The sequence below is a fragment of the Pungitius pungitius genome, chromosome 7, assembly GCF_949316345.1.
Source record: "Pungitius pungitius chromosome 7, fPunPun2.1, whole genome shotgun sequence".
In the NCBI taxonomy this organism is placed as follows: Eukaryota; Metazoa; Chordata; class Actinopteri; order Perciformes; family Gasterosteidae; genus Pungitius; species Pungitius pungitius.
Genome location: NC_084906.1, coordinates 6,913,696 through 7,055,582, shown reverse-complemented (window position 1 = coordinate 7,055,582; position 141,887 = coordinate 6,913,696). Strand labels below are relative to the sequence as shown.

At 44.8% G+C, this 141,887-nt stretch overlaps 7 protein-coding genes across 15 annotated transcripts in view; 3 read left to right on the top strand and 4 right to left on the bottom strand.

Moving 5' to 3' along the window:
- Positions 1-3,941, top strand: part of LOC119216347 (glomulin-like) — a 5,815-nt gene extending 1,874 nt beyond the window's left edge. The window contains exons 3-18 of the mRNA XM_037469083.2: positions 155-265; positions 345-453; positions 972-1,221; positions 1,355-1,445; positions 1,531-1,697; positions 1,779-1,832; positions 1,924-1,954; positions 2,044-2,133; positions 2,324-2,365; positions 2,458-2,531; positions 2,915-2,999; positions 3,092-3,201; positions 3,291-3,354; positions 3,425-3,560; positions 3,641-3,735; positions 3,816-3,941. Of these exons, the coding sequence (XP_037324980.2) occupies positions 155-265; positions 345-453; positions 972-1,221; positions 1,355-1,445; positions 1,531-1,697; positions 1,779-1,832; positions 1,924-1,954; positions 2,044-2,133; positions 2,324-2,365; positions 2,458-2,531; positions 2,915-2,999; positions 3,092-3,201; positions 3,291-3,354; positions 3,425-3,560; positions 3,641-3,735; positions 3,816-3,911 (1,605 nt within the window). The 3' untranslated portion in view covers positions 3,912-3,941. The remainder of the gene's footprint in view (positions 1-154; positions 266-344; positions 454-971; positions 1,222-1,354; positions 1,446-1,530; positions 1,698-1,778; positions 1,833-1,923; positions 1,955-2,043; positions 2,134-2,323; positions 2,366-2,457; positions 2,532-2,914; positions 3,000-3,091; positions 3,202-3,290; positions 3,355-3,424; positions 3,561-3,640; positions 3,736-3,815) is intronic.
- A 7-nt stretch (positions 3,942-3,948) lies between these two features.
- On the bottom strand, positions 3,949-6,002 carry LOC119216346 (protein SPO16 homolog). 2 transcript variants are annotated; one of them, XM_037469081.2, is made up of 5 exons: positions 5,249-5,352; positions 4,946-5,039; positions 4,582-4,753; positions 4,380-4,458; positions 3,949-4,284 (listed from the first exon to the last, which is right to left on the bottom strand). In XM_037469081.2, exons 1-5 carry the CDS (start codon positions 5,342-5,344, stop codon positions 4,177-4,179), a joined length of 549 nt encoding a protein of 182 aa, XP_037324978.2. In that variant the 5' UTR covers positions 5,345-5,352; the 3' UTR covers positions 3,949-4,176. The 2 variants fall into 2 exon arrangements, with proteins under 2 accessions (XP_037324978.2, XP_037324979.1); XM_037469082.2 differs by lacking the exon at positions 5,249-5,352 and adding an exon at positions 5,373-6,002 and having other exon boundaries at positions 3,954-4,284.
- An 804-nt stretch (positions 6,003-6,806) lies between these two features.
- On the bottom strand, positions 6,807-27,125 carry btbd8 (BTB domain containing 8). The gene is made up of 19 exons (XM_037469079.2): positions 27,027-27,125; positions 26,110-26,228; positions 24,764-24,943; positions 23,400-23,527; positions 22,986-23,100; positions 21,413-21,502; positions 20,706-20,786; positions 20,536-20,632; positions 19,515-19,603; positions 18,442-18,544; positions 17,803-17,985; positions 17,538-17,693; positions 15,591-15,720; positions 14,683-14,744; positions 13,424-13,964; positions 12,867-12,954; positions 11,412-11,536; positions 9,506-11,326; positions 6,807-7,442 (listed from the first exon to the last, which is right to left on the bottom strand). Exons 2-19 carry the CDS (start codon positions 26,211-26,213, stop codon positions 6,943-6,945), a joined length of 4,593 nt encoding a protein of 1,530 aa, XP_037324976.2. The 5' UTR covers positions 26,214-26,228; positions 27,027-27,125; the 3' UTR covers positions 6,807-6,942.
- Positions 27,126-27,906: 781 nt separating this feature from the next.
- On the bottom strand, positions 27,907-36,409 carry ephx4 (epoxide hydrolase 4). The gene is made up of 7 exons (XM_037470308.2): positions 35,851-36,409; positions 34,957-35,042; positions 33,596-33,753; positions 31,610-31,738; positions 30,959-31,062; positions 29,871-30,019; positions 27,907-29,229 (listed from the first exon to the last, which is right to left on the bottom strand). Exons 1-7 carry the CDS (start codon positions 36,091-36,093, stop codon positions 28,989-28,991), a joined length of 1,110 nt encoding a protein of 369 aa, XP_037326205.1. The 5' UTR covers positions 36,094-36,409; the 3' UTR covers positions 27,907-28,988.
- Positions 36,410-36,932: 523 nt separating this feature from the next.
- brdt (bromodomain, testis-specific) lies at positions 36,933-51,510 on the bottom strand. Of its 4 annotated transcripts, none has more exons than XM_037470189.2 (20): positions 51,095-51,510; positions 47,702-47,972; positions 47,413-47,550; positions 46,994-47,132; positions 45,250-45,371; positions 44,492-44,839; positions 44,291-44,419; positions 43,464-43,640; positions 43,178-43,365; positions 42,804-43,093; positions 41,938-42,051; positions 41,741-41,848; positions 41,550-41,605; positions 41,257-41,437; positions 40,759-40,829; positions 40,320-40,380; positions 40,132-40,238; positions 39,154-39,347; positions 37,959-38,178; positions 36,933-37,863 (listed from the first exon to the last, which is right to left on the bottom strand). In XM_037470189.2, the coding sequence occupies exons 2-20, from the start codon at positions 47,891-47,893 to the stop codon at positions 37,798-37,800; spliced, it is 2,901 nt and encodes a 966-aa protein (XP_037326086.2). In that variant the 5' UTR covers positions 47,894-47,972; positions 51,095-51,510; the 3' UTR covers positions 36,933-37,797. The 4 variants fall into 4 exon arrangements, 3 of the variants coding, with proteins under 3 accessions (XP_037326086.2, XP_037326088.2, XP_037326087.2); XM_037470191.2 differs by having other exon boundaries at positions 51,424-51,502; XM_037470190.2 differs by having other exon boundaries at positions 51,446-51,502.
- A 6,340-nt stretch (positions 51,511-57,850) lies between these two features.
- Positions 57,851-116,803, top strand: tgfbr3 (transforming growth factor, beta receptor III). 2 transcript variants are annotated; one of them, XM_062563233.1, is made up of 19 exons: positions 57,851-58,080; positions 60,772-60,924; positions 74,069-74,256; positions 86,896-87,033; positions 93,581-93,764; positions 96,408-96,570; positions 96,993-97,140; positions 98,377-98,566; positions 98,854-99,113; positions 100,156-100,311; positions 101,649-101,798; positions 102,190-102,375; positions 103,219-103,512; positions 103,827-103,947; positions 107,554-107,655; positions 108,950-109,051; positions 109,861-109,905; positions 110,193-110,300; positions 113,331-116,803. In XM_062563233.1, the coding sequence occupies exons 2-19, from the start codon at positions 60,864-60,866 to the stop codon at positions 113,447-113,449; spliced, it is 2,715 nt and encodes a 904-aa protein (XP_062419217.1). In that variant the 5' UTR covers positions 57,851-58,080; positions 60,772-60,863; the 3' UTR covers positions 113,450-116,803. The 2 variants fall into 2 exon arrangements, with proteins under 2 accessions (XP_062419217.1, XP_037325648.2); XM_037469751.2 differs by lacking the exons at positions 107,554-107,655; positions 108,950-109,051.
- Positions 116,804-130,994: 14,191 nt separating this feature from the next.
- The window catches only part of znf644b (zinc finger protein 644b), a 22,315-nt gene continuing 11,422 nt past the window's right edge, over positions 130,995-141,887 (top strand). For 2 of the 4 annotated variants that reach the window (XM_037470086.2, XM_062563526.1), the window contains exons 1-3: positions 130,995-131,129; positions 131,815-131,976; positions 134,001-134,050. The gene's annotated coding sequence lies outside the window, so the exon portion shown is untranslated. The remainder of the gene's footprint in view (positions 131,130-131,814; positions 131,977-134,000; positions 134,051-141,887) is intronic. The other 2 variants (XM_062563525.1, XM_037470087.2) reach the window with 2 other exon arrangements.

Sequence of the window (141,887 nt, the reverse complement as noted above, 5' to 3'; positions counted from 1 at the left end):
CTCTTCACTGGATTGTGTTAGTTTTGGTTTCAATTATTTATTTATTTTCTGTCAAGGACGTTATTTCCTTAGTTACAGTACGTCATCATTTCCAGGCTTATGTTTTTACCGAGACATTTATGTAATAAACACCATTGATCCCTCTCACACTTAGGGGATCGTGAGGTCCATGGGCTGCGTTCTTCTGTCACCTCTTCTCAACCAAGTGGTTAAAAAGGAAACAAGTCTTGATCACTGCCAGGCTGCCATCACACATCTGACCAGGGTACGTTCATACAGATAATCTCCACACAAGCGAGACATGCTTCCTGCACATTGGAGCTAAAGCCGGTTCTGTTGTGCAGACGTGCAGGCCGAATGATCTCCTGCACAGCTTTCTGGAACTAATTGAAGACATTGATCCAGGGGCCATTTCTGAGACCATTTTGGCCCTCGTTCCGCATCTTCAAACAGGTAAGACAACACAGAACACAATGCTGTAACTATGCACACGCATACTCAACTCCTATGGCAATAAAGCACCGCAGTAGCACAACATAAAGGAACAAAATGTATGAGCCTTTCTACAAATAACCACAGTACCATTTCATGATGAAATACTGGATTTGCTTATAATCCATGATGTGGGGAAGGTGAAAAAATAGTATCACACAATTGCTGAAGACAAAGAGAGTAATGCTAAAAGTCATGAAACATCTATTTAATGATATGACTTGTGAATTTATCCCTTAGAAGGGAAGAGTTTCTGCTCCTCAGCCTACGCTCCTTGATAGAAACGGGCTGGACCAAATAACAGAAAAAGCAGATAAAAGTGCCGCCTCCATAATACCTTTAAAAAAACCCTGTAGCAATACAACCTTCACGAAAGCACAATTCATGGCGGGACTGTGCTGTCATACTACCACGGGGGTCTGTCTCCCCCTGCTGTGCATCAGTGCAAACCACCCCCCCCCCCCTTGTGTCTCTGGCAGTGCTGCTGCAGCTGGGGGACAGAAAGGCCTCCTGCCTGGGCTCGGCTCTGACCCGCCTGCAGGAGCAGCTGTCCCGGCTGCCGGTGCCGTACAGCCCGCAGCAGGAGGAGGCCGATGAGCACGGCCTGTGCCGCTGCTGCACCGCCCTGGCTGAGTTCACCCGGCCGTTTGTAGAGGAGGTGAAGGGGAGGAATGGAAACCACGCTACCACTGCTGAGGATGAGCAGCTGAAGGCTGAGCTTCTCATATTGTACGTTTTTAAATGTGGTTCTTTCTTTAAGCGGTTGCAACAAAAAAAAACGTGGCTGAACACGTGGTTAAAATCATGGATGAGCACTAATGACCTTGTAAAAAGAAAAGGCTCGATTGTGATTCACCTGCAGCTGCATGAGGAGCTTGAGGGAGCCCTTACTCGAGGCCGAACTGAACCGGGACAGAAAATCGTCACTTTGGCTCTTTGCGACCCATATAATGGTAAAATAAAATTCAAAACATGAAACATCCCATGGTGTCTATTTAGCTTTCTTTAACCACGCCCCCCCCCCCCCCCCCCACGCAGGTCACGCTGCCTGCGATCCACGAGTCTCCGGCAGAGCTCCTGTTCTTCAGCCCTGTGAAGAGAAGCAGGCAGAAGGAGAGCTGTGAGCGCAGCGAGTCCAGAGCCTGTCTGGCTTATCTGCTGTTCGTCCAGCTCATGGGCATCGACAGCTTCCCGGCCGTATTCAGGTGAGCGCGACCCGGCTGACTGATGATGCACGTTGACCGACACTCAGAGGAGCTCATCTTTACTGTCCCCTGGTGTCCCAGTCCTTTATTTATCCTGCAGTGCAACATGGCCTACATCACTCAACTCCTCAGTAGGTATGCTGTCAAGTACGATGCAAACTGACAAATTCTCATTTTAAAAATGCTCGACATTACTGTGTGATCTGTAATCTTGTTCCCTTGACAGCAAGAAGGAGTCGCACCTGCTCAAAGGACTGGTAAGGTTACGTCAGCGTGCACAAAGACAAAGCGGGGGGGGGGGGGGGGGTCATCTTTCTCGTGCTTAAGTGTGTGTTTTTCCACGCAGGCGCTGTGTGCAAAGAGCTTGGAGAGTGTGGAGGACAACAGCCTCCCAGTGAGTCTCCTGGAGCTGAAGAGCTTCTACAGTGTACCCGAGGTGAGACGCACCTCAGATCCATTCATCTGTACGTTTTTCCCCAGAATCACTGTATTTCAGGTCTGTTTTTAAAAAAAGATGGTTCAATGAATCACAACTACAATTGTGTCCAAAATATCAGTAAGCAGAGCGAGGCTGCTGATCTGCAGGCGAAGCGGATTCCAATGAACCTGTGTGCTGTAATTCACAGAATCTGAGGCAAGTTCTCACTGACTGCCCGATGCAGCATTTGGTGAGTACAGTTGTGCAGGATGAGAGGAACGTGTTGGACGTCAGCAGTCGATTTGACGCCTTGTCTTTTCTGCGGGATCACCGCCTCGCCAGAGGGAATCGGCTCTGCGGGTTTTCCAGCTCTTCATCGATAAATTAGATGCTGAAGCAAAGCACAAGTTCTTCAGGTGAGAGAACTCCGGCCCTAACATTTGTGTGTGTAGACAACACAAACTTTTATGAGGGTGCACGATCGCTGAGGATCATGGGAACACACATTTTGCATATGATTTAAATCCACGTGATTTCATTCCACTGGCAAATGTGTTTAGAATCTATGTTTATCTAAGTACTGATAGATTTAATTGACAATCCCCAGCAATTTGTGCTTCAAGCCATACATTCCCATCAATATGTGGCAGTTAATGTACTAGTGAACTACAGATGAGCAATGAATATTTTACAGGGATTTAACAATGTTTTTATCTATGCCTAGTATTCCATTTGCTGTGTTCTCCTGTTTTTGTCTACCTTTGCATCAAATCTAAAATTGATTTACTTTCGGTCGCAGGTGCATGTTAAAAACCAGCAACCATGCAGGAGTAGAAGGTTACATAGTGAAGAACATCAAAAATCAAGTGGAACGTTCCATGAAGGTGAGACAAAACAAGGAGGCTCATTATCATTAATAGAACCCATTATTATTATATTTCCCTGTCGTTGTTTAACCGCGTTAACTGCCCTCCAGTCAGGTACTGCGGGTCAAGGCTTCCTGGGGGACGAGCTGCTCTCTCTGTTGGGACTGGTGTTCAGTTTGCCACGAGGTGCTCAGACCGATTTGCTTAACACTATGGACAGGTAAGCAACATGAGCAGCACTTTGCTGCAATTATGTGGAACACCACCTCCCGATGGAGCCGTTGAGCACTGCCCTGTCCGTTTGTTCAGGGTGATGGAGAGTCTGAATCTTCTACGCTACCTCCTCCTCAGAGACAAAGAACTGAGGAGCACTGTAAGTCCCACACTGATCCGAAAGCCTCACAGCTGCTGGGCCGGGTTAACTCTGCTCCGCCCGCTCTCAGACAGGTGCGTGGGAACAGCTGAGCGGGATCCAAGAGCAGTACGTGAAAATGCTGCGTGTGTGTATCGGCATATCGAGGGGATATTATTCGGCTGAACTGAAGGCGGTGAGGCAGGATCGAAAGCTAAAAGCCAAAGGTCAGCACCGGTGCGACATTGAAATGACCTTGAACTGACGGCTGTGTAATAAACTGAGCTTCCTGCGTTTTCCCCTCCAGAAGCCAGAGAGGCGGCCCGATCCACCGGATTGTCAAAGAGAATGATAGTGAAACATGAGCAGGTGTCCAATATGTCCCCAGAGGTCCAGCACCAGGTGAGGACACTTTCCTTCCTTTTCACTATCATCTGGACCCTTCTCGGCAAAGGCAGGCTGAGCATTCTCATGTGTCACAGGTGCTGCAGAGCGCCTTGGTGACATTCGACCTGATGGAGAGTCTTATATTCCGCATCGAAGAGATCGCTGAGGAAAAGCGCAAGATCCCAAACTGAACCCAGGACCCCACGAGTCACTTCAGACCGCCGGGTTATTGTCATGCTTTAATTTATTCTTTTTTTTATGCCAAAAATGTGAAATACAAAATAGAACAAACCGTACAAAAATATTGAAACACATTTTTTAAACTTGCTTTTGAACATTTGCCAAGCAACGCTTGTACTGGTCAGCATCAAATAAAACAGAACGCGTGTTACGTGTGTGTGTGTGTGTGTGTGTGTGTGTGTGTGTCTGAACAACTGGTGGGACGTGTGCTGGGCTTTACAGAAGGTCTCTAAGCATCTCCCACACGGGACTGCTTTCGACGACGTGAGCCCGGGCCACGGACATCCGATCGCGGATCAGGTCTACGTGCGGCTTACTGGTGGCCTGCGGACAGAAGGAGCCTTGGCTAACTCCAACGGAGCCACGAGGGAACAACGGCATGTCGAAGCGTCACACAAGGACTGCTGGGCACCTTTTACCTTGGCAATTGTCAACATTCCTTTGACGAGCTCTGCGTTGTTTCGTACAGGCAGGATCCTGAGATTGCTGCCAAAGAATCTGAAACAGTGAAAAACAAAATAACAAGAATCTTAATATAATAATGTCACCATTACCTCGTTAGTGTTATGCGAGCCAAACCAGAGGGCAACGCCCTGCCATGTGATTCACTCCTCAAAGTACCTGCGTTGAACCATCGATAATATTTCCAACTCTTTTTTCCCATTAAAGGGGGCGAAGAGGAGTAGGAAACTGTTCCTGTGTACTTGCACAAAAGTCTGTATCCTCTCAATGAGTCCAGACTCCTCCAAATGTCCGAGGAGGTCTTGGGGGTCAACCAATAGAAATGCAGTACCTAGGAAAATCATATAAACAGTAGACTGCTACTAGACACAAAATGCAACTAACGGCATCACATCCATTGCAGATTGTAGGAAATGCCTCATGCAGAGCTGATGTTGTTGGGTGGGTTTAGAAACAGGAGGGTCTAGAGATGCCTCCGGAGGGTTGGAGTTACTGAGTCATGCAGGTAATACAGAAGGTTTACCTGACAGAGGAAAAATAAAGGCTCCAGACTGAACGCTGTCCGAAAACCTGACTCGGTGCTGCTGGCCGCTTAAGATCCTGTTGGTGTCGTGGTTCTGGTCCAAACAAATACAGACCATTACATTAGTACATCTTAACACAGATTTAATTTAGGCGCGGTTGACTGAGTGACATTTCAACAACAGTTGTTATCCTAGCACACATTTAGCGACCTGTGTTTCAGCTAGCTAAGTTAGCTAACAATCCAGAGTTGGAGATTAGTATTCAGTCACGTTCAGGCGCTTTCTAGGTTGGATTCTCTCACCAGCCAAAACAAACCAACAATGAAAATGAATGGCGTGGCTGCTAGATTTAGGAATGTGTCCCATCGACCATAAAGTGGACTCTGAAGCAGACCCATATGTTCACTTGTCTGAGGGGTGAAGAACCTGCAGAGACGAGCTGACTATGATGGTTGTTTTCCACTCGGGAGTCTTTGCTTCGGACGGAGACATGACGCAGGCACGTGGTCAATAAAGACCACTACAAAACGGGTTTTGGGGGGTCTCGTTGGACTAATGGCGTCACGGTACATTCGCACGAGGTAGCTGCTTCGGGTCGTGTTGTGCTGGCGTGCCGCCACGAGAGGGCGGGTCAGGATTTATAGGGTAGGAACCTTTGGGGAATCGGCAGGTGTTTCTTACCGGACTAGAATGAACCGCTGTATATGGCGTGTGGATGTATGCGTGTAACGTGTGATGTGAGGCATCAGATAGCGAATAAATGGACTAAACCGCATCTCAAATGAAAGGCAACAGGCAGCGCGTCAATCCACGTTAAAATGCCTCAGTAGCTTAAAGCGTGGCCTTCTACTGTATTTGTTCCTTATTCAACGTCCATTAGTTTGAGGTCACTACTTGTGCTGATTTACATGAACTGTTGTGTCGGAATGAACCTTCTACATTTTAACTCGTCATGAGTTCATGTCCCAGAAAGCAAATGTTTAAGAGTTAATAATAACATCGGTGAAATACACTAAATAGACATAAATTACAAAAACAAAGTTTCAAGACAAAAGGGACAAAGTGTCTCACTTGGTGTCAGCAATGGTGTCCAACTCTTCTCTTTAATCTCTTCACGGACAATCTGTCCAAACAAATAAAAACCTGTAATACTGATTGCAGGAATGGTAATGCTCCATATTACACTTCAGGAACTCTGTGGTATATAAGTAAGGTGAGAAACGTTGAAAAGTGCCATGTTTGATCTGACGAACCAAAGAGGACAAAGGTAAACCATTCCATGACTTCTTGGTGTCTAAGTAAAATATCTTGGTCATTTCTCAAGAGAGCTGATGACAGATGATAATGAAATATCTGGGCATGTTGTAGGATGTATGCACAAGCTAACTCTCACACACAACTTTAGTGTGTGTACAGGTGGAGTGAAGAATCTATGTTTAGAGCATACTGTACATCAATCGATACTCAAGAAAAACGAGGTGACAGAGACTTCAAGTAGCTTCCAATGATGCCAGGAGAATGTTATTAAAAGACCCAGAGGGAGTAGTGCCAGCAAAATGTTTGTGGCTGCAGGACCCGTTCCAAAGTTCGAGTCCAAAGTTTGATTTGTATATGAATAAGTGACACTTTTCTTTTTTCAATAAACACAGACCTTTATTTTCAATTACACTAAATGCAAGCCAGGAGGCCAATACTATTTTTTCTTTAAGAAACTTCAGTCAACCATATTATTAGAAGACTGTCATGAGAAAGATGTTTTTTTCTTACTCTCTTCTTTTCAATTAAACAGTCAAACAAAACAAAAAATATCAGCATGCATAACAGCCCATTTGTAAAAAAAAAAAGAAGAAAAAAAAAAAAACTGTCCACGCTGCAAAGCCCCGACTTCTGCAGAGTCCAGTAAAAAGGCGTTATAATCAATGACGATGAATTAAGACAAATTTGACATAAAGACGCTCGGAGCTCACAGAGAAGGTGCGAACTGTCCGGCAGCCGCTCAGTGGTGCGTCTCCAGCTCCACGATGGTCCACTCCCCCTGTGGAGACGCCGCGTCCTCTGGGGAGAAGCTGGTCACCGTGATGCTGGTGGAGGAGTCCTCCATGGGCGAGATGAGCTCCGCCCAGCGCTTGAACGTCTCCTTCTCCGGGGACAGGAAGCCCTGCGAGTCCAGGCAGTCCCGCGACAGGGACAGCGTCTGCTTGATGAGGTACTGGGCCAGGTTGAGCTCCTCGGGCACGGGGTTAATGACGCCCAGGTTGGACTCGTGGTCCGAGAGGAGCTGCCTGAGCAGGCTCCAGTCCCGCTCTGCAAACTCATTGCTTTTGCCATCGTCCCCGCTATGCGCGTCCTCCTCGGCCTTCGCTCTAACATTCCTGTCCCTGTCCGAGCAGCGCTCAAACGCCTCCCCCACGTCCGCCTCGTAAATGGGAGAGAGGGCTTTGGACGGCCGGCGCTCATGTTTGCAGGTTTGATCCATTCTGTCACAACCATTGTCCCCTAAAAACAATTGACAATACTGCAAAATGACAAACTGCTCGACTGCGCCACAGTTCTTTTCACACATTTCAGAGACTAGTCGACTGCCGTCTACAGTACAAGAGTGAGGGCTGCTGCACGTTTACTCTTAATGCAACCGTGTCTCTCGAAAGACATTCCACAGTAGAGGAGAGGTGTTGGTCAAATGGATGTACCGTCACACAGCTTTAATTCCACCAACTGGAAATATGTCAGCGGAACACAGTTGCTTTAAAGGTAACGCAGGGAGGATCGCTGGCCTTGATGCACCTCTTTGTCCACCCGTTGGAGCAGAGTGAGCCGTGCATGCATGGGCGGCGACAGGGAAGCTGACACTGCATGTAGGGGTCAGTAACAGGGAGGTGCTTTTTTTTCTGGCAGATTTTACGTGCAGGTCTCTGAACGGGCGACGCTAATGAACAGACTTAAATACTGTCACAACGTGAAAGCATTGGTTGACAGAAGATGACACAACACCAAGCTCCTTCTGACATTCTGGGTTTTCTATTACATTCTCCAAAAAGGACGACATGTCTTTCTCACTGTTTGATATTGAAAACAAAACGGCATGGAGCCTGAGTGACTCATTCTGAATACTGTAGTGAAGAAAGAGACATGGCAGCCGCTCTAGAAACACATCACATACTTTACAGAGGAGACTACGGACACTAGACAAACCTACCCAACAGAAGCTTAGAGACAAATAAACACAGTATTCTTCAAAAGTAACACATATGCATCTACAGGGAGTGACAAAAAGGTAATGGACAATGGATACAAAATAAAACAATGGCTGATGGTAGAGGGGAATGTCAAAAATAATTAAATAATAGCATGCAATGTTTGCAGAGCAGTGCAAAATAAAATATACAAACAAAAAGGTACATTAGAAATAACATAAATGAACAGCAAGGAGATGCAAAGAAAAAAAGTTCCCCCGTATTACACACTTTTCTAAGAAGCAGTTGCAGTTTAGTTTCATTTATTTTGAACTGCTTCTTTGGTTTTAAACCTGAAAGACAGGTGGTCACTCAAAAGTAATTTCAAGGACTTTGCTTGCTCGTAGTTTACCTGAACACAGATTTTGAGGAGGTGCTGCAAATAGCAGATCAACATCCACACATTCGTGTTCACACGTTGGTGTCATTACTGTGAACCCAGAGGCCACCACCGAGAAGCCGGGCTTGTGCTTCTCAAAACGCTTGAACACATGATAAGCCACAAACGGTCACCTTTCACAACGAGGCGGAACGAACAGCAACACGCTCCTGAGGGCGTTTGTGCTGTCAGGGTTTTAAGAAACACAAGCTTCAGCGACGTCGCCGCGGCACAACGGCGTCTCAGCGGTCAGCGCGATAGTGATTACGCCAACACACCACATTAGGTTTGGCAATGATACATTGATGTTTAAATTATATTTACAGCACCATCGACTATGTCCAATTATCTATGGCTTGAAAAAAATAAATAATAAAAGGCTGTTCCATAAAAGAAATTGTGGAAATAATGACAAATCTTATTTTTCTGTACATGAAAAGTGCATCGGTATGACTAGGTCACAGGCCTTGTCGCAAGGCAGATTGTTTTTGACAAATACAATTCTATGATCAGTCTTAATGAAATGAACAGTGCTTTCACCTTTTTTTTTTTGCATGAGTTGCCAGGGCCCAGAGGCCTCCGTCTAACGGGAGCTGGGACGCTTTAGCTTGCTTGCTACGATGAAACCAATCTCCATCTTTAAAAGGATATCAATGTTGCAAATTCAAATTTACAACAGCTACACAATCGATGGGTTGAAATGAGAGGAAGCTATGAAAATATGACGGCTGGTTTGGAATTTGAACTTGTATTTGTGAATTGGTTTCTGCGCTGTATCCTTATTTTCTCAAAGAGGGATGGGCGTACGTTGGATGTAGGGAGGGTCTGGGGATCAAAGCGGAGGAGCATGGATCTTGCAGGGATAAACTAAACCTTTACTGATGGAGATTAGGGGTAAGATATGGGGGGGGGGGCGGCCTAGGAAGGGTCCATAGATCATACATTACCTGCTGGAGATTGGGCAGCATGTACAGGAGGGTCTCCTGTCAGCTGAGGCTCATTTAAGTCTAGATGGAAATCGGCTTTCCTGCTTTCTGACGTGTGGGGCGGGTTTCTGCGTGGCCCCCCGTCGTATTGTTCGGTGTGCCGCAGGTCCAGGTGGCACGGGCGCTCCTGGGGAGGGAGGTCTCTGGCCTTGGCATCCGGGAGGGGGTTGCCGGCCTCCTCCTCCTTCCCCCCCTGTGCAGGCTCCCATGTCTCTGTGAGGAACACGGAGGATTTTGCTCCCCGGTCCTCGGGCTGCGTGTCTGCGCCTTGGAGGCGGCCCGGCTGGTGGTCCGGTCGGTCGCTGGAGGGGGCGGGGTCGGACTCAAAAACGTCACAGGGAGTTGCGGCGCCGTCTGGCTGTCGGGGCGGAGTCTGGACGCCGGCCTCCTCCGAGGCCAGCTCCTCGCACTCGTCGACGGAGAGCAGCACGGAGCGGCGGAAGTTGGAGGTGGACTGGTAGTCGTTCTCCTGGTCCACGCCGTCGTCGAAAGCCAGGTTGACGATCCCCTGGAAGACCGGCGAGGGTTCAGTTGGCGGCAGCGGGCCCAGGATCACCTCGACCTCGGACCTCTCGTCTTCCGTGGCCTCGTCGTCGTCGTCGTCTTCGTCCTCCTCCTCAGAGGAGAAGAGCTGCGGGTCGGGCACGCTTCTCACGGTCACCTCCACCTCCGAGTGCTGCTCCTCCTCCGCGGGAACTTCGTCCCTGTGCAGCCAGGAACGAGGCCGCTGCCTCGCCGCCTCCTCCTCGCTGGTGGTTTCCGCTTCCCGCCCACGCAGCCGCACCTCCACCCTCAGCCCGGCGCCGCCCTCGCACGCCTTCAGCTCCTCGGGCGTGCTGGTGTCGCTGCTGCTGCGGCCCAGGAAGTCGTGGCAGCGCATGGTGCCGCACTTGGACACGCCCCGGTCGTTGGAGCAGTCGTCGTCCTGCGAGCCGCCGGCGTCGTAGTCCTCCGAGCGGGGCTTGATGTCGTCGGAGGACGTGGTGTGCGTGCTGCCCGTCTCGGACTCCGGGCTGACCTGGTGGTGGGCGCCGCCCCAGGGGGAGTCCTCTAAGGGCGCGCCGGTGCTTCCCGCGCCGCAGGGGGGGTCCGCGGGGCGTTCGGCGATGCCGGGGGCCTGCCCTCCGCCGGCGTGAGCTGGGATGACACCGCTTGGGCAGCGCTTCGCTTTGCTCCCGCCGGTCAGCCTGCAATCATCCGCATTGGCACATTTTCCAAGGGGGGGCTTGCAAGCTGCCGGAGCACTGGTGGCGCTTTGTGGCGGTATTTCAGTCTCTTGGAGACTCCGCTCAGGGCTCGGGTCTAGTTTAGGGCTGAGTGGATCCCCTGCGCCCCGGCCTGCCGGCTGGTCAGAGGGCGCTCCCTCCGTACTTTCTGTACGCACTGCGACCCCCCCGCTGCCCTCACTTGGTGCTTTACAGTCTAAATTATTACCATTCACAGCCTCTTTTTCTTTGGTTCCGGATTTCTTGGCAGATGCCGCCGAGGTTTTGGAAGGCCCTCCAGATTTTGGAGGAGCTTTCTCTGAAGCTAAATCGGTGGCGCTTTTCGGCCTCGGGCCGCACTTGGCAGCTACAACTGAAGATTGCTTGGAGGGGGCTTGAGAGGTTTTCAGAGGCTTAGCACAGGGTTTAGCTGAGGCTCCAGTCGTCGAGGACGGTTTCGTGATCTTTTTATGTGCTTCACTGGCTGCTTTGTCTGGTGCAGAGCATTTCAGACCGTCTTTGCCGTTCTCTTTCCTGGGGGAGGCAGGCTTTTTGGTGGCGGATCCATGTTTAGAGACTAACCCAAAGACAGAACAGGACATTAAGGCGTTGCCACGGGATACTGATAGACATTTGTATCCAGCGGCCTGTGAACATCTCACCATGGTGGTCTGGCGTGCCTCGTCCCTTGGGCTCAGCCTTTGCTGACGTCACTCCAGTCGACGCCTTCTCTGCTGCACCGCTCTTCACTTTGCCACTTTCTCTGGAACTGGACTTATTGGTTGGACTGGGATTGGTCGATGGACACACAAATAAACCACAGATTTGGCACACACGTTCTTTTAAAAGATCCCACATAATGAATACCTCTGGCTCACATTGTGAATAAATCATATCTATGTGAGGAGTAATGTAATGTAATGAGTAGCAGGGAGGGTGAAGCACATTTACATTCAACACCAGCGGGGGGCAGCAAAGCCTTTTCCTCCCATTTTGTCGAGGACAAGCTTCTCAGACATGAGCTGATTATCAATGAACGGCATTTGGTACTTGTGTCCTTGTGAAGGATGTTCTTCCCCGGTTATGAACATATTTTGAGGAACCAAAGAACACTTTAGTAAAGATTTGCTGTTTGCCCGAGGCTAACGGCTTCTCGTCATGTGACATCTTTGTCTACTCAGTTTGATAGAATCTACCTGAGATTGCCACAACAGTGACGAGTCAGTTGAAAAAAAGGTCAGAGGAGTGTTCAATATCCCAGAGAAGCTAACTTTGCCACATAAATCGCCCCAAAATGTAATCTGTATTCTCCACAGATGAACTGTTACCTGCGCCATCTGTTTCTTTACACAAGACGGCAATACAAAGATGCTTTGTTTGGCTATCAGCTATTTGTTGGCTAGCTGGCACGGTTGCTTTCCAGGGAGACTGTTAAAATATTGATGTGCTCCCATGACAGATGGAGTTTGGATAAGGCAGATTGTGAGGGGGATATTTATAAAAATCTTTGAAGGACAGATAAGAGGCTTGTCAGAGAACGCCTCACAGATGCTTTTAACCTCAGCCGCACGTGGCCTAAAAACAACAACCGGGCGATGCTGTCATTCTATTCGTCCTGCGTGTACATGACTGAATGTACAGACGTCTGTTTCTCTTACTAGGCCATGAATGCTGACGTCAAAAATGTTTGGTGAAAATGATGAAAAATGTAGATTATGATATATTTTTGACTTGCTTAAATGTTTGTCCTTCAAGTCAAGTTTGCCATCTGTACTTATAATATAGAAATAAGGAATATCTCAAGTGCGTCTTATATTTTCTGAGTTCTGCTCATTCCCATTTCTATAATGCTCTTTAAATAATTCATTTATTAGGAACCACAAGTTAGCTGGATTCTTGACTTACTCCCTAAATCATAATAGAATCTCCCAAATCCACATTTGAGTTGAATGTATTTTTAAAGGCCTTGAGCGGTAGAATGGAATCAGGTGGATCCTCCCGAGTGGATCGTCCAAGGGGAACATTTATTGCCCTTTAGTGGTACATGTAGCATTTCACTAAATACACAAGACCGGGGGTGGGGGGGGAAGCACACTGAAGAGCACCATAAAACTCACCTGCTGATCTTTGCAGTATCTGATTTATGAGGAGGTTTTGTCAGTGGGGACTTATTCACCGCCTTCGCCTGGTGTTTGGACTTTGCACCTAAAGCACAGACAATAAACCACATGCACAGCTGTTAACAGAAGATTGTCCCTGGCCGCTTGGTTTGGATCTCAGTTTATATATTTAGTGGGGGAGCGTGATGTGCTGTTGGTGAGGGTTACAAGGACACATCCTTTTATTGTGCCTGCAGGACGGGAGGCTGAGGCCCCACCGACAATCAGCCTGGGTTACCTCGCCTCCTTAACAACATCGTCCCTGTGGGAACGCGGCGCAGGCTCTGCCCTCTGCTGCTCCTAGATAAACATTGATACGTGGCACTGCCCTCGTCTCTCACAAAGCCCTTTTGGCCGGCACACAGCATCCATCATACTTATTAGTCCGCAGGTCCTTGGCGCGGTTTTACAGTGTGATGCCTGGAGCCGAGTGGTCGACACTTTAGCTCGTCCTACATTGTAATTGGTGCCCGCCACACTGATGAAATGTAAAGAAGTCAATAAAGACACTGAACCTGGGATGGAGTGGGCGTCGTTCCGAGGGCTGCTGGCACCGTTCTCCGGCGAGGCGCTGCCTGATGTGGAGGAAGCGCTCGGCTGAGCTTGGCGGGCGCCAACGGGGCTGTCAGACTTTCCTGCGGAGCTCTTCTGAGCCTTCGCTGCCCCGGTCTGGCTCGTAGATGTGCAGCTCGGGGGAGACGTTTTGGGCCTTGCGCCGGGGTTCGGCTTCTTTTCGTGCTCTCTCGTGCCGTGAGAGCTTCGGGGGCCGTTGGCGCTGGCTACGTCCCGCCTGGCGCCTGCGGCTCCTGAGCCGTTGACGACCGGCATGCCGGCTGGCGGCGCCTTGGCCTTTGCCGCCGCACTCCTGTCTCCTGGCTTCTTGGCACTCTTTGCCTTGGACGTGTGGCCGTCTCCCGGTTTAATAGCTGAGCCCAGTCCATCGGACTTCATGGCTGATGCAGCGCTTTGAGAGGCGGGAGTCGTGTTTGGGGCCCTCTGTGTCCTGAGCACAGGAGGACTCTCAGGGGCAGATGAAGGGCATTTTACAGCCCTCGACTGCAGGGGGAAAAAGAAATTACAAAATTGGTCACGTAACTGTGACACAGGATAATTCAGCAAAGAAGCAGAGCATGGTTGTATGAAAGTGAATAACTTCAGTGCTAGAAAAATGCTGACTAACACCAACTAAAAATCCACTCTGTCTACTGAGACCTTTGTTGTCTCTAAACAAACGGCTAATCGGGTTTTAACAATTGGTTTCGAAAGTTTCAAAGCAGAAAGTGGTTTGAAGAAATAATCCCTCTGTCTTTCTGCTTGGTGTCATTCTGTGAAGTTTTCGATCTAGACAAATTAACGATCTAGACAAACTGGGAAATCATAACGTGTCCCTGGAACAATGACTTCAGGGATTCAGGTTCCAAGACTCAGCTGAAAAAGCCTGACGAAGTTCTAGTTTTGACTGTGTGGGACCACTTAACCAGAGATCTCTAACATGTTGGCAATTCCACCCTGGATCACCTCTGCCAGGCTTATTTTAGCTGTACATGGTTTCGAGGGGCCCTGCTGCTAATTCAACACTGTATCTCTTTGCTGTTAAGGCGGGGCATGTGGCGTCTGGAGGCCGCAGGCTGCCATCACTGAGCCTGTGAAAAGTTCACATCATCATGCTAAGTCGAAGAGTATGAAGTCGCATGAAACTTGATTGTTGATTTGTTTCCGAATCAAAACTAAAGCGTAAATTTAATGTGAATGCACGGCTGGATGGTTATATTACCTGTGAGCTGGTGAATACAGGCTTTTTCCCAAGTCTTCGGTTGTCCCCTTTATCAATGGCCTCTGTGAAAAAAATGATAAAAGGAAGACAGAAGATCATCCGTCAGCCAGTTCGAGTGTCGTCTGCGAAACTGACCGTTCACATCCCCCCCAAAAAAAAGACGAAAAAGGCTGCACCAAGATGCTGCTTTGCGTGTGAGCCAGAGGATCTGTTCTAGTCATTCACAAATTCCCATTTCCCGACCCTGTGTTTACCCTTTGGGAAGCAAACAATAAATCAATGGATCGATCAGTCGAGTAAGGACTATTCCACACAAAGCACAGACTTTACTTAATACAGTACGATTTCACATGCTTCAGATTTATTTTAGAATCAAAAGTGAAGCGAAGGACTCTATTTGCTACTTGACTCATGTTTGCATGTCAGACGTGGGATACAATTTCACTGGCAAGAAATGTACCAGTAATAGCGACACGATGATAGCAGCAGCCAAATAAATTATTCATGCAGTGAATTTCAGCACATTACAGCACAAAAAACGGCACATTATTTGTCATTGTGGAAGCTTCTATTGATGGTCAGACCCCAAAACACAGGGATCCAGCCCTTTCACTCCCACCCTTTAAAAACAAGCATGGCGTGTCTGCTGCCTTCCCCGTGATAGACACTCATCTGCCCAAGACAGTTGAAAAGGTAGCTGGCATGAAGCAACAAAAAAAATGTGTTCGTAGTCGCCAGGCCGCTAAATAGAAGGTATTAAGTATTAAATCAGCTCGCTCCGAGGGCTTCGGTGCATCTCCAATGATGCAGAGCCTCAGGTTGGGTTAGGGGAGGAGGGGAAAATAAACACACACTGCAGCATCAACATCCAGCCGTGTGGGACTACAAAAAGAGATTCCCTCCCTTACCTGCCAGTATCCGCTCACGGTGTTGGGAGGACAGGGTCTCCCATCCCTGCGTGTGGCGGACCGCGTAAAAGCTCTGAAGCAGGAAGGTCCAGAGACGACTGCGCAGCGTACAAATCTGTTGCCTGAACGGCTGGCGGTTACACAGAGGAGAGAGTGAGTGAGTGAGCAAGAGAGAGAGAGAGAGAGAGGAGGGGGGGGGGGGCTGGGTGGAAAGGGGTGCGCTAAGGCACAAGCGAATCAGCAGCTGCTTGAAGAACGTTTCACCATGGCAACAAATACCCCTCCCTCCCCTCCTCTGCTCCCCCCCCCCCTGTCTCCATTGCAGAATCCACTTGAGCTCCCTTGAGCGGAATCAGTGATGTCAGTGGCCGATGCCCATTCTCCTGCTTCCACGCCTGATTATAAAAACAAGACTGGAAGGCAGGGGAGGAGCTACGTCCACCTCCTCCGCTGTACTGACCACACACACACACACACACACACACACACACACACACCTCACCCCGGCAGATACACAGCCGAAGATTAGTGACGGATGCTGGCACACGTCACGGTCTCTCTCGGCCTAATCCATTGTGCCATACTGTACGGTACTTACAGGGGTTATGTGCTTTCACTTGAGCGGCCGGGTCCCTTTCTACTGGAAGGCAGCTCACAGGATTTACCTGCCTGCTCACGCCATACATTTGGGGATTTTAGGCTCTGGACTGCTGGACAGATTTAAAGTTCTTCTCCCCAAAATGAACCAAACTCACAGTCTGAGACTTTTAAATGTAAATCACCTTAATTTCATACTTAGACGTTTCTCCGTCAAGAGTGTCCACATTTGGTTTTTCTCGTGCACACACGTCTGAAACAACACAGCTTGAGCTTTAAGAGATCAACAAAACTCTCTGCGCTCCTTGTTATTTGACTGTTGTAGTGAATTAAATTACACAACAGAGCACTGCTGATGACGAATGAATGAATATGGCCAAAGTTCCGAGAATGTCCACCATGGAAGGGCATGTTCTCCCTACCGAACACATCGAAGACCTGTCTCACATCCAAACGCATGCTGACCCATTCAGACCAACCCTAAGAACACACTTATCCTAAGGTCCTTGCTTTGGTCTGAAATGCCAAGTAGATGGGAAGTTTGCTCCTCCGAAGCTTTATCCAGAATGAAGTAAAGCACATGATGACAATGAGGAAAAACATTATGGTTGTTCAAAAGGATTTTTAGGTAACTCCAGTTGAAGGTTAGAGAGCAAACATTTCAGAGTGGAAAGGCAGAGCCGTGTTCACACCTGTGGTTTGGTTCGCTTGCTGCAGCGAACAAAAACAAAAAGCCTGGTTAAGGGATCAAATGGATTTCCAACCAACAAAAGGAAAAATTCACCTCCTTCTACAAAGGCAGTCCAATCAGTGTTTATGGTCAGCGGACCCAGAAAGACAATTTCTTAGCTTACAAACACATAAGACACATATGCCTTTGGCCAAGGCTGCTGCAGAGGCATTCAAAGTATCTCAAGGTCCAGTTCCCAGCTTTAGGTTCCAACAGCCTCTCCCGGTTAAATGGTTAGAAGTCTCTCTGGGAATCCCACCACTGTTGATCCAACTCTCTAATCTCGGATTTAAATCAGATGGTTGCGAGCTATTTTGCCCAAACATCTTACCCTGAGGAAGCAAAAATTGCAGCAGTGGAAAGCTCGGGCAAAAGCTAGTAAGTGAATATTAATTAGTTGACAGCGTTTGCTACGAAGTAGGTCACTTTTTTAGGCAGTTTTAGAGCAGCTGTTCGGTCAGACTTCAGGTTACATTGACTTTGTTGTCCCTGGTGTTAGTGAACAAGACCAAATGGGACCAGAGGTAACAACTCAGATGTGAGCAAAGCCTATTTGTCAATGTGAGGTCTGATTTTGAAAAGGCAACTGGTTCAGTACACAAAATGTGCTTCATTTTCACCTCCTCTTGTTTCCGCCCCCCTTCTTCCTCCACGTCATCTCCACATAGATGGTGCACGGCAGCGAAGAGATCGCAGCAGTTGTCGACCGTCACACCGTCTCGGATGGCCGAACACAGCTTTTTCAACGACGCCGGCTCGCGGGTAGACTCCTCCCTCTGCAACGGAAGGCAGCGGTTATAAAGAGGACGTGGAGGCCTACGTCCCGAGAACGTCGCACCGTCATCTCCGCGAAGGAGGGTGCATCAGCGTGGCTGCCCGCCTTACCCTGCAGAGGTCCCAGAAGGCCTGAGTGAGGATGACTCTGGGGAGATGTTGGACAATGACGTGCAGGCTCTGCTCCTGGAGCTCCGTGGCGAGACTTCTCACCTGCTGGGCCCACTTGACTTCTGGGAGGCTGCCGATCAACTGCTCGGTGCCGCAGAGCATGGTGACCGCGTTGTGGACGGTCTGAAAGGAAACATCCATCAGCTAGAAAAACTCTGGCGAGGTGAAGACACAGAATCAAGTCAATCCTTTTATCTCTGTCCAGAACATATTGATCGGTGGAGGGAGTCCAGGAATTGTTTAATGGTTCTTGGCCAGATCTGAACAGGTCTTTATAAAAAGGCAAACAAGGGTATGGTTGTCTCGCTTTGCTCAGAGAGCGTACCCCAACTCTTTGGAAGTGACGAAAGACAGACAGGAGATTAAATTATCAATTACAAGGCTGGATCACTCCCCGCCTGTGTGCGTCCACATCATAATCCTAAATGAGTCCGTATTTAATAACTGACAATTCAATGAAGGGCATGTTTGATTGGATTATGTGCCAGTTTCCTTCCTGTGGAAAAAAACTGGCGAATGGGTTGATGATATTTTGTGCAATTACATGATTACCGTGCTGCTGCCGAGGGGGGAACTCACCATGGTCTCAGTTACCTCCGTCAGACAGGATAAGTGGAGCTCAGGGGACAAGAGGGAGAAGTTCCTCTCACACCATGTCTTCACGAAATGATCGGCAACCCACCTGGAAGTACACATTGGAGAGAGCATCTGTAACAGGAGCGCTTGGTTTCTGGCCAACTCGGGGTACTTCCCCTTAATCGCTCGAACTAACGCAGGAGGGCCCTTCGCTACGTCCCTGCAGTGTGAAAGCGAGGCGTCTCCGGCCCCCGGGGTCGAGGCGGCGGTCGGCAGAGCTCCTCTCGAGGGGCGAACGGAGCAAGCGAGGGCGGGGAGGTGAGCGACGCGCTGCTTGCACAGAGCAGCGCAGCTCGACTCACCATCACACTCGCATGACTCATTGAGACTCGGCAGAGACACACCCCCCCCCCTCTCACCTTAAATCAGGAGCACAGTTTGCTTGCGGAAGCTTCCGCTGCAGTGGAAATGAAATGTTCTCCGTTTGTGCACATTCGAATGAAACTAGAGAAAAGGGACAAAAGCTTTGAAGCGTGCTGAGATATAGAGACATGCCAGCGTAGAGGCTTCCACTTCGCTGTCATGCAGGAGCAGGGCGATATACTCGTGTGTACAAAGTGATTACTGAACCGCAATCTTTAGATGTGGAATTAACACTGATTCACTGCACTCAACTACCCTTTATTCAAGTTAAAACCACACTAATCCATCAAGACACGTAAGACATTGTGTATTTATGCAGAGTAATTCATTTCAATAATCACAAATTTTCACTAGTGGTGCACTCAAAAATACATTAAGGCCAATTTTATTCCACAAGTAACCCCAGGCGACTTAATAAAACAGAAGTATGAACTCACTTGCCTTGTTACCTAGCAACAAGATGCTGATGTTACTTGCAGTGGCGAGAATGGTGGCAGGTTAATGTGTTGCCCTTTTCAAATTATACAAGCAACTTAAAAGGTCAAATCTAAATAGTTTGAGGATTAATTAAAACAGAGTGACTTTCCCAAATGTTTATGCTCATCATTTTCCATCTGTAATACATTTAGAGAAAAGCAGCCGCACACACTCACCTCTTACACAGCACGTGGAGGCTTTGAAGGCCTAAGGCGTGCGTGAGGGACAGGCACTCCAGAACCGTTTTCTGAACCCCGTCAATCGGCTGACAAAGAGGGAAAACAGCATCACTGTTGACACTGAGCATGCAGACGGCATATCAAATCAACAAGTTGTAAGCCAAAGAAATGCAAATGGGATTTGTGCTCAGCTGTGATGCTCCTCGTACTGCCGTGTCACTGTTGTTCTGGACCACAAAGGGATCACTGACATACCATAAGAGGATTACAGAGAATATTCTGAGTAGGGAAATGCAAACCATCATTTAGACTCAATAACATTTGATGAGGTGTGTTGATCACGCTCTGCATTCAGATTGATATATGGATCACATCACTCTCTATTGACAGGCTTTATCTCCTCATTACCAGCTGCTGTGTTAATTTTTTAGGTTTCAAATCTGTGAATAACGTGGATGTGATGTAACTCAAGGTCCGGGATTATTGTGGTGCACCAAAACTTATTCCGTGGCCCACAGTGATTAATGAATGTAACTGAATTTTTAATGACCTTGACAAACAAAGAAATACTGGACCCATTAAAGAGGTGAGTACTGGTCCAAATGTGAAGCAGTGTGGGATGAACCTGGTCTCGCTTCACAAACCCAGTGGTGAGAACAGGCAACAGATTTCTGTGCCATTGTGATGTGTAAGTGGGTGGTTTACGGAGGCGTTAAATCTTTTCATCTGGCTACTTGCTATGTTGGCATTTACACTGATTTTATTCATGTTTGCGTTCAGGAAGGCACACTTAAAATGATGTGAACAAAAGCCTTATTATTATTTTACAAAGATGAAGTTAAATTACTAACGTTGGAATTCAAGTTCATATTGAAGATAGCAATATTCAAAATATTTGAAGTATCTGCAATTCTGCACATGTGAACTTACCTGATACATATCACACCTATTTACATGTAGAGAATATATATTAAGCCATTAAACTCCTTCTTTTCTACTCAAATGGACGTTTGCTGACCTTGGGGAAGAAGCGGCAGTAGTCTCGGGTCAAAACCATCTCCACCACATCCTTCAGTCCCTCTAAACCCAACATGTCTGCTGCCAACACCACCTGACTGTGGGACAGAAGACACCACATTGTGATCAGGTGCTATGCTTAGCGCCCTGTATGCTCATTTCTCACAGTACCTGGCACTGGCTCCAACTGGCAGGTCCACAATGGCCCCATACATGAACTGGAGCAGGATCTCCATCTCATCTGGCCCTAAACTGGAACGGTTAACAAAATAAAAGCTCGTACTCCCCCTGTCAACACACAGAACTGTCCCCAAGGCCAGCCTAATATCATCTTGCTGAATGCAGGAACACAGTGTTCTACTCTGTCTGTCCTAGAGAACCCCCCTCCCCCCATAAACGCAGCAGTGCCTTACTCTGACAGCCAAGTCTACCCCTGTTACCCTCAGATCAGTCCGAGGCGGCCACACGTCTCTCCCTGGAGGAAAATAGTGGTCCTCATTTGCCTCTACAAGACTGGCGGTGGGGGCCGGGTTGGCGGCGGGGGGGGGGGCTATTCAGCAGGCGGTGGAAGACAAGATGTTTAGGCGCAACCTTGCTTTGCGGAAAATCTGAGCGAGCCATTTGCAATTCCACCGGTAGTGGATGGCTGCGAGCATGTGGAGTTCAAACATGGCTTTGTGAGTGACCCCCCCGCCGCCCAACCCCCCATACTGTACCGAGCCATCTCGGCTGCGAGGCCTGAATAATTAATGCGGCACATGTAGTAATTCAGCCGTGTCGTTTTAGCAATGAATTGTAGCGGTGCCGGGCCAAGACCGGAGGTGTTGCTATAGACCCATGTGACCTGAAGCACGACTACGCTGAGGCGCCAGTCTTACCCTTGCAGAGTGATGCACTGTCTGGAGCTCTCCATCCAACTCCCGCTCAGCATGGCTCGGAAGTACTGGGACCGCGCGCACAGGATTGCCCTAGAAACCCCAAAAAGCAGGCAGCGCCATGTCAGATCCACCCACCGTTTTAATATTTCACTTGTCATCTGGCGGGCCTGTGTGCACTTTAGTGTCTTTGAACAGACAAATACAGTATATCATGCGTGTTCTGTGGTCTCTTGAGACAGTGTTTTTTCTATCCCCTTCCTCTGAAGATTGTACTCTCGGATACAGAAATAGTGCTTAATTAGCTTAAAAAAAGAACATAACTGGTGATATTATAAATGGTATGCAACACAAAGCAACGAAACAAAATGTATCCCTTTAACAATCAGCACGTGCTCCTCGAAGCATGACGTGTCTCATTCCTCTGGAGCATCGGGGACTATTAAACATTCGATGAGCCGCTCAACCGTATTACACGGAGACATAAAGATGACACTGCTGTTTGCCACAGACACTGTAGAGCTGCCATAAAAAAATCACCAGCATGACAAATGTGGATTAATCTGCAGCTGATCGAATCCCCAGCACTATTTCCCTAACTCTGCTAAAAATGCCTGTGGTCCTCTGATCTTAAATTCTGACTAATAACTTGGTATCCGTACAGAAAGATTTGATTTGGGAATTAATATCAGTGCCATAAGAAACATATTCAAATCATTTTCAATTCCCAAATATTCCTTGAACATTGAATGACATACAAGAGACACATTAACTTCACAACATAAGAGTATAACAAATTATTATATTCAACTCACTACCAAGCTGCACTGCGCTGTGTAACTAATTATAACAATAAATTCCTTTCTTAGTACCCAGTACTTTGTTAACGCAGATTAGGTTTTTATTTTCATTATTACAGAAAACCTCAATCCACAGTTTTTAATCTGTCTTGGATTATGGGAACTCTCTCTACATGCACGCGTTAAATTGTTGTGTCAACCAGGACATTCGTCTTCCCTTTGCTCCCGACCACAGCAGCCCGTTCTCCTGTTTTTCAAACTGAGGGTGTGTCGACTGGAGGCAAAACACTGACTATGGATTAATCCATGATACAACATCACTCGAATCAAAGTGAATTTACTTGCTGGGCCTTCAAAAGCCCTTTTTTGGAAAAGGCAAATGTTGAAAAGCTCTCTATTTTATGCCTTTGGGTCCTATGTTCCTGTGCTATGTTATTGTGCAATAGGCATCAAGCTGGAGTTGCCCAGATTCAGTCCTTGTGTCAGCACCTCACACCTTCTTGTTCAAAAGACCTGAGCTGCGGAGCAACAAAAGAAATAGCCCGGCTTCCTCTCTCTGACAACCTCCCGAGCTGGGAGAAACCTGTCTCCATGGTTACCGGCTGCTACTACTACCTCTGCGTCACCCAATGACAGATGTGCAACCTCTGTGGTGTTTTTACATCACGCGAATGTGCTGCAATGAAATGCTCTCTCCACGATGGCATTGGTAGGATAACAAGAATAAAGGACAGGGTGCGCTTTTGGCTTCCACACCATATGAAAAAAAGCTCAACCTGTGGCAGGAGAAGACCTGCTCCGCTACTTGGATGGTGATGTCACACTGCTCCCCCCTCTGGTACAGATCCAGCAAGTCAGCTCCGAGGCCCGAGGCCGGCTCCAGAGCAGCCTCTGGAGGGACGCCGGGGGGGAGAGAGGAAAGAAGAGAGAGTGTGAGACACATGACACAGGTGTGTACGTGTATCTGTGAAAAAGCTGTAAAAGCTTTGATCATACCTCTAAAACTTTTGTTAACTGTGAGCTAAAACTTAAAAAAGAATCCATAGTGTGGCCGTGCTGCAATTAGCTGAAGCAGCAGAGGGGATCCGACTGAGATTTGCTCCTAAATGGATCACGGCTGAGATGACAGGGGTGAATGCAGTTGAGCAGCCACATAACCCAGAATAATAAGGCGTTCTTCATCTGTTCACCTGAGTCAGAGGAACTGCAAAGGTCCATCTGGTCGGGAACAGGCGAAGACCTTTCTGGTCCTAAGCCCTCCGTATCTGGGACTACTATCTCACATGGCCGCATGCTCCGGTCCTCGGTGTACAGTCGCCTGCAGCGGGTGGAGGGGGGTTAATTACAACTGGGCCTTTCACATTTATCTGAATTACAGTCTCATTTGAATGCAACGTGACTTCAGCGACACAGAAGGCCACCAACGAGCCGGAGGTGCGCAGGATTTTCCTAAAGTTGTCTCCTCTATTTCAACAACTTTCTAAAGTGACTTCAAATTTGACCAATGAATAAAAACGTATAGCAAATGTGATGTTGTCACGTTGAGATGTTCTTTGTTAAAAAAATTGTTTATATTCTTGGAACCAAGAATGTAAGGGGATTGTCTTGTAATTGGCGCCAATTTGACAGGAGTTGTTACCAGCTGCTGTATCAAATTTGAAGGCAATTTCCAGGACTGATGGATCATCATCAAAAGTAATCTGTTGATTCTGTTTTATTGAAATAATTCATCAACCATTCTGTCAATAACAAGTCAAAACATGTTTAAGTGGTTTCAGATTGCATGTTCTGTTCGACCAATAGTCCAAGACCCAAAGATATTAAATGTATATAAAACACAGAAGAGAAGACATGATTTAGATTGCTAGCACTTTTCTGGTGAGAATAGTTTTTTTAAATTTGGGGGGATTGTAAAACAAATGAAATGAATTCAAACCTAAGGATACCTGTGAATGCAAAACGTTGTGTCTTACACGGATATCTGAATTCAGCAATGTTACAATGGGGAGATATTAAAGGAGCTCTAAAAAGACTTTTACATCCATGATAAATTAACCGAACAATAGCAACTCTTTCATCTTGTCCTCACTATAAACTGTTTACGAGACAGAAACAGTGGGTCAAAGACTGTAAAACCGTGATGAGAAACGGCTACACTGAAAATCCACTGAGGATCATAAACACTGACACACTTCAGAATCCTAACATTGACGTGAAAACCAGACGCAATATTAAATAGCTACAGTAGCATGAGGGAAGGCCCTTCAAAAAACCACATGCAAACAGCGGCAGATCCTGCAGATTAAAGACGGGGCGCATGGCGCCCCCTGTCGGGGAGTCTGTGAGACTGCAACACGACGAGAGAGACACAAACGTTGTCTCTGAAGTCCCCTACTACACAGCAGATGTGAAGTTATTGCTTCACGTCAAACTACTGAGCGGCATTAAGAAACATTATTACAGCTTTTCTTCCAAACGGGCAAAAACGAATTGTCTAAAACCCAAAGAGAAAAAGGGAAATTGGTAATAAACATCTGACCCGCCTGCTGCCTACCTGAGGAAATCTTTCAAACCGGACAGCTCATAGCCAGACAGATGAACAACGGAGGGGTCTTTGTGGGTCCGTCCCTGAAGGAGTTCAGGAGCTCTGGCTAACAGTACGGCTCTGTGGGCTCGCAGCGAGCCGGACCCAGCACACAGAGACACATCGGCCTCCAGCTCCTCCTGCAGTAACCTGGGCAGACGCATTGAAACACTTTATCAAAGGGCAATTCCCTCAAAGGACAAAAACATCATTACTGTTGACTGGGAAAAAAAGGTTTATGCGTAATATTGAATATATATATTTTCTATAATGAAAATAAAACAGACCATGAACAGATAAACTTCTCCTGGGGAAGTCCGTTCCTTCTTCCCCATCAGTATCTCTCCTGCCGCCTTCATAACTGATCTGGGTGACCCAGAAATTAAGGCAATAGGGCGAAAGGGGGTTTAATTGCCAAGGCTATGTCCATTACTGTAATACTCTGATGAAAAGTGGCCCAATTGATGCCGAATCAAATCCCTGTCTCCTGAAACCCAAAGAACCACCAGAAAGGTCCATAGGGGCTTTTTTCTTGAGATCTTTTTTCTTGTAGGGTTTCCTGTGATGCTGCTCAGTGAGTGTTATTCATTGATCCTAATATCAGAGGGAAACCCCCACTCTTATCTATAACAATACTAACATCTAATTAAGGTATATTACATTTTGTATTTGTATTTTACCTGATTATTGCATTTCGCTTTGTGAAATAATTAGTATCGTTTCTTCTAGTTTGTGAGTTCATGTTTTCCGAACATTGGCTTTTTTTTTTTAGGTTAGTTTTTTGTAGAAAAATTACAGTGGCCCTTGGGTAACTAAAGGAAGCCAAAGGCTCCGCAACTGGCTGAAAGAATAGATATGAATAACAGCAGTGCAACCCAACCCTGTGAAGAGGACTCTTCCCTACGGAGATATGATGGGCTCATTCTAAGCTGATCAAAAAAAGCAATAATGCAACTTAATAATTAGACGCCCCATCTAAAAATAGATTAAAGGCTGATATCCACCCACTAAAATAATCAGGGTTATTTTTTTGATTTTTTTTTAAAGAGATTTGGGGTAAAACCTTTAATATGACAGCAATGGTTCTGATCAAACTGGATGAACCAGCAGGTGCAGTTCAGTCCTATTGTATAGAGGAGAGAAGGCAATCCAGAGGCTCCAGATTAAATCTGAGTTTTTCCTTTTCACAGCCCTTCATTGATTCGACTACAGAGGGAAAACTTTAAGACACAGGTCTTTTATAAATAGAAAAACAATTGTATTGACATTTTTGACCAATGACCGATCAGCTCATTCTGTAGTGTCACATGCCTTACCTGTAAAGGTCTGCAGATAACGCAGATGATAAACATCTCCTCAGCTGCTCTTTGTGTTTGCGTGCTTTGGCCTGGAACTCTCTTGCAGCCTCCGTAGTGATCATGTTTCATTTGGTTCCCTGGGACAGAGACGGACAGCTATGAATTCAAAGAAGGCTTGGGCCGAATCAATCTCATTGACTGGCATAGGGAACATTCTGATGAAAATCCAGACACATTTACTGGAATATAGCAAATCAGGTCAGGGGCAATTCAAGGCTATAAAATAATGTTTTAATTGAATGACGTCAACTACGCGTGATTGGCTGCACGTCGGGAGTGCTATACCATTTCTCACCACACACACTGACTAACGTTTACCTGTATAGCGGCCCAGAGGGGCGCTGTTTACCCATTTCAAGATAATAACTGGGAAGGGATGACCTCGGCAAACCCAACACAAATTAAATTACTACTAACTTTGTCTCCAATACAATGTTAACGTTAACGTACAACGTTATTGTTACAGCCTGATTAGCTTGAATATCAGAAAACCAGCTCATTCTTATCTTCAAAGAGAAAAACAGTGAAATCACCAAGACTAAACCGCTTCCACCTTCTCCATATTAACGTTAACGTTAACGTTAATTTTTTTACACAATGAAACACACTCAATAAAACATAACTTTATCTATTTCATTAGCATTTTTTTGCTCGACACGTTGTTCTGTAAGCCTAGTAAAATGACTTATTTTCCTATTGTGGCTAGCATGCTAGCGCTAGCTGATGTGGGCTAACGTTGCCCCTAGTAACCATAATATATATTTTTTCTTGACCCCTAAGCGCGGAATGCCAGGTGCTAAAAATCAGAGCCGTATACATGACATATGGCTTCATAACGAACTCGAGTATCTTCTTTAACGAGCTGACCCACTGACCGATGTTGTTGACATCCCTGCTACACGCTGTTCGCCACCCGCTAGGGCAGGATGGGCGGAGAAGTCGTCATACGCGGAACTTACTGCACATGCGCAGTGTAAACGAGGGCGGCGCTGTGCCCATGTGGCCTCAAATGATGCGTTCATGTGCTGCTACTAACCTCAAAATTCCAACAATAATAATGATGACTATGAAGAAAGTTACGTGATTTATCTGACCTATCTCGTCAAAGTTTTAATTCAGACTACATGGTAGAATTATGGCAACAATTCCACTCAGATCTTTGGCCTATTCGCGCAAGTACAATTTGAGTCAGCTTGTTTTTAAATGACATTATTTTCTTGTGTAAGGTATACAATGTACAGTCAACTAGTAGACTATTGTCCAAATAATTTAATAAAAACACAAGCTCACATTTCTGTTTCAGTCACTTATTGTAAATGAAACAAAGCAAGCAACCAAAAACTAAAAAGGTCAATGCTACTGCTCATGAAAGGTAATATCATATTTACGTTAAAATCTGTACTCAACAATTATATTAATCAATTATTCTATTAAAACCAGGTCATAAAAATACTGACCTGAAGAATCCGTGCTTGTAACAATATTTCCGACTGCCCATGAAGGCAACCAAAGAGTTTGCCCCAGGCGCGGATGTCATTGGCCTCTCCTGCATCGTCACTCCCAACTTCTGATATTAGCTCAAATGGAAATGTACATGTTTGAATCAGCATTAAACCTTAGATATCGAATCCGGTTGGATCTACTGCAGGTGTAGTTGGTGCAATATTGTTTTGGCAACATTCAATCAAAACTAATGGGTTGATTAATTGTTAATAGATCATTAAATACTTAAAGACTTAAAGACCAAGCCAGCAATAGAGAAAATATTCTTTAGTTTATTTTGTTTCTGATGGTTTGAAATAGACATAATCAAGCACTGGCTAAAGGATCTCTTCTCTAAAAATCGGTGTCAGCCCAAAAATCTGTTTAAGGTTTATGAAAACACACCTCTGTGTAATTCCACATTAACAATTCTTTTGGCACATAATATGAATCTAAAAAGAAAATCATGTTTGTTCTACTGAGGAGACCCAGAATGACAAACGTTAACTGCAATGTCACTCAGCTTTCTGCTATATTTAAACTGTGCATCATTACTATTTCTGGCGTTTTTCATCTATTCTACTTTAAAGTGACAGTTTGGAGACGGCAGCAAAAAACACAAGGGGCATTAGGGCATACCACACAGCTTCAAACACACCCCTGTTATCATCATCCTAAATAAAGAGCAGTGTTGTCTAACAGATTGACACTTTATGTTTATTTATAAAATCAAATGGTGTAGACCTGGCTCAGTGAATTTTCGAAATGCAGTGTGTAGGAATAGATACAAAAGAGTACAATGGTCAACCACATTTCTATACAGGAAGATCAAGATAACAACATTCTCTACGTTTGGGTACCACTAAAGAAAGAAAATACAAAAAAAAGAGAGAAAACTCCTCCTCCATCACTACCTGATAAAGGGAGAATGAGAGTCACCCCTCCCAAAGGACTGTGCCCAAAGAAGCGTGCAGCGACCCAGTGAAACGCACAGGTACAGCAGGACGACACCGCGTCCCGGTCTCTCAGGACATCTTTACAAATACGAGAACTCCGAAAGTTAAAAGGCACCATACAACACAAGTCTCAAGGAGATTTTGCCACACATTTTGTAATGCTGTAACCGACAAACTTTAAGGCGGGTGTCTTGTGCATAAAAGATCTTGATGTGTCACACATGCTGCTCAGTGTCCTCTCCAGTGAAGTGTGCTCTTTCCTTTACTGCAGACTCTTAGTTGAAGTTGAAATGTGAAACATTTAAAGAATGATTGCATTTTCCTTATGTCGCAGGCATATTCCAGGCTTCTGGGTGCGGTAAGCGTGGAGGGGTGTGGGGTGTTTGGAGGCTGGAGGATTTAGTTCCTGTAGCTTTTGCGTCCCTCGCCCTCCTTGAGGAAGGTCCATATCAGGGTGTTCACAATGTCAGGCTGGTCCTGCTGCAGCCAGTGACTGGCCCCAGAAATGATGTTGAGACGGAAGTGATTCCGGATGTACAGGCGGCATGCCTCGGCCATTTCCTGCTCCAAGAAAGCGTCCCGCTCGCCCCACAGCAGCAGGACCGGGGACCTGACCTGATTCTGGCTCAGGGGGAGGGAGCTAAGGAGGGGGAAAAAAAGTAATTATGGACAGTAAATTCAACATCCACATTTTTTGTTGTGAGTTAACAAATTACACTTTTTAAATATTTATTTTGGACATAAGAGAAGCACCGAGTCCTGTGTCGTCAATGCTGACTCGCCTGTCACACACGAATCAAACAGAGCCAATGTTAAAATTACTCTGCTAGTAACACCTGCATGGCTACAATTTGTCTCTTGTACGGTCTCCATTGTCATGTGCTTATGTTACTCTTAAGGAATTTCCTGCAGCTCGATGTCTCACCCAGAATGTGCTGGAAAAGGGTCCACAGCTCATCTCTGGGCAGGATAAGTGGATGGATGTTGCTGTGTGCTCACGTATTTGTACGTACCATGCGCTCGTGGAGAGACTAATTGGACATGGGTCATTGGAATCTCTTTTACGTAAGCACATAAAAGCTATTCTGAGATAACTCATTGTTGGGAGCAGATGGCGCGCTCAGCCATGCATACAGTTCACATCTCAAAAAAATAAATATATGTTCTCTGGTGCACGATGCCACGAGGTCTTGTCATCTGTCGTTTCAGCGCTCTGACCGCAGAGATGATCGGAAGTGTCCTTTAACACCTCCATCTCTTGGGGAGTGAAGCGTCCCTCACCTGAAGACGTTCCTGAAATAGTTGAGGGCTCCGGTCAGCGCTCCCGGCTGTGAGAGTGCATACACATAGGCCTCCAAGTCCTCTGCAGTGAGCCATCGACCTTTCCTTCCGATCCCCGTGTTGCGGCTGGTGAACAAGGCCTTCAGAGCCTTCAGTGAGAGACGGTAAAAAAGCACACGGGCGAATACTTGTTATTTGATTCAGGAAAGATTTACAGCAGCGTCAGGAAAGGCGCTTCAGCTGTGAAAATCGGTCCAGATTGACTTTCCGACGCAGTTCTGGCACTGATGTATTCATTCTGCTGGCTCAGCAACATGACGCGCTGCGCTTTTACTTCTTTAAACTCAAACTCAGGCATAGATGGAAATGATCCAATAGTACAATGAATCAGTAGATAGATGTGTTCAAAAGGCCATGAAAATAATCATTATTCATTATGTCATTTAGACCTAAGAAAAATAAATTGAGTAAATTATTGAAAATGTATGATTGTGCGTTTCCTTCGGCTTCAGGTCGTTACGCTAAGCAGCGCCCTGCTGCTGCCTTCAGGTTTACATTCAATGACAGATGTGAGAGTGATATTAATTCAACCCCATCATATCATATCCTCATATCAGCATGAAAGCAAGCTTAATGTCAAAAAGGTCAAAAGAAACAAATCACAATGAACTAATACCTAAATGTAGCATCTTTAAAACCGTTCAACACGGTGCACATAAAATGACTACATTTTGAGGACACTTTAATGTAAACAACATTAAGGTAAGCCTACAGTGGCATGATATGTGTCTTCTAGTGTTCAGCCATCTGAATATCTATTTTGTTCCCACAGGATGCCTCTTCTTCCAGGCTGTCACCAGCACGCCTTCTTCGTGGCAAAAACGCCATAATCCATTTTAGGATGACACTTAAGACTAATCTATAATTATTAAAACTTTTCCTCTGAGATGAGGTGATCAACCAAAACACATGTATGTGAGCACCCACGCTCATAGACATTCACACAGAGACCCAACGCGCGTACACACACACACACACACACACACCCTTGACCTTGAAAGCGCTCAAGCCCACATGTAAAAGACCACCTTGAAATCATTGATGGAGAGCATGAGCTCTGGGAAGCGGGGCAGCTGGAAGAAGAAGAAGTGGCTGGATTTCAACAGCTGGCTCGGGTGACGCAGCGCGTAATCTGGAGGAGAGGAGAATAGTGGGGAGGAGAATAGAGGAGAGGAGAATAGTGGGGAGGAGAATAGAGGAGAGGAGAATAGAGGGGAGGAGAATAGAGGGGAGGAGAATAGAGGAGAGGAGAATAGTGGGGAGGAGAATAGAGGAGAGGAGAATAGAGGGGAGGAGAATAGAGGGGAGGAGAATAGAGGGGAGGAGAATAGAGGGGAGGAGAATAGAGGAGAGGAGAATAGAGGGGAGGAGAATAGAGGGGAGGAGAATAGAGGGGAGGAGTTCAGCTGCTTCAGAAAGTAATTCAAGGCTGGCTGCGAGATCACGGGCTCAATAAGTCTCAACAACGATCCAGTTCAAACGGCTGTTCTGGCCTCCCATTAGCCTCCTGTAATTAGCCTCTCATCATCTTCCCCTTAAGGCAGAGGATGATTTGCCAGATGTAAACATGGAATTGGGAGTCATGATGCTTACAATTAAAAATAATAATAATCACAGCAGTTATCTCTCTAACTAGTAACTAACTGGTAACTAATTGTCGCTCATAGTCAAAGTCCTACCTGTGAACACAGAAGGATGGGGGCTGTTCAGGACGATGAGTTTTGTCACCATCTCTGGGTAGTGAATGGCAAACAGCCAGGCTACGGTCCCCCCCCAGTCGTGGCCAACAAGGCAACATCTGTTGTATCCTTGGAAGCGAGACAAACACACATCAGATATTGCAGCAGAAGGTTATTGAGGCACGTCAGTGCCTGGAAATCAATACTCTTCTCACTTCTTTATCTCTGGCTTCTTCCTTTAGTTTATCAAATAGATGGATTTCATGACATGCAGCCAAATGCAGGTCAAGGTCAGGGCATCGGTCTGAGGTGATTATTCTGATCACATCCTTGTTCCAATGACTACAACCAAATCCTCCATTTACAACCACCGTTACAGGTCACACCAGCAAGCCCAGACCTCAACATCGATATCACGCGCTCTTCCAAAGGCATCGTCGTGGAAGCTAAACCGCGGAGCCCCGTTTAAAAGAAGAGGCCGCGCCGTTTCTGCTGTTTCTGCCCTTTCAGTGTTCGCCGTGAGCCCCGATTTAAAAAGGGCAAGGACTGCTTGCTATGCGTGGTTAAAAGATCAAACCTCCGACTGGTAATGGAGACCATGAGCTCTAACAATATGGAGGAAAATCTGCTCTGCAGTCCAATCACCAGCATACAGCAGTCATCAAGGTGCAATTCCAGCGTCCACTCAAAGGCCGTTGTGAGTGCTTATCTCCTGAAAGCACTGTTAGGAAATGAGCCAGAGACAGCAGGAACACTGAGGAGCAACACAACATTAACTATAGAGGCCTCTCAGAAGCACTTCCTCTGAGAATGTAAAAATGTAATAAGAAATGTGTTGATTGAGAATATGTTCAGGTCATTGTGGTTCCACTTTGTTAATATTGTGCAATGTAAACTAATTATTTAAATCCCAATATTTGTAACAACAGACTTTATGTAACAAGGAAAACTAACGTGTAGCAATGAACCCATAGAAAACCATAATGGGTCTGTGCAGTCTATTTATTATTTTATTTTATTTAAATAAATTCCGTCTCCAGATGCATCAGCCAGTTGTTTGTAGTAAAAAAAACATCAGAAACATCAGAACATCGAACTTAGAAATGTTAAATGCACATCCACTCATCTTCCGATAGATGCTTAAGCGTCTGGCTGTAGAAGCAACTGTTTGCTAGCACATTGGTCACAAACTTCTCGTGTGGTAAGATCACAATGCTGCAAGTTGTGGGTAAAAATATAAATCCCTTCAATAGAAGGTTTGAAATATTGCTATGAAAGAGGGTCCAGGGAGAGGGGAGTCGCCATGACGAACACACTGCTTCATTATGTTAATATGCTACGGTGTGCTGCAGCGTACACACTGCTAGCATATTAACTACAGCTGCCCTGCACTGTACATTAGTATGGGATCCACCACCGTCCAGATGTGTGCACCAATAACATTGTGATTTAAACTAATTCAAATGATATCAATTGTAATACTTAATGATCTAAATCTGATTTAAGGATTTATTGGTATTGTATACATTATATATTTCGACAGGGCTTCTGTAGTAGGTCTTTAAAATACATTTCCGCGGCACACTGTAATATGAGGTGGCAGGTGTGAAGGAGGAGCAGTACAGAGTTTGGCGGTCATCAGAGCACCTTTAATGACGTGTCGTGCATCCTGTACACGTGATATGGCGACCAGGACGAAATGTCTCTCTGGCCAGGTAATCATTAGTTGCTGGTGTGTGTGTATGTGTGTGTGTGCGCGCACACAGCCTCGGGCTACAGCTCCCCACTAGTTCTAGCAGGCAGTCGGTGGGTATCTGCCCAATGTGTCACGTGCAGACTGAATGAGTCACAGGAAGTGACGGCGTGCTGCGGGGCCCGAGGCTGCCCCACGGCTTAAGATTGATAAACAAGTTTATTTTGGACTCGAGTCGCTGTTTAAAACAGCGTCCACCCCTCGGAGGTGTTTCAAGGCTCGCGCTGCCTCACCCAGGTACTCCACGATGTCCTTGACGTCGGTGACCAGGCTGTCGAAGCGGTAACTCTCGGGGCAGAGCGGCAGGTCGGACTCCCCGTAGCCCCGCATGTCGACGGCCACCACGCGGAACTCACTCTTGAACTCGCGCAGCTGGTAGCGCCAGGAGAACCTGCGGCACACAAACCCAAGTAAAGATTCATTTTTCTCTGTGGATTACTTTCACTATTAAGGAGCCGGCCCTCGGTCAGCTTGGTCCCTAGAAACACGCCATTTTGAAAAGGGGGGGGGGGGGACTCCAGCGACTTTTGTATTGCAGTTGGGGAAAAACAACTGTGTAAGGGACAAATAATAGTCCAAATCGATGCAGCAGAAGTCAAGAGATCATGACTTTTAGTGCGTATCGTGGGTTCCCATATTCCCCATGATGCAACTGTCTTTCATTTATTCCTTCCTCCCGGGACACGTCTTCAGTTTGTACCACAGTCGTTCTGTTAGTCGTTTCTCTCAACACGGGTCTCTAAGCCTTTAAACTCTTGTATCGAAACGACCGAGAGATCTTTTTTTTCTAGCAAGAAGGTCACCGCAGAATAATAGAAGTTGTTTAAGATTCTAATCTGCCCAGGGATAATGTGGACGGGAATGACTTTTTAATTGGAGATCTGATGCAGTGACTCCTCATCGGGACCGAGATCATCATCATCATCATCGTCCTCCTCCTCCTCCTAGTAGAAGTCCTGGCTGTGATTCTGATGAGTCAGTGTAAGACCCCGGCACTTAACCCTCCGATCTGAGCATATAGATGAGGTTTAAAGCAACGTAAGCCACATGACCCCCTCCTCCCTCCTGCGACACACACACCTCTCTCATTTCTGAGTGGGATGAGCACTTTCTTGAGAAAGCGTTGAGAGATTTGCCCGACCGTGTCCCTCTCGGCACGGTTCGGAGAAGAGGAAACGGGAAGTGAAGCAGAAAGAGCTCTCCTCTCCCGTTAATTAATCCGTGTCCTGTCAGCAGCTTAGATAGTATGTTGGAGATATGGACGGGCTTATAGCTCCTGACAACCCCTTTGGCCCCGATCCATGGAGCAACGCTCAACACCACTCCCTCCCCCGTCCTCCATTTCATATCAGGAGGACGAGATCTTAAATGCTTCGGACTTTTTTGAACCCCGATGGCAAATCTCGACCGAGGCTGCAGAGATTTACCGGCCGAGGCGAAACGTGACGGCTGAAGAGTTCTCATCGCTTCGGGGCAGTGACGGTGTAACAAACGGCAAGCAAGTGAATGAAAGGAATCTTAGAGTCGGGGTTGCCTGCTGCTGTTGAGTGGAGCAGCACTAAACCCGCACTAACCCCGACCCGCCCCGACCTACCAGAACTCCGGGAAGCCGTGTAGAAAAAGCATGAGTGGCTTTCCTCTCTCTCCAGCAGCAACGTAGTGGAACCTGAGGCCAGACTCCTGATGGGGAGGCAAAGTAAAGAGAAAACAAAGGAGAGTGCTGTACTTGGTGAACATGGAAGGAAAACAAGGCAGCTTTTCCTGTGAAGCCACATTGAAAATATGTCACAATCAGGAAAACAATACAGGAATTGGCTGTCCTGCTGAGTGACCATGCTTCTTGAATCTGATAGATTTTTATTTGCATCGTGTACAGCCACAGCAAGGAAGAAAAAAGGATTTATTGTTCTCACAAAAGGCTTTGGTTTGGAGTTCCACTGTGCAACATTTAAGATGTGCATATGACTTTGTTGCATTTATCAAACAGCTACAGTGAAGTGTTTACTTTGCCATATTTTATTAGACATCATGCGTTATGGGTTAACCTCCCCACTGAAGATGCAGTCACAACGTGCTCACCTTGAACACGACATTTAAATGCTTCATGTTAGTGTATTGATAATCCAATGCAAAGTGTCAATACAACAAATGAATAGATGTTTACTGGCGATTGTGTACTTTTAGACTCAGGACTGTGTGTTTATATTGTAGTACCTGCTTCTTTCCTAACCGGATTACTGATATATAATGGTGATATAACTGACAGGCTTTAGGTTAAGGGCTGTTGGAGACGAGAGGAGGAGATGCTCCTTCAGCTCCACCTGCGCGCAGCGGAGAAGACAAAACGCCTCCGAAATAAACAGACGCCTCGCGATGTGCTCGGAGACCAGGCCTGTCGGTCTCCCACGACTGCGACACACACACAATGGGGTCCCCCCCCCCCCCACACACACCTTTCGATGTCCGCGTACACGCGTGCGCGTCTTACCTTGATCCGGACATAACAGTGGGTTCCCAAGGACGAGTCGTTCAGACACGCCGGGGGAGTTTCGCGCATCGTCCATCGGAAGGTGGCCGTCGGCCTCAAGGCGATGCTCCAGCAAAGTTTGAGCAGGGCCACGGTGGTGCAGAGCGCACAGTAGCCGTAGATCAGCGACCAGTAGCCCCAAACTCGGATTTGCAGCGCGAGTCGCGTGAGAAATAACAGCAAGTTGTGGAGCACTCTCGCCATCTTTACATTGCCGCAGGGAGAATGGGTGAATAAAACCAAAAGACACTGATCAAGTTGATCGGTTTCGGATAATCGTTTGAACAACACGGCCCCCGACGATGCCGCCGTGTCGGTCACCAGCGCACACGCACGACTGGCTGAAGGGAGGGTCCCGACGAAGGGCTGAACGGGACGGCGGAGAGGCGGCGCGTCACATTTCACGCTTGCGTGTGACAGCGCGTCGTCGGGCGCGTTTTTGTTACTGAACGAGTCTGAAAACCGCGTTACGGGCTCGAGAGGTAAACAACACTCACAAAAAAAAATCTCTGCAGAGCACCGGGGCTTTGAGCCGTTGCTATGGCAACGAGAGACAGCGTGCACGTGCTCGCTGTTCCCCCGGTGGTCAGTGAAGTTACGGTTCTGGGGGAGTCGCAATGTGTGTTCTGCTGTTTTTGTGCACTGAGTATGATGAGAAGATATCTCATCGAAGAAAATGTTGTCCAATAATAGGAAAATATATGGGCCTCGGAGTCCCGCCCCCTTAATCAGCTCTAAATGCTCACACGTGCGCTTTAATCAGTGCACATTTCGCATATCGGTGACTGTCGTAGAAAACACTGCATACAAGATAATATCGATCAGATGGCCGTAACCCCTCACGTCACTGCAGATGCAGCAGGTAAAGACCCTTGCTGCTATGTGAAGCCACAAAGATGACCATATGAAGCACAGATGAAACTATTCATTAATATGTAAGAACATGAATAATTCAATGGCACAGAACAATAGCATTTTCCCTGGCAGGTTGCTAGAGGTCTGGTTCATTTAAATTCCCAAAATATTTTAATAATTGGCCGGATATAGGTGGATATTGTTCGCATGTATATTACTATAACGCCATTAGTCAAGAGAGCATGAAGATTGCTCAGTGAAAATAGCTTTATTACAAGTAAAAAAAAAAACAGAAGAAATAAATTCTTATTTATTTAGCATATACAAACTGTAACATACAGAACATGTCGATAATCTCCAAAAACAGCCTTGAAGGAGTCGGAACTGTATAAACAACAAAAGTGCAGTGCGTGTAAAGATAACGCATGTATGACATTTTCAAGTAGTCAGGTAAGTAAAGAACCGAGATCATTAACTCCAGTTCAACTCCGGAAACTCTGGACGGAGATCTACAACATCTGTATTTACTGTTGTGCAATGACAAAAAAGTGCGTGAAATGTAAACATATAAACCGGTGCTTTGTGTACATTGTAGTCAGGATGAACTGAAAACTAGTGGTACGGGTTCATCAATGGAATAACGTAGCAGAAGAACCAACAACACTGCACGTTTCAGCAAACAGGACGAGGTGACACTGGAACTAAAGCGTGTGCATGCAGTAATTTGCTCGTCATACACAACGGTCACAGAAGTAGCACTTTTCCACATGTGAAAAGAACAGAAAAACCCACTGTAAAGATGACATCCGGGTATGGATGACAGCGCGACACCCCGATAATGTCTGCACTCTTGATTCCGAGACTAAGACATCATCCAGTTCAAATGCTAATCAAGGGCCATTTATGGTTTTATTGAATGTCTTCCTGCTCCACAATTAACGTTTTATTTTCTAGTCCAAAGGACGTACATGCGGTCGTTGCTGGCGTTGTCCTTTGTGCCGGAGAAAGAACCAACAGCTCGAGCTGGTTTTTGCCGAGACGACTCGGAGGAGTTTAGTCCAGGTTAAGTTCAAATGAGGTCATGATGTCCTGCTGCCTCGTCATGTCAATACCGGACATCTAGAAAAGAGAAAAATTAGCCTGCAGAACGGTCGTCTAAAAGCCACGTCACACTTGAAACAAAGTCACCCTGGAACACGTGTGGCGGTACTCACAGCCTCTCGCCTGCGACGTTCCTGCTCCTTCCTGCGCGCCAGATCCCTTTCCGCATCTACCCGGCACATTGTGGCGAGAGGCAGCGCTCCTGCGGGAGACATTTGCCTCTCTACATTTTTGGGAGTGTCTAGTGTAGCTTCTGTGCAGATGCTCCCTGGCGATTCAGGAGCGTCCTTAATGGGCTGTAGATACGTTTCTGCCTTGCATGAGCCTGGTAAGCTGGAACGAGAACGCCTTATTTATTGCAAATACTCTCACAGAGAAATACTGCTTTGGTTTATCAGGGTGATGGCACATTGAATTACCGTAAATCCTCAAATAAAGACCGGGCTTCAGATAGTAGCCGGGGGCGTGGTCGATACGGACAAATAAAGGCCGGGCCCCAAATACAGGCCGGGGGTAAAAAAAAAAAAAAGTAAAAGTAAAGAATATACTGCTGGAGGTAACATGAGAGCCCGCCACCTGCTCGTGAACTGGGATAGTTGCTGCCTGGGAGAAGCTGGACAAGGACATGATCCGAAAGTTTGTGGACTGACACTGAAAGATGACGGGAGTGAAGATGATCTCATCCGTTGCTTCAAAGCGGGACAGCCATGCGCCGCTGGTAGGGATGCGCTGGCGCAGCTCCGGCAGCGGGAGGAGAACCGCACGCAAGTAGCCCAGGATGAGGAGAACGACGAGGAGGACAATGCAAATAAAGCGCTATACGCGATAAACTTTTTTTTGGGCCGAGTGAAATTTTGGACTTGCTTGATTGTAATTGAGAACATTGGAAAATATCTGCAATTAACGATGTATCTTAAGACTGACACTATGGTTTATTACTGATTCATTTCTAAATGGTTAGTCTCCAGAAAGTTGATTAGCTATATGTCTACCGGTGTCATTCTACCGGTAGCCTATCGGTAAATGGTTGCAGGAAGTGCTGAACGCATATGCAATGAATGATATTAGCCTACTGTAATTGTGCCCATTATTTTATTTAAATAATACAATTCTATAACAGAAGATACCGGTAAGTTAGAAATAAAGGCCTGCCCCTAATACAAGCCTGCCCCAAATACAGACCGGTGCGCTGGGCAGCCTGTGTAAATAAAAGCCCCGGACACTATTTGAGGATATACGGTATGTATTTATCCAGGAAAAGATGAAGAGATTACGTTCAGAAGCAAGTGTGATGCATTTGTCAAATACCTGCTCCTTTCAGCAGCCTGCCCCTCTGTGCTGTACTCCATCGGTTTGTTCTTCAGTTCTTTTTCACGTTCCTCCCTTTTCATGGCAGCCCTGCGGAACTTCTGGAAGCTCTCCTTAGACGACTTGATTGCAGTCGCACTGACTGACTGCTGCACCAGTTTTGCCCAGGACTCGGCATTTTTCAGAAAAACGTCCTTCACAAGACAAATCACCATATTTATTAGTCCTCCAAATGAGCTTGCCTCCGAACCACTCTCAAATTGATGCCAACAGACACAAAATGCATCCTTATTGAGGCCACCCCCGTCTGTATCCTGGTGTGCAGAACCAGCTCAGGACCAATGAGGACTCATGTGGTGTTGGAATAAAAGAACAGCATTCCAGACTGAAATCTCCTGTGAACGGTCTCTTCAAGTCGGAACAACAAAATCTCTAAATGTTTTCGTTACTCCAGCGGTTTTAGTTTGAAAGCACCAGGAGGCCATTTCATTGTTCTTTGAAACTCTCAAACACTGGAAACAGAGGTGCCAGAGGTGGGCCAACGGTGTTGGGCGGGTACAAATGGGTCGACTTAAGGGAGACATGAAGGTGGTATCGCAAGTATCGGATATCTTCATATTTATGGCAGTTTTTAATTTCGTCCCTCTCTGTGATTGAGTTTGACTCCACTGTTGTAGCCTACTCAACACTTCGTAGACGAAGCCTCTATGGAGCACGAGACGACAGCAACACGTAGATCCTTTAAAAGGTGGAACTAAAAATCTCAGAGAGAAAAAGAAGAGATCTCTGGAGGAAGTGTAGGAGTATTTTTCTGATTGGTCGAAATGTGCAATGCTTTGAGTGGGGAGAGCGCCGTGTATTGAGTGGGCCGGTCTGACAGCAACTCCGGGGCCACTTTTTACCCCCAGTCCGCCCTGACTGCACCACAAGATGTTAACACTTGTTTGCAAGAGGAAACTCAGTTCAAACAATGCCAACCTTTTTGGGAATTTGGGTTTTTTCCTCTGTAGCAGAGCGACTGGCTGTGTTGGTATAAGGCACATTGGTCAGCAGGCTGTCAGGCAAATCCTCAGGGCATCTGGAATCTGGCACAGTCCGTTCACCAATAAGTTTCCAGCTGAAGGATTAGTAACAAAAAGAAATATAGGTGCGTCGTGGTGACTTACTGGACCGGGGGTCGTCTCTGGACTGCAGCGGGCTGTCTCTCAGAGGGGACAGGACCGGGCCCTGTTAAGGGGTAGGATTTGTCAGCATTTAATATCTTTGAGTAACATTCCAAAACAAAGACACATTATGCTTATGATTAAAGTACCTGTCATATAAATCTTTCAGGAAGAGTATGGGGAAGTGCAACAATAACTCCTGTTGCTTTGGGGGTTTATCGTGGTGTACAGTGACACAATAGGTCAGCGGTACTGAACAAATGACACCTAGAACACTATATCAACTGAGCTCATTGATACACAGCTCATTTGAAGAAAAAAAAAAGCGTGTCTGTAACAAGATTCAGCACGATAAGTGTGCATCACAAGATTTAAAAACAAAAGTTCTCTTTTTAACAGAGCAAACAGTGTTTGTGAAGTGTTGCCGTTCCATCAGAAGTACCTCGAACCTGGTGGTAGTCCAGTCCAGCATAACTCCCGGAGACGCCATTGGGGATAAAAGGGCAGACAGATCTGTCAAACAGCAAAGGGCACACATTGAAATTCAACACACGGAGATCATGTGAGAGGAGAGGAACTACTGGACGGCCTGGACCTCAGACCCGTTAGAACCGAAAGCAGGGAAAACTGGATTGTGAGACATTTAAAATCTGTTGATGGACGTTGACTCAATACTTCTCTCAAAAGAGAACTTAAGGCTACTTAAGGTTGGGAAAAGCAGGAAATATCTATTTAAACTGCCTTAACAATTTCCAATTTATCCCCTGTAAGAAAAACAAGTAAATTGATATAATATTAAGCATGGGAACTCCCAAGGAATACTGACTTCCATTTCTGAGGGTAAAATGTTTATTCTGAAAACAGATGGTTCCTGGTAAATGCAATAAGGGAACGGAGTGTTAATTCCCTCTTAATTAAGGGACACAAAGGTAAGCAGTACCTGGAGGAGATAAAGGCAGCTCATTACAGGTCAGGTCAACGTTACGCTGCGTTGGGGGACCTCTGGTCTCTGGCACAGAGGACTGCGTGGTCAGAGGGGGCTGGTAATACTTGACAGAGGCTTTGGTCAAGACTTTCACCTCCGATATCTTCTTGCCAGAGGCAGCACGAGTAGCTTTTGACTGAAGGAGAAATTATATTCTCTATTACATTCTTATATTATATTCTATTCGTACTTTTCATTCTAAGCTGTAAAGCGAACTCTCAATCCCAGTAAGCAAACACTGACTTTACCTTCGCCTTAACCTTTTGGCAAGAGTCTGTACTCTTTGTCTTCTTTGCTTTTGGCGCTGAAACACAAGCAAATTGACAAAAAACATATTCATATATATATATATATATATATATCTCAACAGAATAATCCCTTCCAGAATGTAGAACATTTCTTGTATAAAAATAGACAGTTTGCTAGGAGATCAGCTAACCTGATTCAGAGCTGCTTTCTGAAGTGCTAAAAGGACTACTGCTGCCACAGCTGGATGACGAGCTGCTGCTGCTGCTTTCACTGAGGCCAGGAGCCTCGAGGATTTTAGCTGTCGACAAGAAAAAAGGCCATTTACGTAACGTAACACATGGAAGCGTAGCTTTGGCTATTACGACGTTAATTCATTTCAGATCTAACCTAAGGGCTTTTTTTTCTTCGCCAATGGCTGGTCTTTGCTGGCATCAGGTGGTGTCCCAGAATCCTTTAGTTTGCCAGGTGGCAAACCTGCTGTGGGCTTCACCAGCTTGTTCTCTACAGGACAGAAGAGACAGTAGCCCTCCAAAGCATCTCTTTACACGGCCGAACAGACTATTCACAATATTTGCCGTGGGAGTGCTGCCCTGAGCGCCCACTTCGAGCGTTGCCCTGTTGGGGCTTTTTCCTGGTCGCTAAAAATCTGGATAAAACGCTGCACTCGTCACAGCCCCTTTTGCCCCCGTCCTCCAATCACAGTGGAGTAGGGGAGGGACTGGCAGCCTACCACAAAGACGTGATTTCATTTGAGTTTTATTTTGTGTCCCTGCAGAGTGTTTTTGTCTGCATGTTTGGGGCAAACACATTTTATGTCAGATAAATAGTTTGATATGAATCAAAGTTCAATTTATTTCTTCCAATATTCCACATTTGAGAAACTAGAAGAACCAAAGCAGCTGCTATTACACAGAGCTCTCATGCACTGCCAGCTAGACAAAAACTATATTTTCAGGCAAAGGCTGCAGTGAAGGACCTTTACATGTATGTATGTATGTTATATTGAAGCCAAATGAGTTGACACAATGCTTAAGAAGCATATTTCTCAGTGCACTGTAGTTGTGGTGTCTGGTGTGACGTCCTCGTGCTGAGAATAAAGAATCTCTTAACGAGCGTTGTATAGTGTCGGTACACGGGCGGCCGACAAGCGTTTGTCAAAAGCATCTTGTGGCATTCAAATACATTCAAATTATATTTTTGGGGTGGGGTTCCTCGCTCTACCTGTAAGCTAAGCAGGTTTGGGATTTACTTACTGTGGATGCCCTCGTTGCATTTCTTCAGACACGATGCAACGAACCTCTGCAGGGCTCTCAGCGTGGAGGGCTTGAGCACCTCGAAGTCAACCTCGATCTCCTCCGGAGCAGAATCGCGCAGGCAGGACTCCCTGGACTGAATGATTCTCACCAATTTGCCCAGTTTGTCACCAGGCAGCTTGTCGATGTCCAACTTCAGCTGTTTTTTCTCCTGGTAAGTGACTGGCATTAATGCGACGTCATCCTCACATGCTGAAGTTCCCCCACGAATGTTGTGTCTAGTGCCATGCCTGGACAGAACACATGGAACACTAGCCTCAGCACACGTGGGATACTTGTCTCGGCTACAACATATGGACCAAATTGGAACTTACAAAGCAGAGCTCTGGCGGTTGGCCAGTTTTTCTACATCAGACTTGTACTTTGAGGACTTGTGCTTCAGTCGTGCGATAACCTTTTCTTTAGCTCTTTTTTCCCTTTTCAACTTGTTCTTCTTCTTTTTCTTAGGTCTGTTCGGGGGCTCTTGGGTTAATCTTTTCAGCTCATCACGGACAGCCTTCAACTGAGAAGCCAGCCACCAATGGGCAGATTAGCTCAAAGGCGCAGAAAATAACTTCTCAAAAGTAATTTACACGAGTACAGGCATGAATGTATAGCAACCTGGTCCTTAAGATTAGCCAGCTGCGAGGCCTGCTCGGAGGACGAGGAACTTTCGTCCTCTGAGGAGCTTTTGCTTTCACTCTGAACTCTTTCTTTTTTTCCCTTGTCAACTCGCTGATGAGGTATGGCACAACACTCTTCTTGGGGCACCTTCAGATATCGGGCCTCGAAAACTTCCTGTTGATGCAAACAATGTTATTATAGTGGCAACAGAAATGATTCCATTGATACCGATGACATTGTAAACAAATAAAAAGTGACCGAATTCACAGCGTGTAAAAGGGAGGCTAAAAGTAATACATATTGCTGCAACTAAACATACATTTATTACATTATTATTAACGTTTCTTTACACTTTGGATTTAAGTAGATATACCTGCAACACAGTACGTAGACATCTTTGAGCAACGTCAATGCTTTACATCGCATGTATAATGCCAGGTCATTTTTTGAATGTTTTCAAATTAAACAAACTATTTACAGATTTGGTGGGTCCCAAACGTTGTTTTTCAGCCGTGTGGGTAATGGGATAAATAGTCCTGCAGGTGGTTTCAACCTATTCTACCAATTCACAGTTGTTGGTGGTCAAATGCCAGGAGATGGAACAACAAAACAAAAAGAAGGCGAGGAGGAATGCGCCTGCTAACGTGCACAAACAACGTTGGTTTCACAGTCTTTCTAAAATTGGGTCTGCAAATGATTCATGTAGGGGAAAGTACATGTAGAGGCCAAATAAGTGTGCTTGTCAGTTTTACTAAACATGGAAATCACATTCGAGGACTCACATAATACATTTGGGTGGAAAACATTACATTTGAAATCAATACCTGCAGTTTTCTTGCCATGTTGACCACTTCATGCGTTGGTGGATTGTATTTGTAACAGTTGGAAAACATGAGTCGGACATCAGCGGCAAATTCCTTTGGATTTACATACTCGCGTTGATCCATTTTCCTCTGGGGAAACGACACTTAATGAAAGAAACAATCAGACGTACATTGAAAATTACTCTATTATAGTCATCTTACCCGTATGCAGCTCAGGTCCATAGGCTGCTTGATGATGTCATGGTAGTCGTGCAAGCCAAAACCGAGCGCATCGACAGGGGTGTAAAAGGGCCAGGCATATGCGTAGTGTCTCTTGGAGAGCATCTCCTTCAGGATGTCATTACAGCACCGGAGCTGCTCAGACAGTCGGGTCTTCTTGCCCGCCTCGGAGGGCAAGTCTTTCTTTGGAGGTTTGATGGGCCTTCCACTGCCTTTCCGGGAGAATAATGTGCAAGGCGCTGAATGATCCCCAGCGTGGGATACGTCGCCACTGGTAATGACACCGGGGGAGGAAGTCGTGGAGTCTTTCCTCTTGAGACCCTTTTTAATCTGGATATTTAGAAAAAAGATTGGACTTAAACAGAAAATCACTATGAAAAACTGAAGAATTTACAGTTAGTTTCACTTTCTGACATTTAAAAGTTTGGTTCAGACACTATTTGGCCATGTGACAAGCGGTCCCACTAATTTGCATCAATATAGACAGTTTTGTTGAACGTGACAAAGACATTTACTGTAGTCTGTGGTCACTGGATGCAGTGTTTCATGGCCTTTATTTGGTCATGCCGCTACAGAACGTATATTATATACATTACATATTTTGGTTTCTTATCTTACCGAAATAACCAAAGTGTCAGAACTGTTATAAACACAATGACAATTAATCAAAGTAACAATCTAGCCGAAGACATAAGGAACGTTTGGAAGCTTTCAGACCCTTAGAGACAGTAGATACTCACTGTTGCATCCATTTGTGAAAGCTGGGTGGGGGGCTTGAATTTACTCATATCAGGTGGAATGACTGTCACAGTCTGCTGGAGAACAACTTCTGACATGGGGGATGTCATCTGCTTTAGAGCCCCTACACGACAACAGGTAAAGTAAAAATATGGAGGAACTTGATATTATTTTTTAAATTATTTTTTTATTTTGTAAAATTGGGTTGCACAATTAGCATCCAAACGTTATTGTATGAGATTTGTTGACTCTGTTTGAAGGCAGTGACAGGTCCCATAATGTAAAAAGTTTGCTTTTTGTCGAGTATGTCTAAAATCTATATAAATACCAAGAGTATAGAAACACTCAATCCGCAGAGAAATGTACAGAGCGTGAATTCAGAAACCGTGCGTTTAAATGAGCAGTCAAGATTGACTTAGTGGTTTATTATTTAGGCCAGTTTAAGGGTATGCTATATTTAGAGTATACTCCAATGAGAAATGAAAGTAAAACTAATCTATTTTGTTTTCGTCCACTGAGGAAGCTGGTTGCTTTGAGGACACCATAAACAAGTTTCCACTTTAGTTCAGGCGTCTTTAGATAACAGCTATATTCATGGTTGGCCCTTTTTTTAAAAGGTCTCTCAAATAGGTTTTGCTGCTGCTGCCCCCCTCAGCAAAAACACTATTTTGCAGTCTCATCAGTGTCTATACATCTATATATACAGTATATGTATAAAGCGGTGTCAAAAGTATTCACATTCATTACTCAAGTAGAAGTATAGATACTAGAGTTTAAAAAGACATCCCATTTGAATGATGGAAATATGGCAACATTCAGAGAAGCAACGTTAAAACAACAGAGGGACACATGAATCGATCCGTATGCTACATAACTTAAACAACGAGAACCCTTTCTCCAGTGACCGCTAAATGACATGAGTCGGAGGATGCTCACACACGTGTATGAGCGTCCTCCGACTGTTCCCATTGATTAGGTAGACTGCAGTGTCTCCCCTATAGATTTACTACTTTATGGAGGGGGGCACACCGTTTTTTCAGGCTTTATGTGCGAATACAGAATCCCTTTGTCTTCATTTGTAAAGGCTTGCATTAAGACATACATCACTTTATTTAAGAGGCGGCGCTACTTGCAGGTCGCTGTGTTGTGCCAGATCCTCAATAAAGTTAGAAAAAAACCATGGTCATGAAGATACTCATTTAACGTTACATGGAGTTTGCATGAGGAGGAAGTGGCGGGTCCATGTCGCTAAATACTCAACTGAGACTGGCTTGTGCCGTTCGCAAAAAAGGATCCTACCACCGGCCACTTTTCGCACCCGGCGTCACTTTGATTTGTGTCATCTGCAGGTGCATCGCGGAGAGAACCAATAGGGTGTCGGAATAGTAAATGTTTATACTTCTCATTCAACCACATTCAAATTCACTCTACCCAGATGGCGCGATTTTTCTGGGTAGGTTTTTTGTGTGCGTGTGTTATTAAAGGATTATAAGACGAAATGAAAACAACCCAAAATGAAATAGGAGTATCAAGGCGATTTTTAAAATGTAAGGAGTAGAAGTAAAAAATCTGAAATACTCCAGTAAAGTAAGGTAACGAAGTATTTGTACAGCTCTCTATGTATATATCTACAAATAAATTTAAATAGATCTGCAGCAACACACACAGTATATGTATATATTGATGTGTAAATATACATATATTATATTGGATCTCATCTTTAGGGACTGTTAATGTGTAAGATACCCGCATTAGTCGTTCTCCCTTTCACTGGTTCCTTTGTAGTGATGGCTGTAATGTCACACTCGTCCTTAGGCATTGTGGTCAGTTTCTGCAGAAAGAGCTTCTCCAGGGTCTGCGCCATAAAAACAATGTCATCTCCAGGCTGGGGAAAGAAAATGTACATATTATGACATAAAAGTTGTCTTGCCAATCTCGCTTGAACAGCAGATCTTCAGCCCTGCTAAATCCTATAAAAGGTAATGCTGGGTCGGTGGATGGGAATTACCTCATTAGGTTTACATTATGATTGAGCAGCATTGAGGATTATTAACAATATGTCAGTTCATGGCTAATTTTGTGTGCATATTATTGGGCAGTTTGAAATGTGTTTTGCAGTTATACGTATAACTGCAAAGAGATAGACGGCACAGCAGATCTCTTACCCGATTGTACACATAACAGTTGGTGAACATGGTATTGAAGTCTTGTATACACTGAAGTGCCTGCCAGTAGTATTTGTTCTGAAGACGCTTCTGAATAGTGCTCAGGTCCATAGGCTTTGTTATGATTGTGTAATAATCCTGAAAGACAACAAATACACTGACATGAATAAACCAAAATCTCTCCATCCCAGATGGCAGTCTAACAGAGTCCCTACGCAACGACCAACTTTAGCTTCAAGCAATAAAGAACATTAACACATATTTTAGAGGAATTCCAACTCCTACTTACAGGGAGACACAGTGCCACTGCATCAACTGGGTGGCGAAAGGGCCACGAGAAGTTATGCCTCCACAAAGCTTTGATCACCACCTTCTCCAGGTACTGCAGCTGGTTGGTCACACGTCCGGGATTTTTGGGATTATGGACCTCCGGCGGAGCGGGGTTTCTGCTCGCAGTGGGACGGACTTTCACCTCAGTCATCGTGTCTTCCCAAGGCCATTAATGGGGAAACAGTGGGTCGGATTCTTTGCTGCAACTTAAGTGTTCATCACACGTTTTCCTGAACAAAAAGAGTAGTGCCTGGGGCGTCAGTTCTGACGTAGATTAGGAATTAAGTTTTGTTAAAAAACTAAAAGTTCTAAATGTCGATAAGGATTTCTCTTAACACTACATTAGTGCTGAAACGTATGCTGCCTTAAATCTGACCTCCGTGAGTTCACGATAACTTAATGCCCAGCCAATTTAGGAAATAATCAAAAAAATTAATTAGCAATTGTATACTTCCACCAACAAATCATATGATAGTTTACATTATTGTCTATTCAACAACTCATCACTTTGTCATTGTATCCTTTTCAACATTAGTGGGACTCAAGCAATCAAATTCTTGGGTTATGACTAATAACTTTGGAGCTAACTGGATTGGGGTTTAGTACCAAAAATAGATTAGGGAAGTCATAGGTCTTTAATATTAGGAATTTTCAGGCAAAAGTATGAAATAGTTCCTACATGGTACTTTCGAATTGTATAAAAAAACTGTTTTGAACTCATTTAGCAGCTTAGGATTTCAGTAAGCCCAACATCAAGAGCTATCACTCATAAAACATAGTCGGATCTTATCTAGATCAATGTGAGACTTGCAGATATAAAATGTAATAAGGTGAGGAAACGCCTGCTGGTTGATTAAAATCAACTGATCAAATCAAGAGGAAAAAACAAAAAACAAAGCAGCGTAAAATTACAAACATGTCAGCACTTGTAACCACCTCTGACCTGAGATGGTGAGAAAATAGCTTGTTGATTACAGAATGCTTAATATTGAAGACTCACTATAAAATAGGTCACTATTAATTATTCACGCAAAGCGATGTTGGCCCTGGCATGAAGACAGTAAACTCTGAGCACCTTGGGGTAAAGTAACCAACAAGTACAAACCCGAACATTGCAGATTACAGCATAAAAACTCCAATTTATTTAATTTGAACACATTTTGTTGTAAGGATGTGCTTTAATTATGTTCTTTAGCTCAGATATAAAAAAGGAAAAGAAATCAGAGTACGACAATATCACCATATTTATATTGGTTGTGAAAGCAACACCCAATAGCACATTTTCATTTTATTCTTAAATAAAAGAAGGAAAAATGAAGACAATACATGAATAAATTCTAGTGAAGTCCAGCACATCATACTTTTGGCATTGAGTTCCTATGGGGTGACTCCAGAGACTTAATGACGAGTTCCTCACAGTCATACAACAATCTGTTAAGAGTTTATCATTAAAATGCAAAATTGGGAGTGAAATGCTTCTTGACGTTCACAATTAAATCAAACAGAACGCGCCATTCTGACACGTCTGGTTCTGCGCACAGTGGAATTGAAACAATTGGTCAATTAATTTAATAGAGGTAATTATACTCATAGTTCTAATAAATTTGTTTAGGTCAAGTTGCAATGCGTTTACTGGTACCAGCTGCTAACATTGTCTGCTTCTATATCCGGCTTTTGATTAGCTATAGTTTGAAAACATAGACAACTGTCAAGGGGTTGGCCAGAATATAAATGAGTTAAATGAAAACAATAAATACTAAATAATGACAATCAATTTATTGCAGAGCTTTAAAAAATGACAATATTATACTGTTAAAGCATGGATGGAAGGATAGTTTGTCTTCTATCTGGAAAAAAAAAAAACCACCACTGGTGACAAACCTCAATCAAAAAATTATTTTGAAAAACAATGTTAAACGTAAACCGGTCAAATTTCAAGAGTAACATTATACAACTTGGTAAACTAAGACGATGTTAGTGTGAAAATAGGTCATGAGTCAGTCATAAAAAAGGAAACTACAATGTTGTGGCACACATGACAGCTCCTACATAAGCTATAGTCAAGAGGTAAGCTCAGAGAACCCCTAAACCCTGTCAAATAACATTAAAAGGCGTTTTGCTTTAACAAAAAAAAAAAAAACATCAGTGAGTGATATTTTACTAAATGTAGAAAGTTTAAGCATACAAACGGGTCATTGACCTATATCACCGACATAGGAGACATGAACATAAACACCGTGGGCCATGATTAAAGCAAAGGGCATGGAAAAAGTCCACACTAAACATTTGACAAAACTCAGATTCTGTTTGACCATTTGAACACTAAGTGTTGACCGGTTTGCATTCAGTAATCAAAACTGCCAATAAATGACAAAGCCTCGTCTGGCATGTTAATAAAACCTAGTGATCTGGAATAAGAGTTGAATTCGAGGATGAGGGAGGCTTGTTAGCAGAAGAATACTAGTTAAATACCATTTAAAATCCATCCCTGACTCCCATCAATACCTTACAATAACCATTACTGCAAACATTGTGTGGTAACTAACGCTGGGTCTGTTCTGAATGCCGGCGCCCTTACAATGTGCAAATATATACAAGAACCATAACTTTCCCTGGCTAAAACAATTTAAATTGGGATTGCATCCCAGCCGAAGAAGCTCGGGTCAAGGTACAAAATAACCTGACAATGGTATGCGTAAGTTGTTGCACTCTTTGCTCTGCAGGCATGGCGGCACGCTGCGCTGTTGACGGCGCTCCGGCGAACACGTGACACCACGCCCACCGGTTACTTTAGCAGCTATTTTAGCAGCCACGTTAAACACGGAATAATATCGTTATGTGTACATTCACTTTCGTCCGACGACGTGTGTAAGGAAAGGGACGGTGACCCGGGCCGACGCGTTAGTTAACGTTAGCTACCAGTAGAAAAGAAAATACTGAAAATATCTGAAGTTGCAAAACAACTTTGACCATTAGCCAGCCTGTTAGGTAGCTTACCCAACTGACACTCGGAACAGCAATAACTATAATTTAGCAAACGCGTTATCCCTATTAGATGGACTGGCAACGGCTACGTGTTTTCAACTTTACACCACTTCAACGACTAACGTTACGTTTTATCCAAATTGATAAGGCCGGTACAAGTCACTTTGCGCTAGCATAGCGTCTAGCCAGCATTAGCTTAGCTTTTGGGATGCGGTCGGGTTAACTCTGAAGGGCTCCATGACAACCTACGTCAGCTTTGAAAAACGCCCCGCATAGAAGCGTGTTAACACTCGAAAACCATAAAAGACGTCTGCATTTTGCAAAACTTGACATTTAGTTAACAATGACAGTATCGAGCTAGCATTACCTTACGAGATATCACCGGTTCTTGCGTTCAACGCTTCAGTTGCAGGCGTCTCTACGACAACTGCCTCACGTTTATACCCCTCTGCTCGAGGGTCTAGAACTGATTGGTCAAAACACGAGCTACACGTGTTACACGCTGCTTCTCTGCAGAAAAATAGGCGCTCAAAACAGTTTGTTAAAAAAAAGACATACAACGGTCTCCTGCAAATGTAAAGCTAGTCGGATTTTTAAAGCAATAGGTAAATATTTTGGTGGTGTTGTTCCAAACAAAATGTCAACTCAACGTCATTGATGGATTCTTCAGGAATATCGATTAGTACGCGTACTGACTGATAGGTGCAAAGTCACCGACCCTCCTTTAAATGTTGTCACTCGTTTGGGTGCAACCCCGCGCGGGGAGGCAGTGGCGTTCCGACTGACAGCGGAGGGGAAATGTGTGCAGCTACAGGGAAAGGAAGCTGCATGTGGGCGGGGTGGTGGTTTCACGTGCTGACACAGAGGCGGAAAACGCAGTTCCACGTAACACATTAAAGCTACCAGCCCCTATCTACCTGGAAGATTTACACATGAATAATGTGATATCTGTTGATTGTGCCCACCTTTTACATGCTGGAGGAAATTAGACGTTGTGTGCGGTAAAAACAACTTGTACAACCACCCCCTCCATCTGCAAAGATTAGAACATGTTATAGGTGTTTTTGTTCTGGTGCAGTTAAGTCGGGACAAGTGAGAACGTTATAATGAGCTTGACCGATATGTACAACTACACTTGTTTGAGGAATAATTTTTCTTAGCATATAATGTAGAGTTCACAGTATTTAATAGGTGGTTGTGCACTTTACCAGGTTAACCTGAACTAATCGTGAGTTTACTTCCTGTCAGCCGCAAATACCGATGAGCATAATATGTCCATAAGTACAAATTGGTTAAAACATCTAATGACAAATACAACTTTGATGAACACAAATCCTCAAGAGCAGATGATAACAATTGTATTTTCTCGGACTTAGCCTCCCCATTAATTAATATTGGACGTATACATTCAGTACATCTCTGACTACACTGTTAGTTTTTATCATATTGAAGAACAAAACATTGGCATATCCAACATTTTCTATTAACACACTAGAAAAACACTGATAAATCATATAGGCTTGCAATAACATTGCACAAAATGAAATAACTTCAGATTTATTATAATCTTGATAGTTTACACATTTTGGCCACAAGATGGAGCCACAAGCAAAAATATAGGGTTTTAAATATCCTGCAAGACGTATTTGATATCAGAGGCCTGTGGAATGTTGTTGTGGTTAGTGTTTTTCATAATCAAAAGTGTTTAACTGAAAAAAGTGTACTTTTGCATAACACAAAATACATTTTATTGTGATGTGGCATCATGTTATTTCATCCCCAAAGCAAACAAAGGAGGTTTGTGTAGACTCTATTTTGAATGGTCCAGTTCGGCATAGATACTGAAGAGAACAGGGAAAATTTAAAAAGTGTTTACACTTTCCCTTGTAATTCATTATAATTGATTATAGATTACTTTTCCATCCATAATGAATGCAGGCTGGGTGGAGCGCAAGACTGTAGCGCAGAAGATATTTAGAAAGTGAAAGGCACAGTTGTCAAGTCACTTTGTCACAATAGCTAAATCAGTTTTGAATGTGCCTGTAAATACTGACACAGTGTCTGTTCCCCTGACAATGACAGGAAGCTTGTTCAGAAGGGAGGAGGTCATACAGGAAATGGCTCTGCCTCCCTGATGTTTCGAATGTGAGGAGTAACAACAGCTATTTGTTTTGGAATGTATATATATATAAACTCCTCACACCAAGTGAGGGAACGAACAACGTTGACATTTATTCACGTGTATGATCTGACTTGTACTGTTCTTAACTTGCTCTTCACCCTCCATCGGAGGGCAACAGAATCCACATCCTGTAGTTGTGTGATTACATTACATGGTATGTTGGTTGAATGTTGTATTTCTAAATTTATTCCAAGTGCAAAGTGCTGAAATGTTAATTATTATTACCTACTGTCAAACATTTAGTACGCATGAAGACACGAGGGAGTCTAAACATGTGAGTACATGCCACTCACAGGACATAAACATTGAGTAGCATGACAGCATGACTCTGTTACTAACCGGATTTCTCTAGAAGTTTATTCATAATGTTCCCATTGTGTTTTCGTAGAAATGATGGGGAGCGCTGTTCAAATAACTAAAGTCATTTAGAATGGCCTGGTTATGGTAGCAGGTGCTTTGGTCTCTAAATGAATTAAAAGGACAGTCGAAATTTGAATTGTATCCAGTTGGGTTCCTGCTTTAGGGCATAAAACAAACAAACATGCGGCACTGAAAATCATCTTATCTTTTCCTGCTTATAAATCACAGCGGGAACAGAGACATTCAAACTCATGATGTGGCATCTAGAGACAGCTGGACTAGAGTTGTTTTACCTCTTTCATTGTGGCCGTATGTGATTTCGAGGGTTCTGTTAACGGCCTGCAGCTGAAGTCAGCAGCACTCTAATAACAATCTCGGCCCAAATCAAATATTTAGTGTCCCGAAGACGATGCTAGAGAGGAGACAAAGAAAAGAAGACTCTCACAGTGATGACAAGATATTATCAATATTTGTATTTTTGTCAGTAAAGACTATGAACGGGTTTCTTTGTATGAGACATTGGTTTACACTTGTATTAAAACATATCATTTTCTTTCAATCTTCTCTTTAATTAATATGGATTAAATACATTTCTTTGCCTTTTGCAAAATAAATGCGATGCCCACGCTTCCTTTTTGGAATTCGGTTTTATTAGTATAAAATGTCTTCCTATCACACCCTTAAGGTGAGCTATGCTCACAGTTTGATCTCCTCACTACTTCCTATCGTGCCTCCAATAATGTCGATAGTTGAATGCCTCACGGCTGATATGGAGATCAATTGATCTGTTATATTTATTCTCATTCACTGCTTCCACTCTAACAGCCATACCTTGTTGCCAATAACGTCAAGACATTGTTAGAAGGTGACACTTGTATAAGTCTACTTTCTTTATTGGCTGTGATACAATCCATCCAAATACTGATGCCGTCTGTTATTCTAGTCCACTCGCACACAGCAGCTCAACCAATGTCCCACCCGCAAAAAAGCTAAAAGTGTGTGTGTGAAGTGTTTCCTCTCCTAAATGCCGTGTCACCTCTTTCACAGTCGTTGGAAGTTGCACTTCTTGTTAGTTTGGGTAGTACGATCAGAATCAGAATCAGAACCATTTATTTGCCAAGTATGTTGGGAAAACAAGAAATTTGTCACGGCGGGTGGTGCGTAGATGGTATCAGACAATCAGACAATCATTACATACAATTCAATTAACAATAGAATATAAAATTTAAAATAAAGTGCACAGGCAAACAGATAACAATACAATACTATAGACAAGTGTGTAAAAGTGTGTTTAAATAGAGTCAGTGAGTGGGGGGCCCGGGCTCTGTTGAAGAAACTGTTTGTGTGGCGTGAGGTCTTGGTCCTCATGGACCTCAGCCTCTTGCCACAGGGAAGGGACTCCATTTTCCCAATTGTGGGATAAGAATGACTTGAGACATGTTGTGCTCATTTTCAGGTTATTAGCATTTGTGGTTTCTACCTGAACATGTTTACATGCTTTAATGTTTAAAAACCTCTTTTATCCTTGTCCTACTGTCGGCCTGTATTGACCCTGCGTCTGAAATTGTACTTTTTTGTTACTTGTTCTTCTGAGTTTGTATCTCTATGTAATATCTCCATGTAATGTAATGTAATGAAATGCTCGGTTTTAGATTCAGAACAGAAATGCGATGCTGGGTACCAGCTTGGCTCCATGTTAACTTCCTACCAGCTGGCTCATTCACATGCACTGAAACCAGAAATAAACTAGGACACATATATAACGTTTACATTTTAAACTCCAAAATGGTTGCCGGGATTGCACAGTTGTGACATCACAGCTCTACAAAAATGCTGAAGGCTATAGTTAAAAAAAAATCCTGACAGTGTCACGGTTTGGGTCTGCTTGTCTTATTTTGTAGTTTTCTTGTGTCTCGTGTCTCTGGGTAACTTCACTTCCTGTCCTGTGATTGCCTGATTGCTTCCACCTGTGTCCAATCACCTGCACCTCCCTTGTGTATTTAAGCCCTGTGTGCCAGTTGTCCTTTGTCGCGTCACTGTCCATGTCTACCCGTTGTTGGTGCACGTTAGTTTGGCTTCTGTTGGTTTTGTGCTAAATAAAGAGCACATTCTGTAAGACCTGTTCCCTGCATTTGAGTCCTGTCTGCCTGCCTGCTTCCGCCTGCACCTCCACGCCGTACGTGACAGACAGTGTATACTTCTTCATGGATTAAGCATTTTGATTCTTTCACATTGTTTATGTAGCTGCTCTTTTAACAGTAAGGGGCCTTTAAAAACGATGGGACATAAGATGTGTGGATGGGATGAAGTAATTGTGGCATCATAATTAAACTTTTTATTAACCTCACTGTCAATGTCGAACACACTTTCAAAATGGGTCTTCCTGTCAAAAAAGTTGCCGATCGCTGTTCTACAATTGGTGTGATGCCTCATGATGCCTCTCACAGCGCTTGGTTGGTCTTGACAGCGAGAGCAATCAAGTGGGTCAACACAAACTCAAGAACTGCGGTTACATGAATGGATGCCTCAGATCGCGTGTGTCTTTGAAGCACCGTTACGCTTTCTATTCCCCTTCCTCTCAGCTGTACTCACAACCCTAACACAGTGCAAATAAACAAAGTGGAACACTTTAACAGAGACATACATATGTATGAGATGTAAAATAATTTGATCCCTTTGAGCGTTTTGCTTGTCAGCTCTCAGAAGCGGCAGCGTTTGAGCGTGTGTGTGCGTGTGCATGTTTTTGCACCACAAAAGTTTCCTTCCTTCTTGTCACAGGTGCCATCTCGTTAGCGGTAAATCACTAAGCTGACATTTATGTCGTACCCAGTCACGCGCCATGTTCTTTTCACTGGAAGTATGAAATCACAGCAAAGCAACGCGGCGTTTGTTCCTGGAGAGATTTCACACGTAGAAATCATTCCACACACAGTTTAGTGCTTGTGAGTGTGGAGTGGGGAAAATTCAAAGCTGGTGACAAAATGTCTTGTGATAGCTATTTTGTTTACGTTCTAATATTAGAAGCCACTCAAAATATAACGTGGGAGAAGCCTGGATTGGCAATTGGTGTTTATTGAGTTTACATCCGTAATAAGGTCTGTTCTTGGAAAACAAGTTACTCTGATCTCTTCTATGTCTTAAATCAACGTGTACAGGCCTTTATAGGAGGTTGAGTGCACTTAGTTTGGATGTTTTAGAGCAATTCATTGTAAGTTTCTTCAAGCAAAAGCATTTTCCAAATGAACGTGATGTAACGTAGGCAGTGTTGTCCTCTCTCTGGAGCTACACATCACATACATAAGCCATGCATAGATGACCTAAACACCTCAGTAACCATTCCATACAGACACAGCACCATCAGATTGGTAGGTTGAGCTCGCCATTTAAGCATTTGAAATCGCTACAGCGAGACATTCATAATTCCTGATGAATGCTATTAAAGGTTTTGCATCTGTAGAGCTGAGTACAGATGTTGCTAGGGAAACCCGAAGCCTAGACACGGCACAGTCAGCACTGCTCTTATCCTTTGATGGTAGGCGTAAGGCCTGGTTCTGGAGTGGGTCTGTGCGTAAGGTCTGTTAAACAGTGTCATGTTGACTTGTCATATTAGAAAAAGCCCAGGCCTTACTGATAACATTAACGATGCTCGGTCTTATTGTGCTTTTCTAAGTACTCAAAGACGCTTTAGTGCGAAGACAAATAGAACAAACCAAAAAGAAGGAGCAAACAAAACAAACAAACAGAACATTTTGGTAAAAAAAAATATGTAATAAATATTTTGTGTATTGTGTAAAAAAAGTTGCTAAGACACAGCTTATTCTTTTTCTTCTTCTTATATTTTCCAGGTTTGATCTGAGCAGCAGTCAGTGTTCTTTACTCTATTTGAGTTCTGATTCTACTACGTGCATCATTTGAACTTCATACACTCAAGGTTACTTAGATTAGGTATTTTCTAACCGACAGATCTTCATAGCGATCGCACAAATCCATGAATAAAATGTTCTGTAAATGTTTGCCTTGTTTTTCATGTGGTCGAACATGATATGAAATACACAGTAAATATACTTTGGTCCTAAAAGCATCCCATTTTTAAATCAGCACTGCTTTATTTTATAGCAACGCATTGTGTTCTACAAACAAATCTGGTACCATTTCGAGGAAATCAATATGGAAAAGTAAAAATCCCTGTATTGTACGTGTCAAACAGTACTTCTGTACTGTATGAATGGTAACAAGACTCTTTAGTTTAGCCAGACATTCCCATAATCTGGCATCAAGGACCCCCATGTAGATTAAGATCCTTCCTTGGGCCCTCTTAAGATAAGAGTGACCTGTAGCAGCCCTTTACAATAACTGTTTTGTGTTTTTGGTTGCACATCTGGAAATGGCGACTGAGTGCTAACACAATTCAGCACGCCGTTATGCATTCTTAACTTCGGACTAAAAAGTGTTTTACGATAAGGAAAAGGAGGACTCCCGCGTTGGGACGCGCCCGGAGAAGCCCCTCTCGCGCACACTCGCAGCCTCCTCCCTCTACGCCCCGCCCACAAATGAGCCCCTCGTGAAAAAAGAGCGGATAGATAGTAGTGAAGTGTTTGGAACTTGAGCGAGAGTGGGTTTACACACACACACACACACACACACGTTGGCTTTTAAATATATGTATTAATAGCACGTCAGCTTCGTGTGCAGACGTTTTCTCAAAACTGCCGGATTGTGTGAATGTGGAGAAGAGAACTTTTTTTTAATATCCGCCTCCACCGGAGCGACTTCGACTTCTAACCAAGTGGACTTTCTGGAGACTCTTTATGGTACGTTCTGGGGACTTGTTAACGCTTTGAGTCACTTTCTCTTAACGGTAACTTGTCGCTAAAGTTTAACCAGCAATGCGCACGGTGTCCGTAACCAGTGTAGCAAAGAAATGTAAATCTGTGTTCACTGAGCCGCCCATGGACCCAGCTGTGACATCCTGAACGCGTTTGACACGCAGCTTTCTGCTTTTTGCGAGGCTGTCCTTAGTTAGATAAAGAGAAATAAGAACGTGCCAATACGAGACACGCTCCGGTGTGATGAAACCTGTCTTTTTAGGTGCAATCAGGGCAAGTGAACAGGACTTGTTGTGATAGTGTAAACAATGCATTTGCTACCAGTAATGTGAGCGTTTCCGCGGCGGAGGAGGACGTTGGGATGGGTTGTCACTTCTGAACCACGTTATCTATCGGATGTGCTGCACTGAGGAATTGTCGAGGCTTCCTGTGGGTTACTGATGCGTACTTACTGGGTTATTGTCAAATCTGTGTGAGTGAAGCGAGGAACACTTCCACCCATCAGTTACATCAAGGATTGATACAGAGCTGCAAGTAGCATTTATTTATTTATTAATGTGGATGACTGTTGGATTCTTGATTCCATCTTTCATCTTAAAAAGTCTGAAAACAATGCAAAAAAAAAGCACACAGCAATGGTTTCAAATGACATCTCATTTGAGAAGATTAAGTAAATCATCATCATCATTAAAAAGAATATATATACTGATAATATATATATATGTATATAAAATGATTATTTATTTACATTATTTAGTAAATATCAGTCACGGGAGGGGCAGGGGGGCGGAGGGGAAGAGCTCATCTGAGGTTTATTCACCACGTCACAGGACAGCATCAACATATAGATAAAAGTGTCCCATAAGTCTTAAGGTTATAGGCATGCACCACAAAAGGTCGTTGTTTAAAACACACACACACACACACTCACACAAACACACGCCGCCGCATGCCTTTAGCGCTCCTCACTCATGGCTTTGTGATTACGGTAACACTGTATATGCCCTCTGGACCTACCAACTCTACACTGCAGCATATGCATTCGTGATGACACCGATACGAGCCGGGCCTTTAACATCCAAGTGAACACAAGCATGTCGCTCGGTTTCCTTAGTGTGCGGTATGTTCAGTCCGGGGTCTCGTGTGTTTTGATGTACTTTCCAGATCCTCCTCCTGGGTGAAATAGTTGCTCGGCTTAGACGGTCGGGGTGAAAGAGAAGTCACATGAGGTGGTTTGAGCTGTTGCTGCAACAAACCCAGCGGCGTGCTGAAATCCTGCACAACCGAGCCCAAAACAAGTGCGTAGAAGGTTCGCTTTGGTGCCCTACATGTAACTTTCACAGTTAGTTCAAATCGTCAGTAAATATCTCCCACATCTCAACAAAGTGAGAACAGCGCTTTGGATGCGCTTCATCAAAGTCTGACCCCGGGCCTCCACCGACAGCGGAGGGCCGCTTTCTCTCAGGCCTTGCATTTGGTCTTCGCCTCTCACCAACAGAGCAGTTGGCCTTTGTTTAGTCAAGAGAGGAGAGGAAGGTCAAGCAGAGGCGTAAATCAAACGAAGGTCGCTGGCTCTCCTTGACTGTCCGAAAGTGCAATATTTGTCATGATCTTCCAAAATGACTTTCCTGGCCCGGCGGCTTCCGCACTGTGAAAGGCCCCTTTGTCCTTTGCAGGCTGCAGAGATGCACCTTGGTGCTTTGTGCGTTGCTTCCCACACACACCCCATTTGGGTCAACCACGAGTCAGATAGGCGCACGTCTGTTTGCTTTCACATTCAAATCCAGCTACAGCTTCGTTGATTTTAGAATCAGATATCGATCAGATATCGATCAGATATGTTTTGAAAATGATTTGCACCAAATACAAATACTTTCAATAATACCTCTGTTATCCCTGATGGATGTAGATTGTTGTTAGTAAGAAGTCCTGTATCATGTTGGATATTACATTGATTAGAAAGTATACATTTGGAGCCCTTTGATGTCCTCACTAAGAAAAAAGTTTCTATTTCTACTTTCTGGACAATACTAATCTTGTTTATCTATCTTAATAACAGTATCAGGTCAAGTTAGGATCAATACATTTTTCAGTGACATATAATGACTCAATGTGCTCTATCGAACGGTAGCTTTCATTTTTAGTGAAAATTTAGTTTACATATGTCTTTTTTTAGGTCTCTTAATAGGTCTCTTAACATTTTTTCAGTTTTCAGTGTATGAAAGTACACAGACTAATTACAGTGTAGTCTGTGTTTGAGGGTTAGATTACTAAAGTCAAAGCTGGAGGCGACGTCATGCTGATTGGCACAGTGCTACTAAGCTGCTTACTCAAGACCCCACCGGAGCATTCAGTGCTTCCTGGCGCTCTCAATCAACGCGGCGTAATAACCAGTGGCATGCTCCAAAGGGCTTCCCACCCGGTCAGGCGTCCCACGCTCCACACACACTCTGACTGGCGGGGAGCACGGGAAGGTAGCCGCAAGTATGCGCGACCCCTAATTAACCCTCCCGGATTAATCCCCCGGGCTCCGCACCTCTGCCTCTCTCGTCTCATCTCATCACACCCACGGGGTTCATTAAGCCGAGCCCAGTTCCCTGCTGTTGGTCCACGCTCAACACAACACAACCCCCTGCTTCTCCCGGTTAACTTTCTGTGTCTTTGTTCGCTTTGCAGCTGCAGCTTGACCCTCGACTGCATCGTAGAGAGGGAAACCCTAGTGTGAAAAGTGTCCGTCCATTCATCATCCTCGTACTGGAAGCTGCAGGATGGCTAGAAGACTCCCCATCTCCTTGTTGCTTCTTGCCGCTTTCTGCCTGGCGTCTGCAGGTATGTTTACTGCGCCTACTACTGTACATGTGCGGACTGATGGAGATTTCGGATTCACATTATGCCAATCATTTAAATAAGTGTCAAAATCAAAAAGTCAAACCCATGCCACTGTGTTATCATTAATCCAATATAAGTGAGTATGCACAGAGCCCTGCAGCTTTGTATTGTCAGACAACCAAAACCCTGGGAATTTCCACTGTTTCTCCCAGCATGCCTTTCTAGACGGTGCTTGTCAGAGTCCTGGTTGAGGGGGATTTACATTTAAGAAAGCACTGACAAGTTCAATCTCAGAATACAAACACTGAGCGGGCCTACGTCAAACTGATTGGAATGAGGCTCAGAGACCCGCCAAATGCCTTGCAAGTTGACAGCAGCTAAACTAGAGAGAGAGAGAGAGAGAGAGAGAGAGAGAGAGAGAGAGAGAGAGAGAGAGAGAGAGAGAGAGAGAGAGAGAGAGCTACAGGGGTGAACACAGGAAATCTATGTGCTATCAGTGTGTCATATCAGTAACCGTAGGGCTCTGGCTGATGTCACCACCGCTTTGTCTAAGCGATGAGAAATAGTGTACCTCTCACTTTGAGGAATAAGCATGCTACTTGTCACCTTTTATACTCCCAACAGGCACTTATGAACATGAGCAACAGGTCCCAGAGTGCTTAGACTATTGTCTGTGACACCCTACCACTTACTTTACTTTGTCACTGTCAACTCTGTCTTCTTAACATTGCACGCCTTGTTCCTGCTCATCGCCGAGAGGCAATGTCTGGCTTTGTTGTCAGAGCGCTAGAACATAGGAGAAATGAGTGAGGCTCACATTACCACACTGACACGCTCATAGAGACAATGCCAACATGTTGATGAGTTGCAGGTATAATGTTTAACTTTCCCATTCGTTTAGTTTGCACATTAACAATTTGTAATCAGCGGTGTCCCAGTTGCATGCAGTCCGTCATCCTGAGGGTGAGCAGGCTTTAGGATGTTATTTGTTCACTATAGAAAAGAGACGTAGCTGTGCTTTATTTCACCACTGCAAGAACATTTGGAAACCAATGTAGAAATCTCCGGAAGAAGTTCATTAAACACTAAAAATTTTGGATTTGATTTTGTGGATTTGAGACAGCTGAATCTGAAGCATAAAGACTAAAAGGTTGCATATTATTGCTTAAATACATGTTTGGTATAGTTATAGGAACACAAAACAGGCAGCCAGTGTGGCTTTGCCCTTAATTCCACGGGAAAGCCCAATTAAAAAGGATCATTCAGAATTGTTGTTCTCAGCACAGTTGTCAAAAAAGGCAAATCTATTCCAGTTCTTCTTGCGGAAGTAAAAGTTCTGTTTCTAAAAGTTGAAATATAGAAAAGGTCTAAGATTCACTGACAGTTGTAATCGCTTGTTCAAAATGTTCATTTTTCTAACCTAAGCCTGACAATCGTGATGCGATTTCTGTCGAGTTGGCAACAGTCGAACCACTGTGAGAATCTGCTGTGCATTCCTCTTCTTCAAATTGAGATTTATAGTTTGCAGAGACGGGTTTCGCAACGTTCGGACTTCGCTCCATCTTTAATCTGCAACATCCCGTGTTGTTTTTCCTCAGTGGCACGGGAATAATTACCCCCGATAGGGGGCGTGCCGCATAGCCAGCGCGCTTTTCCAGCCCTAAGTCAGATTGCTGCAATAGGTTATTATTCTGAGAGTTATTTTCTGTTCTGTGGAGGCTGGAGCCCTCTCTCCAGAAGGCTGACCATTCCTGAGACAATGGCAGGGGAGTCAGCATGCGCTGTGGGCAGAGAAAACATTAGTTCCACCACAATGCCAGGATCTCCGGCACAATAAAGTCACGTATAGCGTTTTCCTCAATTCTTCCTCATACGGCGCAACGCATTGTTGTACAGTGTCACAAGGGACAGATATTTACAGATAGTCAACCAAATGCCCTTTCCCCCCAAAGTGCCCTGTCAGTGGTGATTTATGGACAACATTTCATATGCTCTAAAGTGGATATTTTTTAAATGGTTACAGGGCAGTCCAATAAACTCATTTTTTATATTCCATATTTTTTTACATTTTACATTTTTCCAAGTGAATTTTCACTCTGTGAATTCAGCCTTCCAATTTTTGGAAGTTTTTTTTTCTTCTCACACTAGCACTCCAGCCTCCATCTTTCACCTCTCTTGTCTCTCTTTTTCTGCCTATTTTATCATGCAGCATCTGTGTAAACAGTCACATCTGCCCTCTAAACTTGTCTTACGTAATGTTTAGATATGTCTGCAATGAGTCTTCTCTCTGCGTAATGCCATCCAGGATCCGGGCCCCCCCTAACCCTTAAAAGTCGGTCCGAGAGGACCTTGACGTCCATATTTCAAGGCTCCGTTCAGCAGCTTTACTCTGTGTTTTTATTTAGCTGTTTATAACTTTATAACTACTCCATATGTACATTACCCGTTTGTGGTGGCCTCTTTCCAGCTCGAGAAAACAACATTTATAAACAGAATGTTTCGCACAGATTTGGGCAGAGTTTGGGTTTCGCTGAGGAATAGATTCTTTCAGGAGCCATGGCCTGATACTGATTTGAAGCATTGGCCAGAAACAGCAGCGGCAGGATACTGGTTGAACTGGAGGCACAACGCCTGACTGGTGAGTCACTAAAAAACACACCAGTTTCAGCGCTGAAGGACTTTCTCCTCCTTGCTCCCTTCCTTCTTCTCCTCCTCAAGGCTTTCCTCATTCTTCTCCTGCTCATTCTTGATGATTGATGGAGCTTTTAGTGCAAATGTGTCTTCCGCGTGCTCATTGTGGAACCACATAGTCTTACAGGATTGTTAATAAAACAAAAGCTGAAAAAGGGGATTTCACGTTGCACACAATCACAGCGCGTATACATTCAACTCATTAACGTAAACAAGATTCTCCCCATCTGTATTTGCGTATGCTCTTGGCCGACACCAGCCACTGTGAGGCCAAATGTGGATTTCAGTTCTCCCCTCGCCCCTTAGAGCTTTGTCTCTATTTGCACAATGCCTTTAAAAAAGGGCCAGCAAGAGGGGGACTGCCTAAAAATGAATTGCACAACCGCTGTAATGTGAGAGAGGAGGGGGGGTAGGGGGGGGGGGGCGGTCTGCTCCAAATCGACACACTCCACACACGTACAGCGTGCCAAACCGACAGAGTCCCTTCCAGCGCGCTAAACCAGATGTTGCCCCCGTGATTGATGCAGAGGAGCCGGAGCGGCGCAGCACAGAGTTTGGGATGTTTACCTAGCAACGGGAGCCCCGGGTCTGGCTCGTATTACAGGTCTAGTGCCCCCTGTGGCGAGGGGCTCTATCTCAACAGCACTGTCGCGATGGTCCTGTTTGTGTCTTTTGCTTATTGAATGAAGGTCCCCCTGGCATCACCCGCTTTAATTAGCAGCAGTGCACAGATGAGATTGTGGTTTATTGACTTTGACTGTCCCTGGGAGAGTGAGCAGGCAGGTATTTCACAGAGAGAATAGTATCTCTCGTTTATATCTCGCCGGCCTCCTTAAGGTGACGCTAATGCAAATCTGCTGGAGTAAAATGAATCCCTCCTCCTTCACTCTCTATTCCCCCCCCCCCTCTCCTTCCCACTCCCCCTCTCTCTCTCTCCCCCTACTTCCAGTAAGCAGGCGTGTAAATCATTTTGGTCAAAGCCAGTAATGGGAGACAGCTGTGGTGATCGTGCCTTTTCCATTGTCTTTCACAGCTCTATAAAAGAAAAGGCTACTGGAGGCGGGGAGAGTTGGAGTAAGAGGCTCGTGCAGAGTGTGACTTTGTTGCGGAAAGAGAGAGTAATTGTACTAAACTGGGCTCCCTCTAGTCAGATAACCTTCGGAAAAAATTATCCTTTGGGCTATTGGGTTGTATAGGTTATTGTTATATTGTCAGCCATAACCAGGGCGCCTTTATTAGAACTGAAGTTGCTAATGAAGCTGCAGAGGTGCCAACTTTCCAGTGCATGACTCGTTATCTGCAAAATAAGTCCTAATATGGGATAGTAGCTGCAGGCTTCCAGGGGGTGTCTCTCAGCAGCGCAGCCCCTCCTGGGGCCTCACCTTCCCCACTCCCTTTCCAAGAACATGGTCCACATTCAGAATGGCCCTTTGGAAAACAAGACGGAATGTCCAAAAGATGACTGTACATCCCTTACTTTGCTCGAACAGGCGTTTGGGTTGGATCACAAACACACGCAAACACACTTGGAAATGAACAATTTAGCTTTCCAGTTTCTAATAGACCGTTTTTGTGGTCCGCTTGTTGCAGGAATATGTAACCATTAGTTGCAGTGGTATGACCGTTAAGAAGCACTGTAATAGGCTGTTATGGTTGCTGGAATATAGCCTGTCATTATTTGAAGCATCTGCACAATAAAAAATAAAAAAAAAAAAAAACTATTCATCGAAGTGCCTATTTAGAAGCACATTACTTTATTGCAGATGTGTATTTCCTCAGCCTTGCATATATCATCTACTATCTTTTAACGTTTTGCTGCTGAATGTCTATTCATAGTGTATTTATGGTCTGGTGACTGTTCTAAACAAGCCTAGCATACGTTGCACTTTCCCGTTTGTGAGCTGTCCAGTAAAACCTTCCCAGCGTCCTTTTGTACGTGTTAAAACACGACGGCAGCGTGACATTTGACAAGTCATTCTTCGCTCGTTCGCCCTCCCTTTCCTGAAGATGAAGAACCAACCGGAGGAATGTAGTCCCCTTCCAGCTTGTGTGAAAACGCTGTCCGCCATGCCCTTTCTCACCTCGCTGGTTCTTTCACACTGGGCTCACACACTGGCACAAAGCGCCGCCATTGTTTTGCTCTTTCCTTTACGTCGACGGTGACCCGCTGCTTCTTAAAGGCTCCCATTATCGCCTCTGAGTGATGATGTTTTTGTAGAATATCATAACATCGCAGGAAGGACTTGTTTTTGGAAGAGCTCTGCGATTGATTTTTTTTAAAGGGGGAAATAAATCAATGCATTAAATGTGCTTGATGTTATTTTTTCACAAAATCCATTCCACATGAACTCGTGGATGATGAACTCCAAACGAAAAGGCTAAATCAGGCTGTTTTCGGTATGCAGAGTCCATACTTTTCTCATCTGGATCATCCACTCGAGACCTGACAGGGATGAAATGTTCAAGAGTCCTTGTGGAGGCTTTTGATATATACAGACGTCAGTAACTGGACATGCTTTCAGCTAGCCTTACCCCAGTCAGACAATACCTGCAATCGATCCTGGACGCAAACACAACTTCCATTCACATGGTGGGTGTCAAATGAAGATTGCTGTCAGTATCACTTCGAGGGCCCTGGTTGAGATGTTATTCATGTTAAACACAGCCCATCCGTGGCTGCTAATTTTTGCCCATTAGTTTTCAATGTAAAATGAAAAATGGGTGACAATCATCGATTTGCTCCCTCAAGAGGGATTATGAACAAATACATTTCATGTTTTCCATTCTTATATTACTGTAAACGTCACACTCCAAACTGTACATCTTCACTGTAATGATATAGATACTTGGCTACTTAACCATTTACCACTCTTGAGAGACACCAACAGCCAGTCTTTGTTTCGTAACAACGTTTTTGTTCTTTGATATTATCGGTCCAGACAGCACATGTCAGCGCCCGTCAGTAAAGACACGCAGCGACAGCACAGCCAGTAAAGTCTTTAGTCGAATGCACACATGCTCAGCTGTCTCACTTTACACAGTGGCTCCTGTGTTCCTCAGGGAATTAGCCTTGTCATCCATCCCTTCAAAGCACTCTGATTTATGTCTGCATTTAGAAGTAAAAAGAAACGTACCAGCCTCCATCTCCTCTGCTTACCCGTGGCTTTCTCAGGCCACTTGAAATTGGTCAGTTTTTTTTCTTTTTTTCTTTGAACAAATGGTGATGGTTTAGCAACAGGTGCCCAAGTCATCTGTCACAGCTGATGAATAATAACCAGAGTCACTGTCAGGAAGAGAAAAATGTTTCACCTGCTTTTCATTTTGTATCACGACTGTGTCTTCATCAAACACAACAGTGTAATAAATAATAAATACATCTTTAGAGTAAATTGCCCTTTGGAAAATCAATCACACCAATATAACACTGTTACACAGTGTTTGGCTTGTTAGATCTTTGCACTTGTGTTTACATAGTTAATTTAACCTAATGCTATTCTATTTTGTTGGCTATATTTATCTGCATACCATGCTGCTGTACCCTTGCAAGAATGATAAAGTATCTATCTATCAAAACCGAATACTCCTAAAAAACAACTAGTCTAGATTCATTTAAAAAAAAAAACACTAGCCAAACTGAAGTCATTCCTAACAATCTCTGATGGACTCTGTTTATTGCTACTTGGCAGATGTTGTTATACTAAAAGACAAAGCTACGATGTGGCAGTGTGGTAAACATACCTGCCACCTTAGCACCGTCATTGTGAGAATGTTAGCATGCCCACGTTAGCATTTAGCTCCACTCAGCATGCCTGTAGATGCTTTGTCTCATTTTTGGAAATTCTCATCATAATGAAAAGTTTTTTTTGCATAATACGTCATTTATTGCATTGATTTATATAAAGGCAGGAAACAGCATTTATATTTTCCCTGAAGTATTAACTTTTCCACTTGCAATTCAGTGCTATTGATTGTTGACGACACTACGGCCTCTATGTGGATGTAATGTACACAACAACTTTTAATATGAGTACAAACTGAAGAGAAAGCTTTGCCTGCATATTCCTTCCCCTGTCTTCTAACTGTTTCTCCAGTTGCGCGCCAGCTTACAAGCTTGTGTTCAATGACCAGTGGAGTGTGCTTGGCTGACGTTGAGTTACAGGCAGGTTTGCGAGATATGCAACTGCAGATTCCACACTGTTTGCTGAGTTTATGACTTCCCTAGTGCCGTTCAGGCTCGCCCTTTCCCTCCTCCCTTCATCCCGTTCCAGCTTCCTCCTCTTATGCCTTGAAGAGATAAATCCTCTTCATAGGCAGGCCGGTGAAGTGAACCTACACTGCCCTTATGAAAGGATTTACTCACTTCCTGTAGTAGTGGCTCAAGGTTCAGGGGTGAGTGGGCTGCGCTAATGTCAACACTGCAGAGCCAGCGATTCTTTTAGTCCAAAGCCCCTTAGGAAAACAAAAGCGGGCAGAATATTACGTTCCCTAAACTGGTTTGCGTAGTTCATGGGAATCATGCCCTGCAGTAGAAAAAAGGAGGCCAGAGGATTCATTTAAGGCCGTAGTTCATATGGGAACTGTGAAATCTCTGGTATAGAAAGCGGATATAAAGAAGAAGAGAGGCCCCTTTTTGTTACTGTCATTAAATTGGCCTTCATATCTTCATATCGCTGCATTATTGGACAATTGTTCTGGAAGGGCATTCAGTTTCATTATTGTCCCTTTTCCAATAGGAAATTGTAAGATTGTGTTATCTATTGACAAGTGTGAGGTGATCTTCACTGCTTTGACTTTCTTTGAGGATATCTAAGCGCGCACACACACACACACACACACACACACACACACACACACAGGGAAGTTTGTGTTTGTTTATCTTTGGAAATGGCTTTGCGGGAATATCACATTTGTCCCAAACTGGCACACAGATTGACATCACTTCCTGCGCCTAAGTCTTGGCTCAGCGTCACTGTGTGCAGGGTTTCTGAGTCTCCCAAAACGACTAGAATAATTTTGTCTAAATCTGAAATGATTCAAGGATTTCAATAATAGTTTAATTTTTAATTGTGATACTTTTGCAAAAAGGCTTAACATCCACTAGTTACAGCTTCCGAATTGGGACAATTTAATGTTTCTCTTTGTTCAACATTACATGCATATTTTTTCTTCTTTTCATTTGTTCATCTTCTCCCTCCATTGTGTGGGTTGATTAATCACAGATAACATATGACTAATTTCACATGTATGTTAAGGCAACATCCTCCTACACATTCACTGGAAAATTATTTCATGGTTTTGCAATTGTTGATGACTGGCCTGATCATTTTAATTAAGGCTAACTACCAGTAGCCTTTTGTCCATTTATGTATGTAGCAATTGGTTTGTTCCCCTGAGATATGATGTGGTTGCACTTTGACAAGCTTGTAGTCTGGTAAAATGGTAACACATTGGCAGGGCTTTTAATCACTGTACTTTTATCACATGTTGGAAGAAACTGTATTACAACATATCTGAACGAAATATCAGCACTTAAATCATAAAAAAGGTCCAAGAAGAGACTGCCAAAGAATGTGGCTAATGACATCACCGTCTGAATCTTTCGTTGTTTAAATATTTTAACAGCGACTATTTATTCAATGCTCCCTCTTTAGTTTGGATTTACTATACTCACTTCCTGTCTAACCTCCAACACTTGCACAGTCAAGCAGGCAAGTATATTAGGGAAATTTAAATAAATAAATGACGATAATTATCATCTAGTTACAAAAAATATATTCCTCTTGCACATGCTCTTGTAATGCCAAATCCAGTGTTGCTCTTAGAATCAGCATATGTATATTTAGTGCAGATCCAGGCATAACTGAAGAAATAAACATTTAACTGTCGGTGGTTGGGGCAAAAAAGGACTTTAAAGAACGTGCCAGTCACAATCTTACATTTTTCATGTCCCTTACGAATGGAATAAGTCACAGAGGTCATGCAGGGGCAAACCACCAAAAATAAATGTCAACGTCATCTTATTTAGCTCTTCAGGCTAAACTTATTTATAATGTTTCAAAAGGAGTTTTTAGCAGCACATGCATTTATGTAGAATTGTCTCACTTTGTTTAGCTTCTATGTTGCACAGCAAGCCAGGCAAAATGTGAAATTATTATACATAAGTGTGACAATCTCCCGTTTTTGCCATTTCCTACCTGATACTAAGTATTGTGTAGTGGAAACTGAAAAGGGTTCATGAAAGTCATTGTTTCCACTCAGAACTCTCCCTCTAACCTTTCCCAGCCAAAACCCCCAAACTCCTTTTTTACTTTCAGATGTGGTTTTACACCTGTGACACTTGTGAGAGTTCATGAAACACAGCATTATCTACTGACGCCAAAGAAGTACATCCTCACTCCTAACAGATAGACGACGAGGTTTAAGGGTTGTGGACGGGCAGAGGTGCAGGGATGTGATCTACAGGAGTCCCCATAGATGCCAACGGTTAAATAAGGTCTGATACATGTCTGATCCTCTGTTGGTTTGCTGAGCTCTGTGTTGTGTGAACAGCGCTGCACAAAAATCTGCTGCGGGGGGCACTAAGCCTTTAGTCTGATGGTTGTCAACTGTTCAGATTCAGATCAATCCCGGGTTAAGATATCGGACCATTTCTAAAACTCTAAAAAGACAGAATGTAAAAGTTGATAACTTTGCAAACAGGAAAACAGTAGAAAGGACATACCTTTACAGATATTGTGGTACTCTTTTGAACTTTTGTAATTGTAAAAAAACGTACTATTGCGATCACAGCTTCATTGAAATGGTTCGTGAATGTGACTTGACGTCCCAGCTGCACACGGCTGTGACTGGTGCAGTAATGAGATGTGGATGTTTAGTCTGCTGGGCTAATGATCAGGATTCTGAAAGTCTCGTCCATATTGGCTTTTCTGGCTGCTCTATGAGAACGAGGCTCACCTTCCGTATCAACAAAATTAATTGAAAGTTAAGATTTTTTTTTTTTTTAAATGTGGCTCCACCTTGCGACCCTAAGTACAGGATAAGCGGTTTGAAGATGGATGGATGGATGGATGGATGGATTGGCTCCAGCGCCAGTATGTTCAGGTTAGCCATATTGCTATTCATGCAGAGTATAGATGAAGGTATAGGATCATTTGTCTTTCTGCCATGATGAAAAAAACAGATCAAATAACTAATGACCTTTTGGTAATACAACATGTGCCAAAATGTTCATAAAAGAAGCTTTGGAGATATTAGACTTTAACTTATCACAGTTGCACACTCAATATTTCTCTTTTGAGCTACCAAAAGAGGTGAGCTGCAAACTATAAAGGCAGATGAACCCGACAGATTTTTATTTGTTGCATATTTCATCCCAGTATAGAGGGTTAGGGTTACACCGTTTATTTCTTTTTAAAGACGCTCAATAAATGTGATAGATTGCTGTTACAGCTGGAGTATCAGATTTAAACTCCCATTTGGCTGTATCTGTGGGGTCAAGGCGGTACTCGGGTCGTATTCTGCAGAGCGTCTGGCTGGACTTGTTTTTCAGGCAGACCAAACAACAGCTTCTCTCATTCCTCACTTGTGGGCGTTTGGCCTGGCCAGCTAAAAGGCACTAGTAGCAGCTGGACAGGACGTACTCTGTCCTCCATCGATGACCGAGGGAGACATGGCGGGAGAGTAGAGGGAGACAGAAGCATGGGGGAGAGAGGCAGACAGGCCGACAAGGTGACAGAAGATAGAGAGCTGTTGCGGGCCAACAGTTTTTCCCTTTCTCTTTTGAGGCTGATGGTGAAAGCATGTGTGATGGAGTTAGTTCTGGATACATGATCTAATAAAGCAAACGTGCACGGTTCAATTTAAAGCATCACAGCAATTGAAATAATAAACAATGCAACACAAATAAACATTTGTAAAAAAGGATTGCGTTTCCTGGTTTTGCTCTGTATCTTCTACCCGCCGTGTGCTAAAACAGCAACCGCATCAATTTGAAGATTGCTTTAAAGTGAGTGTTGTTGAATGTCGCCATGCCCAGACCTGCACAAAGATCAGTTCACGCAGCTGTAAGCTAATAAATGTTGTAAGAGGGGCATTGTAGTGTTAATAGCTATGGTTTTGAAATAAGATTTTTTTTTTCTGTCTTTGCCCCTTGTGGCAGCAACAAAATAAGAGCGTTCCCAGCAGGATTTTGGGAGTTGATTACTTTAATCAACATATGTCAATATGGATCAGGTCTTTTGATCATTCATTCATTCATTCAATTTTATCCACTAATATATTAGAAATAACCTTGTGTCACAGATGTTTGTGACTTAAATGTATATAGTTATCTTCTGGGGACAATGAATATGTCCTAAAAGGCACTATCATGACACTCTCTAGATGCCCTACTTTTCTATATCCATGTGGCCTATTCAGTTTCCTCCCACGCGCCACACATTTCTGTTGTATTTTTAAGCATGAAAAAAACGTATCTGATCATTGTGTGTATTGTAATGTTTTGGCAGTCTCCCAGAAAGAGCTACATTTTCTTTGTTTTTCTTGCAGTTGTTTGTTATTCTCCGAGTGTGAGGGGAAAAAGTGAGTTGGAGTGCCCTCAGACCTGTTTGTGGGAGCGAGGCTTGATGTCATAGTTAGGCCTGGTCCTTTGGGAGGAAAAGGGAGGGGGGTGAAAGCGGGAGTTGAAATATTGATGCACCACGGGTTTTTGCCATTAAGACGCCTTTTATTACTATGAAAAGACCCTGGGTGTGCTTTATAATATATGTATCCTACCAGTAAGAGTTTATCTATCGGGAGTGATTCACGTGAGGCAGCACAGAGATCAGGTTGAGACATCTGTCCGGGGCTTGGGATTTGTCTCAAGAGACAAATGTGGTAACAATAAGGCCTCTGTTTTTTTGTTCTCACAACAAGGAGAGGGGAGCTATGCCATACATAATCTCTGGCTTCATGCCGATGTACCATGGGCTTATTGGAAAGCAAGGAAAGAGAAAACAATAGCTATGTGTGCTGAGCAACAACACAGAAAATAGTTCCCCCCCTTAGCTGTGCCCCGCTGTTGAGGCACCGTGTTTTTGGAGTGAGTCGGGGGAGAATTTAACATTGCTATCTGACTGTCTCTCACTCAGACTTTAATTATTTCCAAATGTTCCACGTGATCGCTATCGGCAACATTTTGCAGGTGAAGCGCGGTGTGTTTGAAATGTGAGCGGGGCCTCGGCTGGCACAAGGTTGTGGGGTAAAACGCAAGGTCTCACCCCATGAGGGATAAAAAGAAAAGAAAAGAAAACATGGCCGCGGACGTCCTCACGGTACACATGACCCTCTAATGGAAACGGCCTGTTCGGCCCCTCACTCAAACCTAACCGCTGTGTTTTTTGTGCAAGATGGGTGCATGACGTTGTGTGTGCAAGTTACATCTTGAATGTGTAAAGCACGAAGAAGCTCTCTCTGCAGAAAGATGTCAAGTTGTGGCGAAGCTTATTAACCACTCAAAGCTTGTGGCTGAAATGGAAGTTCCATCAAATGTGAGAGAACATGCGGGTGTTAAGTTCCATCTTGCAAACATCAATGAATTATTTGTTTTTAGGCGTTCAACGGTCACTGAACTGTTGCGACTCACTGTGCACTAGACAAAACACTGATAGAGACCGACGGGCTGAGGCTCGGTGTCAGTGCGCCCTGCTGCTTGATTGTAGCCGGGGCTGCTGGGATGACTGTGGCAGCAACGAGAGCGTGGACTATGGAGCAAAAGAGTTTTTTTTCTAATTTTTATGAGCAAATCATATTTGATACTTAATAATGTTTCTTATAGAATTCTTATAGTAAGTATTCTCCTTACAAAAGGGATTTCTGAAGTGATTAAAATAAAGACTGAAATCAGTCAGAAAATGTATTGTCAAAGTGTAAAAGACATGTGGATTTTTGAGTGATACAAATCAGTTCCCTGAAATTCCCTGTACAGGGAGAGCTATATCATTACTGCTGTATTGTAGACCATACCTTGTCCAGGATCTTTTTGCATCTCCAAGGCAACAAGTGAAGGCCCGTGGTTACTTACATGCTTTACAAGACGGATTGCACCAAAGTCTGCTTCTCCTCCATTCTGGGAAAATAAAACTGATTGAAATTGGCTGAAGAGAATTGGAATGCAGTGAGTTGATTATATGCCTCACATGTTACTTAGCTTTAAGGTGGTCAGACTACTTTTTAAGGACTGAGACTGAGAATTACTTGATTTTAGTTGCTTTTTTACAATAAGGATATTCTTGTAAAAATCCAAGATGGCATTACAAATTGTCACTTTCTCAGTTTTTCTTTTTTTAAGATCCAGATGAAGACTGACTCTTTTCCGGGTAAAGATTATTACAACAATGGGACATGACTGTACGCCGCAGCTCATAAACTATTTACCTGAATGAATAATAAACTGTTTGTTTCTTCACCTCAGGGCCAGTGTTTCGCAGCCCGTGTGAGCTGCTGCCCGTGGGGACCGGACACCCAGTGCAGGCCTCGTTGAAGAGCTTCACGGCCTTGTCAGGCTGCGCCAGCCGGGGAACCTCCAGCCTCCCTCAGGAGGTGCACATCATCAACCTGAGAGGACGTGTTCCAGAGGGACCAGGCAACACCCCGGCTGAAGTGAGTTATTCTTCCTTAAAGATCTAAGCGTGGACTCATATCGCCTGCCACCATAATTAACTCCTCCTTAAAAATTGTACTCAAAATAGTAAATGTGAAACATGCCCAATTTTAGTTGATTTTAGAATTTTAGATAAAAGAATCCTTGAAAAAAGTCAAAGTCTGGAAGAATTCCATTTTTGTGAGACATGTTTTGTTTCACAACCTCTACTTCTTCCAGTCTGTTTTTCTCCGCGTGGTGCCAACTTCTGACCACACTATGCAGACTTTTTATATGCTCCGAACCAGGTGATGAAAATGTACCAAATTCTTAGTTCTTTTTCGGGACACCTAAAAACTCACATTGAAAGGAAGCACGGCGACTGTTAATGGAGCGCCACTATGTTCAGTACACCTGGTGACCAGATTAGCTTACATTAGCTACAGGATGAAAAACAAGACAGCGATTAGTCAGTCATTTAGATGTCTGCACAGAGGTATTTTCAAACCACTTATTTGTTTGGAGCAGAGCTCTTCAGTGCGCTCAATCAATCTGTCAGCACATTTCCCGATAGTGTTTCAGGGGTGGATGGCGTTTTTTTAAACCACTCCCTGCCTTCTGGTGATATACGTCACCTCTCATGGCAAGACTCCTTGAAGTCATCGCCATGGTTGGGGGATGAATCATGGGCCCACGGCCGCCGATTTCCCGTCCCCCGCGGCCCCTGCAGTGTGAAAAGCAGCATGCACGCACTTGTCATTGCAGTTTCGCTGATGATGCGTCCTTAAACATCACCACGGCTGAATACACAAAAACACAGTTTGAGTTTGCTGCATCAGCAGGTAAATACACACGAGTTCTGTGATCATAACAATGAGAGGGATTTGTCTTTTTTGTTGTAGGTCTACCCTCCACAGGGAAATGTAGAGAAGTTAAACCAGTGACAGGCCTGGTTTTACATTTCAAATTAGACCAATTTTTTATAATGACAATCTTTCCGTAGTGCGCAGGTTTCATCATTGACAAGATATTGGCCCGCGTACTGCGAGTTTGACATATGTGCATTTATATGATGAACATATTTTTTACTTTTTATTGGCCATCAGACGAGCCATGTGATCTAGTTCATATCTGTTTTTGCATAAATATCCATGTTGAACAAGCAGGCGCAGAATTGAGAATGGACATTAATCACGTTACCAAACGTATAACAAACATACACTTACCTATGCAGGAAAGGGCACCAAATACATTTACAGCCAAAAACAAAAATGTGCCAATGTTTATTATTATTTTCCATACATTTATTCAGCCCTCCCAAGTCTGACTGCTGGTGCGTCCTGCCAGACTAGGTTGTGTTTCCTCTACAGCAGCTACATTTGCACTTGTGTCAAGGTGCATCATAACTCTTTATTATATTATCGAATATAATAAAGAGTTTTGACATTGGAAGCGGTTGGAAGCTGCCACAACCCTGGGGATTGTTGCAGAGGACAGTCAACTGACTACAGCTATAAGCAGTTTTTCTGTATGTTTTTGTTTATCTTGTCTAAAGTAAAATATGTTTTTCATTTTTATCTTGAAGCCAAAGGGATGAGGCAAATTTTGGCAAAAGATATTTGGACTGTGGTCACCTGACTTTTTAAAATGTTTGTCCTTTTGGCTCTGTGCTGAATTCAATTCATTTAAAACGAAGTAATTTAAATGTATCAAAGTGAATCACATTTGATCAAAACAGACGTATAGAATAATTTGCTATGTAAATGACCAATTGCAGCATAACTGTAACAGATAGTCCAGTAAAACCTTCTGTGAAATCCATCCCTGTGAAGTCCAGTTATCCAGCTGTTGGTAACCCGTCAACTCCGTGGTCAAGTGAGGACTTGCGGAGGAGGCAGACATCCAGCTGTCTGTTCCCCCCCTGCCCACAGACTTGGCCATTAGAAGGTCACTCCAGCCCCGTGTGAGATTAGGGGGCCCGGCAGAAGCTCGCTCCGTCAGTGGAGGTTCCTGCTCGTGATAAGATAAGATCCACCGTGGTCCTTGATTGGATTGCCACCTGGGTCGTAGATTGGCCTGTTGGGACACATGCAGCCTCTTCCTTAAGTGCTAAGCCTTCAACAAGACTGGGCTGGAGGGCACGTGCTGCGTCACGCCGTCGTCTCATTGGCCCTGATCTGTGATCTGTGAGACTCGATGTTCGCACGTAAGAGAACGTCAAAAGAGAATCACACACTTATCTTTGATCAACGAAAGTATGATCCATACTGGTGAATTCTAAAGCAACTTAAAAGCTAGTAAAGTTGGAAGTAAGGAGGTTCATCTCTTCCAGTGGAAGGTTGTATTTAACCTTAATTGCCACAGAAGAAGAGGTTTTAATGTTAAACTGTAACACTCCTAAAAGTCTATGACGTGATCCTTTGCAAATGAAATAGCTGCTGTCATGTTGGACTCATAAGAGTTCCAGTGGATTCTTGGTAAAGTAAAGCGCTCCGATAAGCTTCTCAATCCACTGGCTTTGCATATTCTGTACACAGCTGCATTTATTTATTATATTTATTAAGTATATTCCAAAATGTTGAGCTAGTTGAGCTAAACGTTGAGCTAAACGTGTTTTTACCCGCGATTGCTTTCACATGTTTTGCCTTTGCTTATTTTCAAAGTCCGTGGAGATGTGTGTGTGCTCATGTGGACTTTCTCACTTCGCTCACGTTGCTCTTCATCTCTACCGATGGGTGGAGGACGCGCTGTCTGGGCCGCACGGCAGACTGTATTGGGATGTTTTGAACGAGGTGCCTCTGGCCGTGACCGTCTTACTTGGCGTGGGGGGCTGCTCAGGGAACACGGTGGGCCCCAGTGACTCATCACTCAAGTGTCTGCGAGAAAAGCCGAGCCTTTACCAGGTAGGAAAATGAATCCGCTATTCCACACGGCGTGTACGTGCACTAACGGGATCAAGTGGTCGCGCGCTGCAACGTGTGAGGCCTGCTTCACATCTCGCTCGCGTCCACGTGTGAAAGTGGCGGCTCGCAGTTCGTGCATGTTTCCAGTGAAGACGTGAGAGCGATGAATTGTTTCCTGTCTGCACCAGTGAACCCATTCAGCGCGGGTATTAACTCAGGGGTACGAGCTGTTATCCGCAGAAAGAAACGCACAGCTGGACCTGACTCACAATACACACTCTGGCTTCTGGCCAATCTACACAGCGCAGCTGAGTTATGAAGTGCAGCAGGACCCCTCGGCAGTGAGTGTGCGTCGCTTTACGCCTTTCGGGATACGATCACGCTCACAGGGCCCTCAGTCACCGGAGAATTACACAGCCTAAAGCCAGAAAACCCAGTGTAATATTTTGGGTCGTATTTGTTCGACACACAAGCCGTGTGGTCAAACGAAGGTGAAAGTATAGATTTATTTAGATTTGAATGCTGTATGATTGAAGGCTTGTACATTTTCTTTTCTCGTTGTTGATGCATCACTAATTAAAGTATGATTTTAATTATTTTTATATTAATAAAAATGCTGATAATAGTAATGCTGATTTAAGAGAACGCGTAGCAGATGTCAGGCTCTTCTACCAACATTAAATACGGAATTTTTCCAAATTGATTCAGGCTACTTTTGCAAGCATTCTTTAATACAAATCACTCAAGTCAAGTACAGCACCCCAACTGCTGTTCTCAAGTACAGTATTGAATTTCCCGATTACGGATCATAATGTCCACCAGCCAGTGCTGACAGAATTTAACAAATGTCTCATCCTGCGTTCCATAATATGCTTTCTCTTGCTCTTTGTTTGGATTTTGAGCGGGTACGTTTTTATTTTGCATTTGCACTTTTCAATACTGACGTAGTTGAAAACGACTTTTATAATTTTTGTGTTAAAAGATTGTTGATGAATTCCCAACGGTTCTGATCAAATAAACAGAAGCACATTTTCTTTCTTATCCCCATGTGTGCTTCTAAATGAAAGACCACGCTGAGAGTCTGTGTCCTAGAATAGGAAGAGTAAAGTGACTGCTCTGACTTGGCAACTCATAACGGCTTTAGTGCCAGGTTGGGTCTTTGCACAGCGGCGGTTAGTGATTTCCTCATATAATGGTCAAATCCTTTTCACATTTTCACAAAAAAAGATTAAATCCTCTGTGAGAGTGAGAGTCACTGTCAATGGGAGCTCTGCTGTCAACTAGATTTACATCTCGAATTTCCACCAAGCTTTAAACCCTCAGGATTTCAAGGCAAAATACCTTTTTGTCGGTTGCCTGTTGACCTGAAGGTGTTGGTGTTTTTTTTTTCTTTTTCTAACATTTTTCCATATGTTCCTCTCCTGTCACATGCTCAAGTGGGCTTTTGCACCCTGGTAACAAACCACCTCCAACACCAACACTGCATGTGCGTTGGTGCAGAGCTTCACTGCCAACCGTGGAGCAAAAGCAAGCTGCTCAAAACACAAGGCCTCGGGATGCATTCTGGTGATGAGGCAGAGAATAAACATAAGGGGCCCTCGATATCGCAAATCTGCCGTCTTTCTCTAATCAGCTACCCAAAGGCCGACATCAAACACAGCCACTGGCTGGGAATCAGGGTGAGGCAGAGCAGATGATTGTTTTATCGGTTGGAATTCGCAGATATCTTTTGAGTGTGAGTGTCCAGCTGGAGGAGCTCACCGGGCACAAACAGCTGGCGAGAGCCGTGTCCGATAAGAGGAGGGCCCGCACACAAACACAAAGCATTTTCATTTTGACTTTGTTTTGGGGGTTTTGCAACAACAACGTTATCTTTGCTCTCCTTGGAGTTTGCCAGATGTGAATACATTCTAAAATGATTCTAGAACATCCAAATGCAGAGAGGGATGCTAAAATCAGCCCAAAGCTAAATGACTGGTTGTTTGGCCCTTGAAATTGAGGTGATGTTACAAACCCTTATTTCTGCACACATAGAAATGTTCACACATAGTAAACTCCCAGTGGGGAACTATCAATAAATATAAACAAATTTTGTTCCTGTTCGACTGTAATCTGAGTGTTATCTGGGTTTATTCTCCTGGCCCTCTCCCCCCAACCCGCCTCGATGCTGTGTTCTTTTCCTCAGCGGGTCCTGCCATGTCACTCACAGATTGCTATCCCGCTTTGACGTCTTTCCAGGCTGCGTTCTTGCCGTTTGGCGCTCGGCTGCGTGCAGACTGATCGCCATCGCAGGTAGCATCCCCATCGCGCTCGAATATGTGGGTGGCACTGATAACAGCGGTCAACTAGGCTTTGGTCCGGCTCCCACTTCCATCTGTACAACCTCGGTGATCCAGAAAAAAACAAGATCCAGACAGACAAGACTCACGCACATGCGCAGGCATCAGATAACACGGCGTGATCGCCTCTCGGAGACTTGACTTCTCAGCACTCAACCAGCCGTCTCTATTTTCTGCTTTGCAGTCTTGGATGTATCTTATTTAAATTGTGCAACCCCAGTCGTTGTTTTTCAAACATTGCACCGCGTGTCTCTGTTTTGTGCCTTGGAATACATTGTGGTCTCTTTGATTATTTTTTCCTGGGAGGGAGAGTGTGTCCCTAGATTAGTATCGCGTTTTGGCTAATTAAAGGATGTTTGGGGTTTTCTCCGCATCAACACCGGATCAGCAGGCACTTAATGAGCTCTGTCAATAGAGGAAACCCAAAGAACACTAAGCCGCAATGACACAGAGGCCCGACTGCAAGGTGTCTGCTGGGTAATATTGTGAAAGTGTTGCATTGCGACATTGATGCAAAGTGTTTATGAAGTGCACTTGAACCTTAGTGGGATTTAATTGGCCCGAAAGGTCATGAAATTGCAACCACATGCTCAAGACAGGACAAACAAAGCAGGCGCTACAATTACAGCGCCACGGGCATCAACACGTTCTAAGTCTAACTATGTGGCTAAGAGCAAAGAGTCGACGAGATCGCGACTCTTTGCTGTCCTGGCTCCCAGATGGTGGAATGAGCTCTCCGATGACATCAGGACCACAGAGAGCCTCTACATCTTCCGTCGAAAACTCAAGACACACCTCTTTAGACTCTACCTTGACTAAAACACTAGCAAACCGTAGCACTAACAAATGATAGCATTTAAATTGTACTTATAATGGCACTTTTCTATAACATGTTTTTGTAACTGCTAATTTGATGAAAAATGTACTTTCTTGTTACTTGTTTTCTGAGTTTGTATCTATGTGGAAATGCACTTATTGTACGTCGATTTGGATAAAAGCGCCAGCTAAATGACATGTAATGTAACGTAGTGGCTTCGCTGTACAGTTAGGACCGGGTATGTGGGTTGTTGCTCCAGTAGGCGCTATGTTTGCTGTTGAGTTAAAGCTGTATTGTTTCTTTCTTTTAACATTTTGCTTGTTTACACACGCTAATGGTATTCTCTGTGACAGGCCCAGCTTGCGCTGCTACAGCTGTCGTCCCTTGTGTGGAGTGTGGTTTCAGTAACGTGATAGTAGACAAGGCTCCATCCGTGGCTTCTGGCAAAATGCACCCCAGTGACCCCTAAATCCTTGTGCCAGCCTCCTGATGATCAATGGCCTCCTGGAGGTAGCTGCCAGAGGGACAGCGCAGCGCCACCTGATCCAGAGCCATTAGAGGCACTGGGAAGCCTGGTGTTCCTGCACCTCGTCTCTCCACACCCTCTCTGTGTGACTTAGGCCTTTGGGACACTTGTTTTTTCGATTTGTGGCCTCCGTTCATCCAGTCACGCTGGGACGCATCAAATGCCAGGACATGGCCCCAGGATGGGATCCTCCTCGAATTTGGATCCGACTCGTCCAGACCACTTAGAACTGAGGTTGCCCGGCTTGTACAGAGTTTGGATCGCAGTGAGGTGTGGACGGCATCTGGCCACAATCTTGAATCCTTATCAAACATGTCACATGATCTCCCCCCCCCACACATGAGTTGATCTCTTCAGGAGGGCAAAAGGAGGAGAGTAGGGAAAACCAAGGCTGGAGCACAGCTGAGACACGCTGCCTGATTCCCCGTCAAGTAACCGCTGATGAAAACCCAACGAATGTGGATTTCGCTTTTTCAAAATAACAGCTTTTGACAAAATAACCCCAGTTTTCAATCAATGAATCAGCAGAGCCTTGTTAGCGGCAGGAATGTAGCGCGGGCATAGCAAAACAAATAATTTACAAGAATTCAAACTTGTTCATCAGCCGCTCTATTGCTCGTAATATATCCGATCTGATCAGGTGGGCTGCGTCGAAGTGTGGACCAACATATGCACACACAGCTACGTTCCAGTATGATCACAGTGTAACCACGGCCAAAGGTCTGTGGCCAGTCTTGCCAGACCTCATGATGGCATCTCGGCGGGCTGCTTCCATTGTTCAACCCCGCTCTTGTCAGAACCGATCAAGCTTGGTATTATCACTGTTTAGTTGCAAAGACCTCTGTAGGGGTGGGTCGGTAGGGCTCCGGACACAGACACACGATGACAGGGTGGTCGGTTTAAATATATTTATTTTGTTTACTTCCGCTCGCAGGAACGCCGCTCGCTCGGTCGGTCTTCCCCCCCCTCGCTCTCCCCCGCCTCACTGCTATAAAGGGGAGAGCACACACACACATGTCATTATCCCCAGGTGATTGTTATTATTTTCACCTGGCACTGTTCCCCGAGCCACTCCCCCTCTCTCCCACCTGCAGCCGGGCTGAAACCACGCCCGCCACCACATACCCCCACCGCCCGACTTAGGCCGGGGAGCCGTCCGGCCTAGCTTACTCCCCCCCCCCTCCCTCCAGCGGGCGGGAGAGGAAGTCCGCCACGACCATCTGCGTCCCCGGCCTATGGACCACCTTGAAGTTAAAAGGCTGCATGGCCAGATACCACCGAGTGATCCGGGCGTTAGTATCCTTCATGCGGTGGAGCCATTGGAGCGGGGCGTGGTCCGAACAGAGGGTGAATGAGCGTCCCAGGAGGTAGTAGCGCAGGGAGCCCACCGCCCACCGGATGGCCAGGCACTCCTTCTCCACCGTGCTGTACCTGGCCTCCCTCTCCGACAGTTTCCGGCTGATGTAGACCACCGGGCGGTCGACCCCCTCGACCTCCTGGGACAAAACGGCCCCCAGCCCTCTGTCCGACGCGTCGGTCTGCAGAACAAACGGGAGAGAAAAGTTAGGTGTGTGGAGGAGCGGCTCCCCACAGAGAGTCTGTTTTACCTTCTCAAACGCCCGCTGACACTGCTCCGACCACTGGACCGGATCTGACGCACCTTTCCGGGTCAGGTCGGTCAAGGGGCTGGTGAGGTCCGCAAACCCGGCGATGAACCGTCTGTAGTAACCTGCCAGCCCCAAAAACCGCCTCACCTCCTTTTTCGTCTTGGGGCGCGGGCAGGCTGCAATTGCCGCTGTCTTGTCCACCTGGGGACGCACCTGCCCCCCCCCCAAGTGGTACCCCAAATACCGTATGTCCCTGTCGGTCGTGAACGCACCCCCGCAGCCTCTCCCATTAGCGTGTTAAATCCCTCCCAATCCGTCCCCAAAATTACGGAGTGCGTCAGGTGGGAGCTAACCGCGACCTTTATTCTATATTTTCTCCCCTTGAACCTAAGTTCGACGGACACTATGGGATACTCATGAATGTCCCTGTGCACACACCTAATTTTCACCCGCGACGCTTCTACCAATGCCCCTGGCCGAACCAGGCTCTGATGTATCATGGACTGCGAGCAGCCCGAATCCACCATCGCCTGGCGTGTACCCCCCTGGATTCTTACCGGAACGCGGTACGTCGCTCCCGGGCCGGGGGAGGGTGATGGAGCGCCGGCGACCCGGATCACCTGCCCCACCTCCATCAGCGGGCACTCCCTCCGCAGGTGGCCGAGCCGCCCGCACTTCCAGCACTCCTGCCCTGGCGTTTGAGAACCTCCCGTTGGGTCAGGAAGGGTGCCGGGGTTTGCTGCGGTCGGGGGGTCCCGGTGTACAGCTGCCGGCGGCCGACGTGGGGTTGGTGTGGGCCGCTCCGTGGTCCGCTGCGGGCTCCCTCCGGCTGGCGCTGCTGCCGGTTGCGTCGCAGGCAGCGCTCCCTCCCGGCCGCCCCGTCCGCTGCGGTGCACCGCCAGGTGGTCCTCGGCCAGGGTGGTGGCCGCCTCCAGCGTCGGTGGCCGGTGGTACCGGACCCACGCCGCCGTCCGGGCCGGGAGCCCCTCCACGAACTGCTCCAGTACCACCGCCTCCAGGACTTCTGCCGCTGTCTCCACCCCCGTCGGCCGGAGCCACCTGGCGGCGGCGTCCCGGAGCCGCCGCCCGTAGGCGAACGGCCGATCCTCTGGCCTCAGCCTGGCCCCCCGGAATCGCCGCCGGTGGTCCTCGGGCAGCAGCCCCAGCCAGTCGACCACGGCCTTCCGCACGGCCGCATAGTCTCTCCGAGCCGCCGGGGGGAGCCCCATGGCCGCCGTCTGCGCCTCCCCGGTCAGGAGGGGCACCAGCCTGACCGGCCACTCTTCCTCCGGCCAGCAGCATGCCTCCGCCGTCGCCTCGAAGGCCTCCAGGAAGGACTGGGCGTCGTCCTCTGCCGTCATCCGGTGGAGGGTCAGGCCCGCCATCGCCGTCGGGCCCGGTGGTGGTAGCGGGGGTCCCGACCGCGACACCAATAGCTCCAGCGCCTGGGCCTGCCTCCCCACCTGGGCCTGGAGCGCACCCAGGAACTGCCGGTTAGCCTCGGCCTGGTCTCTCTGAAACGCCGCCAGCTCCCCAATCATCTGGCCCAGTGCCAGCGCAGGTTGGGCCGGCATCGCCTGCTGTCCCTCATCCGCCATTCCCCGCGTTGGGTGCCACTGTAGGGGTGGGTCGGTAGGGCTCCGGACACAGACACACGATGACAGGGTGGTCGGTTTAAATATATTTATTTTGTTTACTTCCGCTCGCAGGAACGCCGCTCGCTCGGTCGGTCTTCCCCCCCCTCGCTCTCCCCCGCCTCACTGCTATAAAGGGGAGAGCACACACACACATGTCATTATCCCCAGGTGATTGTTATTATTTTCACCTGGCACTGTTCCCCGAGCCACTCCCCCTCTCTCCCACCTGCAGCCGGGCTGAAACCACGCCCGCCACCACAACCTCAAATAGCGAACAGATAATTGCTGCAGTGTTCTCTTTTTCCCCATTAGAGCCTCTTGGCTCTTCCTCTCCACTGTGCTCTGTTTGTGCGTCTGTGTTTTTCAGGTGACTCACGTCTCCTGTAAATGTTTCTGTCTGAAATTGAAGTTCCTTTTCTTTCAAACCTCTCTCCTTCACTCCCATTCCTCTTCCAATTCTCTCTCCCATCTCTCAAGCCAGGGCCTCAAAGCCAAGCCAGGTATGATCATATCTTGGTTGTTGTTATTCCCAGAAGAGCAATGTGCTTGCTTTTTCCATAGTCTGGGCTCAGGGGGAGTAAATATGCGAAAATGAAAAGAGAGCGAGAGCACTGAGCCTCTGATCTATTTGTTTGGATCACCATCCAGTTATCTCCATGACTAACTGTTCGGTAATTTCTTCCACTTTCCTCTCTCGGAGGGACGTTTTAATGATTTGTGCAGCACTTTCATGGACCACGGCGCTAAACAGCCGTTTGTGTTGCTTTCCTCCAGGGTTTACATCTGTGGAGGACTGGTAATTAGGCTTTGATGCTTCATGTTTACTCCGTTGGTGCTGCTGGTGTCTCTTGTTACATGGCTTCATGCAGCATCACAGTGACAAGTCTTTAAACGCAGAGCCCCTGCCAGAAAATTCAAATCACACTACACTATGACACTTACTGGAAAGAATAGAGAGCAGGAGTCTGGCGTGCAAAGATAAAGTCTGTGTGTGTGGGGGGGGGAGATATCAAGAGCAGTATTTGTCATATCTTGTCTACTGACAAGACGGTATTTATGGCATTTGTAACACTACGCAAGATACTTTTGCCTATTTGAGGTTCACATTTGACCTTTGACCTCAAACAAGGTTCCGTAAAGGTTAATTTCATTGTGATTCTTGAGCTTTTGATCATATCACATCATCCTCATCAGCAGATGGATTTGGACGTGTACTTTGTTTTATTTTTCCTTGAGCGATCGCAAGGGAACGGCTTTGTTTGGGATACACACATTCTGTTTTTTATTATCCGAGCTGATTTAAATGGGTTAGCTTGGCTTTTGTCTGACGGTGACAAAGTCCCCCTACCAGCACCTCTAAAGCTCACACATTGACATGTCATATATTGCACTACTTTCATGTTTTGGTGCACAGACTCCATGGGTCCACGTTGCATGGCAGCCCCACACTGTGACGACACAATAGCTCAACAAAGGATTTTCAAGCATAACCACAAATTAAAATCTGTATATCTGGTGACCCCTAATGATACAATTGACATCTTTGCACTGAGCTTTTAATGTGAGAAGCTCTAATGATAATATTATATGCCTAAATTGTTGAACTGGCGGATTCAGAATACTTGTCATTATCTAATTTCAGTAATTTAGCAATTTACACTGATGTGCGAAGGACTTAATAATATTTTAATGATACAAAAGCTGTGTCTGGCGTGAATAGCACAGATGCACAATGACAAAGAATGTATTGATTTGACAGTAAATGGGATTAATAGCACTCTACGAAAGTAGACTACAGTCAAGGTGTTCATTGGTCAACTTCTGAAAACTCTAAATCACATCATCGACATTACAGATCGCTGGTTCTGTTATCAGCTTCAATGGATGCCTTGGCTCAGCTTCACTGACTGGGAAACACGTTGTGCCAGTGTGTTTGGGAGCTGTGAATCGTTAAGTTACTGTCGGGGTTGTCCTATCTTATAATATGAATCCTTGTGGGTTGAATTAGTGATTTGCAGCCTTTCTTCGTTCACACATGGAGCTATTACAATTATTGTTGGAATACAGGGAAGAAAGTACAAAGAAGAGTGTCACACCGATCCCTTCTCATCGTAGCAAGAGAGAACGATCAAGGATTGTTTAACAACTATGGCGTCAACAGCTCTGGTACCGATTAAATAGTGCTATTTGAAAGCACGGACAACGATAGAAAGCCAGATCCTTGCCCGGGATAAGTTGAAGTTGCGTGCACGCTCAGGACATTAACCAGCCGACTAGATTTGGTCCAAATGGGGGAAAACAAGAAAACAACCGTTTGTGTCCCAACACATTACGCTTGTTTTCCCCGCCTCACTACCAGACTGTGAAACATCCATTTTAAATGGCACGCTGAGAACCAAAAGGCAGATAGAGAGATAGTAACAGGGGACCCGCCGCTAACAATTTTTTCCCGCTGCTAACAAAGACTCCTCTGTGTGAAAGTTCAGACCCCGCCGAGGCTTCGTACCGCCGCTAAACAAGTGCCTTTTAGGGAGAACGCAGCGGGCCGCCTTACTGAGTTTATCAGCAAAGGGAGTGTATGAACAACCAAGGAGCCCGATAAAGAAGAACAATCTACATCACAACAAAGCAATTACACCAGGATAGTTACCGTGCCGCATTGGTGGTTTCGGTTGTGTTTGAGTAAACGCGAGAATATCAAAGCTTTGGCGTTTGCACGCTGCGGCCGTGTGAACTGGGGTCACATGACGCGCTGTGAATTCTCATGCAGTCACAACAGCCGCCTGTTGTTCCTTTATGTGACTTCAATCCCTTTCTTTTGCCTTACCAGGTTGAGCTGCATCTGAAGCCGATCCAATCCCTGCTGCGCCACCAGAAGCCACTGGTCTTAGTGCTGAACTCCCCCCAGCTGCTGATCTGGAAGATCAAGACGGAGAACCTGGCCCTGGGCGTTAAACGAACCTTTCATGTGAGTCCCTGCATCACTCAAAGCCTTTAAATCCTACTTCCTAAAACGACGTATTCATTTCCTTGCATGGTAAACTGTGCTCCCATTTCGGTAGCCTTCTCCCTCAGAGGTCGGCCCAGATAAAGGTGTGTGCGCGGCCATCGCGGCGAGGCGCTTGTTTCTGCGTATACACACGTGTAGCGTTTCATCAGTGCATCCTGAATTTGCTACAAGTGTGCATTTGTCTCAGAAGTGTGCAGATGCATTCTTAGCGTTTTATTTTGTACGTTTTACATGTAAGATGATGAGTACAAGTTTGATTATTATGAACACTCTCAAATCAGTATTAATGTTAATTAATACTAATGTTAATATTAATGTTATTTTTCCAAACTCAAACCAAAATCCCTCCTCCGCACAATGGTGGTAAATGTATTTACATAAAACAATGTAAGGTCCCCTGTCAGCTTTATTCAACCCCTATAACCACGGGCCGTATTCCCACCACCTCCCTCCACCCCCCCTGTTAGCAGTCTTGTTGATAACTTGGCAGCTGTTCAAATCCGACAGGGAGTATCCGTACACCGCAAAACCCCTAACAACGGGGAATGTGTGGTAGCAAACACGAAACCACCAAAGCTCTGCTGAGCAAGGAGTCGATCCCTCACCCAGTGGAATTTGCTGAAATCCTGAATCATCATTTCTTTCGTAAAATGATTAATCTCAATAGTTGCACGTTGGTGTCCAATCTAAGAGGAAATTGATCCAGATGTGTAGCATCAGTCACTCATTAAAAAAACAGGAGTTTTCATTGGAGTTGTTTAAGTGAGACAATGTGGCTTTTGCAGCAACCTCTGTGATTGAAAGTGGTAGTTACAGGACAACATGTGTATCTGTCATTTCCTCTCCATGTACCTTTTCCGCATCATGTCTTAATGTAGTACTACAACAGCATAAGTTGAGAACAATCATAACGGACCAATTCGGATCCGGTTCGCTAAGATTAGCCCACATAAGCTACTGGTCAAATAACACCAATGAAGGCTGTAGCAGCATGGAGTACATTTGAACATTTGAAAAGTGTTCCTCCTTTAAAAGTGATTGTGTAAGTTATGAAAATAGCTGTCAGGTTCAGAGTAAACATGATGGAGAAGGAGGGCTATGTCGGAGCAGTCGGCGCCAAGTCCCCTGCAGAGCCCGTAGTCCTTTTTAGTAAAGGTACCAGGGGGCTGCAAAACTTAATGAACAATGTAAAAATGGACGTCTTCATTGCCCATGTTCAAAGCCTGTGTATCATATGAGAAAATCATAGCAAAATGAGACCCAGAGGCTTCAGCCTTGGCTTAACTATACTATATTGCAGTAAAAATGTCATTTTTTTCACTTTGCCTTCATATGCGCTGAAAGGCTTTTCTATATTTTTGGCTTCCCAGGAGTAATCACTTTCAATTGTATGTTAACACCACAGCATTCTCCAAGAATGCTGTATCAGGTACACAAATGATTTCCACATGGGGCCCAGTGGTTTCTTGCTTATCCCTCACTCTCAAAACGCTCTGCCCCAACATGGAGAAAAACATTCATGGATTACAAAATCCTCCTGTTATGCATTCTCACACACGCACATGCATATAAAGAGCTGTGAGCTCGACTTCCACATTGCCTTTGTCACAGCCCATTTGTGAGTATTTGCATATAGTAGCATGTAACTTAAGCAAAAATACAAATTAATAATCACCTCTGTATTGACACATTCCTGTGAACTAAGAATTGTTTCACGGCCTAGCTCTAACTAAAACAACTAATAAAAACCTGTTGCATTTAAAGAGCATTTTCCTGTGCATGCGTTGGACCGCAGCCGTCAGAGAACAACATGAAGACACTAATGGAAATTAAAGATCTCGTGTCAAAGGAAAGTGTAGCATTTCATGCAGATGGATGTCTACTGGACGGCTTGTATTTTCCTAAGCCGTGATAATGTGTGGCCAGTGTGTTTTTGTGGAGACCAGCAGGCCTGCATCACAGCAAACGTCTCCCCTTGTCAGTGGTGGCAGACAGAGCACAGCTGACAGCCATCATGTAACCCTACAGAGCTGTTGCTGTGTGTCTAATGAGGTCGGAGATCAGGGCTTTTGCAGAGCCAAAACTTTTCGCATCTTTTGAGTCTCGAATGAGCAAGAAGATGCAAAAATGGTATACAGACGCAAAGCAAGCTTAGGTAGGCCTGATGTATGTTGTGCGCTCTGGGGGTGGATCATATCCACCAGCCTGACTGCACATGGCTGTGACCCCAAGGAGTCCCAGGTTCTCTCTCCCATTGACCTCCATGAAATGTCACTTGCCTCTAATACATCGTACATACTGCTGGAAGAACAATCACCAAGCCAAAACTCTCTTCTTTTTTTCTTCTCAAAAGACCAAAATAATATTTTTTAGAAACCTACAATGGAGCTAATTTTCTGCGACCTTGATCACCTTTTTACAGGATGTTTAAATGTTAAATCCTAATGCAGTTCTACAACTTTCCCAGCACCTCATTTAGGACTGAGCCTATATGAAGTTTACATATTAATGAGGATAGATCAACCACACATTTAAAGTAACTTTTATAAGTGTTCCCTGAGAAAAGTGTTCAGACAAAAACTGGTGACAATAACATTTGCAGACTTAATAGCTTATGTTATAAACAGGCTTTTAAATATGCCCTCGAGAGCTGCATACATGGAGCATAAGAGCCATGTCCCAGACTACATTTAGCATCCTTCTCAGTTTATGATCAATGGGGAAGGAAAAGTTAATGGTGTCACCAGTAAACACATGATGGGATCTATTCCTTATACTTTCAAAAAAGGAACTTCCCGGTCACAATTTTTTAGAGTCTCTATAACTCATGCACACCTCCCCAACATATAGGGAAATCTAAGGGAAGCATGTTTGGTAAACTATGTTGGACAGTCCTTAAAAGTAGGGATCAACTATGTATGCACCACAACTACTGATGCAACACTCTCAACGTGTAAGTTAACTTGCCTTTCACACACATTTCCCATTCTGTGCCTCTCCGGTGGCAAAGTCGCTGTGGTGAGATCGTAGAGTAGAGTCAAGAGGAGCTGCTTTTGAGCTTAATACTTCAGAACAGAAACCCATTGCCAGGCCTCCCTCACTCTGCTTTCCATCTGAGAGGCTGTTTCCTGGGGCTAATTGGACTCTTGATTCGGCCCTGCCAGTCCTGGTTTCCTGGTCCCAGTGCTGTGGGCTCGCTGGACGCAGACGGGCTGCCTGGAAAAGCTTCACAGCACACAATGGCCATTGGCCAGCGGAACCCTGCCGCCTTTTAAAATGCCAGATGATGCCAGAGATGAGCTCTCCTCAGCGTGACCCATCGCTCCCGATTGGTGCTGGGACATGTTCTATTCTTTCCCCCGCCAGTTCACACAGAGAGACACGTGTTTCTTTCACCAAGAGGAGTCTAGACCCAATCAGCCACCAAAAAATTTAGCACATTAACATCATCGGAGAGTTTATCCATTCTCACATCATCTATTGAGCGCTTACTGCACTTTCCATCCCCCCTCCTCTGTTTGCAACACTTCTCCTAATTTCTAAACAGCCTTTTGCGATTTCCCCAAGCTCAGAGGAGGATTACAGCTGTATGATAATTCATCTCAAACATTTGGCAAGCGTTCATTTACTTTACTGCTCATATGGCTTTACTATGTGATGGGCAGGAAACGTACTGTTCAATGTCCTCTTGGCATTATAAAACGACAGAATACTGGACTAACAGTGGATAAAATAAAAGTGCTTCCTGCAAATACCATTACAAACCTATGTTACACGACTTTCTGTCATTACGAACATGAAAGCTTGATTGTCAGTCCCCCGGGTTACGAAACCAACCTTTGTTTGTCTGCTGAGTCTGAGGAATTCCTCTTGAGTCGACCAAGTTGTATTTCTTAACCTCAGAACGCATTGCGAGGCCTTCACAGTTAGGAAAATCTATTTTCACAAAACTTTCTGGCAATGGTGCGTGAAACAGGTTGCATCACAAGAGATGATCTCTATTTTCACACAGGGGGGGTATTTAGTTGGCAGTGGGCTGCTCTGCTCTTGGACCTTTGGCCTAACTTGTTTTTGTTAGCAACAAAACTAACAGCCCTTACAGAGTGACAGCTTATGTAAATAGTCAGCACTACAGTATATTTATATGTACAGTATATATTCCTCTTCAACCAATGAAAGTATTAGCTCTTTCTTTTATGTTTGTACATTTTTGCAGTTTTGGTGACAAGAGGTGGGGATGAACACATTATTAGAGTAAGGAATATAGGAGTAGTAGTTGGAGTCAGTAACAACCAGTCCCCACATACTGTATATAATTAATGGATGTGTGGTCTTTTGGCGGTCGGCATTTGTTTTCTTTTGCAACCAGAAGAGACACGAGATCTAAGAAGAGCAATGTTAAAACCAAAAGGTTAAGATTTACTCCCATGGACTGAAACCACACTCTGAAAGGGTTAAAGTTCTAAGCTGAGCGCATCTGAAGAACAGACAAGACCACTGTAGTGACCTGTCAATCAAAAGTTAGCCCCACCCGAAAGCATTCCTGCTTTATGGTCTATTTGACTCTAAATGGGACCATGATTTACAAAATGAAAACCATGCTGTATCAAAGAGGACTCGTAACTGGTGATTGAGACCATAAACTGGTGGATGTAGGGAGAGGGGGGAGGGTGGGGTGGGGGGGGGGGGGCAGGCTGGAATTCCTCAGCAAGAGGTTATAGAAATTCACCTCATCCGAAGTGCCTAAAGTTTCAAAATTCAATTTCACACCCCCTACATATGTGTTCAATGTTAGAATGGTCAATGGATCTTCAATATTGCATCAGCTGTGGAAACATCGGAGCCACACTGTGATCCTCTGTCATATTTTAATAAAATCCAAAAGGGTCTGGAGATTTGTATGTGAGGTTTTCAAAAAATTTCACAATGTCAGTTAAGATTAAATTGCTCCCTTCAGAAGATTTGAATGATAAATGAAGTCTTTGGCATGGAGCTCTGAGCAGAGGGAAAGACAAGTGAGGACATGCTGTGAATAACCTGCTGAGTCTTCCTCTGCAATCTGAACTACAAGTGCGTTTTCCTTTTATTTTCTTTGGAGAAAACTGCTTGTGTGCGTGTGCCAACTAAATCCACTTAAAATCTCCTTGCGTCTGTGATAAGACGTGGTCTTAGCGCAGTTTAGTGCCAAATTGACCACCACAATTCCATCACGCCAACTAACCATTATTACACAACACCTCTCCTCCCACCTCGGCGCAAATACTTTTCTTTTGTTGCCGGAAAACTACCAAAGGGGCAGAGATTAAAAAAAATACTAGAGCCGCACCAGAGGAAAATGTATTTTGGGGTCTGTCAACTGAGCATGCAGCAGGGGAGATATAGTGAGAGAGAGTTTGTTAAAGCCCCCGGTGGGTGCCACACTCCCCTGGTTCAAATTCCTGAGGTTTTCAGTGATCTGGAAGGCCTCCAGCTAATTTAGCTTTCAGGCTTTCCCCTCTAATTCTTTGCGACTAATTATAGCCTTATTTCTGCAATTACACTGATAAACTCTGCTGAGCTTGGCAAGGTTAGCTGTTACCCCGACCCCTCCCCCCTAGGGCACCGCCCTCCGCCATCTTTCCCTTTGTTGCTTCCCGCCGCAGTAAATACACTAAAAATAAAATCCACCTGAGTTCTACAGCAGAGCCGGTCTCTTCGGCCCCAGTATTTACTGCCTCTGGTGACACCGACAGGAGCGTTAGAGGTCAGACAGATGCGGCGCACACGGGGGATTTGAACAGTTATGTCTGAAAAAGCTCAACACCCCAAAAGGGATATTATTCGATTATCGGTTGAGCGCAACACAACATCATCACCAAGAAGTGGTCTCGCGTATTCATATTGGATCCAAGAGGATTTCATGTTTTAATTAGGCCCGCCAGCACCGTCTCAGCTCATGCATACAGATGGGACACCGGGAGAAGAGGAAAAGCAAGCATAGAAATATGATGAGGTATAAGGGCCGTCTAGACCGTTTGCTGGGACTCTTTTTGTTTTTCAGCCCATGTGAATGTTTATTCTTTTGAAATGAAGCGAGCGGGCTCCATCAAGGGAAAAGGGGTGGTCCCTCCTCAATACGACTGGGTCAGTTTGCCTGTCAAACGTTCTGTGGCCGTCCTCCTTTGAAATGACCAGTTGTGTCATATTTGTAGAAGCTTAGAAATAAAGGCCGGGGATGTAGTGTGAAGGATGGTTTTTACCCATGTTTAGAGAGCAGGACATTTTGCAATAGCTAAGCTCTCTTTTATATTTCTTTCTTCTTCAGTTTACTTAATCTCAAAACGTTGTACAGCTAAGTGAAGTACAGAATATTTTAGTATGTAATATCAGCTGAAATAAATGCTGGGCGTCACTAAAGCCGAATAGAGAACATGCAGTCATCATTTACCATCACATTGCACAGAGCTGAGATAACACGGGAGCTCCTTTTGTGCTTTAACACTTTTAACCCTCTCTCTTTCTCAAGGTGTCCGAGGGCTCAGAGGTCCACTTCCAGCCGGGAAACTTCTCCCTCTCCTGCCAGATCCAGAAGGAGACCCTTCCCCATGTCAACGAGCACCTCCTTAAGTGGGCCCAGAGGAAGTACAGGGCCGTCACCTCCTTCTCTGAGCTCAGGACGACTCGAGACATCTTCATCAAAGTCGGAGAAGGTAGGTGCTAGATTCCCAAAATTCCCAACTTATCTCCCGGGGCCTCGAGGCGCGCCTTGCCCATTCTCCTCTCTGCTCCCGTAACTTAACTTAGCTTTGTGTTTGAAACCAGGCTAAAGGTTTACAGGCTCAGCTCTTGGAAAATAATTTCCTTCCCTCAACAAGCATTTGCCCTTTTACTGTTTCACAGGATACCCGTGGTATCAGGGAGCTGCTTATAGCCTCAAGAACTGTTGCAGCCCAACAGTAGAAGGACTGAATGATGGAACATATCCGTTGCCCATAGTTATTCATGAAGATGTTGAGCACTGCCTGATGTAAAGGTGCACAGTGGTGTTGTCTTGTCAACAAACACAAATTATGTTTACATTAATTAACACAAACCATCGTTTGTGTCCTTGAGGTCCCCGTCGGTTAATGGGTGAACTGGGAAGAATTTGGTGGTCAAATATTCAGGTTGCTATTTATTACTTTAGAGCGTTAATTTGGTATCAGACAGACAGATGGATGGAAATGTCTGTAATCTGTCTCTTCGGTGGGGGTATACTTATTACCAGAGGTGGGAACAAGTCACTGTCATGCAAGTCACAAGCAAGTCTCAAGTCATTGCCCTCGAGTCCCGAGTCAAGTCGAGTCAAAGACGAAGCAAGTCCCAAGTCGAGTCACAAGTCAAAGCCAACAAGTCTCAAGTCGAGTCACAAGTCGTACCATTTTATTTTCGAGTCATTTCGAGTCATTTTATTATAGTGGGGACGGGGAACCCTGGGTGATGGTGCGCTGCCTCACAGACCTAGACTACGAAGGGAAGGGTAATGGTGGATCGACTGTGACTGTGTTATAGTACTGTAACGCTCACCCCAATGCTGCAGCGTAAATAAGGAGGCGATGACTGGCTTGCAACTCCACTGCATTTATTTATATAAAAAAACTCAACTTCGGTCACTGTTGGCCGTCACCACGCCGAACGAACACTTCCGCATACACGGCCCCCCAAAACTCGGGTTGTCTCGCGTAACTACAGCTGGTAACAGCATAACGTGAACACATGCAACATCTGCATAACTGATTAACTAATAACTTTAACTCTGCTCATTACACTACTTTAAAACGGACGTTGACATAATGTTGGCGAGGATTTCCATCGGAGTCTGAATTCGGGTTCAAAAATCCCGATGTTTGTAACCATGAACGAGCTGTCTCGTTGATACGGTCAAATGGACTGCAGTGATTGGATGTCGTGCAGGCAGCGCGCGCTCTCTGCATTCAGGTGGCGCACATTTTTTTGACAGATGCAGATAAACAGAGCGGCGCGGTGGTGTGAAAATGTTTTCCCCCAGTTTTCATGGGAAGTAGCAAGTCTTCTCGAGTCAGAAGGCTCGAGTCCAAGTCAAGTCACGAGTCATCGGTGTTTAAGTCCAAGTCGAGTTGCAAGTCTTTGTACGTTTTGTCGAGTCGAGTCTCAAGTCATCAAATTCATGACTCGAGTCTGACTCGAGTCCAAGTCACATGACTCGAGTCCACACCTCTGCTTATTACTAATATATTATGGCCATAAAAAGCTGAGCTCATATACCACAGATAAACACTAATAAAGCAAGCAAAGATAACACATCACACCTACAGCCTACATAGGTTGACCAAATGTCACTAGAAAAGAACGCGGAGGCACGAAGGTGTTAGATCATCGGCACCATATTTTTCCACTAAGTATGGTGGAGCGGAGGGAGGGGGCGGGTGAAGAGGGGGCTGAGATACATCTCCTCACGTGGACTTTTCTTTCCACTGGCTGGCCCATCCCAGCTCTCTGCCGGGCCATCTTGACTTTTAATGAGCATCCTTCCCCACATGGAAACAAAACAAGGCTCATGTCCGGAGAGAAGGAACCGCTGATAAGCTCTCCCTCCTCCGTCTCCCTTCCCCTGCTGTCTGTTGCCGGGGAGCACAGAGTGGTTGCTCAGCCTGCGAGGGGCTGTGGTTTGGAATAAAGCCCAGAGTGCCATTGTGTTAAGCTCAAGCAAAGAGCCGTAGTTTTTATGGGTGCCTCGTGGAGATGGACAGATCCCAGCTCTGCTCGGGCGACCAGGTCTCCTCTCACTACCGGAAAAGAAGGTGCCAACCGTCAGTTGAACGTCCGACGCTTTGTTTGCTAAATAAGGAAGCAGCTGTCTTGTGTTTTTCTCTCAGTGCTGAGAAAGGGTGTGATTTTTTTAGCATTAAACACTCATGAAGGTGGAGGAAAAAACACCACACTGATATAAAAATGTTTTTATGAATATCGTTGTCCTGTTAAAGTTGAGGAATTTTCTTCAAAACATTGCTTACTTTTACCACGTAAAGGCCAGAAAATACATCTCTGTGTTGATAAGAAGACAGGTCATGCCAAGCAGAGCGTGGGCGACCTCGCCCACCAGCGGGCCGGCCTCAGTCAGTGCTGAGATGATGGGAACACCAGCTGCAGGGCTGTGTGGGGATGTGAGCAGGGAGACGGTCGGTCAGCTGCAACGAATGGGTCAAACAAAGCAAACATCCACCTTGCCCAAGTCTCTGTGAGGGGGGGCAAAGTGCTGTGTTTCTCCTTATGGGAGGTCAAAATAGCTACGAGGAACCGCCGACCAGTAACGCAAACAATCTTCCCTCTTTCAGATCACGTTTTTTCTGACACCTGCAAGATTGATACCAAGTTCCTGTCTCTGAACTACCTGGGCGGCTACGTGGAGCCACAGGCATCAAAGGGTTGTGTCTTATCCGGCCCAGACAAAGACCAAGAGGTCCACATCGTTGAGCTCCAAGCCCCCAACTCCAGCAGGTGAGCGGCCAAAGCCAAGAATCCATGTTGTCGTAGTTTATTTTTGATGTCAAGATGGTCTGACTAAGCTCCAAGATGTTTGTTTTGGAAGGCATCTCACATGAAGGCAGGGAGGTGCGGGGGCCGGGGTGGTTGCTCTTCACTCTGTGTTCTTTTTGAGAAGGATATTTCAAAACTGAGTGTCGGAGTCCAGTTTTGCCAGAAAATGTCCTCACTCCCCCAGTGGAGTGATTATTCAGTTCTCCCAGAAGACAGCAGGATCAGTAACTATCTGGCCTGTCGTGCATAAGTCTGCGTTTTTTTGGGGGGGGGGAGGGAATGTTTTTTTAATTAGTTGGCCAGACACAGCAGGAGCGATAAGACCACGTAGACCTCATTGTTCAAAATTCATTTTTGTTCCCTCCCCACATTTTTCCCTGCAGTGCCTTCCAGGTGGACGTCATAGTGGATCTACGACCTGTGGAGGACGATGCCCCGCTGCATCGCAACGTCGTCTTGCTGCTCAAGTGCGCCAAGTCGGTCAACTGGGTGATTAAGGCCCAAAGGGTGATTGGAAAGCTGGACGTGGTGGTAAGCATGGCAACACAGGAGCTCCTCATTAAGGGACATCTTCACCACTGAGATTTGATGCCACAGTGGCTCCCGTGTCATCTCGCAAACAGAAATGGCATCACTTTGTTTCAGCTGCGGGACAATTTCATCACCACAGACTTTTTTTGTGCGTCAAATCAGCGCCTGGTGGGGACAATGGGTTGCCGGGGAGCTGTGAAATTCTATGACGGCACCTCCTGGCAGTGTCAATCAGAGAGACAGGGGAGGGGGAGAGAAAGAGCGAGAGTGCTGGGGGTGTCGCACATGTTTTTCAGAGGCAAGACTACTTCAGCTGCACATGGAGCCTAAGCTGCTGAACCCCATCCGTGTCCGTGGCTTTTCTACAGTGCATTAATAGCAAAGGAGATGCACTAATGTTGTGCATTTATCAAAATACTTCATTTGTCCTATGACTTTTGGTGTCTTTGATGGAATGCCGTAGCTAGGCCTGTGCTAATTTCGGGCAGAGGTGTGCGGGGAGTGTGCTGGGTTTCCTCACTGTGTAAACTCAGATGCCGAGTCGTTCATGAATGCCATCCAGAGCCTGTCGTACGCACACCAGCACAAGTGACCGTAGTGCTTGTGGTGGACATGGATTGTGGTGGAAATTTAAAGTATTTTCACAAGTTTCAAAAAAACGGCAATGGTTTGTTTGTTGCTGCAAAATCCGTCCCCAATTTAAAACCTCACACGGATGGGCAGTCTGGACACAAAGCCAAATGTCTGTCAGTTAAGACTCTGGCTAGCAGCGTCACACAGGATGCTGTGCTTGTGCAACCGGTGTTTGGGGGAGTGACAACAATTTATGTGATTTGATAACCTCATAAACCTGGGGCCTTGCTTCTGTCAGAGAGCTGGTTCTCCTCAGCATTGCTCAAGAGACGCAAATGTGCGGGAAACGGCCTTGAGAATGAATCTGTTCTGCATGTTAGTCAGCAGGGCAAGACACGATAATTAGGATCAAATTAACATGTGGGGTTCTCAGCACGGATCGAGCGCCATACGCCCATTACCTCACACCTATGCACATGATTCACACTTGCAGAATGAGAGCAGGACTGTACTTGAAGTTGGAAAAAACTGTGAAGCAATGAATAATTTATTTTGTTCCTGAAAGTCTTAAAGGAGCTTTTGTAAATATGTACTCTTTTAGAAATGACAACTTGTTTTTCATTTTATCAAGATATGTTACAACTCTGCTGTTGTTTTCCACAGGCCTCTGATACCGTGAGTGTCAGTCCGAATATGGAGAGACTGATGCAAGTGTCAAAATTCCCCAAAGAGCTCTTGCCTTCGGGGCCACAAGCCTTGATCAAGTGGGCAGGGGATCGCGGCTACGGCCCAGTCACGTCTTACACAAGCACTCCTTTGGCTAACCACTTCAACATCCGACTCAGAGAGCTAGGTAAACTGAAGAAACAGCCTCAGAATGATGTTGTTCTAAAGCAGATATATAAATAGCATGGACAGGTCAACTGTAGCTTGACATTTAGCAGCTGCTGCAATTGTTTCACAACTATTATTGGACATTTTACAATTCTTAGCCAATATGGCAAATGAAGCTCAGTCTGATTCTGATTCTTATAGAGGAACTAGCGTAACATTGTGGGAGGGTTTTATAGTCGTGGTCCTGTGTAATTTCCCTGCCTGTTAAATCAGCCTCATGAGGTTCCAACAATGTGTGCCTTCCAGATGTGTTGGATCCTCTGGGAAGCAGGTTGCCTCCAGAGCTCTCCATCCTGCACGACTCCAGTCCCCATCCAAGACCTGGAGCTTCAGCCCGGCGCTCCAGTCTGCCCTTCCCCTTCCCCTTCCCCCTTCCCTCCTTTTCGGACCACCCGCCCTGGGAAAACAGGGAACCCGAGGAGCATCAGGGCGTCCTGAGTGTCGGCATCAGCGTGCAGTGTGAGGACACGAGGATGGTGGTCAGCATCAATAAAGAAAGCCTGCAGGTGAGCGGCATGCACAGCCGAAAAAATACAGAAAGTAGAAACACATTATCTACAAATACCGTATAACATTAAAGAAACCTTAGAATTATTTACTACCAAAAATATTAATTTATTGGATTTAATAACAAGATTTAAGACAATGTAACTGAGCCGGATTTAAAAAAAAATTATAAATAGTATTTTATTATTTTTTCTGTCAAGCAGCTATTTAATTCATCATAAAATTGTTAGAGCACTGAAGCAAACAGTGGAAGAATGTTCCCATCCAGTGTGACATAGACCAATGCTTGATAACACTATCTGAGCAAAGAACAAAAGAAAGCTAATATTCCTTTTCCCAGACAAACTTAATGCAGTGTCAATAAAAAAAGCTCATTTCAATAAGTCGCATTTGCCAATGTTGTTTTTTGGGGGATTTTTTCACTGACTCTGTTCTTGCAACACAAACTTGATTTGAAAAGCTGTGACAGAATGAGCAGAAAACAACAAACATGGAGGACACAATGCCAGGTTCAGGACCCATAGGGGGCTGAATGAAGGCCTTCTGCACTGCGATTACAATGCCAACATAAACCTCTGTGTTGCTTTGTTTTGGATATCTGAGAAGTGACTTGGACTTTTTTATACTGCAATGCAAACACATCAAAAAGTCTACTTGGAGATTGAGAAGAGGTTCTTCAGCTGCAGAGGGACTGATAAAAGTCAGGTCTACAGAATTCAAATATAAAGAAGTACAGTGTAGAAGTACAATGGAAAATGTTCTCATGTTATGCAAAAACTAGCATTGAAGCAAGCCCGACGTTTCCCAGCATTTGGCGTCTGCGCAGTCAGCCCACATCACAGAATGGAAACTGGCATAGACTGTAATTAGGAGAAGCTGTGGCTGGAACTAGACCACCTTGTGGGATTTGTTTATTCCCGGGAACTCAAAGTCTCACACAACCGCTTTGGCATTATTGTATTCTGAAAATGAGCTAATAAAGGGAAAGTTTGTCTTTTTCATCCATATCCAATGTTGCCATTTTCTCTTACTTTTCCTCAGGCGAATGGGTTTATTCATGCCAACCTCACTCTCAACGACCCAGCTTGCGAAGCAACAGTCAATGCCACCCACTACACTTTGGAGACTCCTCTGACCGGCTGTCTGACCACCGTGTTTCCCATGCAGGGGAGCCCAATGGCCTTACACATCAACTCTGTGAGTACAATGAAGACAAGCACTAGTCATGCAGATACAGATGGTTTACCTGAAGCATTTCAGCATTGCCTGCTAGATTAAAATATAAATGCAACTGATACTAAGAATCATTGGGTTTTTCGGTAGATTAGAATGAGCTCCTCATAACTGCATTTATATATATTTTTAATTACTGGTTCCTACTAACTGTAATATAATGGGGTTTTGAGAAATAATATCACTTAGATTCCAACATGGGAAATCAACCACCGATGCCGACCTTGTCCCGCCATGCTTGACTACTCAAACTGGTTGGAAACGGTTCCTGAGTGGAAGCTAGTTAGCGCAGCATGCCAGCTTCTGTTTGGATTGAGTGCAATACAAACGTCTTAAACCACTGATGGTACATAAACAAGGCTCTGTGACCTTGTGGAGGACGAGGTATCAAATGACATCCTCCAGTCGGCAGAGCATGACGGAAGTTGGCAGCATGTTTCGTAGCATTGGCCAGCTATCAGACATCAAGAGCCTATTAGAAACAACCACTCGGTGGCTTGAAGCTTAAACACATTTCAACACGACACAAATTGGCTTTTCTTTTTTTGGATGAATAGAAAAGGGAAAAATATGACGAGTGTTGAAATACATTTTCATGTAGCTGCTGGTGAACAGGATTCAGCATTCACATCTTACATCCAAAGTTGTGTTCATTATTGTGGAATGCATTCATTCAGCGAGTTTGTTCTAACAAGCAAGGGATGAATCACATCCTCCCCAATCTTTTGAGATCTTTTGTGGGGAAAGTTTGGAACAACACATTTGCGGTGCAGTGCATTAGAAAACGTGGGCAGTTATCCAAGGTCATCTTTTGTGTAAGGACTTGGATGCAGGGATAACCTCTGACCTCTAGTCAAAAGGGATATAAATGTCCTTGTCCCTGCGCATTAAAGAAAATGTGTTTTGGCTGTTGTTCCTGCTGTCCTGCTTCATGTTAATTTTTTTCAGCAACGGCGCCAACGGCTGGTCAACTAACTCATTTGTTGCAATGTCACTGAGATTCTCCTCTCCCCTCATTAAATGTGAATTTTCAATAAGCAGCGGGCTCTTGTATCAGAGAAATGAAAAGTATGTATTTGTCTTCCTGTCCAGGACGAGTCCCCAAGCTGAAGCCACGTGACATTCACACATTTCAAATCCAACTCATTTGTTGCAGAATGTCTTTTGGCTAATCCTCTCAAACAATTTAAATAGCTGTGTCTTGGGCTCATAGAATAACTACCCACACAGGTCTTGAAAGGATTTACTGACGCTGCTTAGGTTTTAGTGAGTAACGTACTGCACGTCTGTGTGGATTGTAGGTTTTGATAAGCCATGCTGAGATCAAGGATGGGAGTGGCAGGCCGCAGGATTACGGGGATCTGGAATCTGGAGATGTGGTGTCCCCGAGCGACCGGGTGGAGACAGATAGGACCTTTACGGAGCCGGCAGAGCATCCGTCAGTCATAAAGGTGAGATTCATTGTGGCTTTGTCCCTGGGAGAGCAGCAGCCCATTGCAGGGTGAAGTCAAGAACAACAATGGAAATCATTCAGGGAAGAAACTCCATTTCCCAGTGTCCCGTGCTGCATGTAAAGACTCATCTTGGAAACTTCCTTTCTTTCCATGATATCTGTTATATAGACTTGACCTTGATGCTTCTCCATCTTATTTCCTCTATGAACGTATTTTCCCTCTGTCTCATGTGTCTCTCGTCTCACACTCCTTGTTCTTTTTTATACGTTTTTTCTTGCGTTCCTTCCTCGTTTGTGGTCAAACACTGACCTGCAAGGTGAAGGTGCTTAGCTCTGATGTCACGACCCCTCTTGATGTTTGTGTTGGCGTTGTCCCATTTTCCTCCTAGTTCAACTGCACGTACCGTAAGAAGCAGGAAACCTCAGAAACCCTTCCCAGGATTGTACCGGGGCCAGGAAAGCAACCGGCGGGCAACACAACCTTTAACATGGACTTGTACAACACACTGCCGTTCAACAAACCCTCCCGCCAGGCCTTCTACACCGTCTCGCATCAGCAGGAGGTCTTTGTGGAGGTAAGCCTTGTATTTTTTATAAATTATCGTCTCATGCCCAGGCACGTGCCACGCACGTTTGGCAGATTAATGTATTGTTTGTGTTATGCAACGTGTGCTTTTGCTCCCAAATGAAGGCTTTAAAACTGCTTTCTGTCTTGGACCTTAACTGCTTTGATCTCTATTTGTATTTTGTATAGCTGCGGCTTTCACCTCGTTGTGTTCTTTGTACCTCGCCCTCTCCTCTGTCTCCGTATACACAATTATGTAAGTCAGGTTAGAGCAAATACTTTTACTCTAAGGTCATTTGACAAGTTGATTCATGATTATATCAGCGGGAGGTGCTTCGCTGAGTCCGCTTGTTACAAAGGATTGTCTGTGTCTCTGTGTGCCAGACCTTTTTCAATGTGTCCACCATCACAGATATTCCAGGAAGGAGGAATAATAAGTTACGGTTTTAGATGGAAAAGACCTGAACAACATTCTAACAGAGACACAATTTGGAGAAATCTGTTGTCATCACCGCTCTCTATAGATTTTGCCACCAATCCAACAGATTCACTTTATTAGAAAATTATTAGAAAATGACAAAAAATGACTTAGATTGTAATTTTATCCCTTTTCTGTATAACATTATTAATTAGAGAGGCTTTTAAAGAACTTTAATGAAGTTTGGGTAATGCGCTTGCCTAGCTTTAGGTGAGAACACCACTTCCAAGTGGGTAAAGATGACCTAGAAGAAGTATTGAAGAGGCAGATGGTGCTAGTCATTACCAAACAAATTCACTCATCCATCATCTTAACTACACGAATGATGTATGATGAAGAATGAATGTTTCTTTTCTTCTCTCAAATGCGCTCCAGGTCTCATCAGCTGCATCAGATCCAGAGCTGGGGTTCATCCTCGTATCGTGCTTCATTTCTCCCAACTCCGACCCCAGTTTGCCCTACGACTACACTCTCATCGAGACCGTCTGCCCCACAGACGACTCAGTCAAGTTCTATCCTCAGAAGGATTTCCCTGTCCCTCACGCACCGGCAGAGAAGAAGAGCTTCAGCTTCACCTTCAACTCAAACTTCAACACGTCTCTGCTTTTCCTGCACTGCGAGATGTCTCTGTGCTCCAAGAGATCTCAGAGCAACCGGAGACTACCAACGGTATGCAGGATAATTCTATAGTAGTATGATCATGATATTATTACTATTATTATTTTGCCCATGCAAAGATTTTACGCTACATTATTTAATAGAAAGCATCGGTGTTGGGTTTTTTGTTCTGATTTCGGTCATTTGTTTGATTTCTAAATGTATTCTGCTGTCGGTGTAGCAATGGACATTTACTTATTATGGACATTTATTTAAAGAGAAAGATAAGAAATGTGAATTTTTCCTCAAAAAATCACAGTTTTTGAGTTTTTGGAGTAGATTTCTTAACTGTAAGTTTTTATTTAAAGTACATTCTGTCCACACAGTGCCTACAAACCGGTGAGGCCTGCGATTCCATTTCCGGGGACAACCTCCTGCCAATGATGATGAACAAAAAGACGTCTACCAAGCCGCTGGTTGTGGTGGATGGTCGATCAGAGGAAATAGGTGAGTTGAGAGCAAAGAAAAACGCGTCTCATGGCACAAGTTCAACATACGCACAAGTTTGGTGTTAACAGTGTTACAAATGGTGGATTAAGCTCTGACGTCCATTGTTTTGATTATTAAGTGTGATAAGGATACTGGAGGGAAGGAAGAAGCTGGCCTGAGGGCAAAGCGGCCAGAGAAAACTTGGATCCGATAATTTACCATTGGCCCAAAACTTCTCCGCATCTGGTCTTCATTGTGTGTGATTGTGTATGTGCCCACGTGTCTGTTTACATTAGCGCCTGTACACAATACTGTGTGTTTGTGTGTAAATACCGGCGAGTGGTCGACTGCATTAAAAGGGGTTCGTGCTAACGCTGAGGCTCAGCTTGGCTAGTCCAGGCTGAAGGAGAGGTGGAAAAAAAAGCAATTATACTGCACCAAGCACCAGTTGTTTCACTTACGACCTTCACTGGGGCCTCGCCTTTCCACCCGAGTGTGTGTGGGTGTGTGTGTGTGTGTGTGTGTGTGTGTGTGTGTGTGTGTGTGTGTGTGTGGAGAGTGGAGGTTGTGCTTTGGGATTCCAGCCAGACCCTAAAGGCCCCTGGACCTCACTTGTGGAGGCCCTCATGTATTTCCAAGTCTCCGGGGTTGTGATCGGAGGGGGGGAGCAGCATTGGGGAGGGGGGGGGGGCGGGAGCAACTACAGTTAAAATTAACGAATTATGATCTAAAATGACATGGGGTGATATCATAAGTGCCCGATCTCTGGTGGGCCGCTAGAGCATTTCAGATCAGCATCCCCTCTGAGCAATGACATCAACATAGTGGTCAGTTTGAACTGCACTGACTCATGGATTTAATATAAATCACATTATTTGAATCTGTGTGAGCTGGAGCATGACTAATGTATCAGCACAGCCGATACTGGTCTGTTCGAAGTTAGTGTGGATATATTGCAATGGTTTGTGCTTCAGCAGATGGGGACACAGACACGTATTTAATAGAGTGTCACATTCATAGTTGGCCGCCCACAGAGCACTGACAAGCAGGATTTTTGAAATGCTTTGAGCTTGAATGACACATTCTGCATAAAAAGACCCGTACAATTGAGATAGTGAAGTCGTTCCTCTGTTTGTTAGGAAAGGCCTAAGCGAGTTTCCAAATGAAGATGATGTCACGGCAGCTTCACATGATATCACTATGGTGATCAGTTGATAGTGAAATGAAATAGAGAAAAGGACCCATTGTGGGGATTAACCAGGTACTGGAATTGGGCAAGTGGCTGTGATATGACCTGAAAAGCTTTTGGGCTGTCAGTGAGCGTTTTACTGTTGATGAAGAATCAATTTATCCGGTAAAATGAAAAGGCAAACAAATCCATTGGAATATTTTTTTACTAAATTATTGATATATTGTGTTTAATATCAACCCAGACAATCCGGTATCAGTTGGCGGTAGCGTGAGTCCTGAGACAGGACTGATCAGAGGGGGGGCCGGGGGGTTTCATGGGATGCAGTCACTTTTCAGCACAGAAGTCCCAGTTGTGATGTTAGAGAAGCTGCTGAAGCTATTGCTGCAACTTCCAGTAATGAGTGAGTGAGCTACACTGCACCGGATCAGGTACTGCCAACCACGTTGCTATGCCAGGTCTGCAGGGCTTATTTTCCATGGTACAGATAAAGTAAACACAAAAATGCAATAAACAGTGAAAAAAACCCTTCTATTTAAAAGGCATTTCTTGTGCTAGGAAGGTAAGCGAAACAAGCTGCCTTTTCAAGGGCTGCAGTTCAGCACTGGACACTATCCCAAAGAGCTCAACTTGATCTACAAATCAAAGAGGGACACGTTTAGCCAACGTGGTGCATGGAAAAACATAAATGCCTCAAAGTAGATTCAATGCTTTACGATACATTTTACTGGATCTGGTAAAATTCAGGAAAGGTTCAAAAGTATCATGTGAGAGGCTGGCAGTGGATTACATTGTTGCACCATTAAAGTCTGGAAAAAGATGCAAAACCAATAAGGAGAGGTTTATTTAAATCACATTTAACAATAATGTGTACGGTAATGTAATTTAACTCAGTATTCACATCTTACATCCCAAGTTGCCTCAGCTAAATGATAAATGTAAATATCTGTACCACCCTAAAATCGTCTTAATGAGGTATTCACATTGGTTCCCTTGGTTTAATTTGCTCATCAAGACAATCATTCGAAATGAAAACCATGTTTTATGTTTTTTAAAGTGGAAATGTAATCGGCCCGAAGCATAAATCCATACACTACATAAGCACCCGTATACAAGCAGGGCGCTAATGGCAGACCAGAGGGTGGGACAACCTTTTTTTAAGACACTTAAAAGTTCCCCAGTGGGGTATTTACTGCCTTGTTTTATGTTGTAGAAATAACATGTTGAAATAATCTTAATCTTTAATCTCTGCCACCAAACCAAAAGACAATTAAAATTGCAAAAATGCTGAGTCATTTTTTTGGTTCAAAAAGCGACAGTGAGGAGAGTCGTGTAAACCTCCCCACACTAAATATAACGTTTGTGGCCGAGACTTTGATGGCCTCTTCTTTGCGCCCACAGCATTACAGACTTGGCTAAGTCACATGGCACAGATATTGGTGGGTGGAGGTTTTGCAGAAAGGATGTCCTCTGGTCATCGTCCCCTATGATATTGAAGTCCTCTCTGATGACCTGTCATCATCCATTGAGATATGAAGACTCAAAGGTGTCCTGTCCAATAATAGCACCCATTGTGCCAGAGTCTTGGACACGAACCAGGCTCGCCTCGTGAGTTTGCCCATTCACAAGCGCCTTTGTATTTTTTGTTGAGACATCGTCGCGGCCAAGTACACGCACAGACACACAACCTTTTAGTACAAACCAAACCATCGATTGGAAAATCTTTGTCAAAGAGAACGTGCCGGGAAACAACCAAGCTAAATACTGCTGTAACAACCTAAACACAGACTTGGCTTTATTTCAACTGCTGCTCATTGTCTGTCAGAGACGTTTTTGTAAACATTTGTAAGCACTTTCATTAGCCTCTTCAATTGAAGCGTCAGATCCCGAGAGTCTACCAAATCCAATGCTTGTTTAGACAATAATCCAGTCAGTGGTTTGAGCTTTAGTCAGAAGGTCCTCTCATCCATTTGTACTGCTCTATCTACTGAAACCATGCTAATTAAATCCAGATTACTCAAGAAAATGAACTCCATGAATGCGTTGAAAGTGTTATCTGTCATAGGGGATGTGGCTGGTGGTTTCTGGGCTCTGTGAGGTGAGACTTTTGTGGTCCCAAGTTTTTAAAAGCACTGTGAATCTGTGGCAGATTATTCTTGCAGGTGGTAAAGTCCAGAGATGTGTGGCTCTGCAAGTGCTTTGTGCTGAAAACTGTATTCTGCCCCAAAACATTAAGATAAATCATTTATGTTTTATCTAGAGTGTGAGGTTTATGTGAACTAGTGACAGTCACAGCAAAACGTTTAGAGATCAAGCAGTACTTTTTTTAATGGATGTCCCATCATCTCAGAGGAGTGCAATTTGTATCTTTAACCAAACCAATTCTGATCTGTTCTGAAATTCATGTACATTGTTTTCCCTTCCTCTCTGTCCAGGTGGGACAGCTGGAACGCTGCAGGTCGAGAAGCCCCAGCCGGTCTCAGAGAACAGCAGCGCGGCCCACAGCATCGGCAGCACACAAAGCACGTTTTCAGAGGGTGGGACAACCTTTTTTTAAGACACTTAAAAGTTCCCCAGTGGGGTATTTACTGCCTTGTTTTATGTTGTAGAAATAACATGTTGAAATAATCTTAATCTTTAATCTCTGCCACCAAACCAAAAGACAATTAAAATTGCAAAAATGCTGAGTCATTTTTTTGGTTCAAAAAGCGACAGTGAGGAGAGTCGTGTAAACCTCCCCACACTAAATATAACGTTTGTGGCCGAGACTTTGATGGCCTCTTCTTTGCGCCCACAGCATTACAGACTTGGCTAAGTCACATGGCACAGATATTGGTGGGTGGAGGTTTTGCAGAAAGGATGTCCTCTGGTCATCGTCCCCTATGATATTGAAGTCCTCTCTGATGACCTGTCATCATCCATTGAGATATGAAGACTCAAAGGTGTCCTGTCCAATAATAGCACCCATTGTGCCAGAGTCTTGGACACGAACCAGGCTCGCCTCGTGAGTTTGCCCATTCACAAGCGCCTTTGTATTTTTTGTTGAGACATCGTCGCGGCCAAGTACACGCACAGACACACAACCTTTTAGTACAAACCAAACCATCGATTGGAAAATCTTTGTCAAAGAGAACGTGCCGGGAAACAACCAAGCTAAATACTGCTGTAACAACCTAAACACAGACTTGGCTTTATTTCAACTGCTGCTCATTGTCTGTCAGAGACGTTTTTGTAAACATTTGTAAGCACTTTCATTAGCCTCTTCAATTGAAGCGTCAGATCCCGAGAGTCTACCAAATCCAATGCTTGTTTAGACAATAATCCAGTCAGTGGTTTGAGCTTTAGTCAGAAGGTCCTCTCATCCATTTGTACTGCTCTATCTACTGAAACCATGCTAATTAAATCCAGATTACTCAAGAAAATGAACTCCATGAATGCGTTGAAAGTGTTATCTGTCATAGGGGATGTGGCTGGTGGTTTCTGGGCTCTGTGAGGTGAGACTTTTGTGGTCCCAAGTTTTTAAAAGCACTGTGAATCTGTGGCAGATTATTCTTGCAGGTGGTAAAGTCCAGAGATGTGTGGCTCTGCAAGTGCTTTGTGCTGAAAACTGTATTCTGCCCCAAAACATTAAGATAAATCATTTATGTTTTATCTAGAGTGTGAGGTTTATGTGAACTAGTGACAGTCACAGCAAAACGTTTAGAGATCAAGCAGTACTTTTTTTAATGGATGTCCCATCATCTCAGAGGAGTGCAATTTGTATCTTTAACCAAACCAATTCTGATCTGTTCTGAAATTCATGTACATTGTTTTCCCTTCCTCTCTGTCCAGGTGGGACAGCTGGAACGCTGCAGGTCGAGAAGCCCCAGCCGGTCTCAGAGAACAGCAGCGCGGCCCACAGCATCGGCAGCACACAAAGCACGTTTTCAGAGGGTGGGACAACCTTTTTTTAAGACACTTAAAAGTTCCCCAGTGGGGTATTTACTGCCTTGTTTTATGTTGTAGAAATAACATGTTGAAATAATCTTAATCTTTAATCTCTGCCACCAAACCAAAAGACAATTAAAATTGCAAAAATGCTGAGTCATTTTTTTGGTTCAAAAAGCGACAGTGAGGAGAGTCGTGTAAACCTCCCCACACTAAATATAACGTTTGTGGCCGAGACTTTGATGGCCTCTTCTTTGCGCCCACAGCATTACAGACTTGGCTAAGTCACATGGCACAGATATTGGTGGGTGGAGGTTTTGCAGAAAGGATGTCCTCTGGTCATCGTCCCCTATGATATTGAAGTCCTCTCTGATGACCTGTCATCATCCATTGAGATATGAAGACTCAAAGGTGTCCTGTCCAATAATAGCACCCATTGTGCCAGAGTCTTGGACACGAACCAGGCTCGCCTTGTGAGTTTGCCCATTCACAAGCGCCTTTGTATTTTTTGTTGAGACATCGTCGCGGCCAAGTTCACTTTTGGGAGCTTTCCAGATGGCTTGAAATGAAGCGGTCAGGGGGAGTCAGTAGGTTCATCCTTTAGGAACCCTTTCAGCTCACAGAATAGCTGCTCTCTTTTACTGCTTCAGGTTTCTGTGTCACATTCCTCACAGAGCTGCTCATAAACACAGGACAGGACAATATCAGTATTCTGCTGATCCTCTGGCCTGGGACAGGCTGACTTTATATTATAATGAATAATTCACTACAAGTGACGGTCAGCATCCATTGAATTATTTGTTTTTCCTTTGCAGTAACTCCTCCTCAACCCAAAAGCCCGCACGGTCCTTCCGATCATGGTACGGTACTTTTTTACGCTTTTATGTGTTAATGGAATATGGAAACAACATAATTTAATTGCTTGTTGATGTAAACGCAGCCATTTGCATTTCTTATTTCAAAAGGCTGTTTAACATTCTTTAGAAACATGGCTTAAAATGAACCAAGAAATTGTGAAATAATTTTCAGAATTTTTGTTTTTGTTTTCAATTAACAATGCATTGGCTCATCACAACTTTTTTCATGTTATTATTTTTTGTAATTTCGCTGTCCACATGTGTGAACCGTGCCCGCTTTGTCTCCCCAGACACGCTGTACGCGCTGGACACTCCGACGGTGGTGGGCATCGCCTTTGCAGCCTTCGTGATCGGGGCTCTGTTGACCGGAGCCTTGTGGTTCATCTACTCCCACACAGGTAGGTGCCTCACCTGCTGCTCTCTGCCTTAATGAAAAGATAAGGCTCAAAGGAATGTTTGAGGGTCGCGCTGCCAGAAATGGGCCGCTGGGAATGCCAAACATCCTGCTGCTGACAGGGGCCAGTTCACAATAACAGATTGACTCCTCTACTGTAAATATATCCTGTTGGTCAGCAGCGAGGGCTCCTCTCTTTCCTGCCTTTGAATTTTTTTGGGAGCTGTGGGGTGGTCGGCGAGTATTCTCAGTACAATGGCTGGAGACCAGTTGGAAATTTCCCCCCAATGGGTTTAGTGGCATCTACAGGAAAAGACACACAATCCGTCTATAAGTTGCCAAGATCTTCCCTATCGTCCCAAGCCTGCCGACCCCAGCTGACCCCGGGGAGGAAACATGCTCCCTGCGGCCCATAAAGCCGCCTGTTCTCGCTCGGCCTGACCGCTTGACTGGTGATCCGCCGCGGCAGTGACCTGCTGGCGTGTTCTCCTTGAAGGTCTTTCATAAACCGGGTCAGGATGTTTGAGTCAGGTCTTTGAGCAAATACAACAACGTGAGTTTTTGTCTGGATGAAGCTTCCATTTGGACAGCGTTAAATGGCTCGATTGGTAAATGACGGCTGTGAGGCTGGCAAACATCCCAGCACCCGTCTGAGCTAAACTCCAGCTTCCAGTCATGCTAAATCCCATCTAAGTGTTTTGCTTAACAGGATTTGATGTAGCAGAAAAGATCAACTGTCAGATTTTTGTGCCTTTTATCTTTATCACAATATTGGTACTGGCTGTGCTTTAGAAAGCCACATTATTTAAGCTCCATGGGTTTCCTAGAGTGCCTCATTGGCAGCGCGTTGTAAGTGAACATGTTCAGAGAAACAGGTGTAAGGAGAGTAGTATTCGTGTTCATTGTTGTTGTTATTCAAGAAGGCTCTTATTTGGGCATGTTACGTGTCTTTGGCTGAAATAACCATATATGGCAAAATTGGCAGTTTCATGTAAATCCCCCACAACAACCACCAAAAATATCAGTGCGAGTGTATTTTAAAACTACTGAGGGATGAAACATGAAAACAAAATTGGGTATTTCCCCCCCAGGCTCTGAGGACAATGGCCTCTAGAGAATGAAACTTGTTTTTTAGGTTAGATACCCATTGGCATTATATCTGAGGTTTTGATCCAGTTTCATTCCATGTAAGGCAATCAGACGAATAAGGTCTTTGAAAATCACCCTAACTTTACGATACATTATTTGACAGGGTTCCTCATTATCTTGGCAAGTAGAGCAGGTCTGCATTCTGTCAGGGCTACAACCGTGTCTGCCAAGATATCTGCTCAAATGATGAAATAACATAAAAATAATTCTCACCGATTGTGACAACAGGCTGAATAATTTATTCAGGTGGTGAAATTTCACACATTTTCTGTTCGGAAATGAAAACACACGCTACAAGATTAGAATATTTTGGTTATCACACACATACAAAAGAGAGATAAGCTTGGTCCGTCCTTCACTTTGGTTCAAACTAAAAAATCCCAACAACTATTGGTTGGATTGACATTAAATTTATTCAGGACGTACATTGCCCCCAAAAGATGGATTCTAAGACGTTGGTGATCATCACCTTTAATTCAAAATGGCAATTTGTTCAAAACTGGTTTTTCATCTGCAGAACTAACATTCCAGTATAACTCTGCTTCACTTTGTGTTTAGTGCTAAAAAGCAAATGTTAGCATCCTAAGAGAGAAAACTGGGGTTGGTGATAGAAGTGAATTTCAAATTAATATTACATCATGAAAACATAGTTGCTAGACAACCGCATCCATCAACCATAAACACTCTTTTATTGTCAAATTTGGCCCTCAAAGGGGTTTTCTGTGGTGACACTGAAAGGCTTTGGAAGTTTTGAGTGTCAAGTGTGCCAAGAGATACTGAGAATGCTTTTTGTGACCGAGGTTACCGAGTGTCCCTGAGTCAGACCCCTTTTTCAACTACTGCGTGAAGAGTTTTCATACACATTATGTTGCCGTAACATAAAAGCGGCCTTGATGTCTCCTGTCTAGAAAGATAATACTGGACTCTGGGATTTACATTTCCCCCAGACGCAGGAGTTGAATCCGAGTCCCCGTTTGTTTGGTTCAGCTCTCGGTCCTGAGAGGAAAGAGACTGCTGGCCGCTCCGCTCTGGTAAACATTAGAACGACTGAGGGGCCCCAATAGAGGGAGCGCCATGTAAGATCGCCTACGGACACGTAACCCTGACGCACACGCACAGACACGCACAGACACACAACCTTTTAGTACAAACCAAACCATCGATTGGAAAATCTTTGTCAAAGAGAACGTGCCGGGAAACAACCAAGCTAAATACTGCTGTAACAACCTAAACACAGACTTGGCTTTATTTCAACTGCTGCTCATTGTCTGTCAGAGACGTTTTTGTAAACATTTGTAAGCACTTTCATTAGCCTCTTCAATTGAAGCGTCAGATCCCGAGAGTCTACCAAATCCAATGCTTATTTAGACAATAATCCAGTCAGTGGTTTGAGCTTTAGTCAGAAGGTCCTCTCATCCATTTGTACTGCTCTATCTACTGAAACCATGCTAATTAAATCCAGATTACTCAAGAAAATGAACTCCATGAATGCGTTGAAAGTGTTATCTGTCATAGGGGATGTGGCTGGTGGTTTCTGGGCTCTGTGAGGTGAGACTTTTGTGGTCCCAAGTTTTTAAAAGCACTGTGAATCTGTGGCAGATTATTCTTGCAGGTGGTAAAGTCCAGAGATGTGTGGCTCTGCAAGTGCTTTGTGCTGAAAACTGTATTCTGCCCCAAAACATTAAGATAAATCATTTATGTTTTATCTAGAGTGTGAGGTTTATGTGAACTAGTGACAGTCACAGCAAAACGTTTAGAGATCAAGCAGTACTTTTTTTAATGGATGTCCCATCATCTCAGAGGAGTGCAATTTGTATCTTTAACCAAACCAATTCTGATCTGTTCTGAAATTCATGTACATTGTTTTCCCTTCCTCTCTGTCCAGGTGGGACAGCTGGAACGCTGCAGGTCGAGAAGCCCCAGCCGGTCTCAGAGAACAGCAGCGCGGCCCACAGCATCGGCAGCACACAAAGCACACCCTGCTCCAGCAGCAGCACGGCGTAGCCCAGGACGCAGCCCGGCCGCTGACCGGTTTGTTGACCTCCTTCCATGAAAGGAACTATATTTTTGAGGATGTGATATAAAGGAGAAAAGAAAATAGTAGGGTTTGAAAAAACACACATCAATTTTGCATCCTTTTGTAAATTCCTTTAGTGCCACTTCAAGTGTGTGCAGGCAAATATACGGTCCTGTTGCTACTGGGCTGTTATTGTAGCAATCCCACCTTGACAGCCTCACCTCATATTCAGTTAAACTAGTAAAACTACAGCACACAAATGTAAGTTCAGGCATTTCTTTCCATTCAGAATGCTTTTGTTTTGAGGGGTGAGAGTCATGCTATTGGTCACAGGCAGGAAAAGCAACCAGGCCGCAGTGATGTCAGTACTAGTAAGTGGGCTATTAATGGCTGGATTGTAACACTTCACAATGTGCATCCCTGAATGTGGAGCAAAGCAACCACTATTACCATGCGGACAAATGTGCAGTATGAACAAAAGTTGTCATCTTGATACACACCGAGAGACAGAGGGAGAGGGAGAGAGAGAGGCTGGCTTTAGATGTGAGACAGTGTAGCTATGAATGTATACAGAAGAATAGATGCCAAAAAATGTGAAAGAAAAATGTGAAAGACATGCTGGTGAAATGCCATGTTTTGTAACGTGTGCATCCCTCCCTCCTAATCGATGTGTACACACATATAGTAATGTTCTTTAGTAGATGGGCCTCTGAGCCTCACCTTCACTAATGTTACATTACATTCACAGGGACATTGCTCCCTATTACCAGTCATTCATTGAATAGCTCAACATTTTGGGGAATACGTTTATTTGCTTGTTATCTAAAAAGAACGTTAGACAACATGACTACATTTCTTGGTGATATTGTAAAATCTCAAAAATGTTACAAAGCAAAGTGTGTGCAAGTGCTGGTCCTGTATTTTTGGAATAGCTTAAACAGTGCGAGATGCAAGTTTATACAATCCTCCATTTCAAAATGATAAAAAATAAGGAATCTGGCTGTTGAATATGCTTCAACTTAGAATGTAAATTAAAGACATCACATCCTTTAGGTCCTCGTGTCCTTCACACTAGGGCTCCTGTCTTCATTATTCATCATTTTAAAACAGCATCAAATCTTCTTGTCACGCTCGCAGCTGAAGCAGGATGCAGGGAGGACTCAAGCGCAGAGTTTTCAATCCAAGTGCTCTTTATTTTTAACCAAACCAAAACGTGCTCCAACAACGAGGGACATTTAAAAATGACGCGACAGGGGACAACAGGCACACAGGGCTTAAATACACAAGGGAGGTGCAGGTGATTGGACACAGGTGGAGACAATCACGCAATCACAAGACAAGGCAGGAAGTGAAGTTAACCCAGGACCACAAGAGACATGAAACTTCAAACTAAAACAGGAAGCGAAGCCAAACCGTGACACTTCTCCTTTGAGAAATGTTTCTAAATGAAGAATAACCTAAAGCGAGGGTTGGTAGTGTTTTCAAAATTAGCAACCAGGTGTTGTCGACTTCACGAAACATTTAGCGACTTTTGGAGCTAGCGCTGCTAGCTACTTTGATTGGCAAATTGTTTTTCAGAAATGTAGCACACTCTGCTTTCTCAACATTTCCAACCCTGTCTTAAGATGGTGATTATTGTTCTGTACACAATCCAATTCTTCTTATCAGGCAGAGTTGATTTGTTCCACTATAAAGCCAGACAGTGTACAGACTAATCTTTTTGTATAAATCTTGGCACTGACGGTGTGTTGAATAAGCTGTAGACGAAACTCCTTGTTTTAAAAAAACTTCCACGGCTACCCCACCGTCTCAGAACGATATGAATGTTTGCTGGCTTCCTTTGACAGTGTGTGTTCTTTGGAGACTGTGTGTGTGGGTAACCAGGCCCTTTGACCTGTCCCTGTAATTGCCTAACAGACACAAGAAAACCAGAATGTATATTATCTCATAGCTTTTGATGTTTGTTTCTTTTCTTATGTAAACATGTGTAAAACTTTCTACAGAGGGAACAGAGTCTAAATATATATTTGTGTATAAAATTATATTTTGGAATATATTTACCAAGAGAAATGTATTGTCTGCTATGTGTGTATGTACTGTGAATGTGCTCAAACATAATACGTGTTTATGGGGGATTCAATCAGTTCAATTAATTATAGCCCCTTGGTCGCATGTTATGTGACACTATAAAGGATGAACATTCAATTATTATAATTATAACGAACTACAGGCTGCAATGCATCCTGGTACACGTAGGCACTGCTTGCATGGCTCGCTGTGAGCAACGTCTACATTTACCATCCACACTGACCGGACATGCACGTGCAAAGTGTCCCTCCATCAGGGTGACATAACAAACCCCACATCACCAAGTATTGTCACAACGACACAAACCGCTTAAAAAAAATAAGGACAAAAATAAAAACAATGCTGTAAACGACAGTAGTTAAACCAAAAAAGAAAGTGGAATGCATAATGAACGTTTCCTGTGCAACGTGGAGAACAAATTCAACCGCTGCTTTGCTTCTGGAAACTCAACCGGTTTCCCTTACCCTCGAGAAATAATTGTCATTGAGTATTAAAACCACTTGGTTCTGTTTGTTTTCTTCTATCGGGCCGGTTGCCATGTCTGTTAGTGCCCATAGCCTCGGTTATCAAGTAAATATGCAGCAGTGAAACGCTGCTGTCATCGAGCGGGGAAAGGTCCGTGCTTGGAGGAGCGTCAGCGGTCGTTGTGGGAAGAAGGCTTTCTGACATTCCTCTACTTTCTGGCTTTCTCTTATCGACTGTGGCGAAACCATCTCCTTCGTGTAGTTACCGCTGCCTTCCCGCTTGTGAGCGTGCTTATGAAATATGGAATAATGATGCTGGTTCAGGAAAAAAAGGAGCAGTATTATAGCGGTAGATCACAGGATGAAACAGTTAATGCTGACCTGAGAACAGCTGTAATGGGAATGTATGTGGTTATCGATTGTATTTTTTTGAACCATTTGACTACCTCATGTTTCTTTTATGAATGTGTAATGTTCGTGCTGCGTGGTGTGTCTGTCTTCTGTATGAGGCGCTCATAGATTATACTGCGGTTGGTGGCGTTTAGGGGCCCCGCGTGGTTTTCTTTCAGTTTCCCGTCTATTCTTCAATCTGAAAGCAAAGGATGAAGAGTTCAAGCTTTCCCATGTTGGCAAGATGGATTTTTGTTTTTGTGGGGAGGGGAACGATGTAAATTTGTAAAACTTTGATAAGCCTTTATTATTTTCTTTCAGGGTTTTGAAACTTTTTATATGCTGTAAATACGCCCGATAGCTGTGTACCCGTTGTGTCCAATAAATCTGTGTAATAATGTACAAGAGTGTTGTTTGATGATTTCCACAGTATGGATGTGTGGGTTTGGAACAATGAGCTTTAATAATGTGAAATCATAACGTGATGGTGCGGTGAGCTCATAGCGTGATGCAGACCATGTGGACATTTGCTCCATCTCATGTTTTGGATCACGGCTCCTTGGAGACGCTTCCAAGCAGCGTGGCTCGGTGTGAGCGGCGTGATTACAGGACAGCAGGCCTCTCGTCGCGGGCGGATTTTGGTTGACCCCTTCAAGGCCCGCGTGTGGCCACGCTGCACCTCGCCCTCCACCCGCTGCGCTGTGCCGGTCCAACCGATGACTAATATCGAATCCCTAAACAAGGCTCTCGGAGCCTCATCGAGCCGCGGTGCAGATTGTCATGATTTTTATTTCCAGCTCTCACAATTGGGGTTCCTGGAACACACATTTGTTTTTTTGGCCTTTACACTGCGCAGATAATCCACTCAGTCAGTGATTGCGTGTGCCCCAGACAATAGAGCATGACGAATACAAGATTCTATTAAAAAGAGCTTTTGGGATTTGTTTTATTTCAGCTCACAGGACGCCAAGCGGTGACGCCGGGGAGGCCGGACTGATTCAGAGCAGACCTTTGCTCCTAAACACAATTACTCAAATTAAGTTAAGAGAGACGTCTCGGAGCTTTTGTGGCTGTCTTACAACAGCGGAGGGGGATGAGCGCATGTTCACAGTGTGTACCAACCCTCCCAGCACCTCTTCCTGTCCCGGGGCACATAACTGCAAGGAGGTCGGAACAATAACAGCACGTCCTGCTGGAGACACACTCTGAAGATCATCACACTCACAATTCTGTTTTGAATTGGGTGGGAAATCACAACGTTCAAAATCTCAAAACTAACCTGGTTTAGTGATTGTTGTCCAAAGTTGGAATCTGAGTTATTAGCGTAAAAAAGTAAAAACACGATGCTACCTGTTTCACTTTAGCTCACTGTTATGCAAGTGTTGACCTTAATACAAAAGCTTTAGCTATTTTCAATAGTTTTTGGTATTCATGCTAAGCTACGCTAGCTGTCTATAGCTTCATATTTGCTTCATATATACAGATGTAGGTACTATTTTGTCAAATGAGCCAAAAATATTGTATGTAACTATGGCTTTAAAGTTAACATTTCCAGAATAGTTTTTTGGGAATCTTTTCAGAATGCTGAATTTCAATTCAAATCACTTCAATGGAGACCCAAAGTTGCATTGCATGCATTAGTGATTCATTTTCTTACTATAAAGGAAACAATGGCCTTGGGATTTCCCACATTCATGCACATAGACAGTACAGATGCTATTCTCTAACCGCTATGCTGAAACCCGAAAAGCCCCGAGCTAACTTTAGCCTCCTTTGACAGCCGGTTCTTATGCTGCTCCAACATATGACTTTGCAGCTTTGCTGCCAGAATCAGTAGAAATTATCATTTTGCTGAAATGCAAACCCTGTTTTTACTGTGGCACATGGCTACATAATGTGTGTATTTTAGACATCTGAGGCCCTCGAACTTACTGCTGGAAAACACTTGCATGTTTCCAGTGGGAGGAAAGAAGAAGAAATGAAATCTCTGTAGCCTAAAATTACATCGGTCATAATGAAAAGGCTCAATTGTAACTAGCTTTACGCCACAAAGATCTCCCACTCAATTCATGTTCAATTCTCCTATTCGCTTTCTCCTTCATCTCCGAGCTGGAATCTTTATCATGGAGTGGGGGGCACTCCACAACACACACACACACAAACCTCTTATTATATGCACTTAATGCACTTATATGTACTGACTGGTTTGCTGCCCAATCCACAAATGTGAATTGACAACAAAAACAAATAGGAACAATTTTCCATGCAGCAATGTACTGTTTGGACAAACTGTGTTACCTGCGTGAGGCCTTTGTACTTCTGCTTTTCAAATGGATCACTTCAAGCAGCAACAATGCAAGGAGACACAGACAGAGTCTTCAAATCCCTGCAGGCCGAGGCGTAATTTATTCCTCCTTTCCTCCAGATGCACATCTCCCCTCGCAGAAGCTTGTGATTGCATCAACCTAACGTACATGCTCTCCTGTGAAAACAACCGAGGTGGCTGGTGGTGCGTGTTTCCTCTGTGGTTGCAGTCCTAACTTTTGAGGAGGAGCATCTCGGGGCATGTGGTCTCTGCAGACACATCATTCATTTACACTCGGCAAACTTGTGGCCTCGACCCCCAATGTGCTTCATATGGGGACCTTGCATCTAAATATATGTGTATGATGTATTATCTTTTGAAATAGCTGCAGGTTCAAAATGATTCATTTCATTTTGTTGTAATGCTAGACTTAATTATTTTAAACATATATTTGTATATTTACATTGTGTCTTATAACCCAGCTATGAATGATGCATGAACAAACCTATTGGCACACATCTAAGAGATTGTTGTTTGGTTTGTGTGACAGAAGCAGAGATTTCTGGCTCAGACTGAGAAATAACTCATTTGTAGAAAACCGCCCTTAAAGATTTGTGTTGTAAAATCCAGCAAATAGACAAAGTGAGTTAAGAAACCCCCCACGTATGTATTTGGGGTGTCATATTTCCTCTGCTCTTAAAGAAGTTATAAAAACCAAATAGCTCAAATTCAAACCTGACCAATGAATGAAAACGTTTTGTTTTAGATTTTTGATGAAAACGCTGCGGGCCCAGAGAGACACACAGGATGCAGGAGGGAGGAGAAGGCCGCCCCTCAGTTGGACCTGTTTTTCCATCCAGGATCCTGCACATAGAGCCGCCTCGCACTGCAACCAAACCAAACAACCCCGGTCCAAGTACCCGCTCCTAAATGCAACCAGATGTCTGCCCCCAGCTAATGAGCAGAGAAAAATACAGAACTTTGCTGCCATTGGTCCACTGAAAGCCCCAGCTGATCAGTGAAAGCTGTCATCCAGAAACCAGATGTGCGGACTGTGTGCGTAGAAGCTCTGCTCGCAGCACTCAAAGGTGGATCTACCAGAGGTGTAGTTAAAGAAAATAGTCGAATACAGCGTGGAAAGGAGAGCTGTGGGCCCCTCTGAAATAAAAAATAAAAAAATAAATCTGCAGCTGATGTGGAGAGAGGACGACTAGAGCCTTAGTGGAGAAAAAAAGGGGTTTGATTAGAAAATTGTGATAAAGTCCTTTTGATTCAATCAATTTCACAACCAAATGGATTCAGGTGATTTGACTGTAACCGCTGGATCTGATGGACCTGAACACACGTCAGACCACAATGGAACTGAGCTCCAAAGGCTCAAGTGAATGGAACTATTTAAGCCAATTTCCTTGAATCCTTCCAACAGGAGACAAACTGCTAGCAGGAAGCGTGGTAGAATCAGAGGATGTCTGATCATCACATCAGATCTGAAGACAAGTAACAGACAGTAACATGCAACACAGTTCCACTCTGTGGTGATTGTGACCTTCGTTTCTGCACATTGACAACCCTGTTTCCTTATTGTGAACATGTCAAACAGCTTCAGGTCAGGACTTGTTTGGACCGAGTGGACCGGAGGCTCTTGGCCAAGAGACCTAGTTGTCACTTGCAAACAGTGACTTTGCCTTAAAAGGGCCCCAGAACGCGGCCCCTCGTAGGTGAACGCTGACGTCTGTTCTTCGGCTACCTCGAGGGAAGATGTGGAACCTTTTTTCTTTCTTTTTTTACAATATCTGCCGCATGCTGGCCAAAGAAAAACATCAAGAGTACATTCGTCAAAGGTATATCCCTCAAAGGGGCCCTCTGTGTTGGCCCCAACCCAGCTGCATTCCACAGGCAGGCTACCATAAAGACTCCCTGAGGAGTTTTCATCTCAATCTTAATAACAGACTTCCATGCGACCCAGCCACCACAACAAGGTCAAACCTGGCTATGGTTGGTCTCTCCTCCTGGTTTCAGTCTGCTACTTCCAAGCTCCTCCCCTTTTCCACCAAAACACTAGAGCTAGCTCTGCGTGCATTTGTCTTTCATTGCGAAGTTGCGTGCTCATCACGAATCGTTTATAATGTCTGACAGCGAGACTTTGCGTACTCTCAACTGAAAAATCGATAATATCCTGCAGACGAGCAATGGCGCGGTTACGTAAACAGCTGGCGTGATTCGGAGAGCTTTTGGAGACACTTTTTAGTCTGCAAGCTGTCAGGAGGCCGAGAAACCCCGCTGATTCTTATAAAAGGCCCGCTGGCCCGATGGCTCCGGCGTAAACAGATCCAGCCGCGCTGTGCTGCCCTGCAGAGAGTCCACACCCTACATGGTCAGCGTAGTCAGGGCCCCAAAAACAAATGATTCACAGGGACCTCTGTTTATGGAAGTGTCACCGTCTCGAGGTCTCACGAGGTTCCTGACGTCTGTCGGATCCCAGCTGCACAAAAGTTCAGTCCGAAAACGAAGGCAAGCTGTCCTTCCTGTGTCTCCAGGTGCTGCTGGGAAGCAGTGAAAGTGACTATAAAGACACGTGTGTCTCATGTGTTTTATTTTGGACTTGCAAAGGTAGGGTAGTGCAGATCCACCCCCTGAGTTCTTACCTTTCACAATAAAAGCACCAGACATATGTATACTGGATAGCTGTTTACCAGAGGGGATTCCACCCCGATGCCACCAATTCTACACACTGATATTTTCATTATTGGAATTCTGATGTCTAGTTAAATATCTTTTTGTTATCTTCCTCCTTTTTATGTTAGATAAACTGGGGGCACTGTGCAATATTTAAATTGAATGTTGCTTTGTTGCCACGTGGTGACCGTTTCCTGAGAGTGTGAGCCCACAGATTGATGTGCGCATCACTTGTGTGTTCTTGAGATTTCAAAGCAGCCCTTTGAGGCATCTCTGCTGCTGTCCTCGTCTTCGGGGACACGCTCATTCCACTGCAGTCCTTCAAGATCTCCGCCAGTGCCCTGCAGGAGCTCCATGCATCGTCTCTCGCTGTGGATCCAGAGACTTCAGTGGTCAGTTACTCACAGATGAAAAGTCTCTGTCATGGACTGTATCAAACATTCAGCGACTTTCCCACATACTCCCTCTGATCCGTATGCTGTGAACTTTTTTTGACACTTTGTTGTTAGTCCTTAAGATGGGTGCCCTTTAAAACCCTTTCCCAAACCCTGTATAGAAATAAAGGTCCTGCCCAGCATAACGCATAATAACCCCTAAAAATATATATATATGTATATTACCCACAGCTTAGAAAAGAAAATCAATGCAATCCGTGGTCGGATTCTGAGTTAAATCAGCTTTTAGTTGAAATATTCAAGTGTATCTTGATAAAAAATAATTGATGACTATTTCCAGGATATTGCCGTTCAAACCCCCCACGCTGTCTGCCTCACAGCCTCTGAAACACTGCGGTTCTGAGTGTGAAAACGCCGACCACGTTCAGAGCGGATGCGGGGGGGGGGGGGGCCTTCTTGGCCATAAAGTGCGTGGGTATTGGCGCCGGCGATGCTTGTGTGGTAGCGGAGCCGCACCGGGTCTCAGTTCCCAACGGTAAAAAACGCCATCGCGCCAGCAATCGTTAAGATTCTGGGCTCTGTTGTGATGGAAACACGCAGCCCCCTCCCCTTTTTTTAAAGCATATTTAGGCCATTAGATAAGCCACAACTGACAATTACGCTGTTGGCTGGCCCCAAACACACATTTTTGTGAGCTTGACTCAGATTTCGAAACAATTTTAGGACATTTTTTAGAAATGTTGATTCTGTGCCGCTCTGGTTGAACCAACTGTGTCCCAGTAAATAGGGCTGTTGTTATTGGGTTTTAAAGTGCATGCGTAGCTCGTCTTATCTGAGCCAGATGTTTCCAGGTTGAGGCCTTTTTCGTCCATGTGACTTAGAAGGTGTTAAGCAGAGGAAATGACATCAGCTGTCTCAGACTTCTCTCCCATGGAGCATCACATTCAGCACAGCGAACAGGAAATTGAGGAGGAGAATCAGTGTTTCCCCTACCGTTATACGAAGGGGGGGCGCCCCACCCGCCCAACAAAGTCTGCAATGAAAAAAAGTAATTTCATAAAATATACAGTACATTATACACAACTAACTGCGGAAGAGTGTAACGAGAAAGAGAAAAAGTAAAATCACTTCAAAAGCTTTTCTGGATCAAAATGTACGTTTTTGTAAATATGGTTGTGGAGATGTTGAAATCCTCCAGGACTGGGGTCGTGTACCTGCAGTCCGGTGGCCACCTGCTTTTCCTCACAGAGCAGAGAAAAACATCTGCGCTCCGGACAGACTTGGCTGTAAGCAGACACCAAATCACACATACGGGCAGCAGGAGGAGATAAATATGGAGAAATAAAGAGGGTTTCACAGATGTTGCCATCTGAGTAATGCTAATAACCCCAATGCAAGAAACGGGGGGGGTGGGGGGGGGGAGAGAGAGAGAAACTGTTCAGTGATCCAGATGTGTTGAGGAAACATCTCCCTGAGGAATGCTGTCGGGACAGAGAGGAATAACTCATCCTCTCATCGGACGCTGACGGAGGGTCGCTGTGGATGTCTGGTGCTCAGCCTCAGATCAGCACCATCAATCCAGAGTGCAAAAGATGCAAATTCAAAGTTCTTTCAAAATAAAAGCACAGAAGCAGAAGGCCTGGCTAAACGGTGTGTTTATTTGCTCCATTTGAAGCCCATTTGTTGTTGGTGCGTCTTGCTTACATAAGAGTACATGATTACTGCAGCAGTTGGTAACTTAAAAAACACTCGCCGGGTCAAACCTACTCTTTGTGCAGCTTAACAGCAAAATAAAATAGGCTTCTGAAAACAATGAGGTGAGAAATAGACAGTACTTTATATAAGAACTGCCTAGTTTGGCAGTGTGAGTTCAGTGTGTGAGTTTAGCTTGGCGTAGTGATTGACAGCTGAGACTCCTCTGCTCTGATTGGAGGCATTTTCTTTAGGCCCGGTGGAATCTTGGAGAGGCCATTAGGAGCACTCAAAGGAGGCAGAGAAACCTGATTCTGCTTCATGTCATATAAACCATGTACCAACATGGTGACCGTTTGAGCGAATGTGGTATTGATAAGTGTTACCTACAACAACTTTACCCAACTAATAATGGCATCCATGTTTTAAGATGTTGATATTCACACCACATGGGACTCCAAAAGGCTCAAAGAAACAAAGCTAAAAAGGCAACATATCTGCAGTTTTTCCCCTGCAACTTCCTGCAGCTGCTCCCTGAGGCCAGCTGGGAGATGTAGTCCGTCCACTGAGTCCTGGCTCCGGACCAGGCTTCGCATCAGGCCTGTTGTGCTTGGCCCACCATCATTAAACACCTTGAAGCTCATTAGTTCCTAATAGGCCTGCAGCCTGCCATCACAATTGGACATCATCATTTACAGCCGTTGGGCAGCGCGGGTAAGGTTCCAACACAAACAAACACCGCGCCTGTTTACCGGTCATCTTAAATCCGTTCATTATGAGGGATCAGTTACTTGTCCATTGCAGAGAGAAAGCCTCCCCACCCGGGGGTTGGAGATGGCACAGAGCTGTGGCCTGAGATGTGTTCGTTGGCACAGCAGAGGGCCGCGGGGACACGCTGGAGATGCAGAGAGGGTTTGTGTTGGACGCGGACCAGCACGGAGTTACGCAACGTTAGGCTCAGCCCTCCCTGCATAATATCTGGGATGGGGACAGCGGCAAATGATCAGCTCAAAGAGGTATGGGGGAAGGAAACATGTGTGTGTGTGTGTGAGGGGGGGGGGGGGGTTAAAGCTGACCGGTGGTGCAAATCCTCTTCCAATAAAAGACGATGAGTGGAGCGCGACACTCCGACTGTGTCACTGAGACACAGGATCAGATGGAATGTGTCTACACGGAGACACGTGGGGGACGTGTCAGGAGGTGAAGCTGTTACGCTCATCTTCAGGGCAAAGTGTGAGATGAGTTAGTACACACAACATCAGATTTCTCCCCGAGGTCAGTGTGGTTACGCTATAAAACTTTGGCTCACCACCGCAAAGTTCCGGGTTGTGCGCGCAAACACGCACACATGCGCGCAGAGTCGCCGACCCAGAGCTTTGTTGCACACACACACACACACACACACACACACACACACACACACACACACACACACACACACACACACACACACATGCTTGCCAGATGCATTAGACTATAGAGCAAACGTTTGTGCGTGCATGCATGCCTTGATCTAACAAGACATGCTCACACATGCACAAAGATAATTCAACGATGCAATCATCATTGTATCTTCAACACGGCCATATAATAAGTCTGCAGAGGTCAGGTAACCGTGCAGAGGAAGGGGAGCAGAGGGAAGAGGAAAGCGCTCCTCTGCAGCACCCTCTGGTGGAGACACTGTGCCACTACAGCAGAAGGCACCCAATTGGTTCAGCTGTGGCACCTCGTACATAATAGGAGAAAGAATTTGGATTATTTGTGTGATTGATACATTTAGTGTGTGAGTGCATAGCGTGCTTGTACATATTTTTTGTACACTAATGTGGGTAATACCTGATAAAAGGGAATGAGTGTGCATAGTTAGAGTGAGTTAGACTGTTTTGGCAGCTTGGAAAATAATGTACCGAAGGGCCGTAGTGGCCTCCTCTCAAATGTCATTGAATCATTATATATCATTACATTATAATGGACCTTTTTCCAGGATATTTAACACAGTCGAATACTCTGTTTCTCTTTCACCAAAGCTGCTGTGTGTGTGTCACACATTTGGTTAACAACAAAGTTCTTAATAAAAAAGGCTAAAACTTTAAACAGGATTGAGGCAGTTCTTCTTTCAAAGTGTTCTTTGAATCCATGCACACAGTGCACCAAGCAATTTGTGTACTTTCAGATGCGGAGTTGAACTCGATCGAAGCCCTCCAGCACTGACAGACACAAGGGACAGTGGGAGGCATGTCTCTGTGTGTGTGTGTGTGTGTGTGTGTGTCTGTGTGTGTGTGTGTGTGTGTGTGTGTGTATGTGTGTGTGTGAAGGACGAGTGGAGACTGCGACTGAGAGCCAAACGTCTGCATTCCACGGCTCCGTCCGGAGCGCTGCAGCACATTTACTACAGCAGCTGAATGTACAGGAAGGTACTCGGCTCTCGAGTGCTGCCGAACATCTGGCCAGTAGGCCCATCACACGCTGCCCCACTACTCCAACTCCACCCCACCCCACCTGTCCAGGTAAAAAAAAAAGTGAAATTGACAAGCTGGGTGCCCCCCCCCAAAATATATATATATATATATGTGTGTGTGTATAAGTTTTCTATATCCAACTGGTAGGAGGTTTCACTGAAAAGGATGATCGCAGCGGGTTGTCATCGTGAGATCAGAGAGCGAAGAAACTTCAGTGTGGATCTTCTAACTTCTCTGGCGAATCATTAGAACAGTCCCGTCACTTGAACCTACCAACACCCCCCCACATAGCAGTGCTGCCCCTATACCCAATTGCTTCTCAATTAAGTTGAAAGCTTGCAGCTTGCAAGTGCAACAGTAAATAAATCAAGCGAGCGAAGGTTCAAAGACTGTCAATCAATTATCCCATTAGTAAAGAACATTCCCCAAACAGCCCTTGTTGTTCTTGCATGTGATTACCGGCTCAAAGCGGACCAGCGAGTTCTCATCTAGTCCGGGATAACAAGGCCCCAAACCAGTTGTTTTCTCTTGCGTGCAGAAGCATTATCTTAACAACAGAGCCAGGGGTGATCCGCTATTCTCTTTGCAGAGCAATCAAGGGAGCCTAAATGGGCTTATCGCCATAATGAGCGTGCATGCACCACGCCCTGACACGGACACGCAAGATCTCTCTCTCTCTCTCTCCCGCTTTGAAGAGAACAAACACGTCGGTGAAAACTTTTAAGCATTCCCTCTCTGTTTTTCTCCCTCAGATATGTTGTGAGAAGCAAACAAATCTCGTTGCCGAACTCCAAAGCGCCGCCGCTCTCCAGTGTGCAAAACTAATCAGCCCGTGTTACTCGCCCAAGGTCTTCCCGCTCTTTTTTTTTAATGTTTTTTTATTAGCCGTGTTTGGCCCCCACAGTGAGGCAACATGAAAGGGAAAGCATGGGCGCTCCTCCGTCTTTCGCAATTTGTGTCAATCTCGCCTGCTTTAGCGTGTTTACAGAGAGATCAATTCCCCAGCTCCGAGGGGCGGACATTGTCGCAAGTGAATAATTTAATAATGGAGCTTGTTTATTTCGCGGTGGTGACGGAATAAATGTATTTTTTTTCCGAACGACTTTGACCTTCAGTTGTCAACACATTTGCAGAGACGGCTTTGTCTTCCCATCAATCCTCTAGTTAAAAAAAAACACCTTCAAGCATTTTAAATGAGTTCAAAGTTGACACAGATTTCTTTCCCTCGCTCTCTACTGAGCCCTTCAGTCGGCGGCAGCACCATGCCACTCGGTTGAAACCACCCCACGTATCGAAACTGCGTAAGATCTGGCACGAGCATCATCGGGATGTGGATATCTGCGCCCCGCGTGGCTCATCAATGAATTATGGCCCACTGCTTTCCAACAGGCGCAGCCGTGTGAGATCTGCTTAGCTGATGAAAAATTACATCAACATCAAAGAAGTCCTCTTAAAAGAGCAAGTTTAGAAGAATTAATATTTGATGGTGCTGAAAGCCTGCATAAGCACACAGGCAACGGGTGCCTGGTAATCTCTTAAGAATATTAAAAGCCTTAATATGCCATATTTACGGATATTAAGGATTAAAACAGCATATAATATGCGTTTAAAAAGCGTTTTGCATATCAAAATACAATTTGGGAGCAGTGATTTAATGGTAAGACTCATTTCAAAAGGCATAGCAGGGGTGGACACAGCAGGCGTCCCTCTGCCCACTTGTGGTCGAGTTTAGTTACTGCAAGGGAGGAAGGCTGCTCAGACATCATTGCAGAGCTGCATTTTTAGGAGTATGACCTCTCATTATGATATCTTTGCGATGTAAAGTCTTCTCTCATCCTAAACCAAGAACACGAGTAGAGCACAGCACCCGGTAGGTAGGCACGTCACCTTAGATTCCCCTCCTGTGTGCACCCTGATGTTGGCAGAACTGGTTGACTATGCACAATTGAATGGAAACAACTGCAAACTGCCATGACACTAGTCCTGTATCCGGCCTTGGAGAATTTAAAGCTTTATTAATGAATGTCTTTTGTTTGTCACTTAATTATTCACTCCCTGTATTGTTTAGTTGTGTTGTTTCTGTTTCTGTTTCACTGATTGTCTTCTCAGGAGGGTGTCTTGTTCCCGGGTCTCTTTTGTAAAATAAGTTTTAATCCGAGTGACACCAGCTCATAAAACAAACACATAAATAAAAAATCATTGTGGTTATTTTTTGTCTAGGCTCGGAAAGGCCGCGTCACAAACTGGGTGTGTCAAGATTTACCAGCCGGAGAGACACACACACATTGGGGGGCCAGGAGACAAAATATTGAAACCAACGCATCATGCTTTTGTTCTCCTTTTATCATTTTCTCTGAGGTCTCTGACTTTTTAGGAAGCACTACACTGAGATAAACACATTTGTAGATAAATTGAATACACATTTTGCCTCATAATGAATACTTATACAATCAGAATGCATCTGTTTAACAAGCCAACCAGACTGGGCTTCCCTTCCTATGGCACATGCAGCTCATTGGCATTAATCAGAACATATCTTGAGAGCTGAGAACTACCTTGGCAAAGATGAAAATATTAAACTCGATTAAAAAGTCAGGTGAGTGCTCCCAAAAAACGGAGCACTCACCTGACTACAGGTGTATTCTAACAAACCGAACATTATAGCCTGTAAGCATGGTCCAGTAGAGTGTGAACCTGGGAACGAGCGTGATGCGCCCCTTTAAATAAAAGATCGGAACAATTATCACACAATAAATGATGGAATCGCATGCTGTGACCACAGTTGACAGATTGTTCAAATGAGAACCTCTGTCATCTCATCAGTGAGATGGATCCTGTTTTTGCCCAAAGTATCGGGGGCATTTTATGGACACACATCATGACATGTCACAGAAGGAAAAGCACAGGTGTAAATAATACATGAACACATGTAAGTGAGTCAAAATGTAAAAAGGTCATCACTGTAGCTCAGCCCGTGCAGACACGGGACACACGTTTGAACTGAGGGCATCATTTATGTTAGGAAAAATGAATTTTAAGCAGCAAAGCGCGATCCGGGTCCGACCTTGAATTCAAACGAGGCCTGAAACTGCCTTTCATTAGTGAGCCGCTGCACCTGAGTGAGTGAACTCAGTAATTCCTCGTACTGTCTTGTGCCCCCGTGATTTAAACCTCTCTGCCTCTCTTTGTTAACTAGCTTCAGTATAATGATGTAGTTTTCTCTGATGTTCCAACACCATGGCTGGAGGCAGGAGTTTAGTCAGCAGCATGCAGGATCAAGAAAAAGAAAACGAAAAAAAAGTGAGCCACTTAAAAATGGAGAAAAATGGCTCGCAGTACCCCAAGGTAGGAAATAAATTGCAGACGATAACTAGTGAAGCGAGGCACAAACAGCATAATAAATTGTTCACGATTTTTGCTCTCATTTCGCGGCGCAAAATCAAACTTTGGAGTGCACAGTTGGCAGGCCATTAAAAGAATTACTTCATGCTCTGAAAACAGAAGGCTTGTGTCAATCCCTATATCTTCACTGCAGAGAGACAAGGCACTGCTCGCGCTTGCTTTGTGTTGTCTGCCATCTGGGCGGGTGCTCTGATAAGCTCAGATCACAGTGAGCCGAGCACAAATACAGTAAGTGACTTGGAAACCGAGCTGAAAGAAACACATCTCTGCTGAACGAGGAGCTAAAGAGAGTGCTAATACACACTGGCGTGGGGTGAATGAATATTAATGCACAAATATTTATGTCTTACAGTTTCTCTCAATACATCAATATTAATGATTAATGATCTGCATTCCACACATTAAATAATTGAGCAAAAATAAATAAGTCATATTTTGCCCAGTCTAATAAATATTCAATAGATTCGGAGAGTTGTCTGCAGACTATTTTGTGTTGATAATAGCAGTCGCTGGAGCAAAGTACATTCAAAGATTTGTTAGTTGTTTGCTTAATCCAATCAATAATTTATGTGTATGAATATGAGAATTACCACTCCAATCAAACACTGCATAGACACACACACACGCACACAATGTGTGTTCCTCTACGCGCAGCAAGTCTAATGCACAATAAAAGTACATCATGCTCTGCCTTCATGTCATTGTGTTTTGTGTAACAACAGGTTCTGTCTTAGCATGTATGTAGACTTCCACAGAGAACCAGGCTTCCACTTTCCACTCAGTTTGACATTTGACAAACATGCATCCGGACATTTGGATCGTCTTCCACTACGATGGAGAGGACATACGATTAAATGTATTGGTTCATCATTGCGTCAATCAGAAACCAAGCTGGCCAGGCCTAAAGTTTCTGTTCCGGTCCAATGACAGTCATGTTGAGTAAATAACAACACGCTCAGGCTGACATGATGACGTTTGAATGCCTGATGGTTTCCAGTAGAATCATGAAAATAACGCAGCTAAAAACTAGGACGTGACATTATCAATGTCAATGCATTGTATACAATACAATGCAATGTATTTCCAGCATGCTTTCTGTATCCATATTCAAAAATGTAAATGAGGGTTAAAGTGGGACACAAACAGTACCAGTCAAAAGTTTGGACACATTGTGTCAGTCGATTCAATGAGAAAGTGTCCAAACATTTGACAGGTACTGTATGAATAAATATATAAACAGTAGCAGTGACACTTTTTGAAACCTTTTCTGTCCTGTTTACACAGTGGTCGACACATTGTTACACCACCAGAGAGCTTCTGCCTGTTCACACTCATATGAGATTTATAACTTATAATAACGGAAATCATGTGTTGGTGTATTCACGGGACAGAAATCGACAGATTCCGTCCGAGAAAGTAGGCCGGCTGTCAAAGGTTAATTATTGATTCATGATACATCCAGTTCAAGGTCACGCTCCCCCCCATTGCACAAACTTGTCTCCCATTCACCTCGTTAGTTACTGTTGGTGACGTTATTAGTTGTTAAATGGTGCAGGACATGCTAAGAAGGGGACTTAAAGGATTCGCAGTGCAGTTCGGGTGATGCTCCCCCCCCCCCCCCCCCCCCCTCTGTGCACATCCCTCTCCTCTGGACTGGACCAGAGCGCAACCTGCCTGAGTTCTCTCTTCTTCTTTTTTTTTGGAAAGCAAAATGGCGACAGTGTAAACGAGGGGAAGACGGGCAAACGGGCGTGAAGTGCAATGACAACCCGGAGGATACGACTCGTCGTCGTGAGGTAAGTGGGTCGCGGGGGCGCGCAGGGATACGTCGCGTCCAGCGGCTGTCATTAGTCCGGCACGTGTCGATGTGAGGGAATAACAAAGCGCCGCAGTGACCGACTGCTGCCGGAAGCTGCTGCAGCCTCAACTTCAACTCACTCGCTCTCGCTTCACAGTGTCTCCACGATTCGTTGTTGTGAGAGTTTGGTGTTCGGTGTGTGTGTGAAAAGCCGCTAGCTGGTGTCGCATTGCCTCTCCAGTGTAGTCCTAAGCTAAAGGGCGGGGGGGCAGCTTTCTGCTACCTAACTAAATAGTTCCAAAATGTGTTCAGTGTCCTAAACCCATCTTTATGTTATAGTGCACTATATTTACCTTCCCACTATTCCTTTTGTAATTCCCCTCCAACCCAACAGGACTTTTATTTCCATCTATTTTGCACTAACAAACCCAAAATACATTTCATATTTCATATCATATGTATTTCATTCTCACTGATGCTGGAGTTCTAGTGTGCCATGCTAAGCAGGTCAGCAATAACCCACATGACGTCGCCCAGCAAGTCTCCAAAACCTCGTGTTTTGTTGTTGGCTTCTCATTGTGGACTGGAGTATTGTCCACTGTGTAGTGAAGGGATTGAGTTAAAAAGGAAGGGTTTCTTAGACGCCGCCCAGGGTCACATTGAAATAAATCCGATGTGTGCAGATTTCTTTCTTTGCAGTTATTGGGGTCACAATGACGGAATTTGGAGAAGCCCCATTTTGTCCCCCTGACGCGTAGGGCAAGCGCCAGTGAGAAAACAACGTTCGATACTGTGGCAGCGAACAGGACACAAGGCCCCACCAACTGTGCTGCCATCACGGCTTGGTAAGACATTTAACCGGGATAAACAGCAACGTACGGACACAAGGTGCTAGCGGAGATGCTACACAGACAGCCATGAGAGGAGCGTTTCGTGCTTTGTGACCAAATATCAGCAGACGGGATCTCTTTCATTTAATATGGTGATCCATCCATCTCCGTTTGGTCTACTGTGACCACTCGGAATTGTCGTATGGATAATATGTGAAAAACAAGGCAGTTACTGATTTTCTGTGACTGTCAATCAATGTCGATCAATATTCATTAGCAAGAGAACTGACAGCAGGGACGACGAGCGCGTTGGTAAAATAATGGCCGCCACATTTCCACCGTGGACGTCCCAAGTGAAGGCTGTAAAGCAAAGTCCTTGCGCTCCCTGCAGGTGTCTGAGGGTGAGCTTAGGTTCCCACAGGAGGGAGTCTGTGGCTGCTTAGTGTCGGTTGCACTGCATTAGTATACCGCCCGAGAGTGAAGGAGTCAACCCCTCGACTAAATAAATGAGATGGTTGAGGTGTGTTATCCACAAATTGATTATGTGTCACTTGACAAGGTCAAATATTTTAACCAAGACGTCCCTGAATGCTCGGCATAGCAAACAGCTATGTGTTCTGCGTTGGCCTGGCCGGCTGCTTACGCCGCTATAAATGAAGACACCTGGGACTACTTAAATGGGAGTACACTGGCCAGAATTAGCAGCTCATCTGAGGAGCAGCTGTGGTGATGGGATATTTTAGTAATCATCCGGGTCCACCAAGAACATCGAGGTCTGCAGAAATACATCAGAAGCGCTGGGGGGGAAGGGGTGAGGTCAGCGCGCCTTCATAGAATCACACTTCCCCTCGTTAAGTAATCCTCATGAAATGAATAACTGTCGCAGTTGTTTCTCTCAGTGACGAATGCTTTGAGGAAATACCAGTTCCCATTAGAGCTGCAAACAAAGATATAGTAGTTATAGTTATTGTGTTGAAATGTCAGAAAACAGAGAAAAATACATTTATTGTCTCGTCTGAATAACAGTACAAAGGTCCGTAGAACTATAACCTAAAGCAGCAAATGCACTCACACGAAAAACAACTCATTTATCTTTTCTTTTTAAAAAACGTTGAATATGTTTAGTAGTTGATCGATCATTGTTTTCATGTTATAATCACTGCACGGGTCCAGGCGCTACCATGTAAGAAACATATAAGTTAAAGGGGGCCTAGCAGAGGGCCTAGCTCTTTTCTCCCATAACTGCAGTGGGCCCAGCACAGGGCCTGGGTCTGCAGCGGCGCCGGGTCGGTGGGTGCTCTGCTCCTCGCACGAGTAGAACAATCTCACGACGGGCAATGGGTGTGTCTTCCCCACGCAGCTTCCAAATGTAGGTCGAAGGCGGCGGCGGATCTGGGTCTGTTCACACCGGGCTGGTCGCTGCATGAGTCTCCCCTGAGGTGTGGGATGAAAGGGATTCTGATTTCATCTGATTCCGCACGGCGTCCTATCCAGGTGGCACCAATGAAAAGCTAGAAAAAGCCAACCTCCTAGCTGACTGTTTCTTTTAGATTTTGTGGGTCATAGGGAGGTACAAGCGCTGAAATGAGGCTCTTTCATAACCATTTAGTTCCTACGTAAGGTTTTTACCTGACCCGCATAAGTTTTCCTTTCGGTCTCAATATATGTTTGTCCCTACACTTTACTGGGACTTTGTTGAATTCACTACATTAACCATGTGTGGAAGTCTTTCCAACTACCCTGCCCTTTGAAAAATGAGTGAGGGTTTATATAAATAATGACTAATTCAATATATTCATGCCAAAACAAACAAAAAGGCTTCAACATAAACTTCAAATGCTCCCTTCAGTTCTCGTGTGGATGTTCCCTTTCGGATCCAAAACAGCGTCTGGGCATCAGAGGACCGACTCCCTGAGGCCGAGTGTGTCACATGTGATCACAAAGTCTTACCGAGAGCCTAAACGGGGAAGGATTACAAAAAAAAAAGAAAGTCACAATTGTCTGTGGAGTGAGCTCAAAACCTTTCCCCTCTGTTACAGGTGTGTTTCCTCAGAGCCATGCGGTGGAAGCGGCGCTTTGGCGTAAACTCGTGAGTACAAACGCACTTCTTTCATTTGTCTCCTGTTCGACATTCTGCACCATCACTGAAATGGGCCTCTGCTGAAGCTCGACAAACACGGGTGGTATTAACAGAATGCCTTCTCTCATTAGAAGTGCCACTGCCGACTCAAGACAGGAATCACAACAAGATGACCCGCCGCGTGGCGCCGCTCTCACAACCCGTTCGGATTAGCCGCTGAACTGAAATGACTAGTTAGTATTTGAGCGAGCGTTGATTAGCGCTCAAATGGAAAAGCGAGACAAACGGGTGTTCCGCCGGCGTTTAATGCTAAGGTTATTACCATTATCTTCATTATAATCACAATGGCAGCGCGCAAAGCTAAAATGTGGCCCTGCTCTTCAGAGGTGTGATCCTTCAGAGGCACAGTCCTGCGTCTGCTCGCCAGCTTGACACCTGAAACTGCAGCTCCGATGTGTGAAATGCTCCGAAACCACGGCTGGGTGTGATTACCAGTCAAATTAAATCGGAGACGTCAGTCACATGCCCGCGCTTTTCACTCCTCCACTCGTCAGGTTGCTGGGAGTGACAAGCTGGCTGTTGATTAATCTCCAGTGTGAAACAAAATCCCTGACACACAAGTGTTTACGGCGCTGCGGCCTTTGTTTCAATTTGTTTTAAAATGCGAGTGGAGGATTTCGATGGCTGAAACCGTTCTCATTTACAAAGTGGGTTTCAAATATTCCCCGGAGGTCTTTGGATGTGATGCACATTGTTATTCATATTTATCATTTGGCAATATATATATATATATATATATATATATATAAGTATAATAATTTAAAGGTCTTTACAAACCCTGACCTTTTTTCCTGTTCAATAGGTTTGTTATTGTCATATACGTTCACTATTCCAACATTTTTTCAATAGATTTAAATCACTGCTGGTGTGAATAGTCTCGTTGCTTATTAGTGACTGTGTGTAAAGGCCTTTAGTCTGCTGGTTAAACTAAACATGTAATAAACGGCATTGAGGCATCATAACGGACACTCAAAAACCAACAAAACAATAAACGGTCAATCACAAATATGAGTCAGATTCTTCATTCTTCAAATGAGAATAACAATTGTAGTGCAGCTACTTCCCAGCTTCTTAACTTTGATACCACTGAACATCCCTTATACAATTTTATCTCTTTTCTCGCTACAAATTCACCGAACCAAATGCACACAAGTACCATGCAGGCAGTAACAAACTGTGTGTAAATACCTTAACAAGGCCTCAGAATACATTGGGAGCTTTCTATTGCGTGCATTTTGAATCCCTGTGTTGCATTAGAGACGACCATCTCCGTGGAATACACTTAATTGTGGCCACCAGAATAACCTGGAGCTAGTTCAGTTTTTTTTCAGGCATTCCAATGGTTTCGCATCCAAACTCCAACCCTGGTTGTCAAATATCAGCCGTTTCCCTGCTTCCATTTGAGTCCGTTAACGGAAGGAAAAGGCGAGCACCACGGAGCGAGGACGAGCCGGGTGTTTGCTGGTGAGATTCTACGAAATTACCAGGGATGAGGGTTCATTCTGTGGTTCGTGCCTCTGTGACTCTCTGCAGGCTGATTATACAAAACCCCTGAAGCGAGCAGCTTTTGAAGCCAGTGTATGTCACCACATCCAAGCCTGACATTCCCCTTGTCTTTAGTTGTGACTTTTGGCTATTTACATGTGAATTCGGTGACAAATGATCTCTTCTGACGGATGAATTTGTTTTTAAGTGATTTCAGCTACTAAGGGGCCGGGCATGTGAGAGCGATTCGGTCCACCGAGGCCCGAATGAAGCTGCAGGTCCAGAGGGAGGGGGGGGGGGGGCAGATGTCTGGTATGCAGCCGCGGTTATGGAGCGCTTCCTCCACTAAGGGGCAGGATCAGATCACTGATGCACTCGGCCCCCGCTCAAAGGGATGAAGCAGCGTCAGGAGAAGGTGCGCTGTGCAATCTCATTAAAAGGAACCGATAAGGCACAATCACAGAGAATAGATTGGTATTAAAAACTTTTCTTTAGAAGCTTGTGATCATATTAAAAAATACCTGAATCAATAACATGCAGTTCTGATTGAAGAATATACTGATCTCTAAGGACAATAATACAAATGCTCACATGCTAAAATACTTTTAATTAAAATGAACTAAATAATAATTATATCCAGGGCTACATATTTTTCCTATTTAAGGACTCATCAGATTGTCGAATCAGAATGTATCCCCTCAGAACATTTCAGTCCAAACAGTCTGAGAGTTCGGATTAGCGAGTTTTTTTCTGTGCCTGAGCTGCGAGGCGGCTAAATCTACCTGTGATACCGATCTGAGGTTGAGCTCGGCACTTTCCTCATTAATTTCCCACTTATTCTCCGAGTCGGTTGTGATATTCACAAGATCGCAGCAATGCGGGGCACAGGTTAGGCGCGATTATGCTGACGGAGGGCTTTTTACAGCTATGCTCAATGAAATGTGGAGTACAGGATTAGACGTGCAGGAAGTTGTACAGTGATTAACCTTCATTTGAGTCCCCTCGGTGATCTCTCCGAGGCAAATCCTCCCGCCGTCAGGTTCGGTTCTCCGCCTTGATGAGTGACCTTCAAAATGATAGATCGAGGCATTGCCGCTTCTTCTTTGCGCTTATGAAGCTTTTGTTTGGCTATTCAGGGCGTGCAAATGCTTCCTTAAACTCTACCCACCACTTCGATTCATTCAGAGGCAACTCAAAGTTTCCCATGTGGTTTCTGACCACTGGAGGCGTCATGTAGCAGTGCGCCTTAGGGGTTTTCCTAGTGGTTTGTTATATTTGCTTTTATTAAATGAAACTGCCAGTCAGGTGACATGGCATAGTGACTCATAGTAACGTTTTCATAGTACGTAAAGGGGGAACGGCTCATGCGGTTTGTCTTTTATTTTATTTTACGCAGGTTCCGATGGCAGCAGGTGCCATCTGTTGGTAGCGTTTGTTACTGCCTGTATAGATTATAGTAACAAACTGTAATGACGGAAAGTACTGCCGGGGCATGTAGTTATTTTTCAATTTTTCTGTGGGGATCTGTTCATCAGTTTGTAATTGAAGGAGATCAAATGGCTGGCGTCGCTGTGTGAATGCGGTTGATCCATTCGGGGTCAAATGTTTGTTTAAAGACAACAGGAGGCGCGTTCAGGCGCTGCGACTAACATCTCCATCTCAGAAAGACATTTTGTTTATTGATAGCAACAGCAAGTAGACATCTGCCGGTGGGGTAGAGATTGTTTTAACCAGTTTCCCCCACAAATCCACTTGTTTCATGAATTATCTAGAAATACATGTCAGTCATTGCAAACAACACACGATAAAACAGATATCTGCACCAGAAAACAACATTTTAACAAGCTTCTCTTTGTTTGAAAAATGTTACCCTGGTCTTTTATTTGTCTGAAGAAAATACACATTTTTATTTTCTTGTGTTTTTTTTAGGTTTCTGATGTGGTATCAGCAGTTATTGCAATCTAACCTATAATGGCTAAGACTGCGTGCAAATTATGTCTTCATTTCAACAAGCTAAGCGTTTCTGGAAAAAAAAAAGGATTAATGAAAGCTCGAATATCACAGTTGCTAAGCTCCATTTAATCAATTAAATGTATTGATGCCATCATTTTCTAGTCATTATGTAAAGATATTTAACACTACCCTGGTTTCATTTCATAATATTTCATGCCACGGCATCCTAATCACGCTAATCCTTTTCCCTCACACGCGGCACCACTGGCGAAGCCACTTCTGTCCGATGCTATCTTGTGTTTTTCCGTGCGTCCGTGCTGCAGGAGCCGGCTTTCACAACAATGGCGGGCTCTCTCCATCGCGCCCCTTCCGAGCCAGGACATTTTTTGAGCCCCTTTGATTCGGCGCGATTTGTTTTGATGTGAGGAGTGAGTGGTTTTTAAAATCTCCTTAACTCCCCGGGTCCGGCCCAGCCTCCCACAGGGCTAATGACCACAGCCTGGCCCCCCGTTGAATAAAACAGACGCTCGCGAGGTGGAAGTGGGGAGGAGGACCAGGGGTTAGACGCGGGCCCTCCTCCTACAGTACACCTCCATTGATAAGATTGCATTAATTGGTATGAATAGAGAGGAGGTTTTTTTTTTTTCTTCCTCTCCCTCTCCTTGTATACATTTACCATTATACTCATTAGCTTCCCGTTGCCTCCCAGCGAGCTGCTCCTCCACATCCCCCGGGGTCTCCTGGGAGGCAATTTGCATCTCTCCATGGTGTCCCTCTGGGGTTATTGAGGAAATATTAGCCCCTTTTCTTCTGTGGCCCGACCCCTTTGATTTATTTGGAGCCGGGGCCGATAGAGTGGCACTCACATGTTAATGACTGCCGTTGATACAGGCCCCTGGTGCAAGACGACTCATTGATCTGGGTTGAAAAGGTACAATTGACAAGCAGTGCTGAATAATCGCCTTACATGCTTCCGCGTGTGTGCACGTGTGTGTGCGTGTACGCGGACCTTGGGAAATGACAAGGAGAATCCCGTCGCTGACAAGGCCGCTGAGCTCAAGCTGTCCACTTTTCCCCCGATAGAGTGGGATAAATGGGCGCCTCTTTTGTCGGCCCCTCGCATTCCCAATTCCGCGCGACTCCCTGACGGCCGCTGTTTTTCATCTCTTTGACCCGGCGCGTTCGCCTGTTTGAGCCGCTCCGAGCTCCCCTAAACCCAAATCAGAGGCAGTACACAACGAGCTTGATCCAGCTACTGTTTAGAGTTGTTTGTCTAATAATAGAACTCAAGGTGCCTCCTGAGGGCTCGGTACGGTTGCCATTAGTGACTGCGAGGCCCGTACTCCCGGCTTTGCCCCTCCCACCTCTGTTGGTTCCTGCCGCGGTGCACTCGCATTATGTTTTAAAGAAAGATAACGAGAGGTTTCATCCTAATATCTGCGGTACTTGACATGCCTCCGAATTTTAAGCTCGCTGATGTCTGCTGAGCAATGTGGAGCCCGTCCTCAATTTGGAGAGCAGCTTGACACCGACTGCCTTTCATCTGGATGGTCACATGTCTGCAGCAAAGCGGCAACAACATAGTTTGATATATATATTAATAAACGCATCTCAACCAAAGAGAGAAGCACCCGCCCAATCCTGGCAACAACCTCTGTCTGTCTCGCATCGTGTTTGTGAACTATTGGTTCGTATAGTAATCAAAAACATTTAATAAAAGTCAACACCTTAACTGGAGCCAAACAGAAATACCCGGGCCCAGGCAGCCGCTGCGTGTGCTGTGCGTCTGCTTTAAAGAGGTTGTGTGTACAACTTGCGAAGCTCATGCATATTGTTGCAAAGGGGTGCAACGAGGTGTGTCATTCCGACGAGCCGGCGCGGCGTGCCAAAAGTAGGCAAGTGGGCAAGTGGGTAGTGGGTAGTGGTGGTGGCGATGACGTGTTCGGGGGTTTGTTTTCCTCTCGGCGGCGGGAGATGAGACGTTGTGTGTCTAAACAGAGCAGATAGGATGTTTATGAGAGACCATCTGCCCTGCCCTCCTCAACGTGAGAGCAGCCTCATTAAAACGGTCACATGCCTGAGAAATTTCTTCTTCCCCTTCTTACCCCCTTTTTTATTATTAAAAAAAAAGGAGTTTAAAACTAACAAAGCCTTGGGAAATCCCCATCAGACACCCCTCCCTTAATCCATTTAATTTTGAAAGGTATTGTTTAAAGCTTTAAAGTTTATATCGTTTAATCCCCCTCCAACACTACGGGCAGCAAATGAGGCCGTGTCAGCAGCTTGAACAGATATAATCTACTCCACACAACAGAAATCCTCCTTCAAGACAAGGTTGCATGGGGTTTCCTGTGAACTCGCTGTTTGATGTTTCTACCTGCTATTGAACATGACTTCTGTCTTAACCCGACTGTCACTCGCTCCCTGTCCCCTTTTATCACTCCCAATGTTCTCGCTTCACCTTTTTTCATCAGTAAATCTTCCATCGCAGCCGCCGCTCTCATTCCCTCCCTTTTTTTTCTTTAAGAAGGGGGGGGGGCAATGAAAAGTCTTATTGTGGGCAGGTTAGGGGAGATTTTTTCCATGGTACGTGTTGCTCGTGTTGGACGTTGGTTCAAGGCTCTCACCTGTTTAACCATCATCCTGTCTACGTGGGTCCTTTTTATTTTAATCTTTTTATTGTGTCTCCACTGTCAGTGTACATATTATTTAGTATGTACCACGTCTTTTCACTATACTTTTCAACATTTATTATTGAAAATTGCAATACAGTCTGGTTAGTTTAGCTTAGCGGCTCTGTCCAAAGGTTTGTCCACCATAACTTGTCATTTACTTTATTTATTTTGAGTAACCTACGTAGCCACTGTTCCCTCTCTGTAACTCAATGTAGTCTCTCATTCAGCATTTGGGGGGAAAATGCAGGAAGATTTCCCTTTTTCTCAGTAAATTTGGGGAGGCAATAATACTTTGAGGATTATACTGTGCTAGTTCAATGGACATATACTGTATAAGTATATGAGAAACTACAAGTGAAATTAGTCAGAGAATCAAGATGCATATTGAGACTAAGACGTGTTTGGTATGTTTTTTTCTTCCAATGCTAGATTTTTCGTTAATGAATTAGTTAAAAAATAATTAATGTAGTTCAAAATTGCAATTGATCCTTGACTGAGATTTTCTTTTTCCTGGAGCGAAACTTTCACTTCATGTCTTTATTATGAACTTGTGTTCACAATAGACGAAGGTCTAGTTTTTTTAATACTATCAGTATTTATAATAAAGTTAGCTGTCTGGCTGCAGAATTTTTTTGCGCCCTTTTTGAAGTTACCACTTCCTTTATACTTTTTGTGAATCTTCTTTCTAAAATCACTTGAATGGACCCCCAATGTCTTTAAGAATACCTTAGTGTTTAGCTTTCTTACAATAAAGAACAGTGTTTTCTCTGCAACCCTCACTTTCCTTCAATGTATAATTTGAGTGATATAACTGTATCTATTTCCACTCAAGCAGTAAATTACATTGTTTAGTTATCACAGGCTTTGCGTAATTACATTTGTGCAATTCAGGATGACAGGGCTGATAGTGTCTGCACAAGACGCTGGCATACATAATCACAGCCAAAATCCCATTAGGGAGAATGGAGCCCATTATTATGGAAATGACCTATGGGTGACAAGAATTCAGTGGGATAAAAGAGAGCGTAATCCAGACAAAGGCACCATGTCAAGCCCTTCTCTGTATTTTCTCCTGTGCAAATTTATGAAATCTGGGGTGTTTCTTCTGTTGCTGTGTTTCTGTACATTGTTGCGTGAGGAAAGCGAGATTTGGCTTGTGGCGTATTTTTGTTAATTTCTCCTTTCCCCTCTGCCGTCTGATACTGCGGGGTAGGGGCTGCGCAGGCTAGGAAAGTAGAACAAGAACTTCACATTGTTTTCCTTTTTTTCTTCTCCTGCTGTGGCACCTTCTCTAAAGGAGAACGCACTCACCTTGGGATTACCGGAATGTCAAGGCGAATCTCCGTCTGTTTGTTTTTGAGCCTGCCTTTGATACCCCCTGCGCTTAAGAGGCAGCTTCATAAATTCACACTGTGTCAAATAAATCAATAGATCCCATTAGCAGAGGAAGTTGTGTAGTTCGGTACTTGAGGGACCTCGGCTCCCCTTGTTTAGACATTTCTTCAGCAAGAGGCGATGGCAGAGGAATATGACGTTGGCTGTTGATCCATACAGACAGCTCCAGCGGTTGAAATGGTTTGGCTGACTGGTCCCGGTTGGTTTTTAGCGCTGTCTCCACTGGGCTGCCAGCCCGGGTCTTCAGTCCAACAAGGAGAAGGAACTTGCTTAGACAC

Excerpts from the sequence above, each read along its gene's own strand:
- LOC119216346 (XM_037469081.2), bottom strand. The coding sequence starts at position 5,344 with ATGGGTCTGCTTCAGAGTCCACTTTATGGTCGATGGGACACATTCCTA. Across the intron at positions 5,040-5,248 it reads TTGTTGGTTTGTTTTGGCTG|AACCACGACACCAACAGGAT; the intron begins GTGAGAGAATCC and ends TGTTTGGACCAG. Across the intron at positions 4,754-4,945 it reads CTTTATTTTTCCTCTGTCAG|GTACTGCATTTCTATTGGTT; the intron begins GTAAACCTTCTG and ends TGATTTTCCTAG.
- btbd8 (XM_037469079.2), bottom strand. The coding sequence starts at position 26,213 with ATGATCACTACGGAGGCTGCAAGAGAGTTCCAGGCCAAAGCACGCAAA. Across the intron at positions 19,604-20,535 it reads ACTGCCGCTTCTTCCCCAAG|CCGATTGACGGGGTTCAGAA; the intron begins GTCAGCAAACGT and ends CCTCTTTGTCAG. Across the intron at positions 7,443-9,505 it reads TGCTGCCCAATCTCCAGCAG|GGGACAATGGTTGTGACAGA; the intron begins GTAATGTATGAT and ends AATTGTTTTTAG.
- ephx4 (XM_037470308.2), bottom strand. The coding sequence starts at position 36,093 with ATGGCGAGAGTGCTCCACAACTTGCTGTTATTTCTCACGCGACTCGCG. Across the intron at positions 31,739-33,595 it reads GGACATCGTGGAGTACCTGG|GATACAACAGATGTTGCCTT; the intron begins GTGAGGCAGCGC and ends CTCGCTTCCAAG. Across the intron at positions 29,230-29,870 it reads TATTTCAGGAACGTCTTCAG|CTCCCTCCCCCTGAGCCAGA; the intron begins GTGAGGGACGCT and ends CCCCCTCCTTAG.
- brdt (XM_037470189.2), bottom strand. The coding sequence starts at position 47,893 with ATGACTGAGGTGAAAGTCCGTCCCACTGCGAGCAGAAACCCCGCTCCG. Across the intron at positions 43,366-43,463 it reads TGGCTAATCTTAAGGACCAG|TTGAAGGCTGTCCGTGATGA; the intron begins GTTGCTATACAT and ends CTGGCTTCTCAG. Across the intron at positions 41,438-41,549 it reads GCCAAAAGGTTAAGGCGAAG|TCAAAAGCTACTCGTGCTGC; the intron begins GTAAAGTCAGTG and ends TTTCTCCTTCAG.
- tgfbr3 (XM_062563233.1), top strand. The coding sequence starts at position 60,864 with ATGGCTAGAAGACTCCCCATCTCCTTGTTGCTTCTTGCCGCTTTCTGC. Across the intron at positions 96,571-96,992 it reads CAAGCCCCCAACTCCAGCAG|TGCCTTCCAGGTGGACGTCA; the intron begins GTGAGCGGCCAA and ends TTTTCCCTGCAG. Across the intron at positions 102,376-103,218 it reads AGCAGGAGGTCTTTGTGGAG|GTCTCATCAGCTGCATCAGA; the intron begins GTAAGCCTTGTA and ends AATGCGCTCCAG.